This window comes from Mercenaria mercenaria, chromosome 5 (assembly GCF_021730395.1).
Source record: "Mercenaria mercenaria strain notata chromosome 5, MADL_Memer_1, whole genome shotgun sequence".
NCBI classification, from domain to species: domain Eukaryota; kingdom Metazoa; phylum Mollusca; class Bivalvia; order Venerida; family Veneridae; genus Mercenaria; species Mercenaria mercenaria.
The window spans coordinates 40,439,747-40,583,925 of record NC_069365.1 but is presented as its reverse complement, the minus strand read 5'-3'; the positions used below and the strand labels follow the sequence as shown (position 1 = coordinate 40,583,925).

The following is a 144,179-nucleotide window of genomic DNA, read 5'->3' as shown; positions in this document are numbered from 1 at the left end:
CATATAAAACTTAGCCTTTTTCATTTTTATGTGTATTGTCCCATATGAAACTGAACATTTTTCATTTTTATGTGTGTTGTCCCCTATAAAACATATTTTTTTTTCATTTTTATGTGTATTGTCCCATATAAAACTTAAACATTTTCATCGTACAAATGCGCGTTGTTTTCAACCATTTTCATTCTTTGTGTGTTTCCCCTAAACAATACTTATGAGTTTTCCAGTGTAGTCCCATTCAATACTTAAAAGTTTTCATTTTTGTGTGTTGCCCCATACAAATCCATATTGAAACAAAACTGACTGACTTTTTTGTTTCCTTCATTTAAGTAGTACAGCAAACTTCAATATCATGAATCTGCTATCTATTTCAGGACAAACAACAAGTATCCCTCCCATCAGAACACTTCCTCCAGATGCCTCCTCCAACATCCTGGGGATCAACCAATGACAGCACAGCAAGCAGTGGGCAACAAGTGTACATGTGTCATATGAAATTACAAGATAAACTACTCAAAGTGCGAATAGATCGGACCATAACTGAAGATGTACCGGGTACGCGTGCGCGTTGTTTTCAGACTTCCTCATTTATTCTTGTGTGTTTCCCCTATACAATACTTATGAGTTTTCCAGTGTGTATTGCCCCATACAATACTTAAAGTTTTTCATTTTTATGCGAGTTGTCCCATATAAAACATAAAATTTTTCATCTCAAACTAGGTGGTGGCAGGGGTTGGTAAGGAGGGTACGCGCGCGGCGCATTTTTTTTCAAACTTTTTCGTTTTTTTGTCTGTTGCCCCATTCAATACTTAATTCTTTTTCATTTTTTAGTGTGTTGCCCCATATAAAACTTAAAATTTTTCATTTTTATGTGAGTTGTCCCATATAAAACTTAAAATTTTTCATTTTTATGTGAGTTGCCCCATATAAAACATAAATTTTTTCATTTTTATGTGAGTTGTCCCATATAATACTTAAAATTTTTCATTTTTACGTGAGTTGCCCCATAAAAAAAAACATAAAATTTTTCATTTTTATGCGTGTTGTCCCATATAAAATTTAAACTTTTTTCATTTTTATGTGTGTTGTCCCATATAAAACATTAAATTTCCCATTTTACGGGTATTGGCCCATATAAAACATAAATGTTTTCATTTTTACGTGAGTTGCCCCATATAAAACATAATTTTTTTCATTTTTATGTGAGTTGTCCCATATAAAACTTAAAATTTTTCATTTTTATGTGATTTGCCCCATATAAAACATAAAATTTTTCATTTTTATGTGTGTTGTCGTATATAAAATTTAAACTTTTTCATTTTTATGTGTGTTGTACCATATAAAACATAAAAGTTCCCGTTTTTACGGGTATTGGCCCATATAAAACTTAAAATTTTTCATTTTTATGTGAGTTGTCCCATATAAAACTTAAAACTTTTTCATTTTTAGCACCAAACAATAAGATTAGGTATGATCTCAAACTAGGTGGCGGCAGGGGTTGGTAAGGAGGGTACGTGCGCGGCGTTTTTTTTTCCAAGCGTTTTCATTTTTTTGTTGTTTTGCCCCATTCAATACTTGTTTTTTTCATTTTTTAGTGTGTTGCCCATATAAAACATAAAATTTTTCATTTTTATGTGAGTTGTCCCATATAAAACTTAAACATTTTCATCATATGCATGCGCGTTGTTTTCAAACTTTTTCATTTATTCTTATAAGTGTGTTTCCCCTATGCAATACTTATAAATGTGTTTTCCAATGTTTGTTGCCCCATACAATACTTAAAGTTTTTCATTTTTATGTGTGTTGTCCCATATAAAACATAAACCTTTTCATTTTTTATGTGAGTTGACCCATATAAAACATAAAATTTTTCATTTTTATGTGTGTTGTCCCATATAAAACTTAGCCTTTTTCATTTTTATGTGTATTGTCCCATATGAAACTGAACATTTTTCATTTTTATGTGTGTTGTCCCCTATAAAACATAATTTTTTTCATTTTTATGTGTATTGTCCCATATAAAACTTAAACATTTTCATCGTACAAATGCGCGTTGTTTTCAACCATTTTCATTCTTTGTGTGTTTCCCCTAAACAATACTTATGAGTTTTCCAGTGTAGTCCCATTCAATACTTAAAAGTTTTCATTTTTGTGTGTTGCCCCATACAAATCCATATTGAAACAAAACTGACTGACTTTTTTGTTTCCTTCATTTAAGTAGTACAACAAACTTCAATATCATGAATCTGCTATCTATTTCAGGACAAACAACAAGTATCCTCCCATCAGAACACTTCCTCCAGATGCCTCCTCCAAATCCGGGGATCAACCAATGACAGCACAGCAAGCAGTGGGCAAACAAGTGTACATGTGTCATATGAAATTACAAGATAAACTACTCAAAGTGCGAATAGATCGGACCATAACTGAAGATGTACCGGGTACGCGTGCGCGTTGTTTTCAGACTTCCTCATTTATTCTTGTGTGTTTCCCCTATACAATACTTATGAGTTTTCCAGTGTGTATTGCCCCATACAATACTTAAAGTTTTTCATTTTTATGCGAGTTGTCCCATATAAAACATAAAATTTTTCATCTCAAACTAGGTGGCGGCAGGGGTTGGTAAGGAGGGTACGCGCGCGGCGCATTTTTTTCAAACGTTTTCATTTTTTGGTGTGTTGCACCATATAAAACTTAAAATTTTTCATTTTTATGTGAGTTGTCCCATATAAAACTTAAAATTTTTCATTTTTATGTGAGTTGCCCCATATATAAAACATAAATTTTTTCATTTTTATGTGAGTTGTCCCATATAATACTTAAAATTTTTCATTTTTACGTGAGTTGCCCCATATAAAACATAAAATTTTTCATTTTTATGCGTGTTGTCCCATATAAAATTTAAACTTTTTCATTTTTATGTGTGTTGTCCCATATAAAACATTAAATTTCCCATTTTACGGGTATTGGCCCATATAAAACATAATTTTTTTCATTTTTACGTGAGTTGCCCCATATAAAACATAAATTTTTTCATTTTTATGTGAGTTGTCCCATATAAAACTTAAAATTTTTCATTTTTATGTGATTTGCCCCATATAAAACATAAAATTTTTCATTTTTATGTGTGTTGTCGTATATAAAATTTAAACTTTTTCATTTTTATGTGTGTTGTACCATATAAAACATAAAAGTTCCCGTTTTTACGGGTATTGGCCCATATAAAACTTAAAATTTTTCATTTTTATGTGAGTTGTCCCATATAAAACTTAAAACTTTTTCATTTTTAGCACCAAACAATAAGATTAGGTATGATCTCAAACTAGGTGGCGGCAGGGGTTGGTAAGGAGGGTACGCGCGCGGCGTTTTTTTTTCCAAACTTTTTCATTTTTTTGTGTGTTGCCCCATTCAATACTTGTTTTTCCATTTTTTAGTGTGTTGCCCATATAAAACATAAAATTTTTCATTTTTATGTGTGTGTTGCCCCATATAAAACATAAAATTTTTCATTTTTATGTGAGATGTCCCATATAAAACTTAAAATTTTTCATTTTTATGTGCATTGTCCCGTATAAAACTTAAACATTTTCATCGTACACGTTCGCATTGTTTTCAAACTTTTTCATTTATTCTTGTGTGTTTCCCCTATACAATACTTAAAAGTTTCCAATGTGTGTTGCCCCATACAGTACTAAAAGTTTTTCACTTTTATCTGCGTTGTCCCATAAAAAACTTAATTTTTTTTCATTTTTATGTGAGTTGTTCCATATAAAACTTAAACATTTTCATCATATGCATGCGCGTTGTTTTCAAACTTTTTCATTATTAGCTCGACTATTCGAAGAATAAGTAGAGCTATCCTACTCACCACGGCGTCGGCGTCGGTGTCGGATTGGCGTCGGCGTCGGCGTCGGCGTCACACCCTGGTTAAGTTTTTCGTACCAGTCCACATTTTGACAAAGTCTTTTGAGATAAAGCTTTGAAACTTTCAACACTTGTTTACCATCACCATGTCCAGTTATAGGCAAGAGTACATAACTCTGTCAAGCATTTTGACTGAATTATGGCCCCTTTTGACTTAGAAATCTTGGTTAAGTTTTTCGTACCAGTTCATATTTTGACAAAGTCTTTTGAGAAAAAGCTTTGAAACTTTCAACACTTGTTTACCATCACCATGTCCAGTTGTAGGCAAGAGTACATAACTCCATCAAGCATTTTGGTTGAATTATGGCCCCTTTTTGACTTAGAAATCTTGGTTAAGTTTTTCGTACCAGTCCACATTTTGACAAAGTCTTTTGAGATAAAGCTTTGAAACTTTCAACACTTGTTTACCATCACAATGTCCAGTTGTAGGCAAGAGTACATAACTCTATCAAGCATTTTGTCTGAATTATGGCCCCTTTTGACTTAGAAATCTTGGTTAAGTTTTTCGTACCAGTTTATATTTTGTGTAAAGTGTTTGACATATGGCTTTGAAACTTTTATATCTTGTTCAGTATAATAATCTCTATCAATAGGCAAGAGTACCTAACTCTCTCGTTTTTTTTGGATGAATTATGGCCCTTTTTGAACTTGGAAATTGGTTTTGTTTTATATATGTCCATGTTTTGTCAAGACTATTTGACATTTTGGCTTTTAAACTTTAAACACTTGTTTATCATTATGATTTCCATCTGTAGGCAAGAGTACATAACTCTGACAACTATTTTGACTGAATTATGGCCCTTTTTGGACTTTGAAATTTGTTCAGTTTTTTTTAACAAGTCAGCGTTTTGTCAAAACTATTTGAACTGTGGCTTTGAAACTTTTAACACTAGTTTATCAACATGATTTCCATCTGTAGGCAAGAGTACATAACTCTGTCAACTATTTTGACTGAATTATGGCCCTTTTTGGACTTGGAAATTAGTTAAATTTTTCATATAAGTCCATGTTTTGTCAGACATATAACTTAACATATTTGCCATCATGGTCACACATTGCCAGTTAGTGCAAGACTAATCGAAATCCACAAATACAGGAACATTTTTTGTTTAATCCATTTTTTTGTTTAGTCTGAAAAACTATGGAAATATTTTGACCCCATTCTTCAATCAATTCTTCGAATAGTCGAGCGCGCTGTCATCCGACAGCTCTTGTTCTTATAGGTGTGTTTCCCCTATGCAATACTTATAAATGTGTTTTCCAATGTTTGTTGCCCCATACAATACTTAAAGTTTTTCATTTTTATGTGTGTTGTCCCATATAAAACATAAACCTTTTCATTTTTTATGTGAGTTGACCCATATAAAACATAAAATTTTTCATTTTTATGTGTGTTGTCCCATATAAAACTTAGCCTTTTTCATTTTTATGTGTATTGTCCCATATGAAACTGAACATTTTTCATTTTTATGTGTGTTGTCCCCTATAAAACATAATTTTTTTCATTTTTATGTGTATTGTCCCATATAAAACTTAAACATTTTCATCGTACAAATGCGCGTTGTTTTCAACCATTTTCATTCTTTGTGTGTTTCCCCTAAACAATACTTATGAGTTTTCCAGTGTAGTCCCATTCAATACTTAAAAGTTTTCATTTTTGTGTGTTGCCCCATACAAATCCATATTGAAACAAAACTGACTGACTTTTTTGTTTCCTTCATTTAAGTAGTACAACAAACTTCAATATCATGAATCTGCTATCTATTTCAGGACAAACAACAAGTATCCCTCCCATCAGAACACTTCCTCCAGATGCCTCCTCCAACATCCTGGGGATCAACCAATGACAGCACAGCAAGCAGTGGGCAACAAGTGTACATGTGTCATATGAAATTACAAGATAAACTACTCAAAGTGCGAATAGATCGGACCATAACTGAAGATGTACCGGGTACGCGTGCGCGTTGTTTTCAGACTTCCTCATTTATTCTTGTGTGTTTCCCCTATACAATACTTATGAGTTTTCCAGTGTGTATTGCCCCATACAATACTTAAAGTTTTTCATTTTTATGCGAGTTGTCCCATATAAAACATAAAATTTTTCATCTCAAACTAGGTGGCGGCAGGGGTTGGTAAGGAGGGTACGCGCGCGGCGCATTTTTTTTCAAACTTTTTCGTTTTTTTGTCTGTTGCCCCATTCAATACTTAATTCTTTTTCATTTTTTAGTGTGTTGCACCATATAAAACTTAAAATTTTTCATTTTTATGAGAGTTGTCCCATATAAAACATAAAATTTTTCATTTTTATGTGAGTTGCCCCATATAAAACATAATTTTTTTCATTTTTATGTGTGTTGTCCCATATAAAACATAAAAATTTTCATTTTTATGTGAGTTGCCCCATATAAAACATAAAATTTTTCATTTTTATGTGTGTTGTCCCATATAAAACATAAACTTTTTCATTTTTATGTGTGTTGTCCCATATAAAACATTAAATTTCCCATTTTACGGGTATTGGCCCATATAAAACATAAATTTTTTCATTTTTACGTGAGTTGCCCCATATAAAACATAATTTTTTTCATTTTTATGTGTGTTGTCCCATATAAAACTCATTTTTTTTTTTCATTTTTAAGTGATTTGCCCCATATAAAACATAAAATTTTTCATTTTTATGTGTGTTGTCATATATAAAATTTAAACTTTTTCATTTTTATGTGTGTTGTCCGCGGAAACCCTGTCAATTTGTATATTAGATAAGTTCGTATGTTATATGATGTAAAAGTCGTATGTGGTCAGCATTTAATCAAAGAATCGATATTGTCAGTTGATATTTTGTTTATAATAAGAGAAAGGAAAAACCTTCATGCGTTCATATGAATTATCATAATTGAGGTGTATTTGGTACTAAAGAACATGGCGTTATTATTTGGCAGTAGATTAAGTAACATAATTATGGTTCAAAATAAAGCTTACTTTTCGTGTATGTATTCTACCTAACGGAAGGGCAAATCAATAGTATATTATTACTAAACATTCAGTGATTTCATGAACCTACGTAACCCAATCAATATCCCGGGAAAATGTTTATTACTTAAGTTAAAAGTCCATAACGAACATTAAAGAAACAAGATACACCGTAATGCGTTGCAATTGTACCCACCGCACACTGCGTTGAAGTCATTTTTGGTCGATTATTTCATATGCATGTAATGAAAATTCACCGATTACGAAGAAATGGTTGTTGCTTGACAGTGCCGTACTTACGATTTGGTGCAAACGTGCTCAGGGGTCGCCTTGTACAAGAGTTTACCATTTTTGATGGAAATTCTACAAAAAAGGCAGTCCATCGTCAAACTGTACAGAGGTGTTTACATTTATGACAAATAATTGCACTTGATTGTTACAGGAATCTCCAGAGTTCAGTACCGCAAAGCGAATCGGCTTGGTCAGGAGCTAGCGTTTACTTGTCACCTATGTAAGCACTTCTCCTGAATAGCAGCGACGCCACTCCGCTGGGGGCCTTCAACCGGAGTCTGAGTATGGGTACATCTGCAGACTCTAACATTTCTACCATTTGCCGACAGTACCACCAACGAATCGGTTGACGAAGAACCATTTGACGTCATTCGTGGTGATGCTCCGAACATCACTTCACATACAGGACCGTGAGCACACTCCCCTTCTATGGGCTAGTTCCGCTTCTTCTCCAGGAAGGAAAGTTGGTATCTATCACTGTTGCTCTTTTTTCTCAGCAGGCAGTGATCAGGAACCGTTGCCAGGTGTACGTGTCAATGGACAATACTATTGGTGAGCTATTGGACAAGTACGATGACCACGTGTGTGAAGACTTTCTAGCCCGTGTTGGTGAGGTTTACGACCGTATGTAAATCTAAAACTCAATCAAATTGAAAGAACAGTGTCAGTGCTCATCATGTAAATAGTGTACAAAGTGTATTATGTTTTATGTAATGTATTTTTCTTATTTGTTAAAGTACTGTCTTTGTTATCTGTTGTTTGACTTTTCTGTTTTACAATTTTCTGTCTTTTGTATAATGACTAATATTTATGTTGCCTCAGTGTTTCATGTAAATAGTATACAAAATGTACTTATAAAATGTATAATTATGTTTTATGTAATGTATTTTTCTTATTGAACTATTAAACTGTATGAAAGAATTGTGAGAATGAAAAGTGAGAAAGAATGAGTGAAAGAAAAAATGAATGAAGAGAAAAACATTTAGTTTTAGCATTACTTGTATTTATTTATAAAAAATGTACATTTATGAACAAAGTAGTATACTTATAAATCTGAAGTTTCAAACATTCAATTAGTAAATGAAGTTATTTATATCTAATTACTAACATGATTAGTAATTTCATCTAAATAATTTTTTAGATAATTGCAAACGTGTGTGAAACATCATTGTTAATAATACCAACGTGAATAAACCAACACCCATAGACCATATACTTTGTCACCTACTAATATTATCTAGAACTTGTAGAAGTCCATCAATATAGCTTTTATCAATGACTTACATGCACAGTCATTAAGAAGTTAAACTGCAGAAAAATATGCCCCTAGCCACAAAAAAATCTAGGGGTCAAGGTGTCACTCAAAATAGGGGTCAGAGTGTCACTAAGGGGTCAATGTGTCATCTTTGGTGAAAAATTTTAAGGGGTCAAGATGTCAATGGGTCAAACCGTCTAACATTCTTTAATCTTAGATATGACCAATGTTCAATCAAAGACATATACAATGTAACCAAAGTAACCAAAGGGATATAGTGGTTACAAATGTATGCCTTTGTGCAGAGGTGCACTTTTTGGGCCGTATATGTTTAATCTTAATAACTTTTCAAACTTTGAATGCAAAAACATATTTACTCTCTCTCTCTCTCTCTCTCTCTGTTATCGAAAGTAAATTAATTATTATCTTATCTGCTATAACAAAACCAACAAAAGACAGAAATAGGAATAAGACTTATTATTTGGCAGTACGTATTTATACAGTGCAATTTCAGCCAATCCGTTCGATTATTTATCTTCATGGTCCATGGTACTGTGCTATTGGCATCGTCAAGTGGTCCTTTGGCACTGGAACGATATATTAACTGATAAGAATCCGTGAACACAATGTTATTGCAAGGTTCTTGTGATATATTGCTTGAAATCGCCACATCTCCATTGACTGTATAGAAATGACAATTATCTATAAAACAAACATTCAATTTCTTGAACTGCTACAGCATTCTGAATACGACATTCTGTAATAAAATATATTTATCAGGATGGTTGGGTGGGAGGTGTGTATATGACAACAAAACAATGATGCGTTTACTGCCAAATATTAGTCTCGAGTGAAGAAAACCCGCGAAACGTCTATATAAATGCCTGAGATATGCACGAATTTCACGTGTTTACCCGCGAAGGTTATAACACACTTAAGGTGGTTAACACCCACTAACATCGCTATATCCGAAACGATAATAATTTCATTTACTCTCCTCTCTCTCTGTTATCGAGAGTGAATTAATTATTATCTTATCTGCTATAACAAAAACAACAAAAGACAGAAATAGGAATAAGACTTATTATTTGGCAGTACGTATCGAGCAAACAAAGAGGGTGAATAAATGGAATTAAAACATTACATTTATCCGAAATTAAATACTTTCCATTAAATAAATAAATGAGAATAACTGCAGAGTAATTAAATCTTTGTGAAAGCAAACAGTTATTGTATCGAAATAGGAAAATAAAATACTACCGTGATACATAATACCAAAACCTTTTCCATGTATATAGACAACCAAACAACTCCAAGGTCTCTATCACACATCTAATTATTCGTCTGTGCAAAACTGACTCTACATCTGATCCCTCATTTTTTCCTGAAATTCTACAGTTTTCGGCAGAAACTATTATCCCCAAGTTGTACAAAATCAATTACTGATTAAATTACAATTCAACATTTCAAAATAATATACGAATTAAGTTTGAGCCGGAAACTGTATGAAACATAACACAAAGTTATGCATAAAACACCAGACTAGGGTAATCATCTCTGTCCAGCTAGAACAATATAAACACATCCATTTAGAACAATTATTTCCACCGGACCTGGGCAATTATGTACACCCAACACGGACAATTATTTCCGCCCAACTAGGGCAATCATATCCGCCCAACTAAGGCAATCATATCCACCAAACTAGGGCAGTCATATCCGCCCAACTAGGGCAATCATATCCGCCCAACTAGGGCAATCATATCCGCCCTACTAGGGCAATCATACCCGCCCAACTGGGGCAGTCATCTCCGCCCAACTAGGGCAATCATCTTCGTACAACCTGGACATTCGTCTTCACAAACGAGGGCAGTCATCTCCAGCCAAACTATGCTATATCTGAAAGAAACTTACGGAATATACACTGAAAGACATAAGATTAAACAAGGGCATTTATTTAAATTATCAAGAAAATCTCACACATATGTAAAGTATCATATGTTTAGAAAAACTACTATAATGTCCGTATATAAAAGAACATAGTGTTTCATAATTCTAAATTCAATGACACTGATAAATGTTTCACAATTCTAAATTCAATGACACTGATAAACGTTTCTTAATCGAGTCTTTAACATAACCGTCTTTTGCTGAAACATTCTTCCAGCGTCCATGTCTCTTCCACAGTCTATCAGTAGTATTCAAATTTGCACTCACAGTAGCTGCTCCGGAACGGAATGAATGTAAACCATATCTACTAGCATCTATTCCGATTGCGGTTAACATATCTTTAAAAATTTCTCTGGTTCTAGTATAAGAAAGTGGTTTGTTCAAAGGTGTTCTGAGTCCACAATCGCGGCAATGTTTACCAGCTTGCATAGGCCTAAAGATATGTTCAGTGGAATGTTCAGGAATCCTAGCAGAATGCAGGTATCTCTCTAAAAGAGATACCGGGCAAGAAAAGTTCCCTGTTTTAGCTATAACAACATGCTGTCCATCTCTGTAAACGTCAGTTTTTGATTTTTCAATATATAATGAACAATAAGAATCAAACAATTCTATGTCAGATCGTTTAAGATTGAACGCCTCACTTATCCTTAAAAATCCAGCTGAACTCAAAACACATAAAGTAACAATTCTTAAATTTCCCAAAGAACAATTCTCAGAAGCAAATTTGAGTACTAACTGTTTCAATATTTCCGGTGAAATAGGCTCTTTTTTCTCAATTGGCCGCGATACTTTCCTTAAACAGCCTTCTAAACAGAGTTTTAACCATTTATCTTTACAAGGACTTTCCAAACAAGCTAGTTCATGCATGTTATTAACAGAATAAAAGGCTAAATTTAGCTTCGATTTCCCACAAGGCTTATCTTCGAGTTGTATTAAAGATACTAGATATAATGCTAGAGTTACTGGTGATGCAGGCAAGTAGGAAAACCCAAACTGAGAACACCACTTCGAATATTTATAATTACGTAAGGTTGACTGTTCTTTACTAGACGTCACAGCGTCTTTCACTTCTGAGAAAAGGTCCTGGTTACTAGGCAATATATCACACATTTCTTCAACTTCTAGCCAACGATGACTCTTAAACATGCCTGTAAATTTTTATCATAAAATTATTCTTAAGCAAACACGAATTATTTATGGTATCAATAATATAAACAAATTCATTTGAAAAGGACTTGCAAATAATAGCTCATAATGTCAAAATCAGTTTAAAATAAGTATCTCTCATTTTGAATGTATTTGCTTAAGTGTTCAAATATTGTACAATGAAACGAATCGTTAAATAAGATTATCTCCCTTTTGATAAAACTAAGTATCTCTATCAACTATTTTAACTCATTAGTCCCCTCGAACGAAGTGTTTTTGACATTTCAACATGAAAGTTCAACATATATATTATATATGAGAATAAGAACTAGTTTGAAATATTAAAATGCATTATGAGGCTTGAAGCGACGTAAAAAGTACAACAATTCAGTTTTAACAGTTGCATTGCTAATTTACATTCTTTTCTTACAACAATAACCTTACTTGTAAATTTTTCAGATCCAAAAATGGATTCTTTATTTCTGCCCTGAACATAGATACCAGTATGATCATTGAATAGAAGTATGTCTGTAATAAAAGGTTTGAGCCTCGAGCACTCCCCAAGAATCATTGGAAAAAAGCGACTTGAGTACCAATACGGAGCAACCAATGTACCCCTACCTTTAGAGGAAAATAAATGATTAAGAGCTCTAGGTATCAAATAAACAGGCGGTACGATCCAGTTGCTTTCAAAATTTCCAGTTTACTGAAAAAGCGTCTACTGTCTCCGAAGAAGGAGTTGAAATACAACGAATTGAAACGGGGCAGTTTAGTGTTCTAATCATTTGCGAACCTGTCCACTGTATGCGGACCAAACATGCAATCTATGAAGTGGAAAAAAAAATCCTAGATACACCATAATCATCATAATCTATCATTCTACTATACATGTCTGCCTCTGTATTTTGATTTCTCCTTATCCACTCAATGTGTAAAGAAATACTATTTTGTGCACAAATTGTAAAAATGTCTAGTGCGAACTGTTGCAGTTCGGGTATTTGACTGCCTTTTTCGATAATATTTACACAATTTTTGCTGTCTGTATACCAAATGACCTGTTTTCCCTTCAGTTTACAAAGGAAACTATTTAAGGAATAATGTATTGCCAGTAACTCCCTATATGTAAAACTTTGCTTTACTTCAAATTCGTTCCACGCCCTATGTGCTACGTATTTATCACATTCAATCATACAAGCAGCCCCCGCAATGTTGGAGGCATCCGAATATACTAACACTGAAGGTAAAAAGTCCGGAAACAACTTTTTACAAAATGGCAAAGACATCTGTTTTTCCCAAAAATAAATAGTTTGAACACACTCAGAGATATTCAAATAAGCATCCCAAGAAATCCTACTTTCAATGAATCTGTAAAAACATTTTGTTTGTAACAAACAAACATTTCCCAAGACCGGCATCATAGAAATGATTTTCCCAGAAAGTTTTGCCAAATCCCTAGCGCTTACCCATGGAAAAGATCTTTTGATGGTGTAAATATAGGACAAAGTATTCTGTTTTCGTCGTTCGGGAATTTTAAGGACTCCATGTTCAAGATCCCATATGTAACCCAGCCATTCTATAACTTGCACTGGGACAAACACTGATTTTTCCAAGTTAATTAAAAACCCAGCACTGATTAACGTAGTCCGGACTAAATTAGCATCTGATAACGCAAGTTCAAAGGATCTGTTAACCCCCCAACCATCATCTAAAAACAATACAATGTTCAAACCTTCTTTTCTCTAGAATTTAATCAAAGGTCTCAGTAATTTTGTAAAACTAAAAGGTGCAGACGACAAACCAAATGGGAGGACAGAAAAAAACGTAATAGCGCCTTCTACCGCCAATAATCCAAGAAAATCGTAAATAAAAATGATGGAGAGGCTTAACTGAGATATGATGGTAGCCGCTTGACAGGTCAAATTTGTACATGTAACCTTGAGGAATTAATAATTCTTTTGCAACCTTGAAGTCTTCGAATTTAACATGATCTTTTTTGACATACGTATTTAAAACGCTTAAATCGAGGATCAGTCGTTTCTTTCCCGATGCATTATTTGTAGCTACAGACAACGGATTTACATTATGAGGTAAAAAAGGCACCTCGTAAACACATTGTTTTTGTAACAGATCTTTGATAGCACTCTACAAAATCTTTATTATCTAACGCAGATTTGGTATTTTTCAAATTAAACGAAGGCGGCTGAGACGAAAAAGGAATTGTATCATAGCTCGGTGTTTTTTCTTAACAAATTTGGTGCAGGTAAATCGTATACACTGAGCGCAGGGTGCGGTAACTAAAAGTGTGCAGGTATTAAATACCCGCACGCTAGTTACCGCACTGTTGGATAGGAAAGTATGCCAGCGTGTATGGGCGTGTCTCTCACAGCGACAGCGACGTGTATTTAATTGATTTTCTGTGCTCGCATTGGTTTATTTTACCTGAGCTTTACACATTTACAAAGCAAGGATTTTGAGTACTCACTGAACTACTGTATTTGGCAATGTGGAACGCCTATTGAACTACCATATATGGATGGCTATGATACAAAACAGAAAGAACATTAAAACCCTCGGGTAAACAACTTATACTCGGGGGCTACGCCCCCTCGTACAAATCGTTTACCCTCGAGTTTCAATGCTCTTTCTATTACTAACATAACCATTTCTTATACAAGATAAAATGTCGTCATTAGGTTCAAGAACAGTCTCCCAAAAAGGCAACGCCTGTTTTAATCTGCCTTTCACGGAAAAGTCTGAAACTAATATGGAACTTTCTCTATATTCACAAAATAGTTCTTGATGCTGTAAATGACCGTACATAGAAACTGTATTATCAAAAATCCAATACTTATCATATTCAGTATAGCCTTCAATATCACTGGCTGGAACCCTTGGTAGCATCCGGTTTTTCACATTCGGGCACTCTGGCGGCGGTTGCGGATCCCATGGCTCCTGAACGGAAACCGGTGTTGACCTGACCACATCCTGAGGCAATGTGTCCCAACTGCCCGCACCGGAAGCAGACGACAGAAGCAGGCAACTGATGTTGATAGGACGCTCCTCCTGTCACGGCAAATCTTGAACCTGTTCCTTTAAGGAAGCTAGGAAAATTAGACTGAAAACCAGTGTTTGTATTAAAAGTAGTGGAAGAAGAACTCTTAGCTTTATCAATACGAGCTTTGGCTCTGTCTTCTGCTTTACGAATACGTTAACTTTGTCATCTTCCGAATCGCTAGCAACGTCCAATTTCTCATACTCGTGAATAGTGGACCAACCGGAAAAAGGATTGTCTGCAATTCTGATAAGTTTGTTTCTCTGTTTCATCAAATCTTTAGCGTCTTTAAACATTTCTCAGTGTAATAGCTTTATCTATGCTCAAGCAGGTCGTCAATATCACAATTGAATTGATATTGTTTCTTATTTGATAAACCTTTTAACGAAATAGAAGAATCTTTTCTGACATTTTTTTCTAGTAGCCTCCGCAGTCCACTCTGAATCAGTCTGAACAGTTTTCTTCAAATCGTTGAATTTACTGTTGAAAAAATCCTTTAGTTCTTCGACAATCTCTGATCGTTGAATTTGTTCGTCCCTCCGTTGAGAAGAAGTATCGTCTTCATTCATTGTGTATATGACAACAAAACAATGATGCGTTTACTGCCAAATATTAGTCTCGAGTGAAGAAAACCGCGAAACGTCTATATAAATGCCTGAGATATGCACGAATTTCACGTGTTTACCCGCGAAGGTTATAAAACACTTAAGGTGATTAACACCCACTAACATTGCTATACAGTGCTTTATGGTATAGCGGATAGCTAACTGATTTTTCTTGCATTCTAATTCAAAGAAACAAAATTTAGTAGTTTTTTTCTGTATATCAGACAGAAAACAACTATTCTTTTCAAAACATTCAGCATTTAATAGAAATTCATGTGATTTTTCTCTCCATGTTATTGTTTACGTACGTGCGTGGTGGTTTAGGGTGTACAGGATAGCTTTGGTCATTTTTTCCATTATTAGTTTAAAATCCACATCTAAACAAACTTCCCAATATGTTTTTACTATAAATCAGAATAATAATGTATTCTCTTTTCAAAAACATTCAGCTTTTTAAATTTCTATCAAATACTTTTCATTCATTGATGTTTTTTTACATACACACTCATTTAGTCAGTAAAGGATAGCCTCGAGTTTTATTTGATAACATATGAAAAATAACACAACAAACAATCATTTAAAATGTATGCCAGAATATCTGTAAGCATGCCAGCAAAAGAATGATATGAAACAATAATTCAAGTCTAAATGCAAATTAGCAATGTTAGTGGGTGTTAATCACCTTAAGTGTTTTATAACCTTAAATATTTCATTCAATGTGACTCCAAAATCTCACTCCAAAATTAGACAAGATCTCACTCCAGACTCCACTCTCTATTTTATCGTATGCGTCTCTCACGGTATTATAAGAAACACATTTTCTCATAAAAATGAAAATTTATGTGTGTTTTTTTTCTGTCAGTAAAATAATTTGGTTGATTGTGGTAGTTAAAGGTAGATTGCGGTAAAATTGGCTACCTTGGTCAAGGACAAATTTATAGAGAAAAATATTAATATAACTGGTGATTATATTTAATAATATTCTGAAAACTAAATATATATATATTATTCCAACAGTATTATCACATATTTAGTTAATGTACAACCGTAGGAGTTGGAAATATCAATCGGGTTAAGAAAATCATATAATTTCGCGACATAGTTTTATCCTAGAGTCATTAGTAATTTAGTTTTGACGCCCTTAAGCAGTCTAACATGTATTTCATTAGTAATATAGATAAATTAAACAAATAAATAGTGTTGTTATAAACTATGGCATGTCTCCCTTTATTCTATTCCTGTTTTGTGAATTTTGTGGGCAAAAAAGTGTCAATATTTGTATTATTGCTGACTGACCATCGAGGCATCCATATTTTTAAGGTTCATGAGAAATGACGCCTTTTGATTGGCTGGCTCTCTTAACCAAAACTTCACGTTTCTGGAGCCTATATGGCCAAAATCATATTTGGCTGGTATGCTGCTTTCTCCTTGATTCGAGCCTCTTAGATCGTTTAGGGTTGTGCATATTTTTGTAAACCTGTTCAATTAAATAATTTTTGTTTTTAGTTACAAAAATATTTGCATTTAACAATGGGAAATAAGAATTACACTTTTATCATCTTTTATATGTATTTTTTTGCACAAGACTGAAGGAGGTCAAACTCCGCATCATTTTAAAAATTTCTCATCGATTCGAGCCCTTTGTTTGGAAGGTCATTAAGTGTTAATGTTTGCATATTTTATTTCCATAACGCAAATTTCTATCAAGATTGACTTCTTGTTCACTCGTTACAACAGTCGAAATATGCTCAGGATGCTTTTAATTTGAAATTTGGGCTCACAATATTACCCACTATGTAATTACCTTTACAAGTAAGCAATTTTTGATGCAAAATATTAAAACAGGTATTTACTCATTTTTTCAGTGGTTTCATGACTAACATTTTCCAAGGCATTTTAAAATGTGAATGACACAAGTTTCTAATGGAAGAACATGCTACATGAGCATGAATTTTACTGGAACACAAGGGCTCGAATCAATGAGAAAGCTCGAATCGACGAGAAACAGGCATATAATTCTATGTGAATGCAGTCGAGACCTGGAACTTAAAAGGACAATAAACAAATTAATATTAATCTTTTTAAGTGACTTTTTTTACTATTTCTTTGTAAAATGTGATCTTTTTTATTCACTTTACATATTGTTAATAGCAGTCATTCATTATCAAAACAGTGAGGACACAAAAATATATAACCCTTTCTAACAGCTCTAACTGTGGAACTTTCAGTGAAAACCTATTAGAAACATGACCTTCTTGATTTACAACAAAATTTGACAAAGAGCAGCGAAACCATATTCAAATAAATTAATTTAATGTTTTCAAATGATACAAGGTGTATAGCCTACAGTAGAGTGAAAAATCTAAAATTTATCCAAAATTTCAGTCAAAGAACTGTCTTGTGACTTTGAAAAATAGCTGAGGGAAAGAGAAAACCAAGATCTGAATTCCTGACCAGTTGCTCCTGTAAGAATTAGGTTTTTAAAGGATTGGAGATTTTTGCATTATTAAAAAGACATAAAAATACACCAAAGTATGAAAAAAATAATATAATCTTATTGTAAATCTGTTGAATGCATTAATGTTTTATTTGAGCAAGGTAACATATTGCCTGTTTTGCAAACGTATGTAATTTGGCATCATAAAAGGTCACTTATACCTATTTGACAGCAAAATAAATAATGGCGTCAAAACTCATGAGCGTCAAAACAGATGATCAAAGGATATAATAATTTTATGAAATTTTGGTCGGACTTTTCGATAGGCGTACATAGTAAAAAATGACAGTAGGACCCACTCATAACTTTTTTTGACCTCTGAGGTGAGAAATAGTTTGGAAAAATATCTTGTTAATTTTGTACTTTTATTCTTTACTGGTACTGATGATAAATCCGGACAGATGAGAGGAATAAGGTCAGTAATTAGGTCGAAAATGTGCTTCAGTGGTGTAGTCGAAAGAAGTCCGTAATAAATAGATCCTAATTTTCCCATTTTCTGCGCAAATTTGTGTAGAACGAGTGCTTTAATTACACTTTTTCGCTTCTAGAATACATTCTGCATGAAATGAGACGGTTTTCTTGTTCATACAACGCACATGGCAAGTTTTGCAGATCGAAACCGGAAGTAGGTGTTTATTGCGCGAAGGAGAGCAAATATGCGCCATTTTTAGGGTAGCAGACCACAACTGACTGGCATTTCACTAAGAACTATTCAACCCCCTATTTTCTTTTAATTTTTTGTTAATTTGTGATAGAACTTCCATGAAAAATTGGTGTAGGAAAAAGTGATGTTCTCTAAAGATACCTAAAAACGACATGAAGTTGTTCTTTTTTATATGAAACAAAGAAGGATTTGAATTACTGACCTTTAACCTATGATAAAGTCGACTACCTTGGAAATATTCAATTGCAATCGGTTATCTATAAAATTGAACACACCATCTAATAGTTTCCACTTACAAACCAACTGATGTAAATAAAAACAAATTGGTAAATATTCTGTATAAATGAATGACTTACATTTATCTGTATAAAAATTATTTATCCAAAATTACTGGGGAGTAGAGTGTTTTTTGTGCATGCTCACTGTCGCCACATGAAGGCCTGACATTGGGTCACTTTTCATTATTTTATCAGGAATGACTGTTGCAGCTGTTTGAGGAAAGTTTTAATATAATACTACGAAGAAAATTTTGTAAATGACAAAGTGGTCAAATTTATCATCAGTCAACCTTCGTACAGTCACCATTTTACAAACCCCTTTCAGGGCCTCACTTCGTGTCAGTTTGCTAACTAAATATTAATTTGAATTTTGTAAAGTTTTCAGCAAAGTTAAGCTTTATTTTGATACCGACCACTGATTACAAATTGTAGAAATAAAAAAGGTACAGGTAAAAAACCTCATTTTCTGTTCGGGTTTATCATCAGTACCAGTAAATGATTTTGAATTCTACAATAAGAAACAAGTAGATCTTATAGTACTAGATTTTAGTAAGGCTTTCGACAAGGTTAGCCATGAGAAAGTCCTTCTAAAAATGCACGAATATGGAGTCAGAAGTAACACACTTAGATGGGTCAAAGGCTTCTTAGATAATAGGATCCAATCCGTAGTCCTAAATGGCACTACCTCTGATGCCATCCCAGTATCATCAGGTGTCCCGCAGGGGTCTGTACTTGGTCCCCTGTTCTTCCTAGCTTCTATAAATGTCCTCCCACAAAACGTCAGTTCCAAAGTCCGTCTGTTCGCTGATGACACGACAATATATCTAACATTGTCATCTGCAGACCAATCTGTCACTCTCCAGAATGACCTAAAACTTCTAGAAAAGTGGGAGTTGGAGTGGGATAAGGAGTTCAACCCCTCCAAGTGCCAAGTGATCCATGCCACTAGAAGGAAACATCCTATCCCTACCCAGTATTACCTACATGGCGTCCAACTTGAATTGGTCAGCTCAGCTAAATAACTAGGCGTGGATATCTCAAATGACCTGTCATGATGGGACAATCACATAAACAGGTCAACCAAAAAAGCTAACCAAACCCTAGGGTTCTTACGAATAAACGTTAAGGTCAAATCCCAACCCATTAAGACCATTGCTTACCAGACTCTAGTCCGACCCCAGCTCGAATATTCCTCCGAGGTATGGTCGCCCCACACCCAAACTCAAATTGACCAAATTGAAAGTGTCCAAAGGAGAGCCGCCTGTTGGATCAAGACTGACTACGGCCGTACTTCCAGTGTAACAGATATGCTACACTCCCTAAACCTTCGTCAACTGGATTTAAGGCGTATAGATTCTAGGTTATCACTCTTCTATAAGATTCATCATGATCTGGTTGCTATCCCAATCGTAAATTACCTTACCCCAATGACCCAGTGTGTCCGCTATGGCCATTTCCTAAGTTATAGGTTAATTACTGCAACCACTGACTATTACAAGTTTTCTTATTTTCCGAGAACAGTGTACCATTGGAACCAACTTCCCCCCAGTGTTGCCCACCTCCCTACCCTAGAGCAGTTCAGTGCTGCAGTTTGCAGCCTTGAACATGCCTCGCTCTAGTTATCCTGCAAACACAAGTTTTAACCTTTTTATGTCACCAAAGTTTAGTTATTTTTTAGTTTCTTCCACTCTAAATTTTTATCACTATATTCTTTCTCTTTTTGATTTTGACGCGCAAAACGAGTGTATATCAAAATCCCCTCCACTGAAAAATGACTGGGTGTTACAAAATCCCCTTCACACATTTGCAGGGGGTATCATAATCCCCTCTGTGATTAACATTATAGATATATAATTACCAGTGCTCCAAATTATATTATGTTTGGTAAAGGCATTGTATTTACGTGCTTTATGCAATAGACTTTTAAGTTGTATATAGTTGTATTTGAACTTGATGAAATAAGTAAAAATCACAGAGGGGATTATGATACCCCCTGCAAAAGTATGAAGGGGATTTTTAACACCCTGTCATTTTTCAGTGTAGGGGATTTTGATCAAGGGGATTTTGATTGTCTCCCGCGCAAAACGTCTACGTTCCCGCAAGGGGTTTGACGTCTACGGAAGATAGATAGAAAGATAGAACTCTAGATGATAATAATAATAACAATAAAAATGTGTAGGATCGGTATCAATTAGGAATATGGAAATCGTTTTGTACACAAAAATAAATTATGGTTTCACGAATACTGTATCATTAGGTATCAAGATGTTTCACATCCTAGACGTTTCTCCCCTAGACTTTTCACCTCCTGGTTGTTTCACCCCAAGTTGTTTCACCTCCTGATTATTTATATTAAGTAGGTGTTAAGTGATCTGTTGTTATACTTGATTGATCTTTGATTAATGGTAGATGTGTGTTGAGCAGTCTCAGATCAAAGACACATAAAAGCAGAACTTTAGCACATAATCAACATATTCAAACTCTAAAATAGTGTCAGAAAACAGATCTATCCCCAAAGTCTAACATTTAGTGGTTTCCATCCCATTTCCCTGCTATAGAATTTAAAAGAAAAAGCCAAAAATACCTTATTTCAGTGGATGTCAAAGATAAAATGGCAAGGTTTTGCTAATTGGGTTGGGGAGTGGCTTCTCAGGGAGGTGTGAATTCCTATGAAATAACTGTGAATTGAGTGTAGGACAAAATCCCCTGCGGACAAAACCCCCTTCGCTCATTTTTACATAGGCGGACAAAACCCCCTTCATGTTTTTTACAAGGAGGACAAAAACCCCTTCGCTTAATTTTACAAGGATGACAAAACCCCCTTCGCGTTTTTTACAGGAAGGACAAAACCCCCTTCATCCTAGAATCAAAAGGACAAATTATATAATAATAATTATATAACTAATCAAAGTATCTGAGAGTTATTTAACAAATTACTTAACAGTTTGGTGAGAAAAACATACAATTAACAAATTATCAGGTCAATTAATTAAGAGATATTCAACACTTTTTTCAACAAACTAAAATAATTGTATATGTATAGTCTGATTAATTTCAAAGTTATTATGGAACCAACTGAAATAATTGTATATTATAGAATAATTAAATCAATTATCAATATTATAAATATTAATTGTAATTATGTTCAAGACATCTCTTTTTGTTTGCCCTTTTGATTCCTTATAAAAAAAAGCAAAGGGGGTTGTCCTTGTAAAAAATGCGAAGGGGGTTTTGTCCTCCTTGTAAAAAATGCGAAGGGGGTTTTGTCCTCGTTGTAAAATTAAGCGAAGGGGTTTTTGTCCTCCTTGTAAAAAAACATGAAGGGGGTTTTGTCCGCCTATGCAAAAATGAGGGAAGGGGGTTTTGTCCGCAGGGGATTTTGTCCGGATCCCCTGTGAATTCTATGTCAATTCCATTTTTGAAACTCCTGTGAAATTAATGTGTCACTGATTGAAAACTGACACTTGATAAGCATTCTACATTCCAGACAAAGTGTAACTAAAGACAGACCGGGTCATTCTTAATTCATTAAGCATGTTAATGAATTAATAAGGAAACACTAGTATTTTTCATATATTTTATTATATTATACATTATTAAAATCTTTTCTATCAAAAATAAGCACATTTGAAATACTTTATATTTAACAGCACATATATATTTTAACAAGTATCACCACTTTCATTTATACACATATACAGTGAAGTTAATCCTAATGTAATCATCACTGACACATAAATAAGCACATTTGAAAAAAATACTTTTTATATTTAATATCACATATCCAGTCTTAATTTAATCATCACTGACATGTAGTTCTTTTTATGCCCCCGAAGGGAGGCATATTAGTTTTCAACAGTCCATCCGTTCGTTCGTTCATCACAATGTTAACTTTTTGTATGAAGGCACTTTACTCGCGAACCACTGCTCCCAGGACCTTCACACTTCACATGTTGATAGTACTTATTGAGTACACGACCCCTACTGACTTTAGGGTCACCAGGTCAAAGGTCAAGGTCACATGGGCCAATGTTAACTTTTTGCATGAAGGCACATTACACGCGAACAACTGCACCCAGGACCTTCAAACTTCACATGCTGATAGTACTTATTGAGTACATGTCCCCTACTGACTTTGGGGTCACCAGGTCAAAGGTCAAGGTCACAGGGACCAACGTTAACTTTTTGGATGAAGGCACTTTACTTGCGAACCACTGCACCCAGGACCTTCAAACTTCACATGCTGATAGTACTTATTGAGTACACGACACCTATTGACTTGGGGTCACCAGGTCAAGGTCAAAGGTCAAGGCGCTGCGGGGGCATTTGTCACCATTAGTGACAGCTCTTGCTAATGTTTACACTACATACTCCGCAGGACCGTACAGTCTGCTAATTCTTCTCCCTGAAGATTTGCTAACCATCTGGTAACCGGACGTCTAGAATGCAGGCTAGGCGTACGATTACTGGACGACTAGACACTTTCATGTTCTTCTGTACGAATTAAAAGGTATATGGCAACTAAATCAAATCAACATGTATCCTGATTGGGACATCTCGCCACACTTCTGTCTATAAAATTTCCATTCAAAGACAATTCCATTGAAAGGGCGCAAACTAATTGGTAAAGCAGCTAGAAGTATTTTTTCTGCCTTCCACAATTTAGAACGAAAGAAGGAGCTGATAAATTGTTAATTGCGACAATAGTTTATTGGTATCTGTTGGCCATGATTCATTTGGCGGTATAAGAGTAAGCATGCACGGAAAAAGCATGCGTACCAGGGACTTATTTATTGGCGTTTTAGATTAGATGTGTGCAATGCGCACTCATAAATTACATAATTATGCCCCCCTTCGAAGAAGGAGGGGTATATTGTTTTGCAGATGTCGGTCGGTCGGTCGGAATGTAGACCAATCCGTTTCCAGATGATAACTCAAGAACGCTATTGATTTTGAGGTCTGTATGTCAAAGGTCAAGGTCACAGTGATCCTGAATAGTAAAATGGTTTCCGGATGATAACTCAAGAACACTTGGGCCTAGGATCGTGAAAGTTGATAGGGAGGTTGATAATGACCAGCAGATGACCCCTATTGATTTTGAGGTCAGTATGTTAAAGGTTAAGGTCACAGTGACCCTGAACAGTAAAACGGTTTCCAGATGATAACTCAAGAACGCTTAGGCCTAGGGTCACGAAAATTGATAGGGAGGTTGGTCATGACCAGCAGATGACCCCTATTGATTTTGAGGTCAGTATGTTAAAGGTCAAGGTCACAGTGACCAGGAATAGTAAAATGGTTTCCAGGTAATTACTCAAGAATGTTTAGGCCTAGTGTCAGGAAAATTGATAGTTAGGTTGGCCATGACCAGCAGATGACCCTGTTGATTTTGAGGTCATTAGGTAAAAGGTCAAGGTCACATTGGCCAGGAACAATTAAATGGTTTCTGATCTTCTTGTCCAAAACCATAGGGCCTAGGGATTTGATATTTGGTATGTAGCAAAATCTAGTGGTCCTCTACCAAGATTGTTCAGATTATTTCCCTGGGGTCAAATACAGCCCAACCCCGGGGGTCACATGGTTTATATAGACTTATATAGGAAAAAACTTTGAAAAACCTCTTGTCCAAAACCACAGGGCCTAGGGCTTTGATATTTTGCATATGACATCATCTAGTGGTCCTCTACTAAGATTGTTCATATTATTCCCCTAGTGTCAAATATGGCTCCGCCCTGGGGGTCACATGGTTTACATAGACTTATATAGGGAAGAACTTTGAAAATCTTCTTGTCCAAACCACAAAGGCTATGGCTTTGATATTTTGTAATGTAGCATTAGTTAGTGGTTCTCTACCAAGTTTGTTCAAATTATCCCTCTAGGGTCAAATATTGCCCCACCCTAGGGGTCATATGGTTCATATAGACTTATATAGGGAAAAACTTAGAATCTTCATGTCCATAACTTACACCATTCAAATTTGGACCTCATGTATAGTTTTGAGTGGCAAGATGAACCTTGACATGATTTGACCTTGTTATTGACCTACTTTCACATTTTTGCAGGTACAGGCTTCAAATTTGGACTACATGCATAGTTTTTTGTTCCAAAATAAAATTTGACCTTGATTTTGACCTAGTGACCTACTTTCACATTCCTCAAGCTACAGCCTTCAAATTTGAGCCACAAGCATAGTTTTGTGTACTGAAATGAACTTTGACATTGATTTTTACCTATTACCTACTTTCACATTTCTCCAGCTACAGCCTCCAAATTTGAAGCACATGCATAGTTCTGTCTACCGAAATGAACTTTGACCTTGAAATTGATCTAGTGGCCTCCTTTCACATTACTCAAGCCACAGCTTTCAAATTTGTACCACATACACATTGTTTTTTACCGAAATAAAATTTGACCTTAATTTTGACCTTAAGCTAGTCTTGAAATTTGGAACATTGAAAAATGGCTCAGTGGATTGTGCCAAGATCACTCTATAATCTCTTGTTAGGTTAATAGGTTAAAGGTCAAGGTCAGATTATACCAGAATAGTAGAACTTCTGTTTACAGTGAGCATATAATTTCTGTTCATTTTGCAATTACTGAATGCATCAAGGGGGGCATTTCGTGTTCGACGAGCTCTTGTTACTGGTTTATTTTGGTTCAAAAGCTTGAGAATCATTGGTTTGAATTCCTTTGGTATTTGGCTTTCAGATTCCTTCAAATTTTCAGTGAACACCCCATTGAATAATAAGTAGTGCTGCTCAAACTGAATGATGGACCAGTTCATTTTAGAAATTTAGCAGGGTAAAGGATAAACTAGCCTTTGCATGCATGACTGAGAGTGTCATTATTGATGTCATGATTGTTATGTTATTCAGATAACCATGGGCCACAGAGAGTTTGGGAAACTTGGCAACGCTAATCGACTGGTGTACTTTGGCCTGTCTCCTTTTGAGCAAAAAGCATTCAGGTTCTACTTATCAAAAGGCATCCCAAACACATTAAGACGTATGAGAAGACAAATTTTCTTGATTCTACCAGGTAAATATCATTTTGTCACATTTACCTTGAAAGTAAAACTTTATTGTTATCAAGTATTACACTTTCCTATTGTACATTGGCATTTACATGAAAACAAAAACTAAGCTTGCCTGAGAATTGAAATGTAGTAAAGGTGGCAGAGACTGATGTTTCCATTTGCAGTATATTTCCAATACTGTGAAATTAAAGGTATACTAGACCCAAATTTTATATTTGAAAACATGAAAAAAATACTACCATTAGTCTTTGTAAACATAAAATAAACATTTATGTGTATTAACACTGCTATGAATTTTGTTAAAAATAGTGCACACTGTATACATGTACAGGTGAAAACAGTATAAATGTGTACTACCACAAAATGGAAGTTTTTTTTTACACAGTCAGTGCACAGTTACTGCAGGACATTTGGTTATGAATTTAGCTAAATATAGACAATTTATTTATATATTTGGTGAAGTTAAATATAATTGATGCATTTAAAGTAAATATCTAAATAAAAGATATTTCAATGATATATGAGCAGTATACATCTTTAATATTTGTTGGGGGACTAATTTTCATGGATTTTGTAATTGACTCAATCCATGAAATTAAACTGTAATCCCAACAAACAGAATGATACAGTTTCCATTTATTTTATCTTCATAAAATCATGTCTTGTGGAAAACTGTTTTGGCCAAAATCACAAAATTTCGTCGGCACAAAATGAAATGGTGTCACAGTATTCAGTCAATGACTGATTTCATATTGTATAGAGATATTTTGTGTTCCAGGCATTTTCAAGATTCTTGTGCTGTCATAAAAAAATATATTTAGTACCATCTTTAGGGAAGTCTAACTGGTTAGCAGAATAAAAATGAAAATAATACTGATAATTCAAACACTTTGAAATGATAAGGTCATACTGTGAAATCATTTAATTTCGTGGGCATGAAATTTCGTGGTTTTGGTTAAAACGGCAATTTCATGGGGATATGAATTCGTTGATTTCAACTTTTGAACATAAAATGAGTGGGAATTTTACTTGTTCGTTGGGATTTAATTTCGTGGATTGACTCAACCACGAAATCCACGAAAATTAATCCCCCACGAATATTAATGATTTCACAGTACTATAAATTATCTTTTTATTTTTATTACTGGATGGTAACAGAAATGGAGAAATATATAAGGTCAATAAAACAGAATAGTACTAGTAGTCTGCAATGATGAGTCAGACTCTCACGGAATTGCTAGGCCAGATTACACTCTGTGCAAGCGCCTTGCATGATCTAGGTCTGACAGTCTGCTTTAGCCTGATACAACATTGCAGATCAAAGCACTGTTACAATAACTTAATTGTATCGTCAAGGAAATGAACTTTTGTTGAAAATTTCTTATATTCCAGAAAGTTGTATTTAACGGGATAAAATGAAGGGAATTTATAGCAGATACTGGTGCAGAAATAATGAGTACCTTTGGGTGTACAGAGAGTTATTATATAATGTCATTAAGCACCAGTCACAAAACAGGGGATTGTTACATAGCATATGAAGTGGTGCACCTGGTGTTCTGTATGGGATTTCACTCGACCAGACCAGATAGAGTTATGGTCCTGAACTTAGTGAAAAATACACAAAGAGTATCATTCCAGCAAGTGAAAAATACACAAAAAAAAGAGTATTATTCCAGCACGTGAATTTGTGCACTTGAGTTTTTATTATTATTTAACTTTGCAAGACAAGAGTTATGGCCCTTGACTTAGCCAAAAAATAAAAGTTTGTGTCCCATGTACCTCAAACTGTAATTGGCCTAGAATCATAAAACATTAGAAGATTGTCTTATAGCATGTTAAGTTGTGCATATGATATTCTGTGATTTCACTCTACTAGGCCAGAGTTATAGTCGTCCTTGACTTTGTGAAAAATACATATAAAATGCTTAGAAGTTTGTTTAATCTTTCACCCAGAGACATGAAACCTTGTAAAGTAAAATTGGTGAAAAGTAATGTAACCCTAAAATAGCAACAAACTATAATTTCATGTTTTGTTTTATTTTGCAGGAGTTTTGTCTTCATTTTACCTCATCGAGTGGAGCAAGCAACAGAATAATTTATTTTCAAGGAAAAATCCCGAAGAGTTTGCCAACGAGAGTTAAAACTACCACTGCAGAGATAAAAATGAATGTTTTGCTTATTAAAGAAAAAGTTTGTTATAATTTGTAAAACATTATTTGGACAAAAAATGTTTGTTGAAAGATCTAAATGGGAAAGAATTTGTAAAAAGATTTCTTTTTAAAATACAAACCTTGTATTTTTAGTATTTAATATAATTTTGTGTTAAAATGTGATAATAAATTTATGTAAACAATAACCTGGTTAGCTCTTCTGTGGGGGACTGTTGCGGATGGTTTAGGGCCCTGGCTGTGGATCACATGCCCCAGAGCAGTAATACGAGTGTTTGTAATTGCTTAGGGTGTAGAATTCTTCATGTGTCATCCAGATGGTATACGAAAGGTTGGTGGTTCAATTCATTTGCTGCTATGCCTAGCTTCCTTTCACCCGCAACCATAACTTGAAAATCGGATTGGTTATGGTTGCTTGCTTTAGTCACTTACCCTCGACTATTGTAGGATTGGACCCTCACTTCAGGTGTAGAATTCTTTCATGTGAGTATTCCCTGCAGCTGCCTATAGGTCAGTGGTTCTACTCCGTTAGGCAACAGGTGCCGGAAATTATGCCTGGAGGGGCATCTCGGGGGACCGTCTTGACCATCAAAAGCAAAGATGGAAAGTCTGTATGATTTGGATCAGTGTTACATTAAACACTACAGAAAAAATACAGACTTGGTACTGCATGGAAATTGTTTTGACTACTGTGTAAGTGGGTATATTCACCGGTCAAGAAGTTCACTAATTGCAGATTCCAGACATTTCAAGAGCAGATATATTCATGAATCAATTGAAAATCAAACCACTGAAGCAAAGTCTGTTTGCTGCAGTATTATGTGTAAATATTTGTTTGCTAGAGCTGTGACTGGTGCTTATGATATGTACTTGCGCACCTCCTATTTTTCATCTGGGTCCGCCCCCTATTTCCAGAGGTATAACCCCTGAAATAGTCAAAAATGCACATTTTTACCTTGTGACACGCCTTGCTCAAAAAGTATTTAATATAAATATATTAAACCTTGCACGAGTCTTTATCATGATATGAATTTGCACACCTATTTTTTTTCTGCCTCCGCCCCCTATTTTCAAAGTTAGGCCCCTGAAATAGTAAAAAATGCACATTTTCACCTTGTGACGCACTTAGCTCAAAAAGTATATGATATAAATTGATGAAAACACAGGTCTTTATCATGATATTAACTTGCACACTTCATATTTTTTTGCTGGCTCCTTCCCTATTTTTAAAGTTACGGCCCCTGAAATAGTAACAAGAGGGTCATGATGACCCTGGATCGCTCACCTGAATAATATGAGCTACATCTTTCAAATGTCGAACTGACGATTTTTAGAAATTTTTTGTAAGATTTTCCGATGTACAATTTTACCCCGGAGGTCATGATTTGAACAAAGTTTGTAGAAGTCTACTAGGCAATGTTACATATCAAATACCTAAGATTTATGAAGATTTCCCTATGTACAATCAAGTAACCCCTGGGGCTGGGTCAATTTGACCCTGGGGGGGGGGGGGGGGGGTCAAGATTTGAACAAATTTTGTAGAGGTCCACTAGGCAATGCTACATGTCAAATATCTAAGCTCTAGGCCTTCTAGTTTATTTTTAGAAAATTTTGAAGATTTTTCTATGTACAATTAAGTTACCCCAAGGGGCGAGGTCAATTTGACCCAGGCAGTCATGATTTGAACAAATTTTGTTGAAGTCTACTAGGCAATGCTACATGTCAAATATCTAAGCTCTAGGCCTTCTGGTTTATTTTTTAGAAATTTTTTGAAGATTTCCTGTGTAAAATCAAGTGACCCCTGGGGTGGGGTCAATTTTGACCACAGGGGTCATGTTTGAACAAATTTTGTAGAGGTTCACTAGGCAATGCTACATGTTTAATATCTAAGCTCTAGGTCTTCTGGTTTATTTTTAGAAATTTTTTGAAGATTTTCCTAAGTAAAATCAAATGACCCCTGGGCCGGGGTCAATTTTGACCCGGGGGGTCATGATTTGAACAAATTTTTTAGAGGTCCACTAGGCAATGCTACATGTCAAATATCTAAGCTATATGCCTTCTTGTTTATTTTTTTTAAAAAATTGAAGATTTTCCTATTGAAATCTATGTAAAATCAAGTGACCCCTGGGGCGGAGAAAATTTTGACCCCGGGGTCATGATTTGAACATCTTTAGCAGAGGTCCATTAGGCAATGCTACATGTCAAATATCTAAGCTCTAGGCCTTCTGTTTTTGAGAAGAAGATTTTTTAAGATTTTCCTATGTAAAATATGACCCCTGGGGCGGGGTCAGTTTTGATCCCGGGGTCATGATTTGAACAAATTTGGTAGAGGTCCACTAGGCAATGCTTCACACCAAATAACTAAGCTTTAGAGCTTCTGGTTTTTGAGAAGAAGATTTTTAAAGTTTTCCCTTTGGATTGCCATGGCAACCAGAGTTCTGCATGGAATTCAATTCTTTGAACAATTTTTGTAGAGCTTTGCCCAAGGAATATTCTGTCAAGTTTAAATGAAATTGGCCTAGCGATTTATGAGGAGATGTCGTTTAAAGTAAAAGTTTACAGACGGACAACGGACGCCGGACGGTGAATGATCACAATAGCTCACCCTGAGCCTTTGGCTCTGGTGAGCTAAAAAAATGCACATTTTCACCCGATTATGTGCCTAGCTCAAAAAGTAATGTAAATTCATGAAACCTTGCTTGAGTCTTTATCATAATGTGACCTTGCACACTCGTTTTTCTTCTTGAGAATCTTAGCGTTTATTACAGAGTTATGGCCCTTTAAATAGCCAAAATAGTGGATTTTTTGTTTGTGATGCTCATAGCACAAAAAGTATATGGTATAGAATAATGAATCCTTTTCATAAAATGTTTTTTGAGGCTATACCCCATTAAGACTGCAATCATTTGAATTATTTCCCCTTATCTGTGACAAATGTACCAGTGGGGTGCACACACTATGTCCTACAGACACATTCTAGTTTTAACAGTTGTAAAATATCTGTCTCTTAATGTTGCTTTAGGAATCGGCCATGATAAAAGATATAAAACAAAGCACATAATACACAGTGTAAAAACATACCTTGATAAAGTGGAAATTTACGCTGGCAGATATTTTAGGAATAACATTTCCATGTCACAAACTTTTCCATTTATACAGTATATAGTTATAATACAGCTATACTGCAAGTTGACAGGTAAATAATTTTAGGCCCTTGCTGAGAATAGTATTTCACAAGTTTATCAACAAAAAATTATTCAGTGAAACTTATTTTCTGTATAACCAGAGGTTTTAAAAACAAAACTGCATAAATAATCTACAGTGTAGAAACAAAACTTGGTCCATATTTATCTACAAAACTTAAACCATGTACTGTGCACAATACTATATTAATATGTGGACACATTGGTTGAGAGGGCTAAAACGCTTTTCTACAGAGATGAAAGTCCTTGGTTCGCTTCATAGCTACTCCCATTGCAGTGTGTCCTTGGGCAAAACTTATATCATGATTGCCTTATTTGCACCAGCTGTAAATTATAATCTTATAAATAGGGTCGTGCAAAAGAGCTTGTATTATTTATTCCACAAAGCAGCGTTAAATAAAATTTACCTTCAACAGACATAATATAAATAATGAAAGTTTGCAATTATGTAGAACAGCTAGTCCTCCTTTGAAAAGTCTGTAACTCCCTTTAACTCTCTGTAAGGTTACCATATATTTTCAGAAAAAAAAATAATATAAAAATGAGCTGTCACTAATCACTATTAATGACAAATGCCCCCGAAGTGTGACCAAGAATGCTACAGTTGTCTGCACAAAATATGCCAGAAAAGGGGAACATTTATGCCAAGTAATTACAAAATCCCTTTATGGATGGCACAGTAACAACTCGGACAACATTCAGGAGCATAATAATCCATTTTTATGGGGACTTATTTTAATGGGCTCCGCTGTCAAGAGTATCCACGAAATTTAATGCCAACAAACCAGGCAAGTTCCTCATTCATTTTAAGTTCAAAGGTCAAGGTCCATGCATTTATATCCCCAGGAAATACTAGTAGCTGTTCTGGGGGAAAAAAAAACAACACCAAATATTTCATGCCTTTGAAATCAAACGAGTTCACAGTGATACTGACCATCACACAGAGGGTGTTTTGTGGGGAAGTAGGGAGGGTTTTATGCTGGGTTAACTTTGTACTAGACTGGGGAAATGGGCATGTTTTTATGGAGTCTTATTTTATGTTTCTTCCATAAAAACATGCCCTGCTATTAGTTCATAGAATGAGGCTGTGATAGAGTCAATTTGATGAAAGGCAACATTTTCATTTTAATGAAGGAGATTGCCTTACATAGCACAAGTCAATAACTAACTAAAATTTTCTAGAAATTAACTAAGTGTAGGGTTTGAGATTTGGGGCGGGGGAGAATATAAAGTCAACTTTGTGTCTGATATGTTTAATTTTCAATGCATGACAGTAAAGAGGTTAAACAATGTCATCAAGATTGTAATAACAAAACAGCTTGTGTGAGTTTAAACAGTTCTGTATCATCCAAAATCTAGACTGGTTAGATTGATTACAATTTAAAAACACATTAAAGTATGAAACTTTAAAACCATGAAACTTTATACAGAGACAACACAAGAAATCTCCAGCATCAATTTGATTTTACCACAGTGATGAAGTTGCCTACCATATATAATCTTTAAACTCAGAAATTTTTGGAAAATGGTTGGAGATGATATAATGCCTGCTTCTGAGAGTGAAGCATTTTGTTGTGTGCTATGATGTAAGTAAAACGATATAAAACTAATCTGCAACCAGCATTTTCTCCATGTCCATGCATAATTTAAATCATTTTCCCCAGTCTTCATAGCAGGTAGCAATACCATTTGGATATATTTCTTTGAACTGAACATATTTTCACAGCTAAATGGAAGGGTTTGAGTTTACTATTCTAACTGGACACCAAGGTTATAAAAATAAGTTTGGAGACCAGTCTCAGAATGCAACCATGCCATTGGTCAATTTCAAATTCATTCTCAGAATCAACCAATCAGATGCCCGAGTTTATAGACTGGTCTCCAAATTCAATTTTACAATCGTGGTTTAAGGTCTTATTCCAACAGTTTCCATTCTTTCATGATTAAACCTTGGGCTGTGGGTGTGAAAGTACAAAATTTCTTGGGGAAACAAGAAGTACAGAAACTGTTTAAACTCTCACCTTATAACACATGTGTTATGTATAAATACTCTTTTTCTTAAAGAAGCACACAATAACAAAAATAATCATAAAATAGCATATTTATAATATAAACATGTATATTACATAAATTCACAATTGCATAATTACAATCACTGGGACTACAAGATATCACTTAATCCAAACTTTTTAAACCCCTACAACAACATGCAAAAGCCATATTACATGTTTGCAAGAATTTCACTTAAAATTCAGTTAATGATAAAACATATACTCCACATATTGGAAACTACATATCAATTTCTTAAGCTCTTCATAATTTTAAATGGTCATTTTGACAATAAACATACCAAAGAGTCAAGAAATTTTATTGTAGGACCCTGTATGATTTGGAGCAACTGCATAATTATAATAAGGGCATGTATCATCTCCTTAAGACAATGAACCCATAAAGACAATCAGAAATTCCCATTCAATTATGTACTCGGTATGTGATTTTGGCATTCACCGGTAGTTACAGGATGTCAGGTGCTCATAAAAGGTACAATATCTGAAGAATGCCGAAATGCCAGGAATACGTAATCTCACAGAAAATTACGATTGCCACAGGTCCACTACCTTTATGTTAACTGTATGCAGACTTCCATGTCCAAATGAATTTACGTTGTTGGTTTTCCTTTCAAATTTCAGGAATATCAAGCAAACGCTTAATATTTCTGTTTTGCATTTTGGATATGTCTCTTGAACTACAAATCAAAGTATTGCATTACAATTACTCATATACATGTTTTTCTATAGACCTTTTTAGTATACCAACTTATAATTTATACAGATTCATTAAAAAAATATCAAAACTAGTAGATATATATTAAATGCTATTTTTCTGATATGGTTCAATGAAAATTAGGCATAGATATGAAGAAAAAACTCCTTTGAAAAATACTGACTTTAATACTACATTATACTACAATATTATCCCCAATATAAAAGTAACACTTTTGATCTGACATTTTCATAGCTGAGTTGTATCCATTTATAAACAGTCAATACTTACAAAATTGTAACAAAAATAAGAAATCTAAAGCGGTTTTCCATTCAATAAATACTGGGTAACCTATCACTATTAATATACTGTAGTCTGGGTAAAATTTGTGATAGTTTTATTTTCTTTAACATATTCCTCCATTATATTTTCATTTATAGTTGTGACAGTTTTTCGTGATGGCTTTAATTTCATTAATATTTCTTTTTCTTTTTTTTCATTAAAATTTGCGAACAAAGACACACTAAATATTCAACAGCTGTATTTCCAAAAGTATAATCAACTTTGAAGTACTTATTCTTAACAACATGCTGTCGTCTCTAAAATTGGAAGATAAAGGTGACGCCAAAATTATACGATCTACAGTACTTAAATAAAGTAGGATTTCCAATAACCAAATTCCCATTTAAGACGGGGACTTGTATCTTATAAGAGAATCATTCAGTGCTTCGCATCCGTTCACATATATTCTCTAAAACTGATGAATCTGATGATTGATGATTGAAAATTGCATCAGAGAGCACATATCTGAGATAAAAGTGCCATTTATTACACTGCACGTATTCTAAATTCTAAATCTATACAATATTACCTCTTCCACACAAACACTATGGTCCAAAAATCTGGTACAAGTAAAATCATTGTTTTCAGCAAAACAAAAAATACATTACATCATTATGCATCATAAATAGAAGATGGTTTTTATATACACTGATAATGAAAGTAACATAATCTTACAATTTCTACGAGTACTACAACAGTTTTTAAGGTACTAAAATAAAATTGTGACGCATACAAGTTAAATAACATCAGTTTAAATATAACCATGAAAAAGGCTTTGATTCAAAATGAAGGTTTTTTTTAACACTGTTGGAACTTGGTATCTTAAATACCAAGGGCCTGAGCAGTTTACTAAGAGATAACCAAATTCGACTTAAAGATGATACAATTGAAAATTTCTTTGAGGTAGTCAGAATTTCAAGATATGGTAAGCAATTTTGACATACCATCTGAGTTTCAACTGCATAACGATAAGCATGGTTTATTCAAATTAATTTCTGGTGGTTAAAATCTGCACTAGATTATACAATCAGTGAAATATAAGTTTGGTGTCCATCTTTTTCAAACAAAAGTATATAAAACAAGGCACAGGAGAGAATATACAACAGAAAAAATATGTATGTTGGTATTTACAAACAACTACTGGTTGTTAATTTTGGTAGTTTAAAACCTTCTTGGCTCCAAAGAAGCTTCTTCCACTGTGAGTCTGAATAGTATTTACAGTGTAAACAAGAAATATTTGCTTTAGGTAACTTAACCTTTAGCCAACTGGTGGCAATCGATTCTGCCTTTGTGGCCAATACAGACCAAGATCACCCTGTGCATCCTTACATTCTAAATGTTCAGATCACTTGACACCTTGTATGATTCATGCATTTTGGTTAATTATCCCACTGCTTACCTCTAGTAATTGGTATCTAATTGTATAATGTTATGATGAAATCATTTCTTGCCAAGGAATGGCTTAATTCCAGAACAGTGAAAACAAAACCAAAACATACAAAATTTTAACACTTCTACATACAAACCTTTACTGACAATTACTGTAAATTAAGTACACTTTTCAACATCACAGTTTAGTGAAATCATTAAAATTTGTGGTCGACTAAAATTTGTGGATTTTGTGGTTTCATTAATGCAAGAATCTAAATCCCAAATGAGAGTCTGAAATTAACAATGTCTTGTAAAGAAAAACCCACTTTTCACCAAAAACCAAATATTAGATGCCCACAAAATTCAATGATTTAACAGTATTTCAACAATTTTTGATTGTTACAAAGTCATGGTTGGAATGTTGCTGAAAAAATAAAGTGGTTTATAAATACAATTGTTTGATTTTTAAAGCTGCAAAACACAGCATATATGACTGCAGGGAAAAATGGTTTTGAAAGGAAAATGATACTTGGAAATGTACATGGTTAAATGGTCAAGGTACATAATTATCTTAAAAAACATCAAATTACCATAAAACATATTTACACTGCTTTTTCTTTAGCTCCTTATGTATCAATATATTTTGAGACTTAGTTCTCATATTTTCATTTACTTAGAGCAAAAAGAAGGCATTTTATACCCAATTCTTTGCCTAAGTTTTAAAAATTACTTAAAATCCTTGTCAGGTTTTTCAAAGACTAATTTGAAGCCCAAATTCCTTGGTTGAAAATATGGTTGAACGTTTTCAAAAATACTTGTCTTATGACCATTTTACATCATTAAGCACAGAGCTGAAGTTATAAATATAATCCAACTCATTTAAAACTGTACATTAAATTAACATGGTGATGAAAGCATTTGACACATATATGTATATGTCATTTCAGCTAAAAAATAGTGGGAAACTGCTTTTTTATGTTAGTGCAGTTATCCCATTTTTTTTTAACTGAAGTGACAAATTATATCTACATTACAGCTAGCCTAAATGATGAACTAAGCATGTCTACATGAATTCTATATAAATTTATCACAGTAAGTAGATAACATTGTACAACAATTTTGAATTTAACAAAACATAGCACAGAAAAAAATCTGTTGTAGGCAAAATTTAAAAAAATGCGCCATAACAGTGATGTAAGTTTTTTTCCCCCAAAGTGTATGGAGTGATGTAAGCATAAAAGTTACATGCTATAGAAAAAAGTATAAAATGTGCATAGAATCTGCATTGTAGCAGCTAAAGTGAACATGTTGCCAAGCTTAAAGACTGATACCCTAAACACCAAGAAAATGTGAAATTTTTATATAATACTCTATACAGGTATACAAATAGCAAAGTGTTTGATTTTTTTTACAGCAAATAGTGTACAGAAACAAATGGTAAACCTATTTTACCAGTATATTATCTCCTCAAATGTAAAACTTTTTTTTTCTCTTGCATAATATATGGCATCGAGATTTATCTGGATTTCATAAATTAAACTTCAATAATCCTTCCCTAAATGGAAACCATTCTTCAAAACTATTCATGCTGTTTAATTTTTGTTACTTTTCTTCAAGTTGTTAATATATGAAGTAACTCGAACACAGAATGTGTTACCAGCTATACAATCTGTATATGTTTCTTTTCTGTAAAACACGCTGTAAAATTCATAGAAATATAATAAACTGCATAAAAAAAACAACAAAAAACTGGTCAGATAGTTTCAGTATACAGGAAGAATTTCAGTTTCGAATTCATACAGCATGTTTGATTGTTTTGATTTTAGCATACTCATAGCTGAAAACTCAAATTTAAGTGTTTGTGATTTATGTAAGCAAAGGGTACTGATTATCAAAGAGACAGAAACAACAGTTATATGTAATTTATGGCAATATATTACAAAGTTAGGGTTCTAAGCAATTATGTACAGTAGTGGCAAATGATATACAAATATCAGAGACAGAAGAAAGTGATGTAAATAACATGGTTTTGCCGGGCAATGAAGCACATGCTGAAAGTTACACTGTGACTGTTTGAGCAGACAATGTAGGGTATGGTGTAAATTACATGGTTTTGTCAGGCAATGAAGTGTATATATAAATTATCGTTTTTTACTGGGCAATGAAGCTTATAGTGTAAACTACATGGTTTTGACGATCCATGACATGATAAGTATTTCAATAGTAAAATATTTAAAAAGTGGATAATTTATCAAAAGCAGAGGTCTTACAAAATGGTGTGGCTAGGTATTTTATAGGATATGTATAAGTTGCCAAACGAAAGAGTAAGACAGCAGGGGTCAAGCAAAGGGGTGAAGCCAGGGGTTTATAGGTTACATATGTTGGGGTAAAAAAGCTTTGCAATTGCTATCTTTGACATCTGAATACAATGTACACATCAAGAATCAATTTACAAATCCACAAAATCATATTTGAAATGTTCAATTATTTTCACATGCAAGTTAATTATCAATTTTGACAAGCTATACATATTTTTTACAAACAAAGTGATTTTTTTCTGATTAGATATGCCAATTTTTTTTTTTACATAACTGTTACAGTGAAACCATTTGTAACAAACCAACATGGTTTTATTAAGGTAGTTGACACATAAATGACAATCAAAATTTTCAGTTCAATTTTATACTCCTCTAAATAGTATGAGATTTCAGCATTCTACGAATGTAACAGAGCCCTGTGCTTCATTAAATTCACCTACATTAACTACATTAATGCTGTAATAGCATAATAAATGAAGGTTGAGCGCAATAATGCCATAACTCCTATTAAATAAAGAAGGAGTTACAGTAGTATTGCACTCAACCCTTGTTACTATGTGAATAAATCATTTGTACAGAAATTTGGAGAACTTCATCATGGGTCAAATACCTTAAACAAATAAACTTAAAACTTATCAGTCAAAAACTTCCTAGCAGTTTCTTTCCAAAAGGGCTTCACTGTAATGTTAGATACATTATGCATTTTTTATGTACACAAGCACCTCATCTGAAAGACAGCTTGGGTGTGCAATAAACCCTGTACACAAGTCGACTCGTAGAGAGAAACTTCACAACCAAATAGATATAACAGCCAATTTAGTAACCAAAAATCAGTATCAAGCCCCTGTGTCTATGTAACACTTCTCATCAGTATTTTGCCTGTGTGTGTAATATTCAACATTTGTAAATCAACAAACATATCAAATGATAAGGAACCTTATCATTTAACATAAAACTAATTGTATTATGCAATCCTGAAATATTTTCTAAGTATTCAGTAGAAAAAAATATCCCCAGTAATTTGAGGACATTGAAACAAATAAGTTTTTATATTTGGCCTAAAAACATATTGCCCACCCCTCCCCACCCCAAGCAAAAAAAATAAAAAAATAGGGTAGGTAGGTAGGTAGGAATTTTTTTTTACAATGAAGAAAGAGCAACACAAAGCTAAAAGTATAAAAAAAATGGTGAAAATACTGATTTTTTTTTTCCAACACCATAAAAGCATTTAGGGCTGCGGCAAATTTTTAGGGTAGGTCGGGATACCAGAAACAAACAACATTTTTTTTAGGCCTTATACTATTTTTATCATAATTAATATGGTATGCTTACATACCACGGAATTTTGATATTTATGGCAAGCCAAATAATATATTCTTCAATACGATATTTCAAAATACAAAATTTTAATTAGAAGTGTTTAGTGTTCTAAAACCCCGATAATTCTTTACTGTGTAACCCCTACACCCCAATGTTACCTCTTGCTTGCGTATAAAAATTGTGAGGAGACAGCCATTGTGATCAACAACATCTAAACTGCATAATATTTTTACACAAAAATAGTTTCAGTGAATACATGGATTTCCTTAATTCTAAAATATAATATAGATAACTTACAAACTACTATTATCTATGGATAGGAAAAATATAGATATTGCATATTTAAAAAGGTGCACTGTTTTTAAAAAAAAAACAGATCTCATTTGAATCTTAAGAACATTAATAAAATATCTACATATCTACTGGAATGTATTCGATAAAATCTCTATAAACTTGGTTAGTTTTCTTCATCATACTATTTAAGTAAAAACAACACTTTCAACAATTTGTATAAAATTTCAGCAAAACTGGTGACAGTATTACAACCTCCTTAAAATTTCAATCCACAATATGACCATTTTTTGTCTACTGTAAGATGAAAATCTCGATTTTTTTTTACTTAGATTGATGTCCAACACAGCCAAATATCCAATATAATACTTATGTAATGATTTTTTGTACTAACAAGTGAATCAAACTTTAAGACTTTGTTGAAAAAAAAAGTACATTTTCATAGGTTTCATTAATGTGGTTCTTGCTACAGCAATATTCTTATTTCAAACATACTGACAACTGAATGAAACTTGCAATAGGTATTTAAAAAGACACTTTTAGAGCCCGTCAATGAATGCTATGACGCTGCTTTTATACTGCCTATTAAATAAAATATAAGAACAAATTACCCTGCAATAAAAATGCACCAGTCAGTTTTTCTTGCTTAGGATGGGAACAAACCAAGAAAGGATAATTTTAAAATAAACCTTTTCTTGATAAAAAAAGCATTCATTCATGGGTAGTTTTGATTTTGCTTCACTCAGCAGTTCTTACTTTTTAAGAAAAGAAAAAAGAAACAGAAAACCTATAACCATGATTATAAACTAACTAAAAGTAATATTCTTTCGCATATAAGACTCATAAAACTAGTCTTGTATATTGTAATCAAGCGAATTATAATTGTATGTTTCCTACACTGATTTGCTTCAGATTTCTAAATAAATGCCACCCTGTTGCAGCAGAAATGTCAGACAAATTCTTCAAACAAGTGCTGATATTTCTATTTATCAATGAAAATTTAAAATTTAGCAACATTCTGTATGACTGCTTCAAAAGTAGTCCTTAAAAAGTTCCTCGTATGTTTCCTAGGTGCACATTCTTATTTCTTTTTATTTAATTTACGTAAGAAATAACTATACCCTCAAGAAGCTTTGCCTATTTCATCATGTGCTTTATTTTTTCATAACAGTAAGTTAATGGTCCCTATTTTCTCATGCTGGTATCACAGAGGTGAATACAGATTTATACCTATCTGTTCAAAATTTTACATGATCCTAAAATTTGTGTTAGTTCTGCACCAAAATGCAGTGTAATAAATAAATTGCTTTTAGATAAAAAAAAAATACAGTTACATTTATCACTGATGTTAACAATTCTACAAAATGTATGTACCAACATACTGATATTCTATGGCCAACAAAGACCAGCGTTACTATAAACAGAGACTGTCATCGCTTCATCTGTAAACAGATTTTTTTCCCCTGAGGAAAATGGCGTCTTAGACTGTTCTTGGTTCACATTTAGCTTTGTAGTTTCCCTCTATCACAACTCGTGTACAGGCTCACCGTCAGGTGGCCGACTCTGCAATCTGCGGTTCAGCCGTCCTCTGATTACTATTCTGCCGGTGACGTACACGGCCGTTTCTGTAAGCCACCTCTGGCAAACTATTTTCCTCTTGCGTGTCATTTTTCATATCTAACGCTTTATTATCATAACCTGAGTCTTTAGAATCTTTACGATTCTCATAACCTGAGTCGGGACTAGCTACGCGCGAGTTTGGTGCAGTCTCCTCCTGCTCCTCTTCTTTCAATTTCTCATAATATTGAGCCTGCATGATCTCATCAGGGAACACAGTCATCTGTACTGAGCGCACAATTATTCTACAACAGAAAACAAACACAACGTTTGAACTCTTTAAACAAGATAAAGATGGACAAGTTATCAAAAGGTAAGATAAATCCAAGAATGACATCAGTCAGTAGTATTTATTTGTCTATTCAAATGGGTTCAATACAGTTTTTTACAATATTTCAATCATGTAATGGCAGAAAGTAAAACATGCTATGTGTTTCTGAATATCTTACAAATATATAAATGAAAATTATCCCCACAAGTGTGCTGAGGTCTGCAGAGACAACCAAGGTCATAACGTTTGTACTCAATGATATTCAAATATGAAGTATAAAGTAATACTCCAGACAAAATGGTCACTCATAAACTTAACTAGAGTTGTTTTATGACAGTGCCCCTGGCTATATGAAGCCCTTCCATCTAACATACAAAGGCTTTTGCAAAAACATTTAAGCTGAAAAATGTAACTTTGCCAAAATGTAAACTAGAGTTATAACATGCCATGTGAGGTAATCACGTGATACAAAAGATGCGTATGTGACAAGTAGCCTAGTGAAAAGACTGAACTACAAATCCTAACATAAATACAAAAACTCACCTTGGTAACAAAGCTGCCACCACAGACACTAACACAATGCAAGCATGGATAGGTTTTGAGATTGTGTTCTGCATAACCCAATATGGTGTCATTGGGTGATCAAATGTCATGAAAAATGAGTCTATTACAATGCCAAACAACCAGAACACCACAAAACTGAGAATCAGCGTCAACCACTGCGGCCACATCTAGAAATATTAAAGAGATTCCATTAAAATCTGGCTCCACAACTAATGTTTCAATAAGTTGTGGGGCAATACTAAGTAATACAAATGTACAATATACAAATTATACGGTAATAAAAACAGTGTTAAATGACATCTTATTATTATTTGATGTTCTGAAATGTATACATTCAAATTGAATGTAAACTTGACTCAAGAGCAGTTAGGTAAACCACTTGACCATCTGTTGTGTAATCTTTTCAGATTTTTTTATTCATAGAAGAAAACAGATTCCAGCTCTATATTTTTAAGTTATTTTGTGTGAAATAATCCACAGTACATGTATATAAAATCACCATGTTGATTAATCATAACAAATTACATCACTGATCATATAAGCCAACAGAAGTATTCTGAATTTTTACTACTTATAAATACATTACATACCCATCTATATGTTTCTATAGCTTGATGAAAGAGTATAGACAAAACAAGGGAGACCATCATTGTTGTACCAAACTCCCAAATACCAACACCATCAAAATAACCCTGCAATGTATGTATAAAATATCTAAAAATGCACTGGTATAATTTACACCATTATTGTTGATATACATTATGAATATTATTTATACTATTGACCACAGAAATTGTCTTTTCAAGATGAAAAAGAACTTAGTTTATGTTTTATTTGTTTGTAATGGGTTGACACCAATATTCAATAAAAGTTAGGTTACAAACATACTGGCAATCAACTGACCTAAACAGTTCCTGGATAAAGCACCAGTACTGACTTGTTCTCAGCAAGTAATTGACAGAATCCTCATGATTAGGACCCAGTCTAAGAATACAGCCTTATCATTGGTCAATTTAAATCATGTGCTCAGCAACAACCAATCAGATACTGGAAACTTCAGACTGGTCTCCAAACTGTGTTTAAACTTCAGCTCTGAGGCAGCAGATAATTTTGTAGGTCTTCAGTCTCCACAGAGAACAAAACAAATGTCTGGCAAAGGAGTCAAACTTAAAAACTGATGATGTCAGACAGTCCTCACTTTTACTGTTAGCAAAATCTGGTGCTAATATCCTTATTGTTAAGTTAAAAGTATTTCGCACGAAATATAAATATACAGTATTAAATATCTAAAATTTAAATGGAAAGGAAAATATGGAAATGTTGTATACTTACAAAATAACATATAAAGTGCACACAAACACTTTGATAGATGGAGTCTAAAAACACTATGAGAAACGATAATCTTGTATACGTCTGAAAATAAAAAGCAAATATTTCATAGAAATAAACTTTAACAACATTTAAGATGCTGCCACATAAGCAGAATAGGTATAAATATTTAGTTTTTCATGTTCAAATAAAAGGACAGTTAAAACTTGCCTCAGCTACCATCTGTATTAAGAATTAAAATCTGGCTAAAAAAATATATCTACCCTTCCTTCCGGACCGACTTTATACAAGGTCGGAAATGCTAGAAGCGTTTCTGGTACGAGATCTTTATCCATTATGCCATTAACAATTGGAGGAAATGCTGTAAAGAAGACGTGATGCCCCATCAGGAACAAACTGTCAATGTGAGTTGAACCACTGTAACCACTGTACAAGTTAAACCAAAACAAAACCATTGTGGATATCTGTAAAGAACAAACAATAAATGGTTACAAGACAAACAATTCTTATACTGTGTGTTGTTTCAATTTTATAGGCCAAAAAATTATGGTTATTAACGGCTTTTTCAAAAGGAAATGAATTTGGTGATCTCAAATTTCAAACTATAGGGACCAAATGGGATTTCTATGGATCTGTTGGAATTTAATTTCAAAACTAATGCAAAAACATTAGTCTCTCATGAATTATAAAAAATTCACAATTCTCAAGGTTTGGACAGACGGGCTGACCAGGGCAACTCTAAGTGCAGTCCCCCACCCCCTCAAAAAAATATTTAAAACTGATTTTCACTTTTTTTGGTTATATTTCAAAATGAGATTTAAGTTTTGTATAAAACCCTGTTTAATAGAAGATGCTTATTATCTTACCCAAGTTGTGAAAAATACGGTTTGAAATTAAGGAAAAGCCAGTTATAGCAGTTCAAACTAAGAAAAAATTCAGACAAACAAAATGAAAAGAACAAGATCACACTAAAAATTACAAATGCCCATAAAATGAGTGCTTGTCTGTAGTTATAGTCCTTGTTTGCAACCTTCAGGGTAAAGACCAGACTCTTGCAAGCCACACATCCACTCATCATGCTCATTATTTTTGCAAAGTTTCATTTAAATTCTTTCAATGTGGGGTTCAAACCACTTGATTCATTTAAACTAGAAGTGTTTTTGACAGAAAGACAACTAACATAAAGGTGTATTCATGATTACCAAACACCTTCCTTAAAGGGCATACAAATGCTTGTAAGACTGCCCTAAAATGTTTTCCCTGAATTATTATGTAACTTTAAGGGTATATTAGGAAAAAAAGAACCATTTGCTGTTAATTAATGATGTAAAATACAAAGAAAACATACCAAACTTTTGTAGAACATGAAAACAGAGAATCTTGCCACACGACTATAGCACCAGTGTCCATGCACAAGTAACATACGTTCCAGAAATTGGAAACGTGCAATTGCAAAATCAGATGCCATGACCGCCTGCATGCCTTCCTGACCAGAAATACCAATACCAACGTCAGCCATCTGTATCATGGCCACATCGTTGGCACCATCACCTGTAATTTATACATGTATTTCAATAGTGGTTACATAAATCATCTCCCCTGACAACTATATTTGGTAAATCCAAAAAAAAATCTGCTGCAGATTAAACAAGTGCAAAATTCTGTCATTAATTTATGGTTAAACAAATGAGCCGCACCATGAGAAAACCAACATAGTGCGTTTGCGACCAGCATGGATCCAGACCAGCCTGCGCATCCGCACAGTCTGGTCAGGATCCATGCTGTTCGCTAACAGTTTCTCTAATTGCAATAGGCTTTGAAAGCAAACAGCATGGATCCTGACCAGACTGCGCAAATGCGAAGGTTGGTCTGGATCCATGCTGGTCACAAACGCACTATGTTGGTTTTCTCATGGTGCGGCTCAAATGTACATCAGTAATTTTACACACGTTATCATCTTAGTTACAGTCTACACACTATGTTTTAATTTAAATTTCATTTATGAATTCTAGGAGGCTTGCCCAGGTTTTGTGACTTTGGATATCAGCATGGAAACTACATATTTAGAATCATTTTCAAATTCACTGTATGCTTCCTTTACCACACTTAAGAAGTACAGTGCAACCTCTGTAGAGCAACACCCTTTGGGAGATACAAATATTGACTGTTGTGTAGAGGTTGTTGTTCTTGTTGCTACAATACACAATTGAAACTTGATACCTTGAAACCCAATGTGCCGAGAATTTTACTTTGAGATAACCAAAATTCGACATAAAAGTGGTATTTTATGCAAGTGTTTCCGGGATGAGACTTGAAAAAAAATCTTTGAGACAGCCGGAATTTTGAAATAAATGAGTTTGAAATACCGAGTTTCAACTGTATTTTCTTATTTTGGCCATTTTAATTTTAACCTTATTGTACTTTGACAGATTTCAATACAGTATCAGTTCATCAATACATTACAAAACAAGAGGATCCATTGAAAGATGGTCCTGAATCTACTGCCCATGACGGTAGACGGTTTTTCTATTACTTGACATAGTGACCTAGTTTTTGAGCTAAGTGACCTAGTTCTGAACCTGACCTAGATATCATCAAGATAAAAATTCTGACCAATTTTCATGAAGATCCATTGAAAAATATGGCCTCTAGAGAGGTCACAAGGTTTTTCTATTATTTGACATAATGACCTAGTTTTTGAAGGCATGTGACCCAGTTTTGTATTTGACTTAGATATCATCAAGGTGAACATTCTCACCAATTTTCATGAAGATCTAATGAAAAATATGGCCTCCAGAGAGGACACAAGGTTTTTCTATTTTTAAACCTACTGACCTAGTTTTGGACCACACGTGACCCAGTTTCGAACTTGACCTAGATATCATCAAGATGAACATTCTCACCAATTTTCATGAAGATCCATTGAAAAATATGGCCTCTACAGAGGTCACAAGGTTTTTCTATTAATTGACCTACTGACCTAGTTTTGGACCGGACTTGACCCAGTTTCGAACTTGACCTAGATATCATCAAGGTAAATATTCTGACCAATTTTCATAAAGATCCCATGAAAAATGTGTCCTCTAGAGTGGTCACAAGCAAAAGTTTACACACGCACGCACGGACAGACGACGGACGCTGCGCGATCACAAAAGCTCACCTTGTCACTTTGTGACAGATGAGCTAAAAAGAGAAGAAAATCAATATTGTGATATTGTGATAAAAGCATGTACAATAGGATTTCTCGGTGCAGAACAATACAACTCTTGCATTTTCATTTGAAAGAGGAGACTTTAGTTCTCTTATCGCAAAATTTCAAAGCCACATACCTATAGCTAATGTCAGCACTTTGAGCTCCTCGCGGGCTAAATGCACTACCATACCCTGAAAAAATAGACAAACTGTTTCATTATACATTAATAATTATCCTACTGAATTTGACTGATTACTTATCACATCTTCAAGGAATGTGATAAAAAGAATAACAATTTGTCACGTTTAACGTCACACTGTCATATGGTACATGTAACCTTCCAATTTTTGATGCAGGAGGAAGACCCAGGTGTGCCTCTAGGCATTATTTAAGGCAAAGGTTGGTACCAGGGTAGAACCACCGACCTTCTATAAGCCAGCTGGATGGCTTCCTCTCAGGAAGGAATTCTACAATGATGGGAGGTTTAAAACCAACTGCAGTAAAGGGCAAGTTATTTGAAGTCAGGATAAAATAAAATGCAAGCACAGTTGACTGTCTAGTATTTCATTCCTGTATTACATCTGCTGGACTATGTCTTCCTTTTCATGATAAATCTGTAAAACACATGTTTGACAAAACTATAAAATTTTCTTCCATTATCAAGTTTTACTGAACTAAATTTTTTACAATAAATATTTCAGGATAATGTACCTTTTGTATTGGACTAGATCGGCAACAGATAACAGAGTTACATTTTCCCGCCAAAACTAGAAACAACTTCTCCATGTCCTTCTCCAGTGCAAATGCCAGTGTTTTACCATCAATAACCAGACCATATTCTTTCTTTTTTGTTGGAGGACTCGACTCGGTTTCCCGAGGCGTTTTCTCTTCAAGCATAATCTCTTCAAGATGATGTTTCATCAGGTCGCATGTTGCCTCCTGCCACACAAAAAACATATTACTTTTAAAATACAGTAAAAAACTACCCCAGCATCAATAGCTGGAGCACCTGGGCTTTCCCTGTTGAGCAAGCTGCCATACTGTTTACAACCTCATGGTTTATTTGCTATGCATCTTAACTAAAAAACCTTTATAAATTCCTTGATAACCAACTTAAACACACATTATTTCAATCTTTGACCTTCAATAAAAGATGTATGATATAGTATCGAGAAGCCGTTTTTCTCTCTATCTGACTTACTTTGTTATCTGCGTTGACAACAATCAGCTGCTGGTCCTGGTTGAAGAGCTGTGAGGAGTAAGCTATCTGTATTGCTGTCTCCTGTTTATCTCCAGTCAGTACCCACACCTTTATCCCAGCCATACGTAAATTGTGGATTGTTTCTGGTACACCTTCCTGCAGCTTGTCTTCTATACCTAGACGAATAAAATTTCAACAGAAAATGACAAGTGTCACCCAGAGTGCATGGTTTTTATATTGCTTAACATTGTTGCCTTAAACTTTATCTTAACCAATCTTTACCTTTAACCAATATGCCCTTGCCTGTGACATTGGCTTTGGAGGAGCAGGCTTGACACTTGACTTCCAAACACTTCATCATGTCTAACAATTATGTAAAGTTTCACAACAATCCTTTGAACTGTTCACAAGAAAATGCTGAGACATGAATGTTTTCATATAGGCAGACTAACTATGTTCCAGTACAGACTGACCAAGTTATAATTTTATGCCTCATTTTTAGAATATCACACTAATTTTGTAATAGTACCTCCAGCACCCAGACAAACCGGAAAAATACCATGCAGGAATTTGGTCTAACTGCCTAACTTCAGCCATATTTTACTTAATGCAACAAATCTCATTCACATCAGGAAACTACTCTAAACAAGAGCACCGCCTTGCGGGTGCTGACGCTCATCTGATTTTTTTTGTGTAATAGAAATATTGTCCTACCCATGATTTTCTAAGTCTAAAAAGGGCCATCATTCTTGCAAAAAGCAGGATAGAGTTATGTTTCTTGATGTACAGTGTCCACTTATGATGGTGAAAAACTGTTGCAAGTTTTAAAGCAATAGCTTTGATAGTTTATGAGAAAATGATTTTCTAAGTCCAAAAGGGGCAATAATTATTGCAAAAAGCAGGATGGAGTTATGTTGCTTGCTGTACAGGGTCAGCTTATGATGGTGAACAAGTGTTGCAAGTTTCAAAGCAATAGCTTTGATAGTTTAAGAGAAAAAGTTGACCTAAATATAAAACTTAACCAAGAAATCTAATATTTTCTAAGTCCAAAAGGGGCCATAAATCTTGCAAAAAGCAGGATGGAGTTATGTTTCTTGCTGTACAGTGTCCACTTATGATGGTGAAAACTGTTGCAAGTTTTAAAGCAATAGCTTTCATAGTTTAAGAGAAAAAGTTGACCTAAACATAAAACTTAACCAAGAAATCTGATATTTTCTAAGTCCAAAAGGGGCCATAAATCTTGCAAAAAGCAAGATGGAGTTATATTTCTTGATGTACAGGGTCTCCTTATGATGGTGAACAAGTATTCCAAGTTTCAAAGCAATAGCTTTTACAGTTCAGGAGAAAAGTTGACCTAAACATAAAACTTAACCAAGAAATCTGATATTTTCTAAGTACAAAAGGGGCCATAAATCTTGCAAAAAGCAAGATGGAGTTATGTTTCTTGCTATACAGGGTCAGCTTATGATGGTGAACAAGTATTCCAAGTTTCAAAGCAATAGCTTTGATAGTTTAGGAGAAAAGCTGACATAAACATAAAACTTAACCAGGCAACGCCGACGCAGACGCCGAAGCCGACGCCGACAACCGCTCAAGTGATGACAATAACTCATCATTTTTTTTCAAAAAATCAGATGAGCTAAAAACGATTTTAAACTTTCAAATGTACACACATTTTCAAAAAAACAAAATGTTGTACAGAAGTCTACAAATACTGCAGTATCAGGTATTTTTGTGTGACTGAAATTTCGAGAAAGGGGTACATCAGATTTACAGATGTCTAATCTACTTAAAGATGTCATATCAAGCATGTGAATTATAGCAACAAATCTATAAATCATTTCTGAATTAACACTGGTATTAGCATTTACCCCATCTGTCAGAAAACCATACCATAAAAATATGACTTACATCTTCAAAACTGTTTAAAAAGAGCACTCTGTATGTACACCTTTAAAACATTTAGCAGTGCAAGGTTTAATCTCGCATATCTTTTTGATTTCACAATAGTAGAGAGGATCTACTGTACCTGTTGCACCCAGCAGTTCAAGCTCAGACTCTATACTACAAGCTGATGCCAACAGTTTTTCCTCTCTATCATCAAGAGCTGATTCAGCCTCTAAGTGACGTTTTGCCCACTTCTCATAATCTGCCTTAGATATTGTCTGAAAATAGTGTGAAGTTGTTTCTTTATTGTAATTCCTATTATCAAATACTGATTCATTGGATTTTGAACTGCTTACTAATAGATAATTTTTTTAAAGCAATGTTTACTGAATATCAAAATTCAGAACAAAGTATTTAAACTTTAAAGTGAAAGGAAACATTGTTCTTATGCACATTCTGTCTACTAGGTCCTATGAAATCTCTCAAGGCAGTGAAAAAAATTTCAGAACAAGCTTAAAAAGGAGAAAGTTCTCAAAATTACAATACTGAAGCAGTGGCAATTTTATTTCCATGACAACGTAAAACGAAATGAAAGATTTATTTTGGTGTTAAATCTTTACTAAAACTGTACTTCTTGATTCTGAAAAACAATTTCTTTACTTTTTAACTGTGTGTGAATGGCGTTATAAGCACTAAAATGGCTGCCTCCATCATTAGCCATTTTCTAAAATTTCAAACAGCCATATTTTTTTTTAAACTTTTCATCTATTTAAAAGAAATCTGCTTCATTCAAGGCTTAATGATGGCTTTCTGATAATAATCAACTTAATGAAATACATTGAATATGATGTTTACATAATTACATTAATGGTACACAGCTAGAATTGAAAATCTCTGTACTTGAAGATTGCAGGGGTTTGAGGTTACTAAACAGAATTTTGAGACAAATTTCAATTCTCGAACACCTGATTGGTTGTTTTTGAGCTCAGTATAAAACTGAACAATGGCAACATTTTTGCTATTTGAGACTGGTCTCAAATCTCAGTTTTTTAGTCTCTGATCCAGCTCTCCAGACTTCCGTATAATTGCAGTAGACTGTGACCTTTTATCAACCTGTCGAAATATCAGTAAAAACCATTTTTTTTCAACAGTATCTACTGTAACGTTCAAGTGTATACCTTTTTTGCCATACATAAAGTTCTGAGTCCCTGCATAGCATATGCCAGAATATGTTCTTCTGTGTTTCTTCTCATCTTTATGAACTCTTCATCTTCTACAAAAAAGTGACAGTTTTGCATAAATGAATGATATCTTGTCTAATACATAAAGAGAAGCCAACAAAGATAAAAAAATCCCTGTTATAGTATATATGAATCAAACAGTAATTTAGTTCAAACCGAGAGACAAGCCATATCACATCTTTTAATTTACCAGCTGAAAAAGAACTATGACATCATTTCCAGGTATTATTTCATTAGTTAAGATTACAAATTTTCAACAAGGCCTGTTTCACTTCACTACAGTTTGAAAAAACCATGTTCAGCTGAGTTTTAATGTACATACATCAAGTCAAAAGTAAGAGTATCCCTTGGAATAAGAAACAAGTTCTTTGAAGATAATAACTTTACAACAATGAGCTAATATAGGAATTCACATTCTTTCTTAAACTGGAACTTATTCTTCAAAGATGGTCTCCTAGAAATCGATACATCTCTGTATAAAGGCAGATATTTTATTTCGGATTAAGGAAAAATAACCACATTTTGGTCAACCCAGTTGTGTTTGATCTTGAAAGGTTCCCCTGTATCTTACCTTTATACTTCTTGGCAAGTACACTAAGGACAGCAGAGTCAGCTCCCTTGGTATACAAGATGGTTTCTTTGGTGAGTGGATGTTTTACTATCACAGACATGCGCTTCCTTGTTGAGTCGAAGGATAACACATGTAAAACTTTCAGCTCTACTTCGCCTTCACCTGCAAATTCAAATTTATTTCCAATGAATCCTTACATTACATTTCCAACATGTTATATTCAATCTATTTGAGAACTGAACAATTTACAGATATTTATCAAACCAGATTTTCACTGTGACTTAGCAAATTTCATTACTGAAAATATCTCAGCAAGAAATGTTTGTAAAACACGTATGCCCCATGATGACAGGTCACTGTTTCAGTCCAGAAATCACTTTGACCTTGACCTGCAGACCTACACAAAAAACATTGGCCATTAACTGACCACAGGTAATAATTATAATGATGTGTCAAAGCATTTTTAGTTATTGAGCTGAATTTTTTAAAGTCTCAATGTCACTATGACCCTGAACATTGGCCTACTGTCACCTAAAACAACAGGGTAATCTACTGACCACAGGCAATCACCCTATGCAGTTTGACAACTGTAGGCCAAACATGCATTAGTAGTGTAGAAACTGAACCTGTCTGACCACAGACAATCATCCTGTAAAGTTTGACCATTAAGAGACCAAGCATTCTCTAGTTATTGATTGAGAACCACATGGTTTCCAATCAACAGACATGCAGACCAACAAACAGTAAATCATTATACATCCCCTTCTTGAAAAGAGGCATAATAACCGGACATGAAAGCCCCAATAAAATGGGCATGACACTGTCGACTTCATGCTGTTGATGATCAATTAAATAGGATGAAAACTGAATACAGACGGAATAACAGACAGACAGACAGACAGACAGTTCAAACTTTATATGTCTTCTTGGTCTCTAACACTGGGGGCATAAAAACAAGAGGACCATGATGGTCCTGAATCGCTCACCTCTTCCCACATGACCCAGTTTTGAGTATGACGTCGTTTTTTCTATTATTTGACATAGTGACCTAGTTTTTGAGCTCATGTGACCCAGTTTTGAACTTGACCTAGATATTATCAAGATAAAAATTCTGACCAATTTTCATGAAGATCCATTGAAAAATAAAAATTATGGTCTCTAGAGAGGTCACAAGGTTTTTCTATTATTTGACCTATTGACCTAGTTTTCGAAGGTACGTGACCCTGTTATGAACTTTACCTAGATATCATCAAGGTGAACATTCTCACTAATTTTCATGAAGATCTCATGAAAATATGGCCTCTAGAGAGGTCACAAGATTTTTCTATTTTTAGACCTACTGACCTAGTTTTTGACCGCACATGACCCTGTTTCGAACTTGACCTAGATATCATCAAGATGAACATTCAGACCAACTTTCATACAAATCCCATGAAAAATATGGCCTCTAGAGAGGTCACAAGGTTTTTCTATTATTTGACCTAACTGACCTAGTTTTGGACGGCACAATGACCCACTTTCGACATTTCTGACCATAGAATATCAATCAAGGTGAACATTTCTGACCAATTTTCATGAAGATCTCATGAAATATATGGCCTCTAGATAGGTCACAAGGTTTTTCTATTTTTAGACCTACTGACCTAGTTATTGGCCGCACATGACCCACTTTCGAACTTGACCTAGATATCATCAAGATGAACATTCTGACCAACTTTCATACAGATCCCATGAAAAATATGGCCTTTACAGAGGTCACAAGGTTTTTCTATTTTTAGACCTACTGACCTAGTTTTTAAAGGCACGTGACCCAGTTTCATATTTGACCAAGATATCATCAAGGTGAACATGCTGACAAATTTTCATGAAGATCTTGTGGAATATATGGCCTCTAGAGAGGTCACAAGGTTTTTCTATTTTTAGACCTACTGACCTAGTTTTTGACCGCACATGACCCTGTTTCTATTTGACCTAGATATCATCAAGATGAACATTCAGACCAACTTTCATACAGATCCCATGAAAAATATGGCCTTTAGAGAGGTCACAAAGTTTTTCTATTATTTGACCTACTGACCTAGTTTTTGAAGGCACGTGACCCACTTTCGAACTTGACCTAGATATCATCAAGATGAACATTCAGACCAACTTTCATACAGATCCCATGAAAAATATGGCCTCTAGAGAGGTCACAAGGTTTTTCTATTATTTGACCTAATGACCTAGTTTTTGATGGCACGTGACCCACTTTCAAACTTGACCTAGATATCATCAATGTGAACATTCTGACCAATTTTCATGAAGATCTCATGAAATATATGGCCTCTAGAGAGGTCACAAGGTTTTTCTTTTTTTAGACCTACTGACCTAGTTTTTGGCCAAACGTGCCCAGTTTCGAAATTAATCTAGATATCATCAAGGTGAACATTCTGACCAACTTTCATGAAGATCCATTGAAAATTATGGCCTCTAGAGTGGTCACAAGGTTTTTCTATTTTTAGACCTAATGACCTAGTTATTGGCTGTACGTGACCCAGATTCGAACTTAACCTAGAAATCATCACGGTGAACATTCTGACCAACTTTCATGAAGATCCATTGAAAATTATGGCCTCTAGAGTGGTCACAAGGTTTTTCTTTTTTTAGACCTACTGACCTAGTTATTGGCCGCAAATGACCCAGTTTCGAACTTGACCTAGAAATCATCAAGGTGAACATTCTGACCAATTTTCATGAAGATCCATTGAAAATTATGGCCTCTAGAGTGGTCACAAGGTTTTTCTATTTTTAGACCTACTGACCTACTTTTTGGCCGCACGTGACCCAGTTTCGAACTTGACCTAGAATTTACCAAGATGAACACTCTGACCCATTTTCATAAAGATCCCATGAAAACTGTGTCCTCTAGAGATGTCACAAGGAAAAGTTTACGTACGCACGGACGACGGACGCTGCGCGATCACAAAAGCTCACCTTGTCACTTCGTGACAGGTGAGCTAATAAAACCAAATATAGCTGAATATAAAGTAATGAACACTGAATGGAGAAAGATATATACCTGGTAGCCAAACTGTGACTGTGTTTGCCGTTCTCCCTTTCAGACAGCAGTTATAAGTACTAGCTGCTCGAACAAGTGCCAACTCATCAGGACTCTCTGCCTCGTATCGTGTACGAGACATGTCGGATCGTATTGATGACCCTGCAATACTCCCAGCCACACTTCCAGTTGGAGTTGATATTTTTGGCATATATTCGAGCCTCTGTGTATAACGAGGAAATTTATCTCTATCAAGGTTATTTTGTTGAATGGGTGGCAACAGATTTGATTTACCATTCCTTGGGGTTGACCCATCTGAATTTAAGGGAGGAAGTTTTTTCCCTGGTGGGTTATCAGGTATTTTTGTATATTTTTCGGTAGGAACTTGATTTTCTGACTGGTTCTGGTTTAGATTTACTTTCGGTGCTATGCTTGGTACCTGAAGGTTGTTTGTACTACTGGCAATATTTCCTTCGTTGTCCATCTGTAAAATGTCAATATTTAATCATTATATTGAGGTAAGAATTAAGCTGGAAGTAACTATCCATCATATGTGCATTTCTTCAAACACTACTGTATTTCAATGGAACAATAAAGTGATTTAATAAAACAGACTTTATCATACCTCTCAATTTTACCCTTTTTTTGCATGAAGATAGGACAATGTGATTTATTAAGTGTAAGTGAATTTTAATCCTCTTATTAGAACTTAATTCATTGGCTATATCTTTAAATGGTAAAATACTATAAGTAGGTCAGGAGGTCATCCAGATATACAATAACCAAGAAGTTATATCTGAAGAAACATTGTATTTAGGGATTTAAAAAAATGTGATATATATTTATACACTGGAAGTAGGGAAGGAGTATATCAGTATGGCAGTTACTTACTGAATATGATAATCCATAATATTGTGAAATCATTAATATTCGTGGGGGACTTATTTTCGTGGATTTCGTGGTTGAGTCAATCCACGAAATTTAATCCCAATGAACAAGTAAAATGCCCATTCATTTTATGTTCAAAAGTTAAAATCCACAAATTCATATCCCCACAAAATTGCCGTTTTGACCAAAACCACGGAATTTCATGCCCACGAATTTTACAGTATACTGAGAAATCATTTATAATAATCTGCTGGCACAAAATTTTGTGGTTTGGTCAAAGAACGCCTATTTTGTGGAAATATGAATTTGTGGATTGCTATTTTTAACATAAAATGAATGGTAGATTTACTTATTCGTTGAGATTTAATTTCGTGGACTGGCTCAACCACAAAAAACTAGTCCCCCACAAATTTTAATAATTTCACAAGATAAATTATAAAATGCAGTATGTATGTTTAAAGTAAAATGTTGATTATGAATGACAGGGGCTTAGATTTGATAGGATCACTCACATTGGGAAAATATATTTCATCACAGCACATGGCTGTCTCCTAAATAAGATATATGAATTTCTTAACTTATTTCATTTAAGTCCAAAGAAAACAGAGAATATAGTCAATTCCTTTATCTAATAACTTAACTGCAAGCCATTAAGGCACACAGTAAAACTTCACTACTATTTAAGCTTTGCAAAAAGGTAAAAGTTTCATTGCCTTCACTAGAGTAAACATACAAACAAGAGCTGTCTCCATAGGATGACACATGCCCCGATGGCACTTTGAATGAATAGTTATGGCCGATGTTAGAGTTTAGGACCTTTGACCTACGGAGCTGGGTCTTGCGCGCGACACGTCGTCTTACTGTGTCACACATTCATGCATAGTTATTTTAAAATCCATGCATGAATGACAAAGATATGGACCGGACATGCCCATCAATGCACTATCATGAAAAATGACCTTTAACGTCTTAAGTGTGACCTTGACCTTTGAGCTACGGACCTGGGTCTTGCGTGTGACACGTCGTCTTACTGTGGTACACATTCATGCCAAGTTATTTGAAAATCCATTCATCGATGACAAAGATATGGACCGGACACGCCCATCAATGCACTATCCTTTAACGTCTAAGTGTGACCTTGACCTTTGAGCTATGAACCTGGGTCTTGCGCACGACACGTCGTCTTACTGTGGTGCACATTCATGCCAAGTTATTTGAAAATCCATCCATCCATGACAAAGATATAGACCGGACACGCCCATCAATGCACTATCCTTTAACGTCTAAGTGTGACCTTGACCTTTGAGCTACGGACCTGGGTCTTGCGCGCGACACGTCGTCTTACTGTGGTACACATTCATGCCAAGTTATTTGAAAATCCATCCATCCATGACAAAGATATGGACCAGACACGCCCATCAATGCACTATCCTTTAACGTCTAAGTGTGACCTTGACCTTTGAGCTACGGACCTGGGTCTCGGCGCAACACGTCATCTTACTGTGGTACACATTCATGCCAAGTTATTTGAAAATCCATCCATCCATGACAAAGATATGGACCGGACACGAAAATTGCGGACAGACCGACAGACTGACAGACCGACGGACTGACAGACGGTTCAAAAACTATATGCCTCCCTTTGGGGGCATAAAAAATCAGACTTCAAGCTAAACTAAAGGACCTGTATCAAAAATCAAAGCTAGAAATCTAGATATAGACTAAAGAATGTGAACAGAAAGGTTCCTTTTTAGAAGATAATAAATTGTATTTGTGGCTTAATCTAAGCAGAAGTTTGTTTAAAAGGTTAAAGCTGACTATCAACAGCACTTGACAGTATTTCAGAATGCAATAGCAGTCAGTTAAGGTAACCCGTTTTCCTGAATTCTGCACTAGAACAGACTTGTACTCAGCAAGTAACTGACAACTTTTCCACATGATTCTTATAGAAAACAAATGACTTCAGACATGCTCTACCCACTAAGCTAAACAAAAAAGGCTGCTTTGAAGAAGGAACAACACTGTTATGGTCTATACTTGTACCCATTTTAACAATTATATTTGTAACATGTTCTAAACAACATGCATAGCATAGAGAATTCTTTTTTTAAAAGCTAAGTTTAATCCTATTTTTCAGACTTTTGGACAATGATAAATTTGGGCTCAAGATACTTACAATGTCTTCATGAGGATGAAGGGAGACAACAACTGTATTACAAATTGCCATGAGCAGGAAGAATTCCTGGACTTGATTCTTGTGGCTAGCCACAGACAGAGACACATCAATGCTCCCCACACTTCGCAGGCACATACTTGACAACTCTCGTTGGATCTCCGTCTCCAATTTGAGGTTTTCCATTATCTGTAACGATAATAATGAAATGATAATTTATTCAACTATATCTCTAAAATTTCATCCTAGTCCAGGGTCCAAGATTATAAAACACAGCACAGTCCAAGGTCAAAGGTCAAAACAGAGTTTGGGGATTAGTCTCCAGATCAAGCACCTGACTGGCTGATTCTGAGCACAAGCTTGAAATTGTCCAATGGTAAACCTGCACTCTTAGAATGGTCTCCTAGCTCAATTTTATACCCTTGAAGCAAGGTATAAACATTCTTTTACATAAAACACTATCACAAAAGTTATTATCAGTCATGAGTATGAGCTTAATCTAGAATGGTCTAAATGCAGAGCAACACCTCTCAAGCATCTGCAACTTGTTGGATGGAAATGTGTTGTTCTACAGAGGTTGATGCCAAGAACAGGTTCATTGATTAAGAATTTCATTTAATCTTAAAGTAAATATTTCCCTTTGTAAGAGCTTAACCTTTAGCCTGCTAAATTGGACTGGTCCATCATTCAATTTGGGCAACACCATTTATTATTAGAAGGGGTGTTCACTGAAAATTTAGAGACTGAATAGCGAGCAGTGCAAACCATGATAAGACTGCACGGACTTGCAGACTGATCTTGGTCTGTACTGCTAGCAATGGCAGAATCACTTGCCGCTAGCAGGCTAAAGGTTAAAAATATATTCCCTCCTCTAATGTGTTATTATCACTGGTAACAATGTACAGTGAAAGATGTCTTTACCTCAAACCCCTATAAACCAAATACTTGTTATACCCGAAACTGAGAACCATCTGACAACAAAAGCTGTCTCCACAGGATGACACATGCCCCCGATGGCACTTTGAATGAATAGTTATGGCCGATGTTAGAGTTTACGACCTTTGACCTACGGACCTGGGTCTTGCGCGCGACACGTCATCTTACTGTGGTACACATTCATGCCAATTTATTTGAAAATCCATCCATGGGTGACAAAGATATGGACCGGACACAAATGCACTATCATGAAAAATGACCTTTAACGTCTAAGTTTGACCTTGACCTTTGAGCTATGGACCTGGGTCTTGCGCACGACACGTCGTCTTACTGTGGTATACATTCATGCAAAGTTATTTGAAAATCCATCCATCGATGACAAAGACATGGACCGGACATGAAAATTGCGGACAGACAGACCGACAGACTGACAGACGGTTCAAAAATTATGTGCCTCCCTTTGGGGGCATAAAAACTCTCCAAAATGAAATTCTTCTTTTAATTCTGAGCATGAAAAAAATTGAGAAGTTCCCCTGGAGTAACAGATAACTTACATAATTATATCTATGTCTTTTTTCTACTTTTTTCAGCAATTTCTAATAATTTCAACTAAGGCTATAAAAGAACCCCAATTTTTTTGTAACAACAGGTTTAGTGCAGTGCAACCCTCTGAGGGTGCTGGGAAAGTTTTAGTCTGTTTGCTGTACAGTCTTTAGGTTGTTGCTCTAGAGTGGTTCATTTACTTATAATTTTATCTAACAATAAGATAGAAAAACATCTGTCCTTATAGACATGTGTTTGCTCTTCAAAGGTGTCATTTCAAACAAGTTGCACTGAATATCATAATGTTACAAAATTCAGACATGACTTAGAGAAAATCTGAAAGATGAAACATGATTTTCATTTTCAAGATTTGTGCGTCTGAAATCTGAATATCCTTCAGATCCTATAAAGGAAGAAACAATAACAGCTCCATAAATGTGGTAACAGGTGTCAATTTCTCTTGTCTGTGTCATACAAAACTGTTCATAATAGATAATAAATTACTCTTGTTAGCAAGTATAGTATAAAATTTCAAGACTATCAAGAAGAAATGTGCTGAATATCAAAGTGCATGGTAATCGTTAGTATATCTTCTATTCAAGGAAAATGTTAAAAGTGAAATAGCAAATATGTCAAATATGTTAACCCTTATCCTGCTAAATTTCTGCATCCAATTTGTCCATCTTTCAATTTGGGTACCATTAACTGTTAAAAGGGGTGTTTACCAAAAAGATACTGACTGAATGGTGAACAGTGCTGATCATGATCTACACTGGTCGCAAAGGCAGAATTAATCGTGCCCAGCATGATAAGGGTTAAAGCATCTCTTAATTCACAGAATGGTTAAAGTCTCAACATACAGCAAAATATAAATACATTGGTGTAAAGTATTGTAAAATACTGGTGAATAATCTTGTCTAACATTTTTCTCAAAATTTGTGGTATGAAGCAAAACAAAATTCTGTTACATACTATTATATTTGAAAGTATAGTGCATGTTTTAACCTAAACTTCATAAAATTTTACACTGGTTCATGTCTTCAAGACATTTCCAGAACTTAGGTAACATATGGCAAAGTTCTATGCGCAATATCAAAATTTAGTCATCCTTAACAATATTCTCTTCTGAATGATAATCCTGCAAACTAGTCACTTTAACATCATCAACTGACAGATATTTGAAATGTAGAACTGCTGCTTTGTTTGTTTGTTTTGGGTTAAACACCATTTTTCAAAAATATTTCAGTTAAGTAATGGCGGGCAGCTAACCTAACCTGTTTTCCTGGATTCTGAACCAGTCCAAACCTGTTCTCCACAAGTAATTGCCAACTTCTCCACATGAATCAGAGGTGGAGGAAGAATGATATCAGACAAAATGTCTTTTATCAAATCGTCACAGAGAACATACGCCCCACCCAGGGATTGAACTCAGGACCCCGCAATTCGTAGATCTGCGCTCTCCTTATTGAGCTAAACGGGCAGGCTGAAAGTGCTGAGAAATTATCTTATTTTGTTAACAAGTAGAATAGGTTATAGAAGGAAGTATCAGAAAGTAAATTGAAAATAAAAATACTGATAAAAATTGTCAAAACTGTTATTTTATACCTCTACTGTTCGATCACGGTTTTTCCTTAATTTCTCTTTACATATCAGTTAAAGTCATTTAAGCTATAGATCACTCTAAAGAAATCCAAGGAACGTTTTAAATTTTGTAACTGACAGTTATCGTTAAAAAAAAATTTGATGGGGATATTTCAATTGTAATTTCACCCATTTTTTGACAAGTACAGTCTTTAAAAAAAATTCATTACAAAATTTTTTGTGAATGGACAGTTAAAAAATTTCAGGATATCTAAGAATAAAAGCAGCATTTCCATGCCAAAAATTCTGTTAAACCTCTATAAAAATTCCTTATTGTGATTCTGTCCAATATTTAAATGGAAAATTTTTGCACATGAAGTTGATATTATTAAAGATGTTTTAAAAATACAAAAAGAATCCTACTACCATTCTTGGACATTTGTAGACAGTTTATATGTAGATCTTGCAATATAATGTTGCAATTCACTTAAAACCTAATTTTGGATCAGATAAATCAAACAGTATGCCTTTTTTCCCAAATTAAGACATGACATATCATATGGCTTTAAAGCTGACCAGAAAAATCATAAAATTCAAGGCACATGCTGCAAAACATCTTTCATTTTAGAGTTCTAAATAATAAATTTGCTGCTTTTTATGTAAACAATATTGTAAAATCATTTAACCTTTAGCATGCTAGATAAATTGTGGTCTGCAGGAAATGTCGTCTGCTAAAATTGTAAAGTTCATTCATTTTGCTCCAAAACTGGAAGAAATATTGTCAGAGTAGCAAACAGCTTGGAACCTGATCAGACGCCGATTTAATCGGCGTCTGATCTGGTTCCAAGCTGTTTGCAAAGGCTGTTAAATTCGCCTGCAGCAGGCTAAGGGTTAAACATGCAAGTAAGTATTTCAATATATGCAAAATAAAATTTAATATTAAACAGTGATGAAACCAATGCTCTTGCATCCAAAACTGGATAAAGGAAAAAGCCTTTCAAATGAATCATGGAAAGTAAATTTATTTGTTGGTTTTAATGTCGCACCAACACAATTAGAGGTTATATATGGCGACTTCCCAGCAATGATAGTGGAGGAAGATGCCAGGTGCCCCTCAGTGCATTATTTCATCATGAGCGGGCACCTGGGTAGAACCACCGACCTTTCCTAAGCCAGCTGGATGGCTTCCTCACATGAAGAATTCAACGCCCCGAGTGAGGCTCGAACCTACATCTGTGAGGGGCAAGTGATTTGAAGTCAGCAACCTCAACAACTCCGCCACGGAGGCCCCATGTAAAGCAAAGGTTTTACCACTCCAATGAAATATGACAAAATGGTTAGTTATAAGAATCTTTGTGACTATATGATAAGATTTCTACAAAAAAAATTCCCTATAGTATAGTAATACTACCGCTTTCTGATATCCTATTTTCCTTGTTCCTTCCTGATGTAATCAGAGAAGAAATATTACAAACAAACTATTCTTCTACACAAAGAAATAGAAAAACATAATTATGGAAGGGCTGTTAAAAGAAAAAGAAGGAAATTTTACAACTGTCCAAAAAAAGCTTAATACATGTATATGAAATTCACAGATACAAATGCTGATATCCCGACTAGTGTTTAATGCTGGATGATTTACTTAAAACTGGTACTGTTTCCAGCAGTATCGGCCTAGACTGAATGCTGGGGAGGTAAATATGACGCCTGCCATGGGCTCGGCTGGAAATAAGTTGTTCCATCCATTCAAGGTGGGGACTTTCGTCGACTACCCACGTTAAACAAAAAACTTTACTTTTTTTAAATAATGCTTTTCTGTGAAATACTGGGATTTATCAACAAGACATAATCCATATCAGTCACACTGTGAGTAATACAACTTAATAAATTCACTTGTACATTGCACATCAATTCATACTTTTTTTGTGTGTAAACTAGGATGAAAATTGTAGTCAAGCTATGTTCTTTATAGCACATTTCTTGATGGAAATAACATTCCTTAACAAGGATTTCACACCGTCATGCAGCAGATAATAACACGAAATGGAACTTTTGGTTGTGTGTGTCTTTGTAACATCACAATATGTCTGACATCATTTTTGTTTATGCACACTAAGAGAACAATTACTTGCAAAATGTATATTTCATTCAAAGTAAATAAGCATAAAACGATAAAAAGAAATGTGTTTTTGTGGTGAAAATGGAAATATATTTCAACTTGAAAAGTGGAGTATAAAAATTACCTCACTGTGAGGTGAAATATATCTCATAATCGAGAAAAACAAAATTTTAATATCCTCCATATATTCATACATATACAAATGACCATCTACGTGTCTTTGTTCTACACTAAACAGTTATTTTTACTGCATTAAAAGTTCCAAAATATTACACACAGATTTCTAGTACTTTGTAATTTGAAAAAAAAGTTTAACTAATGTTAGCAGTATCAGAAATAAGAAAGTCAAAATACATGTAAAAACTTTTTTTTTTGAAATTGTGTAAAAACTTGAGCTAATACCAAATATTTCAGAATCAAAGTGAACACAATCACAGTTAAATAAGGGAAGACATTCAGTGAAATATTATGATGTCAGTCTCTTTATCGATGTAAATACCTAAAAATTTAGTACAAGATACACTAAACAGAATGCTTGTTACATAACAAGATCAATAATATCTGAACAGAAAATTCGAACACTGTTTTTACCCAATGGGATATCTAATGTTCAAAGACTAGTTTTCACTCTATCAATTTCATTAAACAAGAGGACCATGATGGTCCTGAATCGCTCACCTGTCCCAACATGACCCAGTTTTGAACTGAGTATGACGTCATTTTTTTCTATTATTTGACATAGTGACCTAGTTTTTGAGCTCATTTGACCCAGTTTTGAACCTGACCTAGATATCATCAAGATGAACATTCAGACCAACTTTCATACAGATCCCATGAAAAATATGGCCTCTAAGAGAGGTCGCAAGGTTTTTTCATTATTTGACCTACTGACCTAGTTATTGAAGGCACGTGACCCAGTTTCAAATTTGACCTAGATATCATCAAGGTGAACATTCTGACCAATTTTCATAAAGATCCATTCAAAAGTATGGCCTCTAGAGAGGTCACAAGGTTTTTCTATTTTTAGACCTAATGACCTAGTTTTTGACTGCAGCTGACCCAGTTTCGAAACTGACCTAGATATCATCAAGATGAACATTCAGACCAACTTTCATACAGATCCCATGAAAAATATGGCCTCTAGAGAGGTCACAAGGTTTTTCTATTATTTGACCTACTGACCTAGTTTTTGATGCCACATGACCCAGTTTCGAAACTGACCTAGATATCATCAAGTTGAACATTCTGACCAATTTTCATGAAGATCTCATGAAAAATATGGCCTCTAGAGAGGTCACAAGGTTTTTCTATTATTAGACCTACTGACCTAGTTTTTAACCACAGTTGACCCAGTTTCGAACCTGGCCTAGATATCATCAAGATGAACATTCAGACCAATCTTCATACAGATCCCATGAAAAATATGGCCTCTAGAGAGGTCACAAGGTTTTTCTATTATTTGACCTACTGACCTAGTTATTGATGGCACGTGACCCAGTTTCGAACTTGACCCAGATATCATCAAGGTGAACATTCTGACCAATTTTCATGAAGATCCATTCAAAAGTATGACCTCTAGAGAGGTCAAAAGGTTTTTCTATTTTTAGACCTAATGACCTAGTTTTTGACCGCAGCTGACCCAGTTTCGAACTTGACCTAGATACCATCAAGATAAACATTCAGACCAACTTTCATACAGATCCCATGAAAAATATGGCTTCTAGAGAGGTCACAAGGTTTTTCTATTATTTGACCTACTGACCTAGTTTTTGAAGGCACGTGACCCAGTTTTGAACTTGACCTAGATATCGTCAAGGTCAACATTCTGACCAATTTTCATGAAGATCTTGTGAAAAATATGGCCTCTAGGGAGGTCACAAGGTTTTTCTATTTTTAGACCTACTGACCTAGTTTTTGACCGCACGTGACCCAGTTTCGAACTTGACCTAGATATCATCAAGATGAACACTCTGACCAACTTTCATAAAGATCCCATGAAAAATGTGACCTCTAGAGAGGTCACAAGCAAAAGTTTACGCATGCACGCACGCACGGACTGACGAACGGACGCACGGACGGACGACGGATGACGGACGCTGCACGATCACAAAAGCTCACACTGTCACTTTGTGACATGTGAGCTAAAAAATAAGACTTTGAAAATTAGAAGGTGTAACTTACTAGTACCCTTTAACTTGGATTCCTTGCAACATGTCATAAATAACAAAAGATGTTCAAGCATCTACATGCCACCAGTCCATAATACTAAGCAATTACATTATCTGCATGCTTTACTTCAAATACATACTTACTCACAGACAACATAACATTTTACTATAAAATCAACAACAATTAAATGCCTTTTCACCAAGCAAATTAACTATGGTGCTGCATTTAATGGTGAGCAAACAGGATGATGGGACATCTATAAGTGTGTATAGAAGGAACTTACGGAGCTGTTTCTGCTGACGTTGGCAAGAGAATAGCGGCTTCCTGTCTCGCTCTGAATGTCATCATCAAATTCTGCAAAAACATAATAAAGTTTGATATTTATATAGATACACAAAAAACCACAAGCATATTAAGAGGGTGATATACAAGAACTCTTTGCACATGTAACTCTAATCCCTTGATCTACTTGATAAGTATCAATATATTAAAACATTGATCGCTTTAAGTCAGTAAGGGATGAACAAAGTGCTAGAGATACCGGGAATTTTGAGCAACCCAAACGTAGAAAATGTAAGGAAAACGGCCAGGGACAATAACCACTGCTCGTGTGAGCTCTTGTACTCGACCCATCGATGCTCTTGAGTCAAGAATATGCACCTTTCATACCAAAGAGAATAACAGGGATAAGAAGTTTCAGTATAATCTGTATCACAGGTCTAGAATAGTTTTGAACATGAAAATCTTACAATTTTCACTGATATGTTCCAATTGCTAGAAAGAAACAAAAAGAAAGCACAATCTGACAGTTTGGTGAAGATCTATCAAGCGGTTCCTGAGAAGAAGTTTTGTGCCACGATTTTTCAAATACATGTGAGCCGCGCCATGGGAAAACCAACATAGTGGATATGCGACCAGCATGGATCCAGACCAGCCTGCGCATCCGCGCAGTCTGGTCAGGATCCATGCTGTTCACTAACAGTTTCTCCAATTCCAATAGGCTTTAAAAGCGAACAGCATGGAGCCTGACCAGACTGCGCGGATGCGCAGGCTGGTCTGGATCCATGCTGGTCGCATACCCACTATGTTGGTTTTCTCATGGCACGGCTCATGTATTTAGCAAACTTCATGTTTTACAATACCAGTAATAAAATGTCTTCCTTTACAAACTGTGACAAAAATATTACATAGAAATATTACCTGCTACATGTGGGTAATTTTTCCCGCCAATTGTGCAGGATTTAAACTCCATCTGGTTTTCAGTGAGTGTACCAGTCTTATCTGAGAATATATATTCCACCTGACCCAGGTCCTCTGTGATATTGAGCGCACGACATTCAACCCTTTTGTCAGTCGGCTCGTAGTACAGGTGCAGATCTTGGTTAATGAAGTAGATCTGTAATATTTTGATGATTTCCAGGGATACATACAGAGGTAAAGGTATCACAGACTGAAATACAAAATAAATTTCTTTTTAAGACAATAATCATGATAACTTTCCAGCTTTAAATGGCTGAGGAAAACCATACCATACTTCTCCAGGCACTTAAGCAGATAAATTGCAAGCCAGCTGGATGGCTACGCCACATTACATCTCACGCAGGGCTCAATCCCACAAAGGTTAAAAATTAATGACATAAACTATTCAACCACACATGCCACTGAAATTCAAGACATATAAACAAGTTACATGTATGTTCACACAAAAGTGATGAAGAAGATATTGCCGTCCTGGAAAATGACCTGTTTTCATGTTTTTTTTTTGTCTTCTAAGATTTACTGTTTATACCCGGTAGTCAATCATTTTTCTTTCTCCACTTGAGGATTTTCCTTTCAACAGAGTCATCAATAACTACTGTGAAATATAATATCTGAGAGAGACTAAATTTTGTGGCAGTGGTGGTCTAGTGGTTAAGGTGTCAGCCGCTCAACCCGTAGGTTGTGGGTTTAAGCCCCACTGGGGTCATGACCATGCCTTCTTATATAGCAACAGTACCGGTTTTTCAAGGAAAAAGATTTGAGAGTGATTCAAATAAGCTTCAAGCCATCATCACAATTGAGCTAAAAATAAATTAGTATATAAAATGTAATCTTAACATAACTATCTAGTGGATTTTTGGCTGTTTCAAACCATGAAATTATATCCTAACATATAAACACATTTCTCATTTGATATTAGTTTTAAGCTTCAAACCTACCATTCAAGTACAAAAGAAATTGCTATTTTTACCAAAACATTTTATGTCAAAAGATATCTTTGCTAGTTATTTTCTGTGCAACAGAAACAGTTGAAGGTATCCCCCTCTCCAGGTCTGACAGACCTGCATCAATGGCATCCTTTGATTTCCCTAGGCCTTGGTTACATTTCAGAAAAGCCTTTGTCAAATTAACATTTAAATACATAAACCAAAATTTTTGTTTCTATAAATTATTGAGTATAAAAGCAAGGTAACCAACCAACCATACACACAGAGAAAATGTCCTGGTCCTATATTTCCCTTCTTACTTGATGGATTTTCATAAGATAAAGAGCATTGAATACATCAAAATGTGTGTTTTCCTGCACAAAGAACATCTGCAATCAGTTCTCAGTACTTCCTCAAACACCTCGCCCAACTGCCAAAGTGTGTATGTTATCTACACAGTTAGTTCACGAAAATCAGTATGGCGAAGTGTTTGAGAAAAGTACTGAGAACTGATGGAAGACGCTTTGTGCAGAGGAAAGCACTTATTCTGCTGTCTTTGGTGCTCTTTATCTTACGAAAATCTGCCAAATAACAAGAGGACCATGATGGTCCTGAATCGCTCACCTATCCCCACATGACCCAGTGTTGAACTGAGTATGACGTCGTTATTTCTATTATTTGACAAAGTGACCTAGTTTTTCAGCACATGTGACATAGATATCATCAAGATAAAAAATTCTGACCAATTTTCATGAAGATCCACTGAAAAATATGGCCTCTAGAGAGGTCACAAGGTTTTTCTATTATTTGACCTAATGACCTAGTTTTTGAAGGCACGTGACCCACTTTTAAACTTGACCTAGATATCATCAAGGTGAACATTCTGACCAATTTTCATGAAGATCTCGTGAAAAATATGGCCTCTAGAGAGGTCACAAGGTTTTTCTATTTTTCGGCCTAACTGACCTAGTTTTTGACGGCACATGACCCAGTTACGAACCTGACCTAGATATCATCAAGCTGAACAGTCTCACCAATTTTCATGAAGATCCACAGAGAAATATGGCCTCTAGAGAGGTCACAAGGTTTTTCTATTTTTAGACCTACTGACCTAGTTTTTGACCCCACGTTACCAGTTTCAAACCTGACCTAGATATCTATCAAGATGAACCTTCTGACCAATATTCAAAGAAGATCTCATGAAAAATATGGCCTCTAGAGAGGTCACAAGGTTTTTCTATTTTAGATCTACTGACCTAGTTTTTAACCCCACGTGACCCAGTTTCGAACTTGATCTAGATATCATCAAGGTTAACATTCTGACCAATTTTCATGAAGATCCATTGAAAAATATGGCCTCTAAGAGGTCACAAGGTTTTTCTATTTTTAGACCTATCTGACCCAGTTTTTGACCGCACATGACCCAGTTCCGAACTTGACCTAGATATCATCAAGGTGAACATTCTGACCAATTTTCATAAAGATCCATTGAGAAATATGGCCTCTAGAGAGGTCACAAGGTTTTTCTATTTTTAGACCTACTGACCTAGTTTTGATCCCACGTGACCAGTTTCGAACTTGACCTAGATAACATCAAGGTGAACATTCTGACCAATATTCATGAAGATCTCATGAAAATATGGCCTCTAGAGAGGTCACAAGGTTTTTCTATTTTTAGATCTAACTGACCTAGTTTTTCACCCCCACGTGACCCAGTTTCGAACTTGACCTAGATATCATCAAGTGAACATTCTGACCAATTTTCATGAAGATCCATTGAGAAATATGGCCTCTAGAGAGGTCACAAGGTTTTTCTATTTTTAGACCTAATGACCTAGTTTTTGACCCCACTGACCTAGTTTTCAAACTTAACCTAGATATCATCAAGGTGAACATTCTGACCAACATTCATGAAGATCTCATGAAAAATATGGCCCTAGAGAGGTCACAAGGTTTTTCTATTTTTAGACCTACTGACCTATTTTTTGACCCACGTGACCCAGTTTTCGAACTTGACCTAGATATCATCAAGGTGAACATTCTGACCAATATCATGAAGATCTCATGAAAAATATGGCCTCTAGAGAGGTCACAAGGTTTTTCTATTTTTAGACCTACTGACCTAGTTTTTGATGGCACGTGACCCAGTTTCGAACTTGACCTAGATATCATCAAGGTGAACATTCTGACCAATTTTCATGAAGATCTTGTGAAATATATAGCCTCTAGAGAGGTCACAAGGTTTTTCTATTTTTAGACCTACTGACCTAGTTTTTGATGGCACGTGACCCAGTTTCGAACTTGACCTAGATATCATCAAGGTGAACATTCTGACCAATTTTCATAAAGATCCCATGAAAAATGTGACCTCTAGAGTGGTCACAAGCAAAAGTTTACGGACGCACGGACGCACGGACGGACGACGGACGACGGACGCCGCGCGATCACAAAAGCTCACCTTGTCACTTTGTGACAGGTGAGCTAAAAAGGAAAATGTAGGCAAAATGTTGCCTGAACTCAGTGAACTGAGACGTTTTCTCCTTGTATATGGTATCCAAAAGTCACGAGGGTTGGCCACCCTGAAAAGGTTGTATCTTAAACCTGGCATACAATGTACAGAAGTTTTGTACAGATATTTCATAACTGACAACAGAAAATGAGACTGCAATGTAATAACTACCCCAATAATATACCTGTTCAAGTGTAGAAATTAAGTTTTACCATAGTAACAGTTGGATAATTTAATTTCTTGTCTATATTAAAACTGATTTACACGGTCTTGAAGTCTGTATTATAACTGTGTCTGTGTAGATACTGACAATATACCAGTTCTTTCTAAATTCAGACTGAAATAGGTATTTACTCATGTACACAGTACACTTTCTTCACAAAACAAGGAGCTGCGTTCAATAAACGCTTGATGCCCCCGGTGGCATCCTTGTCGATACAAAGCAACCTAAGTCCAAAACGAGGTCAAGTTCAAGGTCAAGGTCAAATTGAGGTCAGGTGATGTCTGAAGATGAGGAAAGGTCACAGGTTACATCTGCAGTAGTATCAAGTCATTCTAGTTAGGGGTATTGATGCTACCGAAACGGTCCCATTTGGTTAACCTCGTACGGACGGACGAACGGACAGACAGGACAATCACTATATGCCTCCTGCATCAGTAGATGCCGGGGGCATAAAAATGAGGATATAGGTTTCCAATGAACAATGCACACTTTTTCACCCTCAAATTAGGGTTCAAACCAAGCCTAGGTTTCTGCCATTTTCCAACCTTTGAGAAAAACATCTACATGAACTGCTGCATGTTTTAACTGATATGATTTAAACTCACCTGAAAGATGATGATATATGTGAAGAACACAATAAATGCCTGGAAATACGGATTGAACTGTTCGGAACTCTCGAATGGGATAAATGGTATCGCAGTGCTGTCTTCATACTGTCCCAGCCACAGTGCACTTCCTGTACAAAAAAAACAGTGAAATGTGAACACATAATTTTTCAGATTGAGCAAACAGGGAAACTGCTTGTGCTTAAAATCATTGAATGAAATATTTCTGTTATGGAAATTTATTGTACCTGTAACTTAAATATTTTTCATCTGATTGATAAATACACAGCTGCATATTTGTATTTTAGCCACTGTGAAAAGAGAGTAACATTTGAATAACAAATGAGGAAGATTTTGGAGATAAACATCCATGACAGGACAAACAATAGCAAATCTGATACTCCCTCACCTAAATTAAAAAAAAGAACAAAAAAACACGCAAACATAAATTAAATGCTATGAATAAGAGACTAATATATGGCTCAGGTCAAAATGGCACAAAGTTTTATTGCCAAAAGGCTAATATGAAACAAGTGCACTATTACAGTCTGAAAGAACACTTCAACTGTAATATTTTCAACATACTGGTACATATCAGATCCATTGCTTTTTAGTCTTTCATGTCATATATATCAGAAATGTCTAACTGGAAATATTGATGTTGTAACATAATATCAATGCCACAACACACAGTCATTCCATTTACCCAGGGCAAGTACCAGTATGGCACAAAAGACTATTTGAATCACAGCCAATGGTCTCTGAACCGTGGCCATAGTGCCATTCTCAAGGGCTTTTTTGTTACTATTTATAGCAAGGTATATAATAAAGAATGATGATAATTCTCAAACCTGCTGCACAGAAGAAGCAGAGAAAGAGCAGAATGATGACACACCAGATCACGTCACGATTCAAGGCCCTTTCCAACTTGCTGCGCTTGTAACGTGGATTGCGATTGTTCATCATCGACTTTGTCTCATGACCTGCAAATACAATAAAACCATCAAGTGAACCACAACTATGGAAGCTGGAAGTGTCAGATCAAATTACAAGTTATTCCTGTCTCTGGTGCTGTAACACTGAGGTAGGGCCTTAGTACAGGACCCTCAAAGAGAGCATCACACAGGGAACTCTTGGCAAGGTACGTTTTAATGAAGAAGCTGTATTTGATGGACTTGAAAAAGATTGGTCTTGGTATAAAACTACATGTACCTCATTTTCTATATATAATCTGCTTTAATAGCCTAAATACAACCTGACAGGAAAAGTAAACAATAAAATAGTTTGCAATTTGATCCTTGTAATGGTATGTGCATATGAAGGATTTTTTTTAGTTTGAGGAGTCAAAATTCAAAACATTGCAAGCAAGTTATTCAGAACATTTAGCCTCACACATTCAAAATGGCTACAAAAAAGTCATGTACTTGTAAAACAAAAATCTGAAGTTACAAATTTCCACATAACAAATACATTGATCAAACATGAGACTATTTATAGAAAACCTTTCTCATGTAATACTGGCATGTATCATGTGTATAGGGCTTAATACTTGTCCTAACCTCTCTATCCCAATATCACAACAAATGTGTTCTTGCACAGACGGCTCATTGTATTTTCCATCCAAAACAAGACAGTGTGAATGGTGTAATGCTTTTACAAGTTCCAATTCTAAAATCATTTTAGCTTTTAGCTCTAATATATTCTAAATTAATCAAGACTGAAAATAATAATGCTGTTCAATTTCTTATCTATTTACATCTAGGCAATTTCTGTTCAAATTGTGAAAATCAATGCATTTCCATTATAAATTTAAACCCCAGTTGGAAAATGAATGATTTTAGTTTTTTGACCAGATGTCTTTAGCCTGCGGGTAAATTTCATGCACATGATCGTAGATAAAATCTTCTAGCTGTGGTATGGTATCAAAATTTTACATCTAACTGCACACACGCTTCATATTTTGCTCCAAACCATAATTTTATGAATATAATACAGTTAAGTGTTGATTTACCTTAAATAAACTTTATGTTGTTTTTTTCTTTCTGAATGAAATGTAATAGAATAAAGTTTGACAATGACCATAATAAGTGAATAAAGAAAGCCTTTTTTTATATTTCTTTCATGGCAGCAAGCATTGACTCAAACTTGAATTTCTGTGGATGTCTCCATTTATGCTGCAGAGTCTGGTGAACATTTCCAAGTTTATGTATATAACATGTCTTGATAAAAAACAGGGTCCAGAATACACAGGGGTATCATTAATTACTAAAGTAGAAGATGAAAATTGCGAAGTAGAATTGGGGTCTAGGGGTTCTCCAATTTAGAATTGTGCTTGCCAGAGAAAAAGAACCTAGGGTTTCAGATCACTATAACAGGGGGAAATCCCTGTCCACATGCCCTTACTGAGGTCCCTTATACCCCTATTAACAGTGGATTTCCATACAAGAAGAGAAGTAGTCCAGTCTGGTGTTTCCAGGAGTGTTTGAAATAAGTGTCAATCTTTCATCACAACTGTGCCAAATAGAAAGCTAACAAGAAACGTGGCAATGCCACGAAACCAGGTTTTCAACACTTTTCATAAGAATAAACAAGAGTGCCAGAATGTCACAATATACGCCCGTCACAGCAAATTTCTTTACTCTAGCACCTGTATTTGCAGATGTAATTTTAATTTTGTGGTTGTTTAGTAATCATTGTAATTCTTTTGTTTTTCTAAGTCCACAAAAAAACTCCTTACCAGGTAGAGATACCTTAAAATACACCTAAAATTAGAAAGTAACAACTATGTTGTACCACAGAAAAGTGGTCTTGGTTTTTCCCTACGGTCAGTTATAAAAAAGTTTCAATATAAGTTATTTATAGTAACAACTAAGGGAAGTTAATCTTAAACAAGAGGACCATGATGGTCCTGAATCGCTCACCTATCCCCACATGACCCAGTGTTGAACTGAGTATGACGTCGTTATTTCTATTATTTGACAAAGTGACCTAGTTTTTCAGCACATGTGACCTAGATATCATCAAGATAAAAAATTCTGACCAATTTTCATGAAGATCCATTGAAAAATATGGCCTCTAGAGAGGTCACAAGGTTTTTCTATTATTTGACCTAATGACCTAGTTTTTGAAGGCACGTGACCCACTTTTAAACTTGACCTAGATATCATCAAGGTGAACATTCTCACCAATTTTCATGAAGATCTCATGAAAAATATGGCCTCTAGAAAGGTCACAAGGTTTTTCTATTTTTCGACCTACTGACCTAGTTTTTGACGGCACATGACCCAGTTTCGAACCTGACCTAGATATCATCAAGCTGAACAGTCTCACCAATTTTCATGAAGATCTCATGAAAAATATGGCCTCTAGAGAGGTCACAAGGTTTTTCTATTTTTAGACCTACTGACCTAGTTTTTAACCCCACGTGACCCAGTTTCGAACTTGATTTAGATATCATCAAGGTAAACATTCTGACCAATTTTCATGAAGATCCATTGAAAAATATGGCCTCTAGAGAGGTCACAAGGTTTTTCTGTTTTTAGACCTACTGACCTAGTTTTTGACCGCACGTAACCCAGTTTCAAACTTGACCTACATATCATCAAGGTGAACATTCTGACCAATTTTCATGAAGATCCATTGAGAAATATGGCCTCTAGAGAGGTCACAAGGTTTTTCTATTTTTAGACCTACTGACCTAGTTTTTGATCCCACATGACCCAGTATCGAACTTGACCTAGATATCATCAAGGTGAACATTCTGACCAATATTCATGAAGATCTCATGAAAAATATGGCCTCTAGAGAGGTCACAAGGTTTTTCTATTTTTCGACCTACTGACCTAGTTTTTACCCCCAAGTGACCCAGTTTCGAACTTGACCTAGATATCATCAAGCTGAACATTCTGACCAATTTTCATGAAGATCCATTGAGAAATATGGCCTCTAAAAGAGGTCACAAGGTTTTTCTATTTTTAGACCTACTGACCTAGTTTTTGACCCAACGTGACCCAGTTTCGAACTTGACCTAGATATCATCAAGGTGAACATTCTGACCAATTTTCATGAAGATCTCATGAAAAATATGGCCTCTAGAGAGGTCACAAGGTTTTTCTATTTTTAGACCTACTGACCTAGTTTTTGACCCCACGTGACCCAGTTTCGAACTTGACCTAGATATCATCAAGGTGAACATTCTGACCAATTTTCATGAAGATCTCATGAAAAATATGGCCTCTAGAGAGGTCACAAGGTTTTTCTATTTTTAGACCTACTGACCTAGTTTTTGACCCCACGTGACCCAGTTTCGAACTTGACCTAGATATCATCAAGGTGAACATTCTGACCAATTTTCATGAAGATCTTGTGAAATATATGGCCTCTAGAGAGGTCACAAGGTTTTTCTATTTTTAGACCTACTGACCTAGTTTTTGACGGCACGTGACCCAGTTTCGAACTTGACCTAGATATCATCAAGGTGAACATTCTGACCAATTTTCATAAAGATCCCATGAAAAATGTGACCTCTAGAGTGGTCACAAGCAAAAGTTTACGGACACACGCACGCACGGACGGACGCTCGGACGGACGGACGACGGACGCCGCGCGATCACAAAAGCTCACCTTGTCACTTTGTGACAGGTGAGCTAAAAAAAAAAAAAAAAAAAAAAAAAAAATACAAAAAAAAAATTGTAAGTCCACACAGAAATCGTTACCAGGTAGAGACTGGCCAAAATACACCTCAAAATTGGATGTAACATGCATGTTGTACTACAGAAAAGTGGTCTCGATTTTTCCCTACGTTTAGTAATGAAAAAGTTACAATATAAGCTATTTATAGTAACAGCAAAGGAAAGTAATTCTAAAGAAGGGAACTGCGCAAGACACTTCGTCTCAAGATGGTGTATAATTGTGCCAAGTTATATCAAAATCCCTCTATGCATGAAGAAGATATGCTCCGGACAAAGTTTTCATTCTTGTATCCTTTGACCTCTAAGTGTGACCTTGACCTTAGACCTAGGGACCTGGTTCTTGTGCATGACACTCCGTCTCATGATGGTGAACAATTGTGCCAACTTTCATCAAAATCCCTCCATGCATGTAGAAGATATGCTAACCCTACCCCTAACCTAACCCTAACCCTATTTTTAGTAACAATGACCTTGACCTTGATCCCAGAAACCCCAAAATCAATCCCAAGCTACAACTTTATATAAGTTTTCTATACACCAAGTTTCATCATGATAGCTCATTCCTAAGTTAAGTTATTGACCGGAAACCCTTTTTCTATTTTAAGTAACAGTGACCTTGACCCCAGAAACCCCAAAATCAATCCCAGCCTTTGTCTTGATATAAGCTACATACATACCAAGTTTTATTCAAATATCTTTACCGAAACAAAAGTTATTGACTGGAAACACCAGTTTGACGCTGCCGCCGCCACCACCGCCGCCCGCCTGCCCGACCAACACCTACCCCAATCTAATAACTCAGGTTTTCGTTGAAAACCTGGTTAAAAACTTGAGTTCTGGGGCAAAAGTATCCTTACCAATTCTTTTTCATGACCATCTTAAAATTAAAGTTACTTCTATTTGGTCTTGAAAAGGAACTGATACAAGAGCAAAAGGTAACAATGGTTGAAAAGATAAACTAGGTGCCCACGGGCAAGATGTCAAGCCTGCCCTTTGACCCTAAACTGTGACCTTGACCTTTGAGACAGAGTCTGTCTCATTGAGTTAAACATTCAAGCCAAATATAAACAAGATTCCTCAATGCAATTCAAAGTTATGGGCCGGACATGATCTGAAATTACCTTTGACCTCCAACTGTGACCTAGACCTTTGAGATAGGAACCTGGGGTTTGCACATGACACTTCGTCTCACTGAGGTTAACATTTATGCCAAATATAAACAAGATTGCTCCACGCATGTTAAAGTTACGGTCTGGACAAACAAAACTGGACGGACACCTAGACGCATGCATGAAAGCACACACACTGAACCACCATTTGGACAACTATGTCTTCGCTTCCGCAAGCAAGCTCGACAAAAAGCTTCATTCATGTTGAATTTTCAAATACATCTGAAATTACTGGTTACACAAGACTGACCTTTAATAGCATTAATACTTCCGTGAAAAACTTTATGGCCATTAGATCTTACTAGGATGGATTTGGAAATGTGCTTTCTATGGTAGAGTTCTTTCTTGCCTTCTACCACACATTCTTTCTTTTTAATATCTTTTTTTACAAACATTTATATTTGTGCATAGGTTGGGTACTGTAAAACACCAATTATGCCCTTAATACTGTTCGAACTTTTATTTATCTCTGCCACTGTCAGTGTAACTTGCCCTTAGTAGTACACAAAATAATTAATACTTTTAACGGCATATAATTGATTTGAAAATTGGTAATCTCTATAAATTATACATTATCTATTTATAAATTCTTGCATACCAGACGAGGATTTCCGGTATTTTTACCGGTGCTGGAAAAATCCATCTTACACCCCGGGTGTAAGATGACTCTCGTGCTTTAAATGACTTATTACGAACTACATTTTTGTAGAAGATTTATCTAGTTATTTATATTTTATTTCGAAAAACGGAATAAAAATCCAATACCTTGACAGTTCCTCTTTGTTCCTGATAGTATATTTCTCGATTCAAAACACATTATTTTAACAAAAATTCATAACGTTACGCTGGAACTGATAAAACAAAACCGGAACTAAACATTGTTATTTGTCTTAGAAACGTCATGACGTCTTTCCTGTTTACGGACGTTGATTTCCCGCGCTTTGTTTAAATATGCTGCAATAAGAAATAGTTCTTAAAAAAAAGCCGTTCAACTGATTTTATTTTTATTATTATTTCTTGATATCGGTATGCAAGAAAAAGATTCTGTCACTGGTTATAGGTGCAGATGGGAATATCCGGCTCTCGGGTAACTGTTTAGGCGGTAACTCGGTAGGAACCTCGTTACCGCCTAAACAGTTACCCTCGAGGCCGGAAATTCCCATCTGCACCTATAACCAGTGAAAGAATCTTATACTCTGGGAAGCTGATCAATGTCTTAACAATAGGACCTTAAATCAACCCAGCATTCTGAGCACACTGGTGGCAAACAATAATCTTAAAATCATATGAGATAGGTATATTTCTCTGGTATCCATGGCAACAGTATTCCAGGAATTAATTTAAAATGGATATTTGCTAATTCTGTTGAGAACAATACTAATAACTGTCCTTAATTATAACACACGCATTCTTCTATATGGAAAACAGCATTTTTCCTGATAAGAATTGAAAAGCTAGCAACTGAGTGTTTTGTCTTATATCCTGTCTGCTTTCAGAAATGACTTTTAAATTAAACTAATCTAGTTCTCTGAAACACTTATATGGAAAAGAAGCAAGGGCAATAATTTGTAAAAAATTTTGAAGCACCAGAGTTGTGGATCGAGTGCCTCTTGGATTCTCTGTGTAATGTCAGAAAACAGTTATGTTTATGGGGTTACAGGCAATGATTTATGAAAATGTGAATCATCATAAATTAATAAATGAAACCCACAGCAGCATCAGCTTTCAGAAATGTCATAAATAATATATGAACAGAAGACAATAGCATTCACTTATAAATGGATATTAAAATTAATTGAGAAATATCTGGTAATCCTATCTGATTCATTTGTTTAAACAATTACTCACTTCAATGATGGTTTTCCACAATTCTACTAAATGGTCTAATCTCTTTGGTGATAAAAAATAAATGTTCCTCAACAATTAATTTTCTTTTTCTCTGCAACATTTAATCCACATCTATCTAAATTTTTCTAAAGACTTTAAAAATCTTGAAAATGTGAAGAAACTGATGGTGTCAAGTAAATTGTATGTATTTAACATTTATTAGAAACAGTCAGAAAACAATCGACAAGAATTCTGGCAGGGTTTCCGTTGCAATTCGCCAAAGGCGAAAAAAATAAAAAATTGGCGAAAAATTTTTTTGCCGTAAATTCTCTTTTTATAATTTTGTATTTCTTTGTCTTAAGTACTTTCTATCTAGCCTAAAAATCAATATTACTCGCAGCCATTTCCTTTCATACTACACAATACACAGCATGTCACTAACCGAGGGATTAGCGATTCGACATCCATTACACAACGCTACCATGTGCCTCTCGATCTTTGACTTTAATTTAAACATGCAATAAACCTTTGGATGTAGAATGCGTGACGTATTTTATCGGCAAAATTATTTAGCTCTGCTTTTACATCTATGTCATCGTTGATTGAAGCAATTTGGCGAGGTAGTTTACTGTTATCGTCAAAGGAAGGAAAATCATGTTTCACAGACTGAATTAAAAGACAATGACAGCTGATTTATACATGTTTTAATGAACGGAATCACGAAAGTAGAGTCAAAGAAGCCATTTCAAAGTAGCAAAACTTCGGAATTCATGAACGATAATTTCCAATAATTTTTAAATCATGATTGTAGATTGGTTTTGGCAAATACCAATGAAAAACTGCGATAAACAAGCAGAAATCAATGGTAAAAATTAACTCTGGTCATAGAAAATAAGTTATAAATTTTCATTTTATAAATAATGCTAGTCTTGATTGCCTTTTTTTTGTTTGTCACACATTTTCGCGACCCCAATTTCCGATTAATTTTGGTCATTCAACCAATGCAAATGTATTGTTGATTTAAAATCAAATTGTCAGATGCAAAATACAACAACATGTATATCTTGTTTGATTTATAAAGTCCTTTTATTTGAAATATAATTCCAGGTCGGGCTTCAGGGGCTCGAGCCCTCCCCCCTCCTTCAGTTAGCTGAGAATAGGGTTGGATACCGGTTCCCGGTATCGGTACAATACCGAATAATCACTTCGAAAAGTACCGGTATATACCGTTTCGTAAAAGAACCGGTACCGATTTCGGTATTTCCATAAAAGTAAAAACAAAATTCTTACAAAATCTGCTGCAAAATAAAGCAGAAATTTAAGCAAATAGCGTAATAACGTGATCGACATTGTTTACTGTGATACCGCTCAGAGTAACCTCCCTTGACATGGAGAGCCAACCGTGCGAATAGTTTCGTATGCTAAATATTACCTGAAATACTTCTTTCCCCGTCGTTTTAAACAACGTAAACCAATACTTAATTTCAAAATATATGACACTATTTTTCTTTGTAGTTTTCTTTTAAAACCAATGAAAAAAAAATGATGTAAATAAAAAATTACGAGACTAAGCTGTAACCTACGTAAACAAATAATCGGTTTTCGCGAACCATTAGAAATAATGTTATTGTTGGAATGTTGGTTGTTTCACGTGTTTTGAAGGTTGTTGTTCAATTAAAAATGTGTTGCAAAGTGTTTCACTTTAAAAACATTACTAGTCAACCTAGTAGAATATTATCATGAGTGAGAATGAGTCTGACTTGTTCGAGGGGTACTTTGAAAGCTAATAAGTGTTCAGTTTATCAGTTCTAGACAGTACTGAGCTTTAAAAGCATTACTACAGTGAGTGTATTCATAAATTTAATTGCATAGTGAGCGAGGTATCTGCTCTAGATTTTTATTTTGGAAAACTAGTCTGTAAGATATGTTTATTTTTTACTCTTTCATAATCTAATACATACAACATTCCATTAACAAACTTAAAATGTTTATTTAACACAGCAAATTTTCATGTATATCTACTTACATAGGTGTATATAATACTAAGCAAATCATTGCTTATGTAATGTACTACAAAGCATGGTATCGGTATCGGTATCGTTAAAAATACCGTATCGTTTCGTTGGTATCGGTATCGGTATCGGACCGCTTCGTCCTTAACGATATCCAACCCTAGCTGAGAAGTGACCTATACTCCTCAAAGATGCACCCTACTATTTTTGCAAAGGAATAATAATTTTTTTTCTTCAAAATTTAGACCCAGAAACGTACCAGAGTCAACCATTCCATACCTGTAATTCATAATTTTCCAGGGGGAAAGCCCCCTGACCCCCCTCATCAAGAGGGTACTAACCCCTGCTCAAAATTTTGGACCTAAAAATGCACCAGAGGCCACCATTTCATGCTTGGAATTTCCAGGGGGAGAGCCCTGACCCCTCCCCCCATAAAAGTTCAAACAATTAAATAATGAAATAAAGTATCAAAATGTTGCAACAATTGTGCAGTTTGTTGGAGAATACACGCCCCCCCCCCCCCCCCCACCCCAAATGCGTCACTGACTTCGATATTTTGTGGCGGAAAAAAAATAGGGCCAGTGGAAATCCTGTCTGGTTATGTTTATCCTTGAAACTATTGTCAGTTATCATCACCGAAAATTGGCCTCCTGAAAATATCTGAGTTTACTGTATTTGCAATTCAGTGCCTCAACACAAGCCCATTTCATTTGCTTCTTTTTACTCTTAAGGCAGTGGGCTGGCTCCCCATGACAATTGGCAATTTCCGCATAATAACATTTCTTTGCATTTGGCGGACACGTAAATTAATAGAACAGAAACAGCCAACTGTCACTGACATTCATTACCAACAATAAAGGGGACTGAACTTGTTGTTTTACACATCAACCCTGTGTATCTGATACTCTGGGACTTAAAACATGACCTCTTTACATACCAGCATAGACAACAAGCCCTTCGATATAGTCTGTATTTCTCATTATACAACCCCTCAGCAGTATATTGTTCTGGTTAAGTGGTGCTATATCGCCCTCTCTGTCCGATAATTTCCTGTAAAATAAATTAAAAAAAGATTCATTGATTGTATTTCAAATACATGTAGCATCAAAATTATAACCTGCAAAATTATCATATTTAAATCATTTGGGAAAGTGCCAGGCCCCTCAGCAATACACTTGTCGTTGTCTAAAATTCACCAGGCCCCTCTTAAACAAAATCTTTTATCCATCCTTATTTCCTGCCTCTCTGAATTCCATCCGAGTTAAACTCCTATGTTCAGGAAAATTTCTACCATCATTATTATATTGCAATGATAGGTGTATGGCCAACCTTAAACAATCTTTTTTCTCCCCTCCTGCAACCCATACCATCAAAGGTAGAGTAGGCTGGTTGGGGTGGGGGGGGGGGGGGGGGGGGGGGGGGGGTTCTGCCATTTTTTTTCCTTATTAAAAAACATGTGGTGCCTTCTACATACTTGTACAATCTACAGCTCTTTAATATATGTTATCTGTATCATCATATCTGCCAGCTTAAACAGAAAGTAACTTAAGTGATGTTTCTTTTAGGATTAAAACCACACACCCTAAAAAGTAAAATATAATATTGGTTTTCCTATTTGTAATATATTTCAGGTAGGGGCAGTTTTTGTGGGTGTGTACATGTAGAAGGTGCAGAAATATGAAATATCTTATTTTAGGTCTAGAATTCAACTGCAATTTGCAATCTGTGTCCTTTTACGCACATATAAAAGTTTCAATGACTCCCTTCCTTAGTAAGTATTTAGACTTAAAAAAACAAAGATAATACAAGGAGGAACCTTTATTTCCTGTATGATCTGTGTCTGTTTAATTTGATCTTACGATCATAAATCAAACTTTTAACAAGATAAAACTGAAGCTGAGAGCATTTTTATCACCACAGCAAGACCTATTACATCTGTTGTCTTATTCTTCAATACTGTAGTGTAGCTTCTGTATGCATATGGGGTACAAAATTCATTTTCAAAGTGCTTGCTGTACCAATCAAGGTAACAGAGACTTAAATAGTACACAACTGTCTGTCTAAAGTGGTCAATGGTTAAAATTATTTAGCCATGGTATACGACTACTGACCCCCACAAGAAACTTACTGACCCCAAAGTGATAACCCCAGGGATAGATTAATCTGATAAAAGGACTCGTAGTGATAAATGAATAATATCTATAATAACATTATTTCTGTCTCCCTTTTTTGAAAGGTGATTTTAAAAAATTATTTGCTACATGCTTTGGCATAACACTCTAAAAAGGATTTCCGCCAAAGACAGGCCATTCCCTTTGATGATAGCGCAACATAATGCTTTCAAAAATCCCTACATTTTTGTGAAGAACAGTCATAATATTCTAAGTTCCAATGATTTATGTATAATTGAGTAACTTTGCATTATGAACCTGTTTTTAATAAAATTAAAATATCTTTTTATAGTTCATTTAGGGTAACCAATCAAAATAAAAGATCAACACAAATAAGGACATCCTGATTATATAAATTTCATATGGCATACTTTTTAACCTTATATGACAGTGCAATAGTTATTGTTCTGCCATGGCCACAAATCAATTAAATCAATAATATCTTTTCTCAATGGACACCGGCCAATCCTCTATTAGTTTGCAGCGTAAAGAATGAAATACATTGTCAAAAGGATTATTTTCATCAAAAATGATTGAGGATATGATTGGAACTTTATTTCTTTGTAAAAGCTTTTTTCATAATGATAATTTTCTTTATAGGATATAGTCACTGACTTAAGGTATTGGACCCCTAATAGTAATGTTTTAAAAATGGCATTTGCTTGGTATATTCTTAAAGTTGACCATGTTTCACACTGTGTTGCAAATTTTAAACAACTTTTACCATGCCGTTTTTTGTAAATATTGTATAATTTATGGTATTTCCTTGTGCTCAAGAAGAGACAAAATTTAATGTGATGGCCACTATCTAAAACGTTTGCAGAGAATTCATTACAGCATTAATTTTGATAAAAGAAACATCAAACTATTGTTAAACAATTATAAAACACAAAATAAAACTGTAAAAATCATTTTTTCTAGGGTACCTCATGTAAACAGATTTGATGAGACAGAATTCTAACTCCAACATTGAAAAATTAAGGTCGAATCCTGTGGGTGTGTTTTGAAGTTTGCTCACTTCATTCAAAAATAACCTTGGGGCAATAGTAAAACCTACCTGCATTTCTTCCACAATATGTAATCTAAAGAATGAAGGCAAAATAGAAAACTTTTACCGCACGTAACTCAGTATTTTTAAAGATGTCTAACTCTACCCCTCCTGATTCAGAGGTAAATTCACTTTGAACAGCAAAAAATCACTTATAAAATAAAAATTTTACACTTTTGTACAATACATCCATAATTAGTCTTGGATAAAGTAAAAACTTACTAGGAAAAAGGAAAACATGGGAAAAAAAATTTGGTCCCAGTGGGGTTTGAACCTATGCCCCCCTGAAAATTGCGGTCAAAGTAGGTTTGTAGTAGGAATTGAATACTCTTCAAAAAGGAGATACTCTATTATTGGTCCAATACCTTAAATTTATTCTGTTAATGAAATACTTAAAAGTTTCAAAACAGCCTGAACAGATGCTCACATGATCATATAAATAAGGCTAATAAATTCCAAGCAGTACCAGGCCTGCAGACTTTATAATACAGCTATTTTTCCTTTTTGTCTTAAAATGGTAACTGTAAAATTAATAGTAATAACAGGGCACTGTTTCTTACAGGCTACAGGCTAAGCATATTTCTTGTTTCAATTAAAAAAAACAAAACAAAAAAAAACGCTATGCTACATTTATTGGAACTTAGCTGGGTTATATTGTGATAATGTTTGTTTGTGGTTTTATGCCAGTTTTCAACAAATTTTCAGTTATGAAACGGTGGGCAGTTAACCAAACCAGTGTTCCTGGATTCTGTATCAGTACAAACCTTCTATCCACAAGTAACTTTCAACTACCCCACATGAATCAGAGGTAGAGGACGAATAATTTCGGACATATCTTTTATCAAACTGTCACGTACTCAAGGTGACTTAAATGAGTCAGCATCAAAATACTTCCTTCTTTTGTCTTAACCATAAATTACATTATATAAGCTGACATTGGTCAACAGGTGGGTTTTCCCCTGCAACATTCAAACCAACCATACTGGATTAAAGATAACAGACATCTTAAGGGAAGGGTGTTAAACCAATAAGACACTAACTTGTATTGATCTGTATGAATCTTGATGACACAATGACTTTAGACAGATTCTTTATCAGTTTAAAATTGAGTTAACTGACATACAGTGATATTCAGTATAGGACCGGGTGGTGTAATTTCGGTTTCAGTACTACACTGGTATGACCTAAGCATTTTGTCATCATCATTTCTATTCTCGGGCAACCAACCACATGCCTGACTTTTTTTGAAATATTTAGCTGAGTATAATATAACATTGTATATATCGGCCTCTTCACCATGAAGAGATGCTAATTTAGAACTGCTTAGAAAAAGTAAGAAAAAAAACTAAATCGCACAGACGCTATGACATATAATCTTCAGCATTAAGAAACACTGTGGTCTGGTGCTACACTCGCTCCCTTTCTGCCTCTAACACTGAAGGTTTCTCTTCATAGCCTTTACTCTTTACTTGAGGAAACTAGACAATGAAATAAATTTTGACTTTATAGTGTATATAAAAATATAAGTACATGCATATATGAAAAATGATGAAACTTTGCACAACGGCTGAAATTTTTTGTTTGTAAAATTATTAGTACTATGACTTTTATGTCTGTTTAGTTATAAAATCTACAATTTTACGTCAGAGCGGTATTAAATAATCTAAATGGTTGCCTTAACTTGTAATATGATATCAAAATATTTACTACATAAAAATGAAAGTTGTGTATAAGAAGGGTTTTATCTTCTGTAAACAACTGTCTATCAAGAATTTTATGATCAAATCCTTCAAAAATTTTATTAACATTTCATGAGTGTTCAATGAAGTTATCTTTGCTCACATAAAATCACAGCCGAACATTTACAAAAATTTAAACCATGTTTTATGGAAAAAAAGTGTGTCAAGACAATTATTCTTTATGCAACATTAATTTTAGCTTACAATTTTATCCTGACTATTGCCCAGTGATAAAAAGGGAAACTTATTAAAGTTTATGAAGTATTCAAGTGAAAAATAAATACAAGAAATTTTCTCCTAGTAAAAAAGAACAACACATGAATTTTATCGGTTCAGAGTACTAGAGTTACACAAGGAAAAATTAGTTTTCAGAGTACTAGAGTTACACAAGGAAAAATTAGTTTCAAATCTTCAATGAAAGTGAAAGTTATCAGAAAACAAAACCCAAGGCATTTAAAAAAAAAACAAAAAAACATTTTCACTATTTATACAAAAATATTTTGATTTTATATTGTACGCATGAGGAAGTTATAATGAAAAATTTAAGCACTGTAAAATACTTTGGCACTCCTTTACTGTCTCCTGTTTTTTGTGCAATGTAGTTCACTTCCTTATTATTTTTAATAAGTATAAATAGCCTCCCTATGAACTCAAATGCTTGATTAAACAAGAGGACCATGATGGTCCTGAATCGCTCACCTCTTCCCACATGACCCAGTTTTGAGTATGACATCGTTTTTGACCAGCTTTCATGAAGATCCCATGAAAAATGTGACCTCTAGAGTGGTCACAAGGTTTTTCTATTTTTAGACCTACTGACCTAGTTTTTGAAGGCACGTGACCCAGTTTCGAACTTGACCTAGATATCATCAAGATGAACATTCTGACCAACTTTCATAAAGATCCATGAAAAATGTGACCTCTAGAGTGGTCACAAGGTTTTTCTATTTTTAGACCTACTGACCTAGTTTTTGACCGCACGTGACCCAGTTTCGAACTTGACCTAGAAATCATCAAGATGAACATTCTGACCAACTTTCATGAAGATCCCCAAGAAAAATGTGACCTCTAGAGTGGTCACAAGGTTTTTCTATTTTTAGACCTACTGACCTAGTTTTTGAAGGCACGTAACCCAGTTTCGCACTTGACCTAGATATATTCAAGATGAACATTCTGACCATTTTTCATGAAGATCCCATGAAAAATGTGACCTCTAGAGTGGTCACAAGGTTTTTCTATTTTTAGACCTACTGACCTAGTTTTTGACCGCACGTCACCCAGTTTCGAACTTGACCTAGATATCATCAAGATGAACATTCTGACCATTTTTCATGAAGATCCCATGAAAAATGTGACCTCTAGAGTGGTCACAAGGTTTTTCTATTTTTAGACCTACTGACCTAGTTTTTGACCGCACGTGACCCAGTTTCGAACTTGACCTAGATATCATCAAGATGAACATTCTGACCAACTTTCATGAAGATCCCATGAAAAATGTGACCTCTAGAGTGGTCACAAGGTTTTTGTATTTTTAGACCTACTGACCTAGTTTCTGAAGGCACGTGACCCAGTTTCGAATTTGACCTAGATATCATCAAGATGAACATTCTGACCAACTTTCATGAAGATCCCATGAAAATGTGACCTCTAGAGTGGTCACAAGGTTTTTCTATTTTTAGACCTACTGACCTAGTTTTTGACTCCACGTGACCCAGTTTCGAACTTGACCTAGATATCATCAAGATGAACATTCTGACCAACTTTCATGAAGATCCCATGAAAAATGTGACCTCTAGGTTGGTCACAAGGTTTTTCTATTTTTAGACCTACTGACCTAGTTTTTGACCACACGTGACCCAGTTTCGAACCTGACCTAGATATCATCAAGATGAACAATCTGACCAACTTTCATGAAGATCCCATGAAAAATGTTGACCTCTAGAGTGGTCACAAGGTTTTTCTATTTTTAGACCTACTGACCTAGTTTTTGAACGCACGTGACCCAGTTTCGAACTTGACCTAGATATCATCAAGATGAACATTCTGACCAACTTTCATGAAGATCCCATGAAAAATGTGACCTCTAGAGTGGTCACAAGGTTTTTCTATTTTTAGACCTACTGACCTAGTTTTTGACTGCACGTGACCCAGTTTCGAACTTGACCTAGATATCATCAAGATGAACATTCTGACCAACTTTCATGAAGATCCCATGAAAAATGTGACCTCTAGAGTGGTCACAAGGTTTTTCTATTTTTAGACCTACTGACCTAGTTTTTGACTTCACGTGACCCAGTTTCGAACTTGACCTAGATATCATCAAGATGAACATTCTGACCAAATTTTTTCATGAAGATCACATGAAAAATGTGACCTCTAGAGTGGTCACAAGGTTTTTCTATTTTTAGACCTACTGACCTAGTTTTTGACCGCACGTGACCCAGTTTCGAACTTGACCTAGATATCATCAAGATGAACATTCTGACCAATTTTCATAAAGATCCCATGAAAAATGTGACCTCTAGAGTGGTCACAAGCAAAAAGTTTACGGACGCACGGACGCACGGACGGACGACGGACGACGGACACTGCGCGATCACAAAAGCTCACCTTGTCACTTTGTGACAGGTGAGCTAAAAATAGCTGTAGTTTTTTTTTCAACAAGCATACATGTACATCTTTTTTATACTTTAACAAATTTTCAACCAAATTCACTTCTAAAGAAAACGCAGCTAAACTATACCTTTTTGTTTGTTTTGCTGGGTTCAACAATATTCAATGAAAATATACAAAAAGTAAAATTCACAAAAATACACAATGGCTTTATATTTAAATACAATGCAAGCTTTTTTTAAAGTTTTTTTTTCAAAATAAGATAATCTTTACCACAGGAGCCTGAATTTCAATCTGTTGGACACCAAAAGTGTATAGATAAATATAGTTAAAAAACAACACCCTGTGGTCAACATGATGAACTCTTTACTATGGGATTATATGAAGTAAGTTCAGGTAGGCAAAACATTTTGAAATCAGTAAACTCTGACATCAATGTCTGCCAGTATAATAAACTAAAATTTTATTGTTAAACTTTCGAATAAGGAAAAGATTCAGCTATTTTCTTTTCATTTTACTCATTTGTATTAAAGAAGGGTATGCAACTGCATTACTACATAGAAATTTGTTCTATAATCTGAGTCATGACTCAAATCTTTAAAAACAATACATTCTATTTATATAACTTCTTTTTTTCCCAAGAAATGTTGCTATTTATATCCAGCTTATATTTAATTGCCCAATCATTGTAAGGTTACGTGGTAAATTAACAAACTGTTAAAATGACATTGGCTTTAGGCTTTATAATGCAGGATGTGATGTTATTGTATATTAATCATGTATTTTTTCACAAATTGTGAACTGTCCTTTGAATTAAAAATGATACAAGAGGCAAGAAAAGAATTTATTTTGTCTCAAAAGACTATATGTATCATAATGCACACCATATATTGTGAATTTTCAACTATTGTGGAGGAATACCCCAGGTGCCCCTCTTGGCATTATTTCTCATGGGCAAGCAACTCAGTAGAACCACTAACATTTTAAAGGCCAGCTGGACAGCGTCCTAAAATAATCACAAAAGCAGGGATCAAACCCAGAGACTCGATGTCAGTGACAAGACTTTGTCACTATCATTGTAATTAATCTGCTATAATTATGCTTTATCGAGACATCTTCTGTCATACACAAAAGGACGTATTTCTTACAGAACAACCATCATGATTTCAACACATCACTGTTAGTGATGACAGCTTAAACCTCATGAAGTTGTTCAAAAAATCCTAAATAGAGCTCTTAATGAATTAATTAAACATAATAATGCATAAAAATATCATCTAACTGTTTCCAAAGTAACTATCGTTATTGACTGAAGAAACACAAGGTGTTAACAGTAAAGCTATCATTTTCAGCGTGCTACATTTTGAACACGGGTATGTGATTATTTAAATGAAACGCGACACACCATGACATGGATACGTAACACACCTATCGGGTAGAGTAAATACTTCAACAATCATTATGCATGGAATGTGACGGGAATAGGCCCAATGTTTACTAAAGCGTGGTCACTGTGTACACAATGGATTTCAAGTGTATCGTGAAAAGAAATCATAAAATATGAATAGAGATTTTATGGTACCCTCAAATAAAGTAATAAACAATCATTCGAGCGTTATAAAGCTTACTGACCCAAGGGTAACCTCTGTTAGTCTAACTAAGTCTTTAATATTACATATTAATATCATGATGTTTAACACACTGAAAAACTGTAGACTTTCGCAACTATTTACATTGCACTTTTAACTTGTCAAGTGGTAATTTTTAAGATTTATTTGTCTGGAAAAGTGAATCTACTGAAATTTATTATTTAATATGTGATGTGTTACATAATCCCATTTTGAAAGTAAGTTTATGTGACAAATTCCTGGCTTTCTGGAGTAACATATCTACTATTGTTACCAAATAAAAATGATAAAGTATTTCAAATATCTCACTCAACCTGACCTTATTACAGTGAGACACTTGAACATTTTGATACACAATCAAACAAATTCCAAATACAGTGAACCATGTTCTCCTGACCTATATTTTTGGGATTATTTTTTTTAATAAATCAGGAGTACAAATTTGACACAATGTCATGATCCTTATTTTCATCAGATACTCGTCAAAGATCTGAATTCACATGATATTGTTAAGTGCAGATGCACTTGTAAATGTTTTACATTGTCGTGACTGTGTAACAGTTATTTTAGTAACAAATAATGAATCAAATTACACAATACCTATTGCTTACAAGTGCTACTTGGATATAAAAAATTACATTTTCTCGTATTAAATTACTAATATCGACCAACAGTCCTTATAAAAATACATTAATCATACATGTTTAAAGTTTTTATCTAACAGATGTCCTTAAAATGCTATGACTGTAACTCATAGACCTCTCTTTCAAGTAAAGAAAATCATCCAGACTTTAAATTACAGTTGTAAATTGACTGGCTTTAATGTACGTGCATTCCAGATCAGATAATAGCCAAATGACTTTAATATTAACACTTACAATGCTGGACATGACTGATTCTGTCTTTGCAACCAGTGTAGATCATGATCAGACTGCACATTCGTGCAGTCTGACCATGATCTGCACTGTTTGCTATTCAGCCAGTATCTTTTTGGTCAGCATCTCTTTTATCAGTTAATGGCACTGTCCAAATTGAAAGATGGACAAGTTCATTATAGAAACTTAGCAGGGTAAGGGTTAAACAACTGAAGTGTCAAAATTCAGAACATTACAATTTTCAAACAACTGAGCCATAATAATATTAATATATATGGAAAAAGTCTTATTATTTTACAGAGAGATTTACTTTAAAGTACGCATATAACAGTTCTCTACCTCCTGTTACAATATTAAACTGGGCAAGTCAAACTGTTAGCAATATCAACATTTCACAAGATTAAACAATTAAACAGATAATGAATGGACACTTCAATGTCAAGTTCAATTTCAAGTTAAATGCATTCATGATTCATGACACTTATCTCAGTAAGCTGGTTAGTTCAGTAAAATTAACACCAACTGACTTGCCGTGTCAGCAAATTAAATTGAACACTAGTTAAAAATATTAGTGACTCATTTACAGTGGTTTATGCACAAACTATTTCTGTAGGAACCCAACCAATGTTATACAATGTATATTAAACCATAGGTGGTTCTGGTATCTACTAAACATGTTTCAAGCCTGCATAAAAATTATATCTACAGGTATATCCATATATGATAGATACTGGAACAATCTGCATGAAATGCATTTGTCTACGTACATGTACCTATGGTAGGTTTTAGTTACTGAAATACAGCAAAGTTTACAAGGGTTTGAAGTTAAGCCCACATGCTCACAAAATCTGATTATTTTTAAGCGGAATGCAAGAAAGCATTCATAGATCAACTGAAAAAAAAAAGTCACTGTTAAGGTAACTATGGTTCAAGTATCCCATGTAAAGTCCTTGTTACAGCACTGTATTTGACCAAAAAAAAAAATGCACGAGTGAGTTTAAGGAGTTTACGCCTAAAAAAAAGATTGTTTATGGTAACATGCTCAAAACCAGATGACCACAGGCAACATGTCGAGCCCGTCTTTTGACCACTAACTGTGACCTTGACCTTTGAGATAGGAGTCTGTCTCATTGAGTTAAACATTAATGCCAAATACAAACAAGATTCCTCAATGAATGTCAAGTTATAGTATTTTGTACTTGTTTAGACTGATGCTAAGTTTGTGGAAAAAATGCCATTTATTCTTTTTTTTCTTTTTGGTTTAGTTGGGGAGGGGTAGAAAGCAGTACAAAACTAGTGATAATAACTTATATTCTCCCTTCTATAAAGCTAAATATATACTACTTACACATATCCATTGAATTTATATATTTCTGCATTTGGCTGTTCACATTCCACAGTATATTTAAATCTCCAGGCTTTATAGTCATTGTTCTGGAAAAATAAAATACAGACTTTTCATTCTGATGTACAGACATAAACACCATTTTTAGCAGTGGTTTATTCTGTCCAACATTTAGCCTTACATGTAGTATCTGCATTCCTCAATCCTGAATTCTGTACCAGGTCTAAGTTATTCACTTAAACTGACATTAGTGACAACAGTTTTTTTTACTTGAATCAAAGGCATGTTTTCCTCAGCCATAAAATGATGAAGATACTATGCCTCCATGGACAAACACTTTATCAGTAAAATGGAGCTGTGAATAAGCCAATTCACAGCACTCATCATTCTAAATTCAAAACCTATTTAAATTTGCCACTTAACTTTATCTGTTCAAAATTTAGAATTTGAAACATAACAATCAATTGTGATTATATATGTGAAATCTTTTTCTTGAATATGTATGTTGTCTTCATATTATTTACCAATTAGTTTTAATAAATTGTAACCTTTCAACAATTAACCGTAGCTTTTTCAAGAAATTCAAAGTACATTGTCTCTAGCGCATCTAATGTGTCTCGCAGTTAAAAGAGGCCATGAACTGGGATTTAAAATTATATGTTTACATATAAATTACCTCATAATCTATCCCGGTAACAGCCTGTCTCTGTTTGAGATTTGTTTCTCCATCAAGGTTCATTGTTTCAACATGGCAAATACCTTGCTCATCCGATGACTTTAGAAGAACAATATCTGCTGGAATAATGTCATTGCATGACAAGTGTATGATATCGCCAACATGTATATCACACCAGTCTTTCGGGTGAAAGTCATGTTTATCACTGAAAATGAAATATCAATATATCATTGATCACTAGAAACACATTTTCAAAATTGCTTTAAAAAAATATATAAAAAATGGTGATGCCAATTCCATGAATTGCAAATTGGTAACATATTTCTTTATACCATAGCTGTGTTTTTTTGTCCTAGGAAATTTAAGCTTTTAACACATTTTCAACTATATCTAAACAGAGATATGAAGTTAATAATGAACTCTGTAATACTGTTTTTGAGACATAAGTAAATATATTACACTTCATAACTAAGAAAATAATTATATAATGAATGCGAGGAGAAAAACACTGGCCATATATACATCTATATAGTATACTTACGCAGTATTACAGAACACCCTGCACTGGCTACTATTCACTTTTTTATCTGATTTATATCTTCTGAAGTCTTCAAATGCATCTTTAACAGCTGTTACGGTGAGTACAAAAACAATTGGTATCATAGCTATTTCCTTCCCAAATGCCTGTACTTGTGGTACCCAGTTTAAAGCCACAACAAATAAAAAGTATAAATTTGCAAATCTATGGAACTGTTCAAATAAATTTTTTGGTAAGAACGTTATGATAGAATATTTAGTGGTTTTAATCCTATTTGATCGATGGTTTCTATTTGGATGATGTGGTGACTTGACATGTTCTTCCAATGTATGGTTTGGCACAATCAGCCTGTATTTCGGCCCGGCACGGTTACTCCCTTTACAGATGTTCCCCATTTTGACAATACACAAATTTACAATACTATACGAGTATGCTTAACAATATCTGGTTTTGTAATGGTCAATATTATTTCATGTAACAAACAAGCTACATATTTAAGAGTTAATGAACAGTTATTTCATGCAAGTGTCCCAGAAAATGACATCCTTATATTAGGCTAAACTTTAGCCATGTTGGCAGTCAACAGTTCCAATTCAATAAAAACTGTAGTGTGTAATCAATTACAAAAACTAAGCATTTGAAATCACTCTAGTAATTAAGAGTTCCAATCAATATGCATAACATGCCAACTGGGGAATAAAAATTAAAATGATTCTACAAACATTCACTAATCACTTTCACTTTGCTGTTAACTTTTTCTCTCCTATGTTCCTTCTAGTTTGGCACAACTAAATAATAACTTTCACTAAAGTTAATCCACCATGACTTTCATTTATCCATAACGAATCAAGTTCAAATTACTACCAAACCCATGCATTTTGCAATGACAATTTAGTTCCCTTCATTCTTGTAAACACAGGAAAACAGAAAATGACGTTGTTGACAACTTACACCTGTATCAACTGTTTTGATTGGATACCTAGTTTAGAAATATTTATTTCATCCAATAAGATTTATTGTAACAGAATTAGTCACAAAATCAAATGTTGACTGGTTCTACGAAAAATGCAAGTTTATAGCACGGCTTAAAGTGGTGAAATTTTTAACACGTTCATTTCCCACAAGTTTGGCATAGATAGTATATATGACCAGAGAAGTATAAAATACTTTTATAGCTCTTTGATATGACACTGAAAAATGATGAAGTAGGAGAAAATAAAAGGTAGATATTGATAAAAATGTAAGAAGAATGTAAATTTTCTGCATTATTTCAAAAGCATTGCAACGGTTTAAAATTAATACGTACACAAGAAGAGCTGAACAATATTTTTGGTTATTTAAGACTTACTTGCAAAAATCTTATGTCAATATTTTTGTACCACTTGTCACTTTCAGAGCACTCATTTTTTATGGATTTTTGAGAGAAATTATTTTTCGCATAAAATGTGTGTGTTAGTCTCTGTGCTTAAATCAATTGTATTGTTCATAACAGGTCAAAATAACATATAACATATTTTACTGTATTGTATCATTGACAACATAATAACATTCAGATAACAAATAACACCGAAAAAGGTAGCAAAAGGAATCAACAAATTCAAGCGATTCGTTATTTACAAAGAATTGTACATTAGGTTGCAATCTCTTGTTATTAAAAATACAAAGTTTTGTTTTATTTATATTGAGTTTCAATCCCCATTTTAGTGAATACATATAAAGACTATCAATCTGAGCCTGTAGGCTCTCTGGCGTAGTTGTGAACAATAACGTAACATCTGTAAATAAAAGTATATACCATGTATAGGTGGTTTAAATCGGTTTCCGTCAATGCATTAAAATTCATATTACAGGTGACGTCATTCACGTAAAGCGTAAAGGAGAAAGAAAATCGGAAAAAAGTGTTCCCCTAGTGTAAGGCCCAAAGAGACGCCGAAGGACTCTGATAGTGTCGTAAAATTCTGACACATGCTGTTACCTGTGCATACAGGTTACATTCTATCAATTCAATTTCTTCTTTATTTCATATTTACAATAAAATATTCAGACGTAATTTTCAGCATTTTAGAGCATTTCAGTGATATGAAAACCATATATGGTCATTTAGTATGACATGTCTTCTCATCAAAAATAGAAAAATATTGACATGTTATGTTGTATATAAGAAAAATAATCTGTTCTGAGAAACATCACTCTCTAAAAATGCCCTCATGAAAACAGCCGTTTAGCAATTACGCGTAGGTAGACATTTGTAGACATTTTTCGCAAAGAACAAAACTTATTCCAGGAAATTCACAATGAAAATGGTCTAGATCTTTTCTCAATACAATAAGTAATTAAACTAAGCCAAAAACATAACTGTCACCTCCTCATGTCACTCATTATACCTGATTTCATCCATAGCATGGAACTACATTTTGGACTACTTCACATGTAACACTGAGTAGTCACTTCCGGTTTGGTGTAATCCGTCCTACCCATTGAATCCATGATTTTCAAATTTTAGAACTTTAACCAATATGTGTAAGTTTATACCATAAAGCTTCCCTACTTACAGTGTCAAATGCCTTTTCATAGTCAGGCTACAAAACAGCAATATAGAGATTGTTTACTTGAAATTATTTTCTTAATAATACTGTGTAAAATAAAATCACAATCAGATGTACTTCTATTATCCCTAAAACCAAATTGTGAATCATTAAAAACATATTGTTCTTCGCAGCACTTATTCAATCTATTACGATGAGCAAGAGAGAACATTTTTCCAATTGTAACAATAATACCCTTTGTCCAATCAACTGGGGTAAGTTCAATCTGACTATAACTTGTTAATTATCTTTACTAAAAAGGGTGAAATGAACTGTTTAGAATCAATGCAGAAATCCGAAACTACTTGATCATATCCTGGTGCATTGTTACGCGTCAAGCTAAAAATAGTTTCTTCCCATTTCATCTTGTATGAAAGGCTTATCTAGACAAGCAATCAAAATGATTATACATTATTGTTCTCAGGAATACCAAAATTCGATGTTTCTGTATCGGTTGCGGATGTGTTATCAGTATTTAACAATTTGTTATAATATCATATGTTATGATAGTAACTTTGCCATTTTAATAGTTATACTCGCGTAAAATGACTTTTCATTTCCTTATGCCGACTCCAGCTTTATTCTACGTTATCCGGATAAATGACATTATGCCATTACTACATAAACTGGTCAAATTGAGCTTAGGGCCGATGGACTGGGGTTGGGATTTATTGCACCCGGGTACTGAAACACTTCAGTGCTCTTGTATCTGCACGAACAACGCTATTTTTATCTAACTAGTCCAAAATTGGTGACATATTAACTCTGATGTATATAAACCCATAAACAATTATTCCATACCGTTAATTATATATGTTTTGGAATACTGATATCGTTTACATCCAACAGAACTTGGATACTGTTTACCGACCACCAGAACGATATTATATGACATAGTTTACATAAAGATACCTTATACTTTTAAGAGCTATTAAATGGTGTAATCACCGACTATACAGAAACAGATGCACAATGCCATTGTACTCAGTTTTAGTAGTGTTTTCGATGACGTTTACTATTGCTGTATGCAAATTACTACCGATAACTTGACGCAGAAGTTAAATAAGGCCGCTGAAGTTAGAATCACTTAGGGTTCGAAACTTCAAATCAAATCAGTATTTATTATTTGCCGGCATTCATGTAGTATAAATATAAACTTTGTATAGCTTTTGGCCAAAATAATAGCTTTTAAGCGACAGTCGCATGCGGCGTAGAATTCTTTCATGGAGGAAACCATCCATCATGCTGATGGGTGATCGAGGTTCTACCCAATTATATAGCGTCTAGAGTACTAGTATATTTTTTGGTCAATGACACAACTGAACATAATATTATGACAGCTTCGTCTGTTTCTGACTCGCCATCTTTACATAAACATTTGACGATTTGGCTATCTGGGAAGCCAAGTGGAAAGTAGTATTTCATCCCAAAAAAATGTATAAAGTTATTACCATGTCTTACAAATGCAAAATCCCAATATGGACATAATAAATCATAGGTTTTCTCTGCAAAATATCTAGGATATCACATTACCTGAGATATAAAATGGGATGATTTCTTTTTCGACGGAATTTCAATTTTGACTCAACTAAAGCCAAAGAGATGCTTAGCCCTTACCCTGCTGAATTTCTATTATGAACTTGTCCATCTTTCAATACAGACAGAACTAAGGGGTGCTTACCTAAAAAATACTGACTGAATAGCGAACAGTGCAGATCATTATTTGTCGGCATTCATGTAGTATAAATATAAACTTTGTATAGCTTTTGGCCAAAATAATAGCTTTTAAGCGACAGTCGCATGCGGCGTAGAATTCTTTCATGGAGGAAACCATCCATCATGCTGATGGGTGATCGAGGTTCTACCCAATTATATAGCGTCTAGAGTACTAGTATATTTTTTGGTCAATGACACAACTGAACATAATATTATGACAGCTTCGTCTGTTTCTGACTCGCCATCTTTACATAAACATTTGACGATTTGGCTATCTGGGAAGCCAAGTGGAAAGTAGTATTTCATCCCAAAAAAATGTATAAAGTTATTATCATGTCTTACAAACGCAAAATCACAATATGGACATACCATATCATAGGTTTTCTCTGCAAAATATCTAGGATATCACATTACCTGAGATATAAAATGGGATGATTTCTTTTTCGACGGAATTTCAATTTTGACTCAACTAAAGCCAAAGAGATGCCTAGCCCTTACCCTGCTGAATTTCTATTATGAACTTGTCCATCTTTCAATACAGACAGAACTATTAAGTGTTAAAAGGGGTGCTTACCTAAAAATACTGACTGAATAGCGAACAGTGCAGATCATGATCTGACTGCACGGATGTGCAGGCTGATCATGATCTACACTGGTCGCAAAGGCAGAATCAATCGTATCCAGCATGATAAGGGTAAGAAGACATTAGTTAGTCCATATGTTGAATATGCCCGCAGAATCTGGGCCTCATATCAGTACCAACAACCAGTGAAATCGTTTTTACCATGCCATATTCTACAAATATAAATAAATGAGATTGAATGGCTTTTCATAGTCCTACTTTCTTACGTTAGAGTACAAAGTGCGAGAAGTTTACGTCCGTAAACAGAAGACAACATGACGTTTCTAAGGGAAATGACAACCGTAAGCTAAATAGCTTTCTGTCCAATTCCCTTATCACATTTGCTGTATATTATTAAGTAATTACTTACAAATAAAATATGTTTAAACCAACATGACGTTTCTAAGGCGCACAAAACCGCTGAGTTCCGGTTTAATTTTATCACTCATAACGTGGGAATATTTGGCTTGAGGGTAATTGTTCAGGCGTTAACGAGGCTCTGGCACGAAGGGGAACTATCAAGGTATTTTATTTTTCTGCGGTTTTACCTAAAAAAAATAACTCTTTATTTTGTCGTGCTGGGGAAAAATATCATACAAAGCAAATACAAAATGTAGTCAATTCTTTTCCAAGAACCACAAGGGACTGCTCAAAATAGACTGCCTTAAGTGACCATTGTTTTCAACTTTCGCTGTATATTGCGCTCTCCTTATTACTCATTCTATTACCTGCACAAAACCCACGCATACATGACAGCATAATATTATAATTGTGTTGATGGTAACCATAAACTTTAAAGTAGTAGAAGAAGTTTATTTCTCCTTGATTCACACTTTCATTCTCCCAAAAAAATTTCTATCCGTTTATCTTACTTTACTGTCAAGCTCTTTACAAGGACTAAGGCACTTTCGTGCGTGTCAAACAACAAACGTTGTTCGTAGAAACAAAAAAGGGCAAAGCAGGAAAGGGAAAATGTGTTAGTCCTTCAAAAAGGGGTGAAAAGCAGGGTTATGGGCAAGCACACCCAAATGTTGTTAACAGCGACATCGAACTGCTCAAGGATTGGAATGAAGGCAATGTCAGGTGAGAGACTATTCCACAGGACTATAGTCCTTGGAGAAAATGAGTAATTGTAGTTGACAGTGGTTGCAGATATTAACATATAAGGCAGTGGATATGATAGCGGTGTGATATCTTTGTTAAGGGATGGGTGGATGTGAGATAATTTTACATCGGGATTTCAACCAGATAATTTATTTTATGTATATGAGACAGTCTGAAGTCCATGCGCCATGCCATTTTAGACTTTACTGCTTATGCCGGTGCTAGGGGGCGTGGACAGTCTTGCATTTTCCATTACTGCTCATGAACAGACTCAATCAAACCGAGTCTGCAATTTTCACTGTTTGCCTTGTTCTCGGTGCTTCCGATGGATCTATACTTTTCAGATTTTATTTATATAGAATTGCAGTAACACTGGAAGTGCGTCGAAAGTCGGACATAGGCCAATGCCTGTCTTTAAACGGCAGCTATTTGTTCTATTTGTGTTTGTGTGCATGGAGACCAGACTTTGGAGCGATATTCCAGCTGTAGTCTGACGAGGGTCTGGTATTCCATAGACTTAATGGTTTCTAGTTGATCTTTTTATTCTTAAATAGCCGTGTGGCGGCTGTAAAAGGTCTCCCCGTACTTGGATTCAGTGTTGTTATATTTTCTGGTCCTTTGGGATCGTGGAGTCCATTCAACAATAGAGTTGACTACATAACCCCAAAGGACCAGAAAATATAACAACACTGAATCCAAGTACGGGGAGACATTTTACAGCCGCCACACGGCTATTTAAGAATAAAAAGGTCAACTAGAAACCATTAAGTCTGTGGAGAGGTGTTGCACATTTCATTACCTCTCATGAACAGACTCAATCAAACCGAGTTTGCTATTATTCTTCTTGGTTGCATTCTTTGCTTCCAAAGGATCTTTTTACAGATTTTACACTGGAAACCTAGGGTTCGATTTGTCTTTTTAGTTGATCTGTTTATATGGGCGTCTAATGAGAAATCGTTTGAAATGTCAACACCATGGTAGTTTGCTGAGGTTACAGATTCTAGTGGTATATTATGCAGGTAGTATTGTGAGGGAATAGGATGTTTCTTCTTGTGACGTGAATAACTTGACACTTGGAGGAACTAAATTCCATATCTCAGTCTAACGTCCGCTTTTCTAATATCTGAATGCCATGTTGGAGGATATTTGAATTTGATTTTCTGACAGAGGTAAGTTGAATGTATATCCCAGTACCGTAAAATTATCTATAAGACCCGACAAGCAAAAATAATTACCTAAAACATAAGTCTAATGCAAACTGGTTTCAATACACTAGACTTCGCAATCTCAAAACAAGGTCAAAAAGTGAATCTATTACAGTCTACTTCAAGGAAAGATGTGGTGGAGGGCCTAAATCAGAAGACATCAGGCAAACTATTAAACATTTCCTATCCCAAAACTCTACACAGAAATCAGATAGTCAAATCATCCTGAAAGGTACTGAGAGTAACTCAATGATTTCTGATCAAAATATAATGTCTGATTAATTCTTTCTATATTAACATTGCTAAAAATATTGGCATTGAAAACGAAACCTTAGTAGATAATGAGCACCCCAGCATTCATGTCATAAACAATAACATTGAAGCTAAAACTTTTAATTTTGCTCATGTTACAGAAAAATATGTTGGCAACTGTATTAAAAAACTGAAGCCCCAAAAGGCAACTGGAGTTGATTCCACCCCACCCCCTAAATAAATTATCACAGCAGGACAGCATAGTCTTAAAACACCAATTACTAATTTAGCAAACTCCATTTTAGATAAAGGTCTATTCTCTGTCAAATTAAAACAAGCCCAGGTTACTCCCATCTACAAGAAAGATGACCCCTTCACTGAAAAGAACTACGGACCTGTAAGTATATTGCCAACTATGTCAAAAATCTATGAAAGAATTAAAAGTGACCTGACCAATTTACAGGACATTTTAATGAAATCTTCCACCCTTATCTATCTGCTTTTAGGTCTACATATGGATGTCAAATAGCCCTACTCAAACTAGTAGAAGGTTGGAAAAAGGCCCTAGACGAAAATAAATATGTAGGTGCTATCCTAATGGACCTGTCAAAGGCCTTTGATTGTTTACCACACAATCTGACAATTCTTAAACTTAAAGCATATGGGTTAACAGAAAATGCAAGTCAATTAATGCTAAACTATCTCTCAAATAGGTCCCAAAGGGTCAAAATCAATAATTGTACAAGTGAATGACTTCAAATTATCAAAGGAGTGCCTCAAGGCTCAATACTTGGGCATCTGGTCTTTAACATATTCATTAATGATATCTTCTATTTTATAAATAAATCAACTCTGTATAACTACGCAGATGACAATACCCTTTCTTTCAGCCATAAAAATCTTAACACTTTTAAGGACTCTAATGAGTCAGAAAGTAAATCCCTTATACACTGGTTCAGTATTAATCAAATGCAAGCAAATCCTGAAAAATTCCAGTCAATCTGCATAGGCAACAAATCCAACAAAGAGGTCAAATCCTTCTCTTTAGGTCAAAATGAAATAATCTGTGAAAACGAGGTTAAACTACTAGGCGTGGAACTTGACTTTCAATTAGATTTTGATCTACAAGTCACAAAATTGTGCAAGAAAGCAGCCAAACAACTAAATGTCCTTCAAAGACTTAGTAAATTCTTAAATGAAAGCACCCGATTATTGATATTCAAATCTTTCATTTTCAATTATTGCCCTCTTATATAGCATTTCTGTAGTAAGTCAAACACAGAAGAAAAGCTGCAGTACCGGGCCTTAAGGATTATATTTAATGACTATGAGTCAAGCTATGATACTTTGTTAAAAAAGGTTATCATGACCACTTTACATCTCAACAGGCTAAGTATGAATGCAACTGAAACTTTTAAATGTCTACACAACTTATCCCCACAATACCTACAATCTCTGGTAACTGTTAAATCTTCTAATTATAATTTCAGATATTCAAACATCATGGAAACACCTCAAGTAAAGACAACAAGGTATGGCAAAAATTCATTCCGCTTTGAGGCTGCCAGGGTGTGGAACAGTCTGCCAAATGACTTACATACAGTCGATCAGTACAAGGATTTTGCCCGTCTTGTCCGCACCTGGACAGGCCCAAAATGTAAATGTGACATGTGTGAATAGCTAAACACCACTTCATCTGTTGTCCTGCTTTGCATGTGCTTGCTTTTTCTCTCTTTAAAGATTTAGTTTACTGTGTATAATTTTCGTTGCAATGTTCTTTCGCATTTGTTTTTATCGTTGCTTTTATGTACATGCCTACTTGAAGATTGCTCCCTCTGTTGCCAGTCACTGATGCCCTTTGTGTTTTTTCTATTTGCCATAGAGAAGCCTATCTGTTGTTAGCTGGACGAGTACACTGGCTGGGTAGATTAGACATTCAAACGTCAGTAAGAGCCAAGTGATCTGGTTTTCAGTGGAGACAGTGTACTGTTTGTTTGTTGATGTTTTAAACCTAGTTTGTTCATGTTTTAAACTTAGTTTTTTATGTGCTTTAGACTTAATCTTTTATGTGCTTTAGACCTAGTCTTTTATGTGCTTTCTTTTATAAGATCTAGAGGAAGGTGCTAAGGGCTACACCAACCTTAGTAAATATGCTACTAACATTCACTAAATCGTGAAATGCCTTTAAACATTTCTTTTGCCTTTTACTTGTCTTTTAATTATATATAGCTGCTGCCAAAATTAGCACCTTCTATGCAATAAACTCACTATGTAGTGTATCATTTGTATGTCATTTCCCTTTTACTTATGTACTTATTTTTTACAGGTTTGTGCTTATATGTGCTATGTATGTAAGTTTCTTTTTAATCATATAACCATGCCATTCTTAACCGCTGCCATTTAATTTATGTTTTAACATGCCTAACTTTCGCTTATCTTTCTGTTTAGCCGCTTTAGTTTTTTGTTAATTTCTGTTTTCTTTGTTTGTCGGGAAATAACTCATGAGCTAATGTTTTTATTTATTTATTTATTTATTAACATTTAAGATCAATAGCATAAAACACAACACAAGGCAATAAATATATTATCACAACATATAAAAAAAACAACAATTTCTTTACATAGTTATAAAAACGAATCTATATTTAAGACTAGGGTAAGATGTATACTTTTAATAAAACAGAAAATTCTAAGCCAGGTGTTATACTTTAGAGAAAGCTAAAGACCTATGGATAAACCATTAAGCTAAAAGCTTATTTCCAATGGGGTCCATGCTAATCTAATAAAAGATACAGTGTAAGAAAGGAAAAATAATATAAGAAATACCCAGATTTTGGTACAACACGGGATTACTAAAAGTATGCATGACATATTACATAAAATTTATCACAATTAATACATTTTTTTGTTATCAACTTATCATATTTGTGCTTAACTTATTTATCACAGATACACTTATCACATATAGAATCAGTAATATACAAAATCACTTTTACTTTCTGAAGTTTGCTTATCCAAAAGTATTTTCTTAACTAACCATTTGAAAGTTTTAATATTATTAACATTTTTTATGTTTTCAGGAAGAAAGTTCCATTCCTTACATCCAGTATAACAAAATGTCTGTTTACTAGTGTTATTATTAATACTAGGTAACATAAAATTCTTCTGAGTTGATCTGGAACCGTTAACAAAATGATCACGCAATTTTGCAATACTTTATCCGGCGTAAAATAATTAAAGATTCTTGTATCTTGTATATTGCAGTGTCATCTGCAGATAGACAAACTTTAGGCTGGGCTGTTGGGGTTATTTATGTACGCTGTGAAGAGCAGATGCCCAAGCACGGACTCCCGTGGAGCTCCAGAAGAGACTGGAATGATCTCTTTGCTCCTAACGTTCATAGAAGTTTCCGATCTTAAATACGAGTTTTTTTTCTGCAAATTTTCATTTTTTCATATGCCCGACTATAAATAAATTTTTATATTATCTTGTTATATTGTATCTAAGATGAAAGCAGTTTCTTCCCATACATTGCCCTAACTATTTTGTTCATTTCAATATCTTTTTTTTCTGGCTGTTAGAAAAAATATACTAAAAGCATTGTTTTGTACCCGACCATGTCTGCTTGCTTCATCAATTGAAGCCGTAGAAATAAACAATGCGTCGTTAAGTACCTTTCTTCGAAATTACAACCAGTCCTACGAGCAAAAGTTATATGCTTTGTCATTGGTTGCATTGAAAACTAACTTACAATCAAATAAGAGTTTACAGCTCAGAAATCATCTGACTGTCAAAATGGCTGCTTCCTTCGAAAATACTGAACTTTTGAAAAAAACTGAACTTAAATCTAGTGTAAATGTATGTTTTTACTGCAAACATATTTAGATTTAAATTGACACTCCTAGGGAATGCCGATGAAAACTGTGATTTGTCACTCTTTTCTTTCTCTCAGGAGTTGAACCAAGATTTGACTGGGTCACTGATCTGTGGGTGTGTATGCTAAGAAACCTTTGTCAATATCCGACAATAGTTGTGGATCTTCATCTAGCCCTTCAGAGCTTGACAAGTTCTTTGAAACTTGTCGCAACTCGTCCCACCTATATAGAATTTTTCACTTGTCCTGCTACAATTTGTATACTCGTCCCAGAATTCAGTAATAACAGACAGCGTCTGTTTTAAAATAGCAACCCCAGCTAATTTTTTAAATGTCTTATTTATCAATAAAACCTATTTCATAATAAAGGTCTTGATTAGACAAGCTCAGAACAGTTTACTTTTTCTAAATATCTCTACCAGAAAAAAAGTTATGGCAATTTAAATACGTGTATTTTTCGCAAAATTTCACGCACTTTTTTATAAGATTTTCTCATTTTTGGTAAATTTTGTACAAAATCGATGGCACCGAAAACGACAGATTTTTTTAGTAAATTTGCCATAATTTTTTTATTACTTGAGATATCTTCATGAAAATTGGCAGTCTTGTGTAATTTTTGGTGCTCTTTTCATTTTTGCACTTAAATTTTGGCTAGGACCTGGTATATACATGTCAGTTTTCTTTAAGTTGACAAAAAATCAATGTAGATTTCGACATTTATTCAAAGATGAAGACACATCATACACATAAAACAAAAACATAATGTAACAATAATCAATATTTGCTTTATACAATGTAAACACTAAAACATAGCAATATCACTTGGTTATCTAAATTAAAAAAAATAGCATTTATCACAATCATTTTAGCTTAAACTGAACCAGAAATGTGAGATGTGAGGAACTGGCATAATTAAGCTGGCCCAAAGTCAGACTGTTTTTGCCATGACATGGCTCAAATTAAATGAATAAATAACATGTTCTTATCATAGTCATTATACTGTCACACATACAACAACCTTTCTCACAACTCAAAAGTATATTTTGCTGTATGTTTTGAATGTTGTGTTTATTTCCTCATGACAAGAAATGTACCACAAGCGCCCAGAATTTCTGCACTCGGGTAAAAATGCACGTTTTATAATAAATTCAAGAGACACTTGCTGCACATCCTTCCGGGATGGCCAAGAGAAATGCCCAGGTCGCCTTGTTGGAGCCATGAAATTTACAAACAGACAGTCATCACAAGTTTTTTCAATAATGCCCGGGTACCAACTGTCCTGGTAAGCAACAGCTATATATTCACCGACACTGAAATTCTCATTGTTTATATTCATATCATTTTCAAACTCATTTTCATCATCTATTTCTGCTTCAAGTCTCTTTCTCTTTTTTATTTTTTATTTTTTTCTACTAACATGTCATTGTGAATTTCTTTTAGTACACATTTTTCTGATTCTAAATGAAGTTTTCTCATGACAGCCCCCTTTTCTTGCGTCTTTCATAACTTTATTTCTGTCTGTAGAGGGCATATGAGAAAGCCATTTCAACATGTTATTGCGATTTCTTTTCAGCAACTGTATTGAGGAGTGGTGGTGCATAGATGCATTTGGGCGACGTTTTTGACTGGAATCCAAGTCCCCAAAATGGTGTTCGCAAGCCAAGATTGGTCGACTGTGCATAGCCTGTGCATTTCAAATCTTCTGGGTTTGGTTCCTCACTAAACTGGCCATCGGGGAGAAAATCCTTTAACTGCTTTTCAATGCATCTAAGCATTGCACTAGAAACTACTTTGATTAATTCAAGCAGTAACTCTGTTTTGTCAGATTCTTTGAACACTTGATTTTCAAATAATTTTCTGTTTTGCACATCAGCAACATCATCAGATTGCCAGTGATTTTCAGGGTTCAAGAGAGTTTTGGGATTTGCAACACAAGTTTGCAAATAGTCTGCAAGGCTCTGAATATGTGAATAAAGCTTCAAATAAGGCACTAAGCCAGACGTAACAAGATTCCAGTAAGGTCCTGTAACTCTGAGAAAGAACAGTCCAAAACAATGAAGAAGTGTTTGTATAGTTGGACACTGCAAGTCTGCCTTGACTGAAATAAGTTTTCTGTTTGGTTGCTGTACTGTACTAAGAACCTCGAGCATATCATTTGAATGATGAAGTATCTCGGCTGAGGTCTGGAATATACCGTTGAACCTGTTGTCTTTATAGTTTCCTATAACAGACTTGACACCATTTTCGCTACAATGAGCTTCCCACCTGTCTCGTAATCCATGGTGGTCTCCAGCTGGTGCAAATGTGTCGGATACTGTGCGTACAACTCTCTCTATAACGGTACCAGTCTTGCCCCAGAACTTGAATTGTTCAAGACTGTCCCGACCGAGTGGGCCTTCTGCTTCTACAATATTTTTTTCAACTCTTTTCACATCATCACACGCATACTTGTGAAAACCTAGTAACACATGAGCCATACAGTGGAAGTGTTTAATTTTTTGCTTATCATTTTCAGGACTTTCATTTATTACACTGTCTCTCCATTCGTCAAGCAGTCTATCTGCGGCTTTTTCATTGCTTGCACGATCCGACATACTAAAAGAGAGCTTTTCTAATGTATTTCTTATGTACTGTTCAGAATCTAATTCACCCCTCTTATCATTTGTTTGTATATCACACATTTCTTGAACATGGTGTTTCGTTACTTCATTTTTTGTTTTTGCAGTTTCATGTGCAACGCGTGTAAAACCAAGGCTCATGATCTCTCCACTGTCTAAAGTCACTGAAGTATCCAGTATTTTTTGTTTTTTTCTGGTGGTTCCATCGCGGTTAATACCGAAACTTTCAGCTGCATCAATCTTGGAGGCAATAAATTTCTTTGCGATGAAGTGGCCCTCGTCGACAATAGTTTGGGTAGTTGACTTTGAGGGAAGATCACTGTTAGCAGATCTTTAGAGAACATGTTATGGGAAACAGATTGGATGACTTTTGGGATTTTCTCAACAGCTACCTCAAGACCCGGGTAGTTCAATCACACACAATCTTACATTGTCATTGAAGGAACCATCCGAATTTTTAGTCTGGAAATTGTCTTTGAGCTTCTCCTGAAGTGTTTCTTGAATAGTGACTAAGTTCTGAATTTCCATATTTTTATCTGCAACAGTTTTGTGTAGTTTCTTTATAGTGTCATTGGATTTAATTCCTGTTCTGAGTTTGTTCAAGCTCCTCTTGAAATAGTTAACAGACTGTTTTTGCTTTGTGCTGCTGGCACCTTGTTCACCTAGCTTTCCTTTCAGACTTTCATTTTCTAACATAAGTTGTTGAACATGATCTTCACTATTTAGTATGGACCGCCTTGCCCTTTCACTGTCATCATTTTTAGCTCATCTGATTTTTTGAAAAAAAATGATGAGTTATTGTCATCACTTGAGCGGTTGTCGGCGTCGGCGTCGGCGTCGGCGTCGGCGTCTGCGTCGGCGTTGCCTGGTTAAGTTTTATGTTTAGGTCAGCTTTTCTCCTAAACTATCAAAGCTATTGCTTTGAAACTTGGAATACTTAATCACCATCATAAGCTGACCCTGTATAGCAAGAAACATAACTCCATCTTGATTTTTGCAAGATTTATGGCCCCTTTTGTACTTAGAAAATATTAGATTTCTTGGTTAAGTTTTATGTTTAGGTCAACTTTTCTCCTAAACTATCAAAGCTATTGCTTTGAAACTTGGAATACTTGTTCACCATCATAAGCAGACCCTGTACATCAAGAAACATAATTCCATCTTGCTTTTTGCAAGAATTATTGCCCCTTTTGGACTTAGAAAATCAGTTTTCTTGGTTAAGTTTTATGTTTAGGTCAGCTTTTCTCCTAAACTGTCAAAGCTATTGCTTTAAAACTTGCAACACTTGTTCACCATCATAAGTTGACCCTGTACAGCAAGAAACATAACTCCATCCTGCTTTTTGCAAGATTTTTGGCCCCTTTTGGACTTAGAAAATATCAGATTTCTTGGTTAAGTTTTATGTTTAGGTCAACTTTATCTCTTAAACTATCAAAGCTATTGCTTTGAAACTTGCAACACTTGTTCACCATCATAAGCTGACCCTGTACAGCAAGCAACATAACTCCATCCTGCTTTTTGCAATAATTATTGCCCCTTTTGGACTTAGAAAATCATTTTCTTGCTTGAGTATTATGTTTAAGTCCACTTTTCTCATAAACTATCAAACCTATTGCTTTAAAACTTGCAACAGTTTTTCACCATCATATGTGGACACTGAACATCAAGAAACATAACTCTATCCTGCTTTTTGCAAGAATGATGCCCCTTTTTAGACTTAGAAAATCATGGGTAGGACAATATTTCTATTACACAAAAAAAAATCAGATGAGCGTCAGCACCCGCAAGGCGGTGCTCTTGTTTAATAATAGCTCATTTTTCAACTTCCTATTGACCCTTCTGATTTTTCGTTCCCTTATCTCATGATGTCTTATAACTTTGTCTTGCTTTAGAATTGTCATCTTTGCTTCACGCAGTTCTTGTCTGTTTTTTTGTGCTCTAGAATCTCGTTTCTCAACATTTCGCACGGAATAGTGTCCTTTCGCAGACTTCAGGCGTTCTAGGTTTTCCTTCTCAGTCTCTATTAAATTCTGAATTGATTTTAATTCTTTTTGTTTTTTAACAATTTCATGCTGAGTTGTGTTCAATAACTTTTCCTCGTCTGTTTTTTTTTAGTTTGAAGCTCTTTTTCTGACTGTCGTCTCATTGTTGGACTGGGGAAATTCACTGTTCATATTATGCTGGGACTGAGTCTCTATCTCAATTTGGGACGGGGAATTATCACAAGACTTTATTTCTGGTCGCGACTTGGTGGTCACACTGCATGCCTCTAAGTTATTTGGGGACAAGGGAATATCACAAGGAGTCTCTGTCTCGGTAAGGGACTTGGTAATATCAAATGTATTCTTTGGAATGCATGTTGTATCTTCTGCGACTGTAGATATCTGATTTGTTCGGTTTCATTTCTCAGTCCTGATGAATGACACTTTTCGCTCTCTGTTATGTTAAATGCAGTTGATTTAAAACTCTTTGACTGATTTAAATCCTTTCACCTTTTTTTTGCTGTTCAACTTTCTATTAATTTCTTGCGCATTTGTAATTCTGTATTTCAGTGTACTTTGACTGGCATTTGATTGTGGCTGGAGAATTTGTATCCATTGGACTACACTAGCACATGGCAGATTTGATTTGTCAGCAAATGTTTTTAATTCTAACACATGTCCATTTTTCAAGGCACCTTCAGGGATTTGACATAATTCATTTCCTTTTAACCTATCTGACAAAAGCCCCAATTCCTGACAAAAAGGTCCAGGGAATAAAGATGCCATAATAATTGAAAACCAACAAGACTTTCAGCTATTCAACAGTGTTGACATGGACCTGAAAATAAACAAACAAAAATGATTAATAAGATGACGATATAATCTGATTTTTTTACAATTGAAGGTCAAAAATGAAGTTACTTTCTCATTATTTTAAAGGTTCATAGAAATTTTTATTCGTTGTCCGAAATTCGGACATCCGAGTATATGGCCATTTATAGTCGGTGCCCGCTCGGCAGACACGCGGTTTTCAGACAATATTCAACTATTTTCGAAAGCAAAACGTCGAAATACATTTATAAATGATTCAGATTGTTAACTTGAATCATTTTGAATATTAACGGACCGATTTAAGATTCATTATACAATTTTTATTGATATTTTCTTGGAAGATTTTTCAACTCTAAACTAGGTCATTTTCGTCGAGAGAAATGTTCATACTTTTTCTTCGATTTCTACATAACGGCCATTTATAATTATCTAATAAGTATTTCGTTATATCTAAATACCATTTACTATTAAGTTTTTTTGCACTGAAAGACCATACTATCGATAATTCTTTTGCTTTAGACTTTTTTCTGAGACTACCGCTTGGAAATCAAGTTTTCCAATATGGCGGCCAAGCACGCCTCGTGGCATCGGCGGGTTTCTTGCGTTCTCTGAACTTTGGATGCAAATGCGGTCGGGTAAACGTTGATGGATTTTAATAATTTATATATCACAAAAAAGCTTATAAAACGTAGTTTTTGATGGAATAACTCATTTTTTTACATACCTTGTGGATTGGCAACAAATCTAACCAGACTTTACGGCATTGTAGATTTTTTTTTTCTAGGTCATTTTTTTACGGAAGTAACGCCATTGTGAAGCTCATTCTTTTCTCTGATTGGATTATATTACCTCATAAATATTCATGAATGGCAAGATTACCGCATCTTTAAATGAAAACACACCCCGTTATAAACACGTGTCCACCATAAATAGCCGCGCGCGCAGGTGTGAAAAATACCGATTATTACCAATAATTGGTAATTAATAAATTAATTAACATACTTCTCCTTAATGGATTTTCTTTAAATTTGCAGCTTATGAAAGATAATTCATTTCTGATTTATCTGATATCAGTTTTATATAAATTGATTAGTAATAAAATGGTTTATTTGGATAATAAACCTAATGACCCATGGAATTTATGTAGAAAATCCTTATCAGTTAATTGATTATTGGATTATGCTGGGGTTGCTATTTAAAATCTGTTAAAAACGGCAAATGCCAGAATCTTGTTTTTGACTATTGAGCATCTAGTCCAAATTACAGGACGTTTTGGGACAGCGTGATAACTTTTGACTGTCGCTGTCCCTTCACTTAGAGGGATGACAACAGTAAAATAGCAGATCAAAAAATAAGTCATCCCGATAAGCCAAATGAGTAAGGCTGTTTGAGCGTCTAGCTTAAACACATGCAATCATAACGCTTTACCTTAATGGAGTTGGATGAATTTTAAAGTTGCGAACAACAAATTTACTTTCATTTTTAGCTCATCTGATTTTTTGAAAAAAAATGATGAGTTATTGTCATCACTTGAGCGGTTGTCTGCGTCTGCGTTGGCGTTGCCTGGTTAAGTTTTATGTTTAGGTCAGCTTTTCTCCTAAACTATCAAAGCTATTGCTTTGAAACTTGCAACACTTGTTCACCATCATAAGCTGACCCTGTACAGCAAGAAACATAACTCCATCCTGCTTTTTGCAAGATTTATGGCCCCTTTTGGACTTAGAAAATATCAGATTTCTGGTTAAGTTTTATGTTTAGGTCAACTTTTTCTCTTAAACTATCAAAGCTATTGCTTTAAAACTTGCAACTCTTGTTCACCATCATAAGCTGACCCTGTACAGCAAGCAACATAACTCCATCCTACTTTTTGCAATAATTATTGCCCCTTTTAGACTTAGAAAAATCATTTTCTTGGTTGAATATTATGTTTAAGTCAACTTTTCTCATAAACTATCAAAGCTATTGCTTTAAAACTTGCAACAGTTTTTCACCATCATAAGTGGACAATGTACATCAAGAAACATAACTCTATCCTGCTGTTTGCAAGAGTGATGGCCCTTTTTAGACTTAGAAAATCATGGGTAGGACAATATTTCTATTATACAAAAAAAAATCAGATGAGCGTCAGCACCCGCAAGGCGGTGCTCTTGTTAGATATATCAGTAGTCTGGCCTTTTCATGGCTCCATTTTAATTAAATTTATTGTATTTTATGTAAAAAAAATTGCACACGTCCTACAGGATGAGTACTATAGGAAGTTCCACTTGCCTGGAGCCAATTTCTACTCATATTTGCAAGTGGATGAGTAGATTTTTCGAGCCCTGCACTTGTTCCATAATTGAATATCCATTGAGCTATCGGCAAATTAGCACCCTGCCCTCATCAAGTCCATAAGTTATTATTGTCGTTTTTGTCGTATTTTTTCGTGCCGATTATTTTTCTTATCCGCACGACGGGTGTTTCGGTAGCATTTCTAATTTTGGCGTAAGGTATATCTTAGTTAAAAATACTAGCTGTAATAGCATCACATTCATTGTTTAAGATATCAAATCAATAGACTTTGATTGGATATTAAAACAACCATTATTATTAAAAATAATTGAATAAATCATCCATTGCAAATAAATCAAAAGAATGCAAAGAACACATATTCTTGCATAATTAATAATAGTTAATTAGCATACCTTCATCCGTTATTTTACTTGTCATGTTATGTTTTTAATTCAATAAATCGTGCGTAAGTAATTCAACATAATGCGGGTAGGTGCATGCTAAAATTGTACTTTATGGAGATCTGAAAAGGCTTTTAAAAAATTGTTTTCAGTAATATGCTTAAAAAATAGGGTGGGTAGATCTAGATCGGATTTTTTTAAGTGAGACTTTTTGGAAATTATTTTTGTGTCAAAAATGAATACAAATAAGGGGGTTATGTCTTTTGTTAAAAAGTTGAAAAAAAATCTCCAAGGAAAAAAGGGAAAACCTCCGAAAAGATTAACTAAATTTCACATAATTATGTATACAGCATTTTTAGTTGTATCAGTAACAAAAATAATCGACATGACTTTCCAGTTATGTCAGCAGATCGTCGTGTGAATAACGAAAATAATCGGCATGACGGTCGTGCGGATAAGGAAAATTATCGGCACGACTGTCGTGCGGATAGCCACAGCCTTTATGAAATGCTGTTCATAGAATAGTAGTCTAAGAGCTACTGGACTCACCCATGCGTCCGTGTCGGCGTCCCAATTTGGTTAAGGTTTTGTATGTAAACTGGTATCTCAGTAACCACTTGTGGGAATGGGTTGAAACTTCACACACTTATTCACTGTAATAAACTGACCTACATTGCACAGATTCCATAACTCTGTTTTGCTTTTTTACAAAATTATGCCCCTTTTTTGACTAATAGAAATTCTTGGTTAAGGTTTTATATGTAAGCTGGTATCTCAGTAACCACTTGTGGGAATGGATTGAAACTTCACACACTTATTTACTGTGATAAACTGACCTACATTGCACAGGTTCCATAACTCTGTTTTGCTTTTTTACAAAATTATGTCCCTTTTTCGACTTAGAAATTCTTGGTTAAGGTTTTGTATGTAAGCTGGTATCTCAGTACCCACAAATGGGAATGGATTGAAACTTCACACCTTGTTCACTGTCATGATTTGACATGCACTGTGCAGGTCCCATAACTCTACTTTGCATTTTTTCAAAATTATGCCCCTTTTTCTGACTTAGCAGTTTTTGGTTAAGTTTTTACTAAATTATGCCCCTTTTTCAACTTTTATATTCATTCAATTGACAAGGCTGTTGAATAGTCGAGCGTTGCTGTCCTCCGACAGCTCTTGTTGTTTTCAAAATTAATAAAAAAATTCTAAATTTCATTAAGGTAAATAAATAAAGAAAGAAAAATACGGCATTAACTTAAGAACGAAATTCAGGATTATGTGTGCATGTGTTCAGGTTTAGCTTCTTTTTCAACAGTTTTCCAGTCATATACATGATGGTGTCTACTTGTAGCAGGGGGCACAATGCCCAACTTCATAGTGCTGCCTCACAGGAATACCACACCGTAGACACATGACATGATACCCCATCCAGTCACATTATACTGACACCTGGCTGACACCGGGCTAAGCAATTGTAGCACTTCCTCTTAATACTGAGTACCCAGAGAGAAAGCTACTAGTACCATTTTTTAGCTGGACTATTCGAAGAATAAGTAGAGCTATCCTACTCACCAAGGCGTCGGCGTCACACCTTGGTTAAGTTTTTCGTACCAGTCCACATTTTGACAAAGTCTTTTGAGATAAAGCTTTAAAACTTTCAACACTTGTTTACCATCATCATGGCCAGTTATAGGCAAGAGCACATAACTCCATCAAGGATTTTGGCTGAGTTATGGCCCCTTTTGACTTAGAAATCATGGTTAAGTTTTTCGTACCAGTTCATATTTTGACAAAGTCTTTTAAGATAAAGCTTTGAAATTTTCAACACTTGTTTACCATCACCATGTCCAGTTGTAGGCAAGAGCACATAACTCCATCAAGGATTTTGGCTGAATTATGGCCCTTTTTGACTTAGAAATCTGGGTTAATATTTCGTACCAGTTCATATTTTGACAAAGTCTTTTGAGAAGCTTTGAAACTTTCAGCACCTGTTTACCATCACCATGTCAAGTTATAGGCAAGAGTACATAACTCCATCAAGGAATTTGGCTGAATTTTGGCCCCTTTTGACTTAGAAATCTTGGTTACGACAAACTAAATGTGTTTGTATATTCATTCTTAGGAAAACAAATCATAGACCTGTCTTCGATCTGACGCTTTATGGTTTAATAATGCAGAAATAATGAATAAATTGCCGCAGAAACGCTTCAAAACAATGTTGCCTTAAAATGACGTCATGACGTTACGTGTCAGTTACCGTGCAAAATTAATAGCTTTTATCTTGAAAGTACGTAATTCTGTGCATTTTCTTTATTCAAACTATTTTCAAATAACCATTATTTGCTGAAATATTTTTTATGAGTCTTTTGCTCTGAATAATAATCAATATTTTGCTTCTTTTATGTAGTTACATTGAAATGTTATGCGGAATGTACGAAAATGGATGATGGTAACCAATGTTATTTGGAATATAGTTAGGTGAGAGGTTACTTGTTACGGCCATTTTCAAATAAAAAATCTAGCAGTTTGATTTGTAATACCTATTTTTCAGGTTCCGTTGATAATTTGTTACTTATATACTAAAACTAAGATCTAAAATTGTTCAAATTTCAGTAGAAAATTGTGGTTTCTTGAATTGAAATGATGTTACCATGGAAACGAAGCCCGTGACCTATGTATCTAAAGGTAAAATTCAAAAGCGTTGACACTAGTCTATTTAAGAAACACAGCTTCGGCTTTTTATTTTCATTTCATCAATATCCATGAGAATAATAGTAGCATGCTGAACGATTTTTCCATGAACAATGCCAGACGAGGGGTACTGCTGTAAGTATTTTAAGCTTAGAAATGTGTTTGAATAAATGCAGATGACACGAAAATATAACTTACGTTAGAAATAATATGTTTTAAAGCTACATCAACTAGAAAGATAATCTTATTCAATATTATTTTATAAGAAATTACGACAAAACGCAAGATATAAGCCATTTTAAACATCTCTGTTGTCATGGTTACTTTAAACTTTAAGAAAAATAGGGTACCATGTATAGTGCTTGGTATTTTGCTAATAATATTACCCAAATATTCCATGTTGTTCATTAACAGAATGGCACTGAAGCCGTCGAAAACCCCTATTTTTATACATAGCTGTCTAAAAATGAGAGAAAATGCGTTACCATGGAAACACGAGCCCCGCGACATATACATTTTAAGCTTATATTAGAAAGCTAACATGCATACTAGTAAAATTATAGATTATGCTGACTTCTACGCATATCAGTGAAACTAAAATACACTGAAAAGTGTTAAATATCCGTATTTTCCTTCTTCTTTCCATATGAAATACCTTTGGAGGGTCATGTTCTTTAAACCTGAATAAAAACTGAACTTGAAGGAACAGAGACAAAAGAAACTGAGATTTTAGCAATTAAAACTTCATATAACACGAACTACAAAAAGACGTTGGCAGTTCAACTAATTCGAATTTACCCTTGTAACAAGGTAACCTACCTCCTTAAGTTTTTCGTACCAGTTCATATTTTTTGTAAAATGTTTGACATATGGGTTTGAAACTTTTATCACTTGTTTAGTATAATAGTCTCTATCTGTAGGAAAGAGAACATAACTCTGTCATCTATTTTGGCTGAATTATGGCCCTTTTTGGACTTTGAAATTAGTTCTGTTTTCATACAAGTCCATGTTTTGTCAAAACTATTTGACATATGGCTTTTAAACTTTGAACACTTGTTTATCATTATGATTTCCATCTGTAGGCAAGAGTACATAACTATTTTGACTGAATTATGGCCCTTTTTGGAATTGGCTCATATATTGCCATTTAGTGCAAGACTTATTGTTGTCTAATCTATTTATTTATCCCCCCGCCAAAGGCGAAGGGGATATTAGAAATGCTCTCCGTCCGTGCGTCCGTCCATGCGTCCGCAACGATCTTTGTCCGGAGCATAACTCCAAAAGTACTGTAGGGATTTTCTTCAAACTTCATACACTGATAGAACACATTGCGAGGAAGTGCAATGTGCAAGAACAATAACTCTACCTTGCCTATTTTTTGAGTTATTCCCCTTTATCATATTTTCTTTAAAAAATTTGTCCGGAGCATAACTCCAAAAGTACTGGAGGGATTTTCTTCAAACTTCATACACTGATAGAACACATTAGGAGGAAGTGCAATGTGCAAGAACAATAACTCTACCTTGCCAATTTTTTGAGTTATTCCCCTTTATCATATTTTCTTAAAACATTTTGTCCGGAGCATAACTCCAAAAGTACTGGAGGCATTTTCTTCTTCATGCAGTGATTTTTCTTGCCCTTTTGGGAAAAGGTCCGGTACCGGTACCGGATAAATTGGGGAAAATAGCGGGGTTTTTACTCAGATTGGGAATTTTTATAGTTAATTAATAACATCATTTAGAATGCTTCTTCCTTTAATTCCATGTAAATATCATCAAACAAACTGTTTGAAAGGTTAAATCATGGTAATTATATGCCCGTTTGAAAAACGAGACGTATTATGGGAACGCCCCTGGCGGGCGGGCGGGCGGGCAGGCGGCGTCCACAGACCTTGTCCGGAGCATATCTTCTACATGCATGAAGGGATTTTGATGAAACTTGGCACAGTTGTTCACCATCATGAGACGGAGTGTCATGCGCAAGAACCAGGTCCCTAGGTCTAAGGTCAAGGTCACACTTAGAGATCAAAGGTCAAATTCAAGAATGACTTTGTCCGGAGCATATCTTCTTCATGCATAGAGGGATTTTGATGAAAGTTGGCACATTTGTTCATCATCAGGAGAAGGAGTTATACACCATCATGAGACGAAGTGTCATGCGCAGTTCCCTTCTTTCAAATTACTTCCCTTTGTTGTTACTATAAATAGCTTATATTGTAACTTTTTCATTACTAGTCATAGGAAAAATCGAGACCACTTTTCTGTAGTACAATATGCATGCTACATCCAATTTTGAGGTGTATTTTGACCAGTCTCTACCTGGTAAAGATTTTTGTGAGGACTTACAATTTTTTTTTTTGATTTTTTTTTTTTTTTTTTTTTTTTTTTTTTTTAAGATTAACTTCCCTTAGTTGTTACTATAAATAACTTATGTTGTAACTTTTTTATAATTGACCGTAGGGAAAAACCAAGACCACTTTTCTGTGGTACAACATAGATGTTACTTTCCAATTTTAGGTGTATTTTAAGGTATCTCTACCTGGTAAGGAGTTTTTTTGTGGACTTAGAAAAACAAAACACTTAGTTATTACTAAACAACCACAAAGTTAAAATTCCATTTGCAAATACAGGTGCTAGAGTAAAGAAATTTGCTGTGACGGGCGTATATTGTGACATTCTTGCACTCTTGTTGTCATTGTAACTTAGTTTTTCTTCTGCAATCATCAAAATGCAAACTTCATTTGGAGAATTTTTGGATGATAATTGGGAAAAAAGATTGCATTTTTCAATTGGGAAAAGGTCCTTTTAGGGGTACTTTATAAAGAAGGAAAAAAATCGCTGTCATGCATGAAGGGATTTTGATATAACTTGGCACAAATGTTTACCACCACGAGGCGGAGTGTCATGCGCAAGAACCAGGTCCCTAGGTCTAAGATCAAGGTCACACTTAGAGGTCAAAGGATACAAGAATGAAAACCTTGTCCGGAGCATTTCTTCTTCATGCATAGAGGGATTTTGATATAACATGGCACAAATGTTCACCACCACGAGACCGAGTGTCATGCGCAAGATCCAGGTCACTAGGTCTAAGGTCAAGGTCACACTTTGACGCCAAAGGTCAGATACAAGAATGACTTTGTCCGAAGCATTTCTTCTTCATGCATGGAGGGATTTTGATGTAACTTGGCACAGTAATACACCATCATGAGACGAAGTGTCGTGCGCAGTTCCCTTCTTTAGAATTACTTCCCTTTGTTTATACTTTAAATAGCTTTTATTGTAACTTTTTCATTACTAGTCGTAGGGAAAAATCGAGACCACTTTTCTGTAGTACAACATGCATGCTGTATCCAATTTTGAGGTGTATTTTGACCAATCTCTACCTGATAAAGATTTTTGTGTGGACTTGCGAATTTTTTTTTTTTTTTTTTTTTTTTTTAGCTCACCTGTCACAAAGTGACAAGGTGAGCTTTTGTGATCGCGCGGTGTCTGTCGTCCGTCGTCCGTCCGTGCGTCCGTAAACTTTTGCTTGTGACCACTCTAGAGGTCACATTTTTCATGGGATCTTTATGAAAGTTGGTCAGAATGTTCATCTTGATGATATCTAGGTCAAGTTCGAAACTGGGTCACATGCCATCAAAAACTAGGTCAGTAGGTCTAAAAATAGAAAAACCTTGTGACCTCTCTAGAGGCCATATATTTCACAAGATCTTCATGAAAATTGGTCAGAATGTTCACCTATGCATGAATGTGTGACACAGTAAGACGATGTGTCGCGCGCAAGACCCAGCTTCATAGGTCAAAGGTCCTAAACTCTAACATCGGCCATAACTATTCATTCAAAGTGCCATCGGGGGCATGTGTCATCCTACGGAGACAGCTCTTGTTATATATAAGGTATCTCTACCTGGTAAGGAGTTTTTTTGTTGATTTAAAAAAACAAAAGACTTACAATGATTACTAAACAACCACAAAATTAACATTCCATTTGCAAATACAGCTGCTAGAGTAAAGAAATTTGTCGCTGTTAGCTTTCCATTCCTTCTTTTTACAGTAGCCATATAGAAAAACATCATAGCTATACTGTTCATGAAAATTAATAAAATTTAGCAGTAAACCACCTCACTACTGACTTATTCTTTCTTCCACATCTTTAAAACCCCTGATGCGGACCACAACTAAACGGTTCTTCAAAGCTTTCCCCAAAATTAATACTTTCAGACACTATAACTTGCCAGGAACTTTAGCCTTCAGTTATAATCTGCCCGGCGGGGGGATTAGCTATGTGTAACATGGCTCTTGTTTCTTTTGTCTGAATATCCGTGGAAATATTTTGACCCCATTCTTCAATCAATTCTTCGAATAGTCTAGCACGCTGTCATCAGACAGCTCTTGTTATGTCTTTGGTATGACTCAGCCAGGGATCAGAGAATGTATAATTTCATGTAGAAAACATAGGAAACAGCATATCCTCTTAGATATTGACATCCTTGGGCGAGTCTGTTCAACCAGTATATGGGCTGTCTGGAGTCTAATGTTCCATAAGGTACCTTGTTAGGGCCTCTACTTTCCTTTATCACATTAGTGATCTCCAAGAATAGGTAACCTCCCAGGTCCAGTTATATGCAGAGAACTGCCACTTACACAGAACCATATGGTCAGACAGTGACCACACTGGGATACAGGACGATTTACAGGAACTTTAGAAATGGGCCACTACATGGGGAATAGCATGTCAGTGCTAAGAAGTGTAACACCTGAACACATCCGAATAGGTTTTCACACTTTTATCAACTCGACAACACTTTCCTCCAAGAAGTACCCAGCAACCCACCCACCCTACCCTAGAGTGCAGATCTGCTAATTAGGACCCTTACCTTTCCAAAGACGTAAACTCTGTCAAAAAAAACGACAGCAACAATCAGCACTCTTCACTGAGAGGGATTGTGATATGCTGTGAGAGCTCATCCTGCCAACATGCCAACAGTGCCGAGAATTCAACAGGTTAACCTTCCAGTTTAAGATTGTGGAAGGTATGGTGACAGTGGACACGTCGTTCTTAGTCAAAGGCCTGAATGCAGAGCTAAATCATGGAGTTATGTAAACTAATTTGGAAACTACAAACATTTTTAGCTTGACTATTCGAAGAATAGGGGAGCTATCCTACTCGCCCCGGCGTCTGCGTTAGCGTGAGCGTCACACAAATGTTAAAGTTTGCGTACGACCCCAAATATTTTCAAAGTCCATTGGGATATTGCTTTGATATTTTGCGTACTTGTTTACCATCATGACCTCACTCTGTAAAAAGGAGGAGGCAACTCTGTCAAGCATTTTGACTGAATTATTTCCCCTTTTCGATTTAGAATAAAGGTTAAAGTTTGCATACCACCCCAAATATTTTCAAAGTCCATTGAGATATTGCTTTCATATTTTGCGTACTTGTTTACCATCATGACCCCAGTCTGTAAAAAGGAAGAGGCAACTCTATCAAGCATTTTGACTGAATTATGGCCCCTTTTCAGCTTAGAATAAATGTTAAAGTTTGCATACCACCCCAAATATTTTCGAAGTCCATTGAGATATTGCTTTGATATTTTGCATACTTGTTTACATCATGACCCAAGTCTGTAGAAAGGAGGAGGCAACTCTATCAAGCATTTTGACTGAATTATGGCCCTTTTTCGACTTAGAATATGCTTATTGTAATGTTATAGTTTACTCATAGCTTATATTATACTATCAAGCACTGAGAATAGTCGAGCGCGCTGTCCACTGACAGCTCTTGTTATTAATCAGGTCACAAATCTCATTAAATGTTTCCTAGTGCAAAGTGCTAACCCTGAACAATTTAAGACTTCTTTTTTGTAAGAACTGCGGTTAAGTGAAACCAGCAGTTGTACTGGAAGAAAGCACCATCTGTGCCCAGTTGAGGTTTTTAAGACTAGCCTCCAGAGCTGTTACTAAGCGTGCACACACACTTAGTAGTGTTATACAAGTATTAGGATCTGCTACAAAACCCACAGATATATAGAAACAAAAACAATTAAATGAGACGAAGCCACAAATTGAGCTGAGGATGTTTAATTTTTAGAGCAAAACAATTCACTCCTCAAAAGGAAGGGACAATTTGAGATAAAGTGTTCAAGTAAAAGTTTAGTGCCATCATACCTATTAGTTAGAGCAAATATCATACTTTGGACATTTATAGGGGAGCCAGTGTTACAGCGACATCCATTGCTGCATTTCCTTCAGGAATATTAAAATTAAATATCTTTCCAACATTTAGAAATCTGTGTTTAAAAATTTTATTTTTTTTCCCAACTGACTGGAAACTGCTCATGTAGAATGTTTAAGTGATAAATATTTTGAGAGATCAAATAACATCCTCCCTTCTTTGTGGAGAAGCAACTTCCTATCTGCTAGACGCACCTTGGTAGCTTCCACCCAAAGCTCTATAATTTATAAAGAGAACCACAGTTTGTGGCAATATACTCCTGTCACTGTAAAGCCTAGTTTACACATCTCAATCATGCTATAGAAATAATTTACTTTCATAGAGGTGTGGTGAGGGTGGTAAGGGGAATTCTCACATAGCAAAGGTTTTGCATTGTTTCCTAGTTGAACATCTGGCGCAGTACGCTGGTATTTTTAGCTCGCTCAGGTGAGTTTTTGTGATCGCTTGATGTCTGGCGTTCGTCGTCTGTAGTCTGTCTGTCGTCTTGTCAACATTTAACTTGTGTATGCGATACAGACTGTATTTTTCAACTGATCTTCATGAAATTTTGTCACAATGATTACCTTAATGAAATCTAGGCGAAGTTTAATTATGGGTCATCTGGGGTCAGAAACTAGGTCACTAGGACAAATCAAAGAAAAACGTTTTGTATGCGATAGAGGCTGTATTTTTCAATTGAGGTTCATGAAATTTGGTCAGAATGATTGCCTTGATTAAATCTAGGCCAGGTTCGAATATAGGTCATCTTGGCTCAAAAACTAGGTCACTAGGTCAAATTGAAGAAAATACTTGTTTACACTTAAGAGACCACATTTTTGGTCCAATCTTATTAAAAATTGGTCAGAACATTTGTTTCCATAAAATAACTAGGTCAAACATGTTTACACTGTTGTGGTGTGTTTCTCAGGTGAGCGACCTAGGGCCATCTTGGCCCTCTTGTTTGTTAGTTTGCTTACATTACATGTTAAATGTTTCAGCCATTCAGCAGTGTTAGAATATTTCTATTTTCAGTTGTTGCATAGGCTAGTAGATGGTATCTGTCATAGACCAAGACCAGCTTATGATGAATTTTCCAAAATTTGGTCGCTTCAAGACTGGTGGGCTCTCACTGATACTTACACAGATTTGTTCAAGGAAGCAGTGAAAAACACTTGGACAAAAGATACGGTATACTGTCAAAGTAGTAATTTTTGTGAGGGTTAAATTTTCGATATATTCATGAGGTCTCGCATCCTCACATAAATATGAACCATTTGTATGCTTCTTATGTTACTGTCTTAAATTTTTAGGAAACGATATATGTCATTAAGAAATTGTCAGAAGTACTGTAATCTGTATATTCATAGAGGATATTTGTTTGTTTTGAGTGAATATGGATATATCTCACTGAGAAGTGAGAAAAAATTTCAAATATTTTTATGAGCGTGTAGCGCAGGTGAAAATATGAACATTTTCTCATAGGTGAGATATTCCATATTCACAAAAAACAAACAAATTTTCTTTTTATTTTATGCTTAATTATGTTGAGATATGCATTTTGCACCAAATTTTAATCTCAGCACGGGAAACAGATGCGCGCAAACGAACATGACGTCAGAGGTGTTGTGACGTTAGAAAGACACATACGAAAAAAGTTCCATTTTGTTTTATTTCTTGCTGCATAACGTTATGAAATTCTCATTAAGTGAAATAATTTGAATCGAGAAATATACTATAAAGAACAAAGTGCGGCTACGATTTTTATCCTGCTTTAAGCAAATAATTTGAAATTTATACACAAGGTACAAGTAGATCGGCAAAACTATAGGCCTACAGTGAGTGATATGCAGTGAGTGATATGGATAATATCTCACTGATAAAACACAGTATTTCATCAGTTAGCATAAAATAAAAAGTTTTACCTCTTGTCTTGGAGACAGATTGCAAATACTGACTTTCATGTCTAAACTTGTACAAATATTGAGATACTATTGATTAGTCAATTTAGTGGTTGATCAATATACCAGTCTTTACCTATATTGGTACTCTCAGCATAGCCACATCAGTATGCGGGCACAATCAATTTGGTTTAATCTTCATTACATTTGTATTAAATTTGAAACCTTCAGCATGATTTAGAATTCTTTCATGTGCAGAAGCCATTTAGCTAGTCCAGTCAGTGGTTCGGCCCAGGTGCACACCCTTGCCAGAAACTATGCCTTGTGGAGCTTTTCGGGTCTTACCCTCAAAACTTGAAAGTCAGCATTTAAACTAAATTGTGTTAGTATAACTTCAAACCTACTGGACAAACAAATAATGGTTGATTGTATCCAGGTATCCACACTTGTCTGGACAGTACAGGCATTTGTCCTTTCCACAAATGTCTTTTGCAGTTATGAAATTTATAATTGAGCTGTGCCATGAGAAAACCAACATACTGCGTTTGTGACCAGCATGGATCCAGACTAACCTGCGCATCCGCACAGTCTGGTCAGGATCCATGCTGTTTCCCTAACGGTTTCTCTAATTGCAATAGGCTTTGAAAGCGAACAGCATGGATCCTGACCGGACTGCGTGGATGCGCAGACTGGTCTGGATCCATGCTGGTCGCAAACGCACTGTGTTGGTTTTCTCATGGCGTGGCTCAATTATCATTTTTTCTGTTACAGCTGCATAAATTTGCCACTTTCCGTTACAGCTGTTTGAGAAGCTGCAAGGCTTAGATGATGACTACAAGTCAGTGGTATTTGATGTTGTTGACAGTAGAAGAGCTGATATCAGAAGTCAGTTGTTAAATGACAGCCATGCCTTATCACAGGCTAATATGACTGACTTTGATTGGAAATTAAAGGTACCATGCAATTATTAATATGGAGTGAGAGATGTAGGAAGGGCATGCAAAGTGTGGATTTGATTTAAAGGACATGAAATTAACAGAAAACTTGCTTTTTTCACATGTAAGATCAAATAAATTTTCACTGGTGTCAGAACACCAGATTTTACATTTTCTCTAGTGGCTGTGCCACTTGTGAAAATATTGCATCTGGTGACTACTTGGTGTAAGTTATTTCAGTATTACACTGAAACAAATATATTTCAGTTCTGTCTGCTGGGACATCTAAAATCATTCAAGGAAGTAAAAGAATATTCAAAATAAGCTTGAAAATATAATTCTAAGGCCCTCCCTTGGGGGCGGCATATTGTAATTGCAGCGTCCGGTCTTTAGTTTGTTTGTCACTGATAAAATTAATGTCAATATGAAGAATATGAATATTCTTTTATTTTGTTGCTCTAGCAACGAAATGTGGTTGCTGTGGTAACAAATAAAAGATATGATAAAAATGTGGATTCTAGGATAACTTAAAAAGTACAAGATATGTTTTCATGAAATTGGTGAATATATAGAAGACAGTGTGAAAAACATGCACATTATTTTTTTTTAACATTTGTTTATCCTTCTGTCTGTCCTTTCAGTCACAAATGGTAGATTCTGTCATAACATTTAAAGTACAAGGGATTGTTTCATTTAAACTAGGACATAGGTAGAAAGAAATAAGCAGAATATCCAGATGACTTTATTATGTCGATTTGTCAATCTATTTATCCATCTCTCTGTTCATCTGTTAGTCACATGATTGATCCTTTGTTAACTTTCAAAGTACACAAAGTTTCCTATGGAAGAAAATATAACAAATGCCCCTTTCTGTTGGAAGGACTTTTATTGCTGGGCAATGTTTTGTTTAGAACAGTCCACATATGTTCCAACACTCAAGAACAGTACTCTTTTTCACCTGATTGACTTCAGAGTATTATTTACAAAATGTAGTCAAATTTGTTTGTTTGTATTGCATTATAGCGCCATTTTCAACAGATTTTGGTTGTCAATATCTTGATAAGTAAGCAGTCAACTTATACATATTGCAAACAGATTAAGGCCCTTGGTAGGCAAGTTTTTCTTTTTTATTATATATGGTTTTATGACGAGTGATCTCACCCTTATATAAGAAAACAGTCATTTTAAGCCTGTTATTATGTGTTTTCCCTGTATTTCAGTTAGTGATGTCGAGTGATAAAATATCAAGCGTGCAGGAACCTGACCTGGCTCTAGACATGGAGGTTCAGACTACTGAAGGAAGAAAGACGGTATCTGTAGAGCTGAACAAACAACAACTTAGTAACCTTATAAACAGTTTAGAGGGAGCTAACAAGGTATTTGTCTATATTTTTTATATAGTTCTCTTGCCTCCCCTAGTTTTGAAATAACAGGCACAGAGTTGTTCTAGTTAATAGTAAAATATTCAGTGATAATTGTGTGGGACATCTCCAGGAACAAATGGAATTTGTTTTTCAGATTTTGACTTAGAATATGAAATACAGTAAATGATTTCATGTTCTCATGGGAAAAAAATTGCCGGAACTGCAAAATTTGATGATAGTCTGATTAATTATTTCGTCCAAAAGTTTTAGTTAAGCTTTAAGTATTTGTATTCAACAAAGTTTGATTTCCAGATTTAAAAAAAATTTCACCACTTGAAAGAATCTGGCATATTTTACAACAGTAGCAAATGGCAAAAAAGGTAAAGTTTCTTGTTTTACATGGGTAGTCGATGAAAGTCCCCACCTGGAATGGATGGTACAATTTTTTTCAAGCCGAACCCACGGCATGTGTCATAATTTATTTCCCCAGCATCCAGTCTTGGCAGGTACTGCTGGAAACAGTACCAATTTAAGTAAATCTCCCAGCTTTGAACACTAGGCGGGATATCAGCTGCAACCAGGAGTCGAACCAAGACTGCTGGCATTTAGTCTAATCTGCCAACCATTGCGCCACTGACTCCCTAAAGATATTTGAGATATTTTGATAACTTAATATTTGTCTTTCTTGGCAGAATAGGCTCTGGATTTTAAATAAATACAAGTTAGCTGGAGGGCCTAGAAATTGGAATTGAAACTGTATTTGTGGCTTGGTAATTTTTTAGCTCACCTGAGCACAAAATGCTCATGGTGAGCTTTTTTGATCGCCATGTGTCCGTTGCCCGTCGTTGTAAGTCGTCCGTCGTCGTCAACAATTTGACTGTTAACACTCTAGAGGTCACAAATTTAGCCCAATCTTAAGGAAACTTGGTCAGAATGTTACCCTCAATAAAATCTTGGACGAGTTGATATTGGGTCTTCTGGGGTCAAAAACTAGGTCACTAGGTCAAATCAAAGGAAAAGCTTGTTAACACTGTAGAAGTCACAATTTTGGTCCGATCTTAATGAAACTTGGTCAGAATGTTACCCTCGATAAAATCTTGGACAGTTTTGATTTGGGTCATCTGGGGACAAAAACTAGTTACATTGAAACAGTTGTAAAAAAAACAGATAGAGACTATGAAGTGAAGTCTGTATTATTAAGGAACACTCGAATAACCTGAATATTGCTTAAATTTTCTGTCACTAGCTCCCTTCCTTTGATTTCTAGATGATGAAGATTCTATTATATACTTAGAAAGATTACCAACTCCATTCTGATTCAGCCAGAACTTATTTGGAAATCAATGACAGATTTCCAAACTTAGTCAGAATGATTATGAGCATATTATCTTGGCTAAGTTTCAGTTTTTTTGCTCTCGAGTTATGGCTCTTGAATTAGTTTAAGTTGTGTAAATAGATAACTAGTCTGCTCATTAAGTAGAGTATTTTAATAGGCGAAAGTAATTTTCTGTGACAGGCATATATTATGACAGTTTGGCACTCTTATTACTATAATGACTTGTTTCAAACTGGAAATGGTTGTTTCTCATCATCACCAACATTACATGACACAAGGGCCATAACCCATGCACCTTTATTTCAAGAGTTATGCCGCCTTTTTACACACAATTTCTGGTTAAAGTTCTGATGCACTTTCACTCAATCTCTGTTATTGTCAAATGGATACCCCCCCCCCCCCCCCCCCCCCCCCCCTCCCGGTAGTTGCTCCACATCATCACCTACATCAGATGACATTAGGGCCACAACACATGCACCAATATTTCATGGGTTATTGCACCCTTTTTACTTAGAATTTCAGTTTTAAGTTTTGATGCACTTTCATTCTTATCTCTGTTATTATTAAATGGATTTGATAAAGTTCCACATCGTCAGCCATAACATACATGACAAGATCCATGAAATGTAGATGTGCATGATTTTTTACTGCAGCTGATGGGTGGGGCATCTGTACCCAGCTCCCTATCCTCACCCATCCCTTCAACAATTTTTTTCATGTACTTAATTTTATTTTGTCAGTTCAGAAACTTGACTCATTAAATATTTTGTTTCCTCTGACAAAGCAGTATTACAGGCATATTAATCAGTCCAGTGATAGCTCTTGTTTCCTCAGATGCCCTACTTCACTATCCAACATCGACATAATAGAGCATGCTGTGTCTTCTAACAGCTCTTGTTCACAATTCTATTTTTTTAATATTGCATTAAGAATTATTATTCGTGAACATTTATAGATTTTGTCAAACAAACAGGACAAAAGGATTTAGCATTATAGTGGTGGGGGAGGGAGGTGTAGTCAGTAATCACACCCTGACCATTTATTCACGATTGTCAGTGCCATTATGAATCTGCTTGTCAATATAGCAATTGCATTACTTTTCCCAACAATGGGCATTACACCTATAGTAAAAAAATTCTTACCCCAACAACATAGCTATTTGGGCCAAAACCACAAAATTTCATGCCTACGAAATTAAAATGGTTCCGCAGTATTATGTTTGAGATTAAGTCTGAGATGAGTCGAAGAATTAGGACCTCATCTGTGAAAAATACAATGATTGTAGCTTATGAACTCTGTTCACTTTTTTCATGCTCTCAAACTTACTTTTTGTGTGTATTTACAGGCTTTGGTGCAGCTGAAATCTTGACCAGCAATCTAGAATCAAGTCTCAGTGGGACCAGGGATAGACTCATTTACTTTATACTTTAATAGACTTCCTTCCATTATGTGCAATAAAGTGTATTTTGTTTATATTTATCCATATTAAAAACATTTAGAGTTTGTGTATGTACATGTTTTACATGACTGTATTTGTTACAAAGTTGAACAGTTCAGTAGTGATGTTCCTGATAAGATATACTGTTGTTGATTGGTTAATTTTCACAAGCTGTATTTAGTGATTCTGTTGGTAACACACACAGTTTTAGCATTAAGACTTCATAAAGCCATTTGTGTTTTAGGAATTGGTGCAGATTAATATATATGAATATTCTGGATGTGCAAGTGACATTTTTTGCCGATATTAGCAAAAAGAAAACAAACCCCAAAAATATGGTAAATATTACCCAATCTATATAAAAGTTCTGCAAACTGGATCCTGTGAAAGTGTGTTAATTTTTCAAAGTCCCGTTTTTTTCTGAATTCAGTTAAAAAGCACTCTGGATACCAGAAACACTGAAAACCAGACGACTGAATTCTGGAGACAATTTTGCATGGCCACAAAGGAATATTTTAAATAAAATATCCCGTGAATACTGGAAGATATGATGTGTTAGCACAGTATCAAATAAATGAATCTATTTCGTAGATTATTTAGTTTGCAAAAAGGTTGCTGGCTATTAAAAGAAAAATAGCATTGTCAAGAAAGAGAGACGTTAATTTATTATTTGATCTGTTCTTTTACCTGTTTTTTTTCTTCATAAAACATACCTTAATTAATGACAAACTTTCTGGCATATGAAAATAATAGATATTCTTAATAAAAACCTCGATTGTTTGATGCATCATTTATAGGAGGTAGTCTATTCATAATTCCATGATAATTTAAGATAAACATTTCATTAAGATTTGTGTGATGTTTAACCTTTAGCCTGCTGGCGGCGAGCTATTTTGCCTTTGTGACCAGTGCAGACCAAGATCAGCCTGCACATCCGTGCAGGCTGATCATGATCTACACTGTTCGCTATTCAGTCAATAAATTTTCAGTGAACACCCCTTTGAATACTAAATGGTATTGCCCAAATTGAATGATGGACCAGTCCATTTGAGAAATTTAGCAGTCTAAGGGTTAAAATAACCAAAAAAATGTGATAGATTACAGTCAGACTTTGTTCACTCAAACTTGGATAATTCATACTCCACCCATTGCTCAAGCTCACTGTCGAGTCCAAGCAAAATATTCTATGATTATTATAATGTATTTTTTTTATGGCTAGAACTACTGATAAGTCGAACAAATCTTGCTTGTCCCATTGAGGTCGAGCAAACAAAGTTCAGCTGTATTTTGTTTTCAGTTTTAAATTATATTTATGATTGGGAGGTACCATACATATTTAAAAAAAAAAACCCAGACATGACCTTCAGTTTAATACATGTAAATAAATCAGAATACAACACCACAAATATGTGTAAAATCCTCTGAAAACTGGAATCCTCTGTAAACCGGACTTTTGACTTAGTCCGATCAGCGTCCAGTTCCCCAAGTTTTTACTGTAATTAAAACTCACTGTAGTTTACTTTTTGATTACAATAATGAAACAAATTCAAGAAAAAGGTTGACATAAAAGTTGACAGATGCCAAGTAAGATTAAGAAGCAGATGTTTCATGAAAATCAAATAATTGTTCCAGCTGCAGTAAAGTGTAGAAATGGATTAGATACAAATATAGATATATAACATAATAAACCTTAGATCAATTTTAAGTGTCTTTTTCAGCAGCCATTGCCGTTCTAATATTTGATTCTTTGTTTAGAGCACATATGTTACATGTTTAAATGTACAAAATAAACTTTGTATGTTTGCAATATGTTGTCTGTTCTCGCTGACCTTACACATTGAAAAAGGTCTCAGTATGGGAGTTTATTTTATATCAAACCCAACAACCAAGGTTTTCATACCATTTTCAGCTTTGGTGATTGTAGCAAACCCCAGAGACATTTAGTATTATATCAGGTATGCAAGGTTGCCACCTTCCTTGAAAAGTCCGGGAAAATGTTTTTTTCAAGGTCAGTGAATTGTCAGGAAAATCTTGATAATGGTCAGTGAAAAACGAAATTTGAGAAAAGTCTGGGTGGGGGGAGGGGGAATGAAATTCTGGGTCAATGTTTAAAATATTCAGCGGCTATGGCAGTGTTCAAGCAGTATTTCCAAACACATTTTGGTGTAATTGTGAATAAACATAATTTAAATATGCTTGAACCAATTTCGTTTTTATGTTAACTTTGCAGCCCTTAAAAGTGGGGATTGGACGCTGTAGGGGAGGAGGAGGCCAAAAAAATATGGTAGTATTGGTCAAAGAAAAGTTTGGTTTTGTCAGGGAAATGTCAGGGAATTTCATTTTCTCAACTAAGTGGCAACCTTGGTAAGGCACTGTTTCAGAAATGGAAAGGTGGGCATTATTTCAGGCAAGGTGGGTAGGCATTATTTCAGGCAAAGGTGGGTGGGCATTATTTCAGGCATAGGTGGATGGGCAGTACTTCAGGCATATATTAGGTGGATGGGCAGTATTTCAGGCATAGGTGGGTGGGCAGTATTTCAGGCAAAGGTGGGTGGGCAGTATTTCAGGCAAAGGTGGGTGGGCATTGTTTCAGGCATAGGTGGATGGGCATTATTTCAGGCATAGGTGGGTGGGCATTATTTAGGATATAGGTGGGTGGGCATTATTTCAGGCAAAGGTAGATGGGCATTATATCAGGCATAGGTGGATGGGCATTATTTCAGGCATATATGGGTTGGTGGACATCATTTCAGGCAAAAGTGGGCAAGCCATTTTTAGCTCACCTGTCACGTAGTGACAGGGTGAGCTTTTGTGATCGCCCTTTGTCCGTCGTCCGTCCGTCGTCCGTCCACAATTTCTTGTCTGCATGATAGAGGTTTCATTTATGATTTTATTTTAACCAAACTTGCACACAACTTGTATCACCATAAGCTCTCGATTCCTTTCTTGAACTGGCCAGATCCAGTTATGGGTTCCAGAGTTATGGCCCCTGAAAGGGCCAAATTTAGCTATTTTGACCTTGTCTGCACAATAGCAGCTTCATTTATGATTTGATTTTTACCAAACTTGCACACAACTTGTATCACCATAAGATCTTGGTTCCTTTCTTGAACTGGCCAGATTCCTTTATGGTTTCCAGAGTTATGGACCCTGAAAGGGCCAAAATTAGCTATTTTGACCTTGTCTGCACAGTGGCAGCTTTATTTATGATTTGATTTTTACCAAACTGGCACACAACTTGTATCACCATAAGATCTTGGTTCCTTTCTTGAACTGGCCAGATTCCATTATGGGTTCCAGAGTTATGGCCCCTGAAAGGGCCAAAATTAGCTATTTTGACCTTGTCTGCACAATAGCAGCTTCATTTATGATTTGATTTTAACCAAACTGGCATACAACTTGTATCACCATAAGATCTTGGTTCCTTTCTTGAAGTGGCGAGATTCCATTATGGGTTCCAGAGTTATGGCCCCTGAAAGGGCCAAAATTAGCTATTTTGACCTTGTCTGCACAGTAGCAGCTTTATTTATGGTTTGATTTTTACCAAACTGGCACACAACTTGTATCACCATAAGATCTCAGTTCCTTTCTTGAAGTGGCGAGATTCCGTAATGGGTTCCAGAGTTATGGCCCCTGAAAGGGCCAAAATTAGCTATTTTGACCTTGTCTGCACAATAGCAGCTTCATTTATGATTCGATTTTAAGCAAACTTGCACACAACTTGTATCACCACAAGATCTTGGTTCCTTTCTTGAAATGGCCAGATTTCTTCATGGGTTCCAGAGTTATGGCCCCTTAAAGTCCAAAATTGGCTATTTTGGCTTTTGCAGCCATATAGAGACTTCATTTATGGTTTTATTTGATACAAACTTCCAAAATAACTTCAACAACAATAATTCTTGGATTCCACGTCAAATCAGATCCAGGTTCAGAGTTATTTTATATCTGATTACCTCCCCTGATTGTAATCAAAATGGATTTATATCAGTAAGTACTTAATTATAGTACTTATTTGAAATTTCATTATTGTCATTAGTTGGACAGAGCCAATCAGGGTAGATAACTATACACTGATTTTATGTCAAATTACCTCCCTTTATTTCAAATTAAAATGGGTATATCTCTGTAACTAATGAAGATACTGATCTGAAATTTCATTTATGTCAACAGATTTATTTGGCAGATCCTTCTTTTCTTCACTTACAATATTTTTTTTTAATTACTTCCCTTTTACGTTACTATAAATAGCTTATTTTTAGTAACTTTTTTATTATTGGCCGTAGGGAAAAACCGAGACCACTTTTCTGTGGTACAACATGGATGGTATCTCCAATTTGTAGGTGTATTTTGACATATCTGTACCTTGTAAGAATTTTTTTTTCTTTTTGGTTAAATTTCTTACCTTTGTTGTTACTGTCCTTTGGACTTAGATATTTTTTCTGACGACCTTCTTGTCCTCAAGTGCAATGATAACAGGTGAGCGATATAGGGCCATCATGGCCCTCTTGTTTCAGGTATGGGCGGTCATTACTTATGAAATGAACAAAGCATTTTTTCAGCCATGTCCTCATGGCACCTCTCTAACTGTACCATCAGACTGAATGGCTTCATCACATGAAATGTTTCAATATCTGCTCAGGGTGTGGGTGCTAATATATGAAATTTCCCTTTAATATATCTGCCCAGGGTGTGGATGCTTATATAGAAAATTTCCCTGGCAGAGTATTGGGATGTGTTTTGTTATGTCATATTACCTGATGCTCAAGTCAAAAAGTCTTGTTGACCACAGATGAACTTTAAACTCTTACAGATTTAAATTGGTTTTGGCAATTTTAAATCTAAAATTTTAGAGTTAAAAATGTTTGATTTTATGAACCCAGGATAGCTGATAATAGTATCTAAGGACAAAATAGCTGGTATTCAATCTACTGTTATCCTTTGTGGCACATTCTGGTAAAACTAGTGGATTTCAAAACAAGTATGCCCACGGGCAGAATGTTGAATCTGCCAGCTGTCTAAGTGTGACCTTGACCTTTGACCTAGGGACCTGGTTCTTGCGCATGACACTCCTTCTCATAATGGTGAACATTCGTCCAAGTTGCATCAAAATCCCACCATGCATGAAGAAGAAATGCTCCGGACAAACTTCAATTTGATCTTTGACCTCCAACTGTAACCTTGACCTTTGAGATAGGAACATGGGGTTTGCGCATGACACTCCTTCTCATTGAGGTAAACATTCATGCCAAATATAAACAAGATTGGTCCATGCAAGTCAAAGTTATGGTCAGGACAAAATCGGACGTACGGACGTATGCACATACACCGACCTGCCAAAAGTGACGACTAAGTTGAGCTCATCACAAGCGGGCTCGACAACAAAATGGAGTCATATCAACTACTGCAAAGTAATAATCTGCATTTAAACCACGGATATTTCATTTCACTTACGTTGTACTTCAGTAAGCAACTACATTTTATAAAGTTATATGTTCTCTTCTGATGTAAACAAAATTTCATTTTGAAACGTTTTTTAAAAGACCGATTTGATAAACAGTGCCACTCCGGTTTTCTTTATCATTCGTGGTTGCCCGTCCATTTTTTTCTTTTTTGTAAAGTCGGGTTGCAAAGACGATTTTCTGCATTTTTTTCAACTGGAGCCCCAACAAATGAATCATGTAATTTTTTCAAATCAAGTAATTATAAAAATTATTTTTATCGGTTTTCCGTGTGATGTCTCATTAAATCAAAGACCTATAATGTACAATTATAGCTCTTTGATTAAATGCAGCGACCATTTGTTTGTTACCGTGATCAAACATAGCCTTTTGAAATAAACCAACTGTCGGATTCTAAATAAAAGAAGTAGATCCCCGTCGAAATGATTTGGATCCAGTCAGAGACGTTAGGAAACGAGTCAAAAATGTTTAATACAATACAATACAATACAATACAAAGATTTTATTAGCATTAAACATGTTATAGTGTTTATAGCCACAATATGTTATATATATATATATATATATATATATATATATATATATATATATATATATATATATATATATATATATATATATATATATATATATATATATATATATAGCCACATATGTTGGTGAGAGTTTATACAGAGGCATTGATAGATCATTTTAACATTCACAGTGATGCACATCCCTAAACATGTATGAATTGTATTTTCACTAACATTCAAGTTACAGTGTTTTTCTTTTTTCTCCAGCAAAGTATATGTATTTTGCTAAATGTAACTGAACCAACTTTTGTTCTGAAGACATCAAAATATCAAATTTATTCATAGTTGGCCAGTGACAAAAATATGGCCGAAGAAACCTTCTCCTAAGGTCTCTATAAAAAGGACACACCAGCAAAAAGTGATACTCTGTTTCAACTACATTCATCGAGCAACAACGGCATTTGCGCTCAGACTGTGGTATATTATAATATCTTCCAGTTTCTATTGATAATTCATGTGAAGAAACTCTAAACTTTGAAAGTGCTATTCTAAATATAGGTATAGCTATATTATCCAAGTAACTTTCAAAATTAAAGTCGTGTTTAAATACACTGTATGTTTTCAGTTTACTGGAGTTATTTATACTAGCATACCATTGTTGATGATACATATCAAATATTCTCTGTCTTATCATGAGAATATTTATACCCTCATGTACATTGCTGTCCCAAACATTGCTGAACCCATGTTCCTGCAATAGTTGTTTTATCTGAAAGGCCCAGTTTCTACCATTATAAGATCTTGACGCATTTGCATCTAACCTTAACATTTCATAGGTTTTATATATTAAACTATCATGTGGTGGCTTTAGAATTTTGAGCCAGTACTTGATCATTCTAACCTTACGGATAATAACAAGCGGTACCCTACCTAATTCACCATACAAAGCCGCGGTATTTGTTGAACGCTTCACTAATAAGATTCTTCTTAGAAATTTAGTGTGAACAAGTTCCAAGTCTGTGCATGGGTATGAACCAATCAGTTCACCTCCAAAATGTAGAATAGAAGACACTAATGCATCAAAAAGCTTACATTTTTGTGAATTTGGTAATTCAATTGATTTGAATATTTGGAATAAACCATTTAATGCATATGATGCATGTTTAGCTATGTCTTTCTGACTCCTATACCAGTTACCATTTCTATACAGGCTAACACCCAGATACTTGAAACTGTTTACTACCTCCAAGCTAGAACCATATAAGTAAGTCATGATGTGTTAATCTCCCCTTCTCAAATATCATGATTTTAGTTTTTGCTGTATTAATTCTAAGGCTCCAGGCATTGCAATAATTTTCAATATCATTCAACAACTTTTGCAGACTGTCTGGAGACCTAGCATATACTGCCTGATCGTCAGCATAGAGTAGAAGGAATAACTTCATTTCCTCTATAGTAAATATATCATTTAAATCCGAGTTTATATTATTCATTAGATCATTCACAAAGAACATAAAAAGTAATGGAGATGACGGGTCGACCGACATGTGACTCAAAGAAATCTGACTGCGAATGATTATATCGCACACATGATTTTACAGTTGAATACATTGCCTTTAAGGCTTTAACCATTTTGCAGTGAACATTTTCTGCAAGCAATTTATACATCAGCAGACTTCTGTCCACTTTATCGAAACAACGTTCATAATCAATGAAACAGCAATATAACTTGCCACCTGAATCCAACACCTTGTTTATAACAGAATGCAAAATAAAAATACAATCCATAATTGATTTCCCCTTTTGGAATCCAAACTGGTTTTTACATAACTTGTCATACTTAATTGACCATTTGGTGAGTCTGTTTAGAAGTATTTGTGAGTAAATTTTCCCCAGAATAGGTATTAAAGATATACCGCGGTAATTACCCGCTAAATTTGGGTCACCCTTTTTTAATACACCGCAGTCGGCTGTCTGCTACATTAAAGGATGTGCCGCGCGAGCACTGATTGCGTCACGCGCTAATTACGGACCGATTATCAAAGTGACAATCAGACCGATTGACACGTTTACCGATTATCTGAAGGTGCAACCAACAATTTCCTACTTGGCAGGTGATCGTGTATTGAGATATCAGACCGAAATTTATACTTTTCTCCATTTTTACGGGACCGATTTTTTTCGTTTTATCACTTCACGAATCGGTCTGAAAAGTCAAAAATCGGTCCAAAACCGACAAACCGGCAAATTTCCGAAGCCCTGCTATAGATATTTTCTCAAAACTATGAGATAACCATGTGGCATTTCAAGACTGGCCGGCTTGTATTGGTGGTTTATATGTTCAAATTTACTTTTACATGCAACACCTGAAGGAGCATTTGAAACATAAACCCACCAATATTAGTAAGCAAAGACTGAAATAAACACTGTTATCCCTATTCTAATTTTAGATCATACCCGAGTTCTACAAATTGCTTGAACAATTTTTGTAGAGGACCAGGCATGGAAAATGTCTGTGAAATTATTTTGAAATTGGACAGTAATTTATGACAAGAAGATTTCCACTATATGTATAGAACAAATACTGTATACATACATGAACAAGAGCGCCGCCAAGTGGGGCAATGTATGCCCGAAGGGTTACATCAGAGAATGGGAGCAAAATTTGAAGAACTTGACTGTTGAAGCCCAAAGGACAGGAACAACAAAAAGTCCACAAAAAAATTCTTACCAGGTAAAGTTATGTCAAACTACATCTAAAAATTGGATGTACCATCCATGTTGTACCACAGAAAAGTGGTCTCGGTTTTTTCCTACGGCCAATAATAAAAAAGTTTCAAATTAAGCTACCGGTATTTATAGTAACAAAAAAGGGAAGAAATACAAACAAAATTTACTGTAAGAGAACAAAAAAAGGGATCTGCCAAATAAAAACAAGAGCACTGCAATGCAGAGCAATATACACAAAGCAGTCAAATATGACCTTTGACCCCTAAGTGGGACCTTGACCTTGAAGCTAGTCATCTGAAACAAGCGCTTAGCACGTCGTCTCCGTGTTGTGAACATTTGTGTCAGGTTTCTTTGAAATCCTTCGAGGGGTTCAAGAGTTACCAAGTGGACATGAAACTGCTAACAGACGGACACCAGGGATATAACATAATACTTCCCTTCAGGCGTATAAAAAGTGACCAATCCCTCTGGTGGCCATGTTTTCAAAACTGGAATACTTTGTAAATGGTCACTGAGGGAAATTGTGACATTAGTTAAAATAGATTTAATAGGCAAAGACAAACATTCTTACAATGTTTTATGCAAAACAGGCAGGCATATCATTAACCAAGTTTCCATAATTTGATCTAGTGAGCTAGTTTCAGCTACAAATTTATCCTGTATATATATATGAAACAGACAAACAGTCCGATCAAATATCATGCAGATCAGGTAGAAAATGTGGCCTTTTTCGAGCTAATTATGTCTTTCTTTGATTTACCTAGTAGTACCTAGTTTTTAAACTAGATAATCCAGTTTCAAAATTGAACTACATTTCATAGAAACATTCTGACAGTTTTGTGAAGAACAAGCAAAAATTGCGACCCCAAAGATGTTTTTTCTATGATTAACCATGTGGTCTAGTTTTTTGATCCCAGGCATCCTGCAAGATTTCATAGTGATAACATTCTGACAAATAATTATTAATGATCAGGTAGATTCTAAGTAAACAAGAGCTCTGCCAAGTTGGGAAATATACGCTCGAAGGGTTATATCAGAGGAGGACGGAAGCAAAATTAAAAGAAAGAGCAAAATTGAAATATTTGATTTTTAGTGGGTGTGAGGGTGGGGAATCGGGGTGAGTCTCTGTGTGTGTATGTGGTAGAGGTGACAAGGGCAACAAAGTAAATTAATTAATTAACTTTTTTGGGGGGTTATAATGTAGTTTTTTTGCAGTCTGCACATTGTCTCATCATCACCTGCCTATATTCTAAGTTTCAAGTCAATACCTTTAATATTTTCTAAGTTATGCTCTGGACACGAAATGTGGTTGGTAGATTTGACCTTGCTGTGACCTTGAAGTTTGACCTACCACCCTGGTTCATGCACTATGCATACATCGTCTCCCCACCACCTACCTACATCCCAAGCCTTGAATGGTTAATAAGTTATGCTCCGGACACGAAACATGATGAACAGATTTGACCTCCGAGCTCAATTTGTGACCTTGACTTTAAACCTTCAGACCAGGTTCATGTTCTCTGCATATCGTCTATCACAACCTACCTACATGAAGTCAATACCTTGAATGGTTAATAAGATATGCTCCAGACACAAAATATGATGGATAGATTTGACCTTTGAACTCAATTTGTGACCTTGACCTGTTACCTAGAGCCAGTTCAAGCACTCTGCCCAAGTGTCATCACCATTTACCTGTATGCCAAGTATAAAGTCAACACCTTTACTGGTTATAGTTATGCTCCAGTCAAGTATTATGACAGACGCACACATCATCACATAATATGTCCTGTTCTCCAAAAAGAGCACAAAAACAGGGAACATAATTTATCAAAGACTTGTGCCAGAGTTATGGGCTTTGTGTCAAATGATGCAGATGATGATGTGGAAGAACTATCTTAAGTCTGAATCAAAGTCATTCAGTAATAACAAAGATGTAGAGGATATTTGTTTGTTTTAGTGCAAGATTGAAATATATTTCACCGAGTGAACACTATAATGCAATATTTTCACGAGCGGCACAGCCACGAGTGAAAATGTAAATTATGGTGTTCACAAGTGAAATATATTTGGATCTTACACTGAAACAAAAAAAAATTCTTTTTATTTTATGTATTTTTAATGTTTTTTTACAAAATTACATCCAGTTTGTCCACGCAATGTCACATTCATGGCATCATGACGCCAGGATATCTTTGTAGAAAAACTGTAAATAGTTCTGTTATGTCTCCTGATTTCTTTTACATTTTATTATGATAGAATGTATATATTTATGATCATGTTAGTATTTCTATACATCTATACCTTTACTGAAGTATATTCTGCAAGGAATTTTCTATTATTTATAATTCATATTCTTTCGCATTCAAGTGTAGTTCCGTACCAGTGAACACTGAAACAGTGAAAATATCAATTTTATTTCACTGATAAATTTCAGTATTTCACTGAAGAGCATAAAATAAACAGTGAAAGTACATCAAAATTAATCTGAAACTAGAGGTGCTTTTGAGAAAAGCACATGTCTCCCACAATTGCCTAATCATCTGAATAGTAAGTCTGTCTTTATATACTGTTTACATGTTTACCAGCCTATCGGTAATTATGTTCAAGGGCCATAATTCCGAAGTGCCTGGGCCGATTTGGCTAGTTATCAAACTTGGCCGAAGACTTATTGGCAAACACATTTTGTTCAAGTTTCGTGAAGATCAGAATAGAAATGTTAGACTTAGAGTGCGGACAAGATTTGTGACAGAAATACTGACAGACAGTGATAGACACACAGACAGACAGACAGGAGTAAATCAATATGTCTCCCACACCAGTGTGGTGGGACTGACATAATTCTGAGTAAAAAGTGGGAGGGGGTAATTCATTAAATAATGGTGCCAGATAAGGCCCTTATGCTATACGTGATGGGTTGTGATGAGGAATAACTATTTGATGTTTGAAGCAAATCCATCAAGTCATTATAGAGGTAGAGTGAAAATGCACCAAAACATTAACCATTTAGGTGTGGATGAGGAACTGATGCTGATGCCGGGTCGAGTAGGATAGCTCTACATGTACTTCATACAGTCGAGCTGTTATTTATTTATTTAGGTTTTACGGCGCACCAACACAGTATAGGTTATATGGCGCAAAACAGGACAACAAATTTTGGTTCCACATCTCATTTACAACAAAATAAAAACATGAGGTAGGGAATCAAAATTTGCATACCTGCTGGAACAAGGGAGTCTGAAAGACAGCTAAATCCCCCGCCACTGCTATGGATAGTGAAAGGGTAAACCTTTGATTTTAGCTGTGACCTTGACCTTGAACTGACATGGCTGACTCATGAATTCTGCACAACGTCTTGATGAGGTGATCATTTGACCAAAGTTTCATGAAAATCCTTCAAGGGGTTTAGGAGATACAGAGCTGAAACCTTTGACCTTCAGTTGTGACCTTGACCTTGAGTTGACATGGCTGACTCATGAGTTCTTGATGAGGTGATCATTTGACCAAAGTTTGATGAAAATCCTTCAAGGGGTTAAGGAGATACAGAGTGGACACCAAATGGAAGGCTCAAACCTTCGACCCTTAGTTGTGACCTTGACCTTGAGCTGGAATGGTTGACTCATAATTTCTGCACATCGTTCTGATGAGGTAATCATTTGACCCAATTTTCATGAAATTCCTTCAAGGGGTTTAGGAGATATAGAGCGGACACGAAATGAAAGGCTCAAACCTTTGACCTTCAGTTGTGACCTTGACCTTGAGCCGACATGGCTGACTCATAAGTTCTGCACATCGCCTTGATGAGGTGATCGTTTGACCAAAGTTTGATGAAAATCCTTCAAGGGGTTTAGGAGATATAGAGCGGACACAAAATGGAAGGCTCAAACCTTTGACCCTAAGTTGTGACCTTGACCTTAAGCCGGCATGACTGACTCATGGGTTCTGCACATCGTCTTGATGAGGTGATCATTTGACCCAAGTTTTATAAAATTCCTTCAAGGGGTTTAAGAGATATAGAGCGGACACAAAATGGAAGGCTCAAACCTTTGACCTTGAGAACTTTGTGACCTTGACCTTGAGCCGGCATGTCTGACTCATGTGTTCTGCACATCGTCTTGATGAGGTGATCACTTGACCCAAGTTTTATAAAATTCCTTCAAGGGTTTAGGAGATAAAGAGCGGACACAAAATGGCAGGCTCAAACCTTTGACCTCGAGTTGTGACCTTGACCTTGAACCGACAAGGCTGACTCATGGGTTCTGTATATCGTCTTGATGAGGTGATCATTTGACCCAAGTTTCATGAAAATCCTTCAAGGGGTTTAGGAGATATGGACAGGAAACGATTTTGTTACGGACGGAAGGACGGACGCAGACCATTCCTATAATCCCTCCGCCATGGCGGGGGATTAATCACAGTTACTGCAAAACCAAGTGTTAAGACCCTATTAGTCGCCTCTTACGATCATGCAAGGGTAAGGCAGTGGTTCCAATTCTTTTCATACACAGATCGTCCCAGAACCACATGGGGCTAAGATTCACTGTTAAGAATATACAAATTAAGCTTTAAAACAAATAAATCAAGGTTATATGCCACATAGATAGCTATTAAAGCTGACCAATTGAAACCCCTCTAAGTAAAAAGTTGAATTATAATTAGTCTTGCGTATCTTATATAAATTAAATATCTATGAATATTTTCATTATCATTACTATGAAAATCACCACTTTTGTTCATAATTTTACTTTTGCTAGACTGATTCAGTAAGAATGGATTAGAAAGTAACTATAGCCATCACTGAAGGTGATTAATACCTTAAATGCTTTGTAACAGGGCACGTAAAATGTTGTGATAATGACCTTTGACCTCCCAAGTGTGACCTTGACTTGGTTGTACACTGTAAATCGTCTTGATTAGGTTAAAAATTGATACTAAATTAATGATGACTCTGCTAGAAGTTGGCAAGACCTAGAGCAGACATGAAACAAGAGCACCGCCTTGCGGGTGCTGACGCTCATCTGATTTTTTTTTGTATAATAGAAAAATTGTCCTACCCATGATTTTCTAAGTCCAAAAAGGGCCATAATTCTTGCAAAATGCAGGATGGAGTTATGTTTCTTGATGTACAGAGTCAGCTTATGATGGTGAACAACAGTTGAAAGTTTCAAAGCAATAGCTTTGATAGTTTAGGAGAAAAGTTAACCTAAACATAAAACTTAACCAAGAAATCTGATATTTTCTAAGTCCAAAAAGGGCCATAATTCTTGCAAAAAGCAGGACAGAGTTATGTTTCTTGCTGTACAGGGTCAGCTTATGATGGTGAACAAGTGTTGCAAGTTTTAAAGCAATAGCTTTGATAGTTTATGAGAAAAGCTGACCTAAACATAAAACTTAACCAAGAAATCTGATTTTGTAAGTCCAAAAGGGGCCATAATTCTTGCAAAAAGCAGGATGGAGTTTTGTTTCTTGCTGTACAGGGTAAGCTATTGATGGTTAACAATTGTTGCAAGTTTCAAAGCAATACCTTCGATAGTTTAGGAGAAAAGCTGACCTAAACATAGAACTTAACCAGGCAACGCCGACACCGATCAAGTGATGACCATAACTCATAATTTTTTTCCAAAAAATCAGATGAGCTAAAAAACAAAACTTCTTGGTCTCAAAGTGTGACCTTTGACCTAATGACCTAGATTATCCTGTGCCAGTGCCTATGATCTTAGCACAGGTCCAGACCAAACTTTTCTCACATTTATGAGGAGTTTAATTGGAATGTTAGCAGTCATAGCTAAAACACAAGTGACCATTACCTAAATGCATTCTACTGCAAACTTAGAGGTATGGACCAGACTATTGTGCAGGACACACTGTTTTCATGCTCAAAATTTGTATAAAGTTTCTTTTGAATAACTTTACAGTACAGCTTTGAAACAACTTACACCAACCCAAATGCCTGTGCCTATGACATTTTAAGGTACAGACCTGATGCTTGTGTGCGACAAAACTCACCTTGTTTTACATTTGTGTAAAGTTTCTTCAAAATTCTTTGTTTTAGTTATACAAGACAGCTGATATACAGACAGAGTCTGACATGCTTCCCTTTGGGAGCATATACAGGAAACACAATGTACAAAAGTAACTTTCAAAAAACTTTAATTTGGTCCAAAATCTAGAAAACCAAAAAATATATATACATCTTGACAAGTTTTTGCAAATGTAACATTGAAAATAATACTGAAGTTAATCACAGGTGTATATACAAATAACAATATCTTTAATTTGAAAATAAACACGTTTTTATTTTGAATAACTAAACAGACCTCTATAATTTGGTTTCATTTGGTTTTTCTAACAAAGAGATTAGTAAAGCTGAATTTCCCTTTTTGCTTACAAAAATCTCTCAATCTGAAAATTGCTTTTTGTTTAGAAAATTTTCACAAACAATTTCGTCAGCAGTTCAACAGAAGAAAAATATCTCAAGTGATCTGAATACCTGAATACTGCTTTTTGTTAACCTTCATTTTCAGCAGTAAAACAGAAGAAATATATCCCGGCACAACCAGTTTTCAACCGCTTAACAAGTTTTCTGTGCAGTTTTGTACAAATGCAAGTCCAAATCTTTGGTTTATTGTCTAACACTTTCTATCAGCATAAGTGCTATAAAAGCATACCATTTAAGTTTCAAGTTTCTAACTGATCGAATCCCTGGCAGGATGATTTTGAAAGCCATCAGTAGGAAGTCATGCTGAAAATTTACAACCTAAATTCGACCACAGGTGGTATTTTCCTTCCAGCAAAATGAAACAGCACTAAACTTTTACTGTAGTTTCATTACAACATGGCAAACATAATACACCCAAAATTCAAGCCTGGCAACAAACACTAAAACCAACATGGCAGATCAATATACTGCAGGTACACTTGCCTAAATTGGCACCTAAATTACAGGGGGTAGGGTAAAGTAAATGGCAGCCAAAAGTTAGTGCATTATCTGAAGAACTACATCATCCTCAATTACTCAAGAGAACCAGGGTGTCACATCTGCTACATTGATAGCTGTCACATATGACAGTGTATTATATAATTGCTAAGCTTTTGACACTCCAAATATTTCAAACTGCTTAGAAAATGAAAAAAAAAGTTGCAAGGACAGGCATTTTGATTGCATTGTCAAAATAATTTAATAATAATATGCTTCACAATTCTGGCAGTAAGCATGCGTTAAGCAATAAACATTTAGTGCAAAAGATATATAAATACTGATATTGGCTTAAGCAAGAATAGGTAGTAGACAAGGAAAGATGCAGGTTTTTTAGTAATAAGTAAAACCTCATGAAAACATAGTACTGCTACATAAATGGAATTTATATAATTTTCTAAGTACCAAAACTGAAGGTGAATAGGTTCCTAACATGTTCTGTCTCTGCTGTAAACAGTGAAACAATCACAACTGATAAATTTGGCTTGTAAAGATTTTTATCATACAAAGTCCTAGGTGGTCGAAAATAGGTTGTGTTTGAAAATAGGCT

The 144,179-nt window shown here is 35.1% G+C and overlaps 3 protein-coding genes across 4 annotated transcripts; 1 reads left to right on the top strand and 2 right to left on the bottom strand.

The window, feature by feature from the left end:
- Positions 1–10,519: 10,519 nt before the first annotated feature.
- Positions 10,520–15,154, bottom strand: LOC123558334 (integrase/recombinase xerD homolog). The gene is made up of 2 exons (XM_045350214.2): positions 14,995–15,154; positions 10,520–11,535 (listed from the first exon to the last, which is right to left on the bottom strand). The coding sequence occupies exons 1-2, from the start codon at positions 15,152–15,154 to the stop codon at positions 10,520–10,522; spliced, it is 1,176 nt and encodes a 391-aa protein (XP_045206149.2).
- Positions 15,155–32,270: 17,116 nt separating this feature from the next.
- LOC123556974 (phospholipid-transporting ATPase VA-like) lies at positions 32,271–93,554 on the bottom strand. 2 transcript variants are annotated; one of them, XM_045348107.2, is made up of 23 exons: positions 92,617–93,554; positions 92,076–92,280; positions 91,403–91,488; positions 80,918–81,030; positions 71,133–71,264; positions 70,282–70,412; positions 65,959–66,208; positions 65,042–65,112; positions 61,882–61,914; positions 57,414–57,599; positions 54,371–54,833; positions 51,313–51,474; positions 50,679–50,773; positions 49,643–49,778; positions 47,614–47,789; positions 47,124–47,351; positions 46,549–46,603; positions 44,568–44,770; positions 43,483–43,683; positions 43,223–43,303; positions 42,481–42,582; positions 41,870–42,057; positions 32,271–41,300 (listed from the first exon to the last, which is right to left on the bottom strand). In XM_045348107.2, exons 1-23 carry the CDS (start codon positions 93,006–93,008, stop codon positions 40,988–40,990), a joined length of 4,002 nt encoding a protein of 1,333 aa, XP_045204042.2. In that variant the 5' UTR covers positions 93,009–93,554; the 3' UTR covers positions 32,271–40,987. The 2 variants fall into 2 exon arrangements, with proteins under 2 accessions (XP_045204042.2, XP_053399263.1); XM_053543288.1 differs by lacking the exon at positions 61,882–61,914 and having other exon boundaries at positions 92,617–93,553.
- Positions 93,555–103,801: 10,247 nt separating this feature from the next.
- On the top strand, positions 103,802–129,756 carry LOC123556973 (COMM domain-containing protein 8-like). The gene is made up of 5 exons (XM_045348106.2): positions 103,802–103,955; positions 122,011–122,166; positions 123,677–123,829; positions 125,032–125,187; positions 127,857–129,756. Exons 1-5 carry the CDS (start codon positions 103,893–103,895, stop codon positions 127,878–127,880), a joined length of 552 nt encoding a protein of 183 aa, XP_045204041.2. The 5' UTR covers positions 103,802–103,892; the 3' UTR covers positions 127,881–129,756.
- Positions 129,757–144,179: the final 14,423 nt, after the last annotated feature.

Excerpts from the sequence above, each read along its gene's own strand:
- LOC123556973 (XM_045348106.2), top strand. The coding sequence starts at position 103,893 with ATGGCTGCTTCCTTCGAAAATACTGAACTTTTGAAAAAAACTGAACTT. Across the intron at positions 103,956-122,010 it reads AACTTAAATCTAGTGTAAAT|TTGTTGCATAGGCTAGTAGA; the intron begins GTATGTTTTTAC and ends TTCTATTTTCAG. Across the intron at positions 122,167-123,676 it reads ACACTTGGACAAAAGATACG|CTGTTTGAGAAGCTGCAAGG; the intron begins GTATACTGTCAA and ends TTTCCGTTACAG.
- LOC123558334 (XM_045350214.2), bottom strand. The coding sequence starts at position 15,154 with ATGAATGAAGACGATACTTCTTCTCAACGGAGGGACGAACAAATTCAA. Across the intron at positions 11,536-14,994 it reads GGAGGCTACTAGAAAAAAAT|GCATGTTTAAGAGTCATCGT; the intron begins GTCAGAAAAGAT and ends AAAAATTTACAG.
- LOC123556974 (XM_045348107.2), bottom strand. The coding sequence starts at position 93,008 with ATGGGGAACATCTGTAAAGGGAGTAACCGTGCCGGGCCGAAATACAGG. Across the intron at positions 57,600-61,881 it reads AAATAGGATATCAGAAAGCG|ATAATGGAAAACCTCAAATT; the intron begins GTAGTATTACTA and ends TTATCGTTACAG. Across the intron at positions 42,583-43,222 it reads TGCACTTTATATGTTATTTT|GGTTATTTTGATGGTGTTGG; the intron begins GTAAGTATACAA and ends CATACATTGCAG.